At 43.2% G+C, this 130,275-nt stretch overlaps 18 protein-coding genes across 35 annotated transcripts; 15 read left to right on the top strand and 3 right to left on the bottom strand.

Moving 5' to 3' along the window:
* The first annotated feature begins 16,111 nt into the window (after window positions 1–16,111).
* LOC136534890 (uncharacterized) lies at window positions 16,112–23,427 on the top strand. Of its 2 annotated transcripts, none has more exons than XM_066527254.1 (12): window positions 16,112–16,616; window positions 17,032–17,092; window positions 17,212–17,254; window positions 17,328–17,469; window positions 17,551–17,745; window positions 18,120–18,254; window positions 18,501–18,610; window positions 20,156–20,578; window positions 20,814–21,030; window positions 21,802–21,992; window positions 22,200–22,490; window positions 22,591–23,427. In XM_066527254.1, the coding sequence occupies exons 1-11, from the start codon at window positions 16,245–16,247 to the stop codon at window positions 22,378–22,380; spliced, it is 2,070 nt and encodes a 689-aa protein (XP_066383351.1). In that variant the 5' UTR covers window positions 16,112–16,244; the 3' UTR covers window positions 22,381–22,490; window positions 22,591–23,427. The 2 variants fall into 2 exon arrangements, with proteins under 2 accessions (XP_066383351.1, XP_066383350.1); XM_066527253.1 differs by having other exon boundaries at window positions 18,444–18,610.
* Window positions 23,428–23,656: 229 nt separating this feature from the next.
* Window positions 23,657–29,339, top strand: LOC136534891 (nuclear pore complex protein NUP58-like). The gene is given in 7 exon segments (XM_066527255.1): window positions 23,657–24,588; window positions 24,590–24,651; window positions 25,366–25,480; window positions 26,247–26,669; window positions 26,925–27,408; window positions 27,670–27,692; window positions 28,963–29,339. Coding segments are annotated over 7 exon segments (1,383 nt in total). The 5' UTR covers window positions 23,657–24,336; the 3' UTR covers window positions 28,987–29,339.
* A 1,807-nt stretch (window positions 29,340–31,146) lies between these two features.
* Window positions 31,147–33,684, top strand: LOC136534892 (thylakoidal processing peptidase 1, chloroplastic-like). Its single transcript, XM_066527256.1, has 6 exons — window positions 31,147–32,218; window positions 32,316–32,384; window positions 32,450–32,518; window positions 32,635–32,721; window positions 33,104–33,171; window positions 33,266–33,684. Exons 1-6 carry the CDS (start codon window positions 31,418–31,420, stop codon window positions 33,381–33,383), a joined length of 1,212 nt encoding a protein of 403 aa, XP_066383353.1. The 5' UTR covers window positions 31,147–31,417; the 3' UTR covers window positions 33,384–33,684.
* Window positions 33,685–36,959: 3,275 nt separating this feature from the next.
* Window positions 36,960–42,710, top strand: LOC136534884 (uncharacterized). Of its 7 annotated transcripts, none has more exons than XR_010778837.1 (8): window positions 36,960–37,474; window positions 37,645–37,697; window positions 37,806–37,858; window positions 39,688–39,761; window positions 40,001–40,242; window positions 41,135–41,177; window positions 41,850–41,949; window positions 42,333–42,710. XR_010778837.1 is itself a non-coding variant. In XM_066527244.1 (7 exons), exons 4-7 carry the CDS (start codon window positions 40,196–40,198, stop codon window positions 42,486–42,488), a joined length of 375 nt encoding a protein of 124 aa, XP_066383341.1. In that variant the 5' UTR covers window positions 36,965–37,474; window positions 37,594–37,697; window positions 39,688–39,761; window positions 40,001–40,195; the 3' UTR covers window positions 42,489–42,710. The 7 variants fall into 7 exon arrangements, 2 of the variants coding, with proteins under 2 accessions (XP_066383341.1, XP_066383342.1); XR_010778834.1 differs by having other exon boundaries at window positions 37,594–37,697; XR_010778835.1 differs by lacking the exon at window positions 37,806–37,858.
* Window positions 42,711–44,736: 2,026 nt separating this feature from the next.
* Window positions 44,737–46,709, top strand: LOC136534887 (annexin Gh1-like). Its single transcript, XM_066527249.1, has 5 exons — window positions 44,737–45,538; window positions 45,644–45,874; window positions 45,985–46,206; window positions 46,304–46,393; window positions 46,487–46,709. The coding sequence occupies exons 1-5, from the start codon at window positions 45,329–45,331 to the stop codon at window positions 46,691–46,693; spliced, it is 960 nt and encodes a 319-aa protein (XP_066383346.1). The 5' UTR covers window positions 44,737–45,328; the 3' UTR covers window positions 46,694–46,709.
* A 220-nt stretch (window positions 46,710–46,929) lies between these two features.
* Window positions 46,930–47,929, bottom strand: LOC136534889 (transmembrane emp24 domain-containing protein p24delta4-like). The gene is made up of 3 exons (XM_066527251.1): window positions 47,354–47,929; window positions 47,194–47,270; window positions 46,930–47,085 (listed from the first exon to the last, which is right to left on the bottom strand). Exons 1-3 carry the CDS (start codon window positions 47,513–47,515, stop codon window positions 46,941–46,943), a joined length of 384 nt encoding a protein of 127 aa, XP_066383348.1. The 5' UTR covers window positions 47,516–47,929; the 3' UTR covers window positions 46,930–46,940.
* Window positions 47,930–48,120: 191 nt separating this feature from the next.
* LOC136534888 (uncharacterized) lies at window positions 48,121–50,957 on the top strand. 5 transcript variants are annotated; one of them, XR_010778839.1, is made up of 5 exons: window positions 48,121–48,326; window positions 49,098–49,288; window positions 49,496–49,786; window positions 49,887–50,658; window positions 50,929–50,957. XR_010778839.1 is itself a non-coding variant. In XM_066527250.1 (3 exons), exons 1-3 carry the CDS (start codon window positions 48,165–48,167, stop codon window positions 49,674–49,676), a joined length of 534 nt encoding a protein of 177 aa, XP_066383347.1. In that variant the 5' UTR covers window positions 48,121–48,164; the 3' UTR covers window positions 49,677–50,723. The 5 variants fall into 5 exon arrangements, 1 of the variants encoding a protein (XP_066383347.1); XR_010778841.1 differs by lacking the exon at window positions 50,929–50,957 and having other exon boundaries at window positions 49,887–50,161; window positions 50,244–50,723; XR_010778840.1 differs by lacking the exon at window positions 50,929–50,957 and having other exon boundaries at window positions 49,896–50,723.
* Window positions 50,953–56,635, top strand: LOC136534885 (nuclear pore complex protein NUP58-like). Its single transcript, XM_066527247.1, is given in 7 exon segments — window positions 50,953–51,884; window positions 51,886–51,947; window positions 52,662–52,776; window positions 53,543–53,965; window positions 54,221–54,704; window positions 54,966–54,988; window positions 56,259–56,635. Coding segments are annotated over 7 exon segments (1,383 nt in total). The 5' UTR covers window positions 50,953–51,632; the 3' UTR covers window positions 56,283–56,635.
* Window positions 56,636–58,442: 1,807 nt separating this feature from the next.
* On the top strand, window positions 58,443–60,980 carry LOC136534886 (thylakoidal processing peptidase 1, chloroplastic-like). Its single transcript, XM_066527248.1, has 6 exons — window positions 58,443–59,514; window positions 59,612–59,680; window positions 59,746–59,814; window positions 59,931–60,017; window positions 60,400–60,467; window positions 60,562–60,980. Exons 1-6 carry the CDS (start codon window positions 58,714–58,716, stop codon window positions 60,677–60,679), a joined length of 1,212 nt encoding a protein of 403 aa, XP_066383345.1. The 5' UTR covers window positions 58,443–58,713; the 3' UTR covers window positions 60,680–60,980.
* Window positions 60,981–64,255: 3,275 nt separating this feature from the next.
* Window positions 64,256–70,006, top strand: LOC136534882 (uncharacterized). Of its 7 annotated transcripts, none has more exons than XR_010778832.1 (8): window positions 64,256–64,770; window positions 64,941–64,993; window positions 65,102–65,154; window positions 66,984–67,057; window positions 67,297–67,538; window positions 68,431–68,473; window positions 69,146–69,245; window positions 69,629–70,006. XR_010778832.1 is itself a non-coding variant. In XM_066527242.1 (7 exons), the coding sequence occupies exons 4-7, from the start codon at window positions 67,492–67,494 to the stop codon at window positions 69,782–69,784; spliced, it is 375 nt and encodes a 124-aa protein (XP_066383339.1). In that variant the 5' UTR covers window positions 64,260–64,770; window positions 64,890–64,993; window positions 66,984–67,057; window positions 67,297–67,491; the 3' UTR covers window positions 69,785–70,006. The 7 variants fall into 7 exon arrangements, 2 of the variants coding, with proteins under 2 accessions (XP_066383339.1, XP_066383340.1); XR_010778829.1 differs by having other exon boundaries at window positions 64,890–64,993; XR_010778830.1 differs by lacking the exon at window positions 65,102–65,154.
* A 2,026-nt stretch (window positions 70,007–72,032) lies between these two features.
* Window positions 72,033–74,005, top strand: LOC136534873 (annexin Gh1-like). Its single transcript, XM_066527234.1, has 5 exons — window positions 72,033–72,834; window positions 72,940–73,170; window positions 73,281–73,502; window positions 73,600–73,689; window positions 73,783–74,005. The coding sequence occupies exons 1-5, from the start codon at window positions 72,625–72,627 to the stop codon at window positions 73,987–73,989; spliced, it is 960 nt and encodes a 319-aa protein (XP_066383331.1). The 5' UTR covers window positions 72,033–72,624; the 3' UTR covers window positions 73,990–74,005.
* A 220-nt stretch (window positions 74,006–74,225) lies between these two features.
* LOC136534876 (transmembrane emp24 domain-containing protein p24delta4-like) lies at window positions 74,226–76,376 on the bottom strand. The gene is made up of 4 exons (XM_066527235.1): window positions 76,114–76,376; window positions 74,650–74,859; window positions 74,490–74,566; window positions 74,226–74,381 (listed from the first exon to the last, which is right to left on the bottom strand). The coding sequence occupies exons 1-4, from the start codon at window positions 76,336–76,338 to the stop codon at window positions 74,237–74,239; spliced, it is 657 nt and encodes a 218-aa protein (XP_066383332.1). The 5' UTR covers window positions 76,339–76,376; the 3' UTR covers window positions 74,226–74,236.
* A 128-nt stretch (window positions 76,377–76,504) lies between these two features.
* Window positions 76,505–79,623, top strand: LOC136534877 (uncharacterized). Its single transcript, XM_066527236.1, has 4 exons — window positions 76,505–76,748; window positions 76,861–76,960; window positions 79,137–79,289; window positions 79,381–79,623. Exons 1-4 carry the CDS (start codon window positions 76,613–76,615, stop codon window positions 79,598–79,600), a joined length of 609 nt encoding a protein of 202 aa, XP_066383333.1. The 5' UTR covers window positions 76,505–76,612; the 3' UTR covers window positions 79,601–79,623.
* Window positions 79,624–81,583: 1,960 nt separating this feature from the next.
* On the top strand, window positions 81,584–82,167 carry LOC136534872 (uncharacterized mitochondrial protein AtMg00810-like). The gene is made up of 2 exons (XM_066527233.1): window positions 81,584–81,727; window positions 81,856–82,167. Exons 1-2 carry the CDS (start codon window positions 81,584–81,586, stop codon window positions 82,165–82,167), a joined length of 456 nt encoding a protein of 151 aa, XP_066383330.1.
* A 25,015-nt stretch (window positions 82,168–107,182) lies between these two features.
* On the top strand, window positions 107,183–109,155 carry LOC136534878 (annexin Gh1-like). The gene is made up of 5 exons (XM_066527237.1): window positions 107,183–107,984; window positions 108,090–108,320; window positions 108,431–108,652; window positions 108,750–108,839; window positions 108,933–109,155. The coding sequence occupies exons 1-5, from the start codon at window positions 107,775–107,777 to the stop codon at window positions 109,137–109,139; spliced, it is 960 nt and encodes a 319-aa protein (XP_066383334.1). The 5' UTR covers window positions 107,183–107,774; the 3' UTR covers window positions 109,140–109,155.
* Window positions 109,156–109,375: 220 nt separating this feature from the next.
* LOC136534879 (transmembrane emp24 domain-containing protein p24delta4-like) lies at window positions 109,376–111,526 on the bottom strand. Its single transcript, XM_066527239.1, has 4 exons — window positions 111,264–111,526; window positions 109,800–110,009; window positions 109,640–109,716; window positions 109,376–109,531 (listed from the first exon to the last, which is right to left on the bottom strand). The coding sequence occupies exons 1-4, from the start codon at window positions 111,486–111,488 to the stop codon at window positions 109,387–109,389; spliced, it is 657 nt and encodes a 218-aa protein (XP_066383336.1). The 5' UTR covers window positions 111,489–111,526; the 3' UTR covers window positions 109,376–109,386.
* A 128-nt stretch (window positions 111,527–111,654) lies between these two features.
* On the top strand, window positions 111,655–114,773 carry LOC136534880 (uncharacterized). Its single transcript, XM_066527240.1, has 4 exons — window positions 111,655–111,898; window positions 112,011–112,110; window positions 114,287–114,439; window positions 114,531–114,773. The coding sequence occupies exons 1-4, from the start codon at window positions 111,763–111,765 to the stop codon at window positions 114,748–114,750; spliced, it is 609 nt and encodes a 202-aa protein (XP_066383337.1). The 5' UTR covers window positions 111,655–111,762; the 3' UTR covers window positions 114,751–114,773.
* Window positions 114,774–116,733: 1,960 nt separating this feature from the next.
* Window positions 116,734–117,317, top strand: LOC136534881 (uncharacterized mitochondrial protein AtMg00810-like). The gene is made up of 2 exons (XM_066527241.1): window positions 116,734–116,877; window positions 117,006–117,317. Exons 1-2 carry the CDS (start codon window positions 116,734–116,736, stop codon window positions 117,315–117,317), a joined length of 456 nt encoding a protein of 151 aa, XP_066383338.1.
* Window positions 117,318–130,275: the final 12,958 nt, after the last annotated feature.

Raw genomic sequence — 130,275 nt, 5'->3', positions numbered from 1 at the left:
TCGGGCCTTAAGCCCAAGTTGTGGGCGCCCAACCCCTGGCCGTTCCCAACCCTATGTTGAGTCTTAGACTATAAACACAGCCGCCGCCGCTGCAACACAATTGAGTTTTATTTAGAGTTTAGTTTTCCATCGAGAAACTGAATCGTTCATTATAACTGTGGTGACAAATCCTTTTACAGTGATCCAGGGCCCTCGTTCTTGATCTCCTCCACTATGTTGATTAGTCCTTTGGAATCGAGTTCTTGAATCCTCTATTGATATTCGCGTCATTCATATTTGCAATTTTAGATTGCGTGTTTTACCTTCTTGCTTGTGCTCTTCGATTCGCTTGCAGGAAAATCCTTCTTGGCGAGGTCAATCAAGTTGTGCTTGGTTGATAACCAACGGAGCAGTGGTGTAACGGTTGCAGGGTTCAAATCGCGTCTGATTTGAAGCCGGATCGCCAACGTCGAGATCTCCACAAAATCGAACTTACCGGCTACCTCTCGGAAGATCGGGCCTGTACTCATCAATTGGTATCAGATATTTCAGGTTTACCGCGAGGTATAATCTCATTTGCCTTAGATTCATATTTGTTCATTACCTAGAGTCCATAAAAAGCCCAAAAATATTTTAATTTCTGCTGTCCTATCACCCTTTGTGCCTTTGCAATTTCATTTCAGATTCGTGTTGTTGAGATTGTGTCCGTGGTCGAGTCTTGTTGCTGGTTTAGGATTGTGTTCGTGGTCGTAGTTCAATCACCCGTTGCTGTGATTTTTGTTTTCTACCGCTATCCCATCCACCATTCCCAAACAACAAGTCAAAGCCATCACATTACTCGACTTGCCCCGCTAGCCGCCTTAGTGTAACTTCTCGCCGCCGCATAAACCCTAGATAGGTTGCCAGTCGCTCTTATTTTGCCTGCATCGCAGCCCTCCTTACATCATCAGGTGAATACCTACTGCTATTAGTCACAGTGATGATCCTATGATCGGTGTTAGAGTTTAGGGACGCTTTGCCCTAACTGCCGCCACCGTGTTGTGCCTTCCGGAAAACATACCTTGAGATACCTTCGGTAAAATAGGCATAACTTTTCGCTCGTTTATCAGGAAAATCTGAAATTTTTTCAGCAGCTTCTTGACACCATTTGGAGCCAACCCAAACTCGGCTACATGCTGTTTGGTTTCATCAGAATTGCCAAAAAAATTCGAGAAAATATAGAAAAAAAATTGTCAAAGTTTTTGCACGCTTTTCAGAAAACGTGCTGAATTTCTGTAGACCACATCCCTCCTCAGTTGTAGGTGCCAATTTTTGTGGTTGCATCTTTTATGATCCTTGTTCAGAGAAAAGTATATAAAAATAGTGAAAAAATAAAAAAAAAAGTTTGTTTCCTACTAGTGCCTTTTGGAAGAATCTGAGAAAAAAAATCAGGAAAAACAGAGAAGTCTGGGCTATTTGCTTGTTCTGTGAGTCCTTTCGATCGTCCTTTGTTTTCACCTTGTTGCGCTACGTCTCGACATGTCTTAGCCAGCACCTGTGATTTGTACTTTGGATCCGAATTGAACAATCATTACTCTGCACTTGTTAATTGCTAATCCTTGCTGTCATATTGTGTGCCTACCCATAGCTCCACATATTCTTCTGTCAGCACAGGTTCATCTTGCAACTGTTACCCACGCTCAACAATAGATTGCTTCGCCACTTTGGTTTTGCTCCTGTTTGGCATTGGTAAGAATACAGGCAAGACGGTGATTTTGCATTCCACTTTCACCACCATCACCACCACCACCACTTCTTTCCTTTTAGTTGATAGGGATAATACTTTGGTGTTGTCTTTTTCTATCTTCTAACCATGGCAGGAACTCCGATGGACTTCAATGAGTGCGTGTCCAAGGGCAAGCTTACAACGTTCATGACTGAACAACGCAATCTTATGACCGAGCTGACACGCAACATGAACAATCTGGTCACCCGCATTGAACAGCTTGAGCAACGCCCTCCACCTTATCGTGCTGATGATGAAGATATGGATGCTTTTGGTGATAAAGATGCGTATGCTGACGGTGGTGCCCGTCGCCGCCTCAACTTCAATCGTCGCGGTATGGAAGGTAATAATCATGGTAATAATGATCCTTTTGCTAAAATTAAATTTAGTCTACCTCCTTTTGCTGGTAATGTTGATCCAGAGGCATATTTAGATTGGGAGCTTGCTGTTCAATAAAAATTTGATTCTCATAATGTTCCTGCTGAGCATAGAGTTAGACTTGCTACTAGTGAGTTTACTAATTTTGCTTTGTTCTAGGTGGAGTGATCTTTGCAATGCCAATAATGCTGCTGTTGTGCCTCAAACTTAGGAATGTTTTAAAGCAACGTATGAAATCTCGTTTTGTTCCTCCTTATTACCAACTGTGATTTACGTTTGAAACTACAAACTTTAAAACAAGGTGATAAAGGAGTAGAAGCATACTATCAAGAATTGCTTATTGATTTAGCACGTTGTGGTATAAATGAAGATGATCAGGATGCTAGTGCTAGATTTTTTGGTGGTTTAAACCATGATATACAGAATATACTTGATTACAAAGAATGGCGCAATTTTTCCCAATTGTATCATCTTGCTATTAAGGCAGAACGAGAAGTACAGGGATGCAAACAACACCAGCCTTTCAGGTCTAACAATGGGAGGAATTTTCAGCAGCGTTCTGAGCCGAAGACGCCCAAGCTTCCTGTTGCACCATAGCCATCTACACCTCCATTTTCTTCCAGGGTAAGTAAATTGTCTAATGTGCAGTTTCCACAGCTGAAGAAAGGTGGCACTCCGGGTGCTTCTACTAGCTCCTCCTCGTCTAGCTCTAAAATCATTTGCCACCGATGCAAAGGCATGGGACATATCATGAAGGAATGCCCTAGTCATCGTGCTTTCATTGCTACCGAGGATGGATATGTAAGTGCTAGTGATGTTGAAGATGATTTAGCCCTTGCTGCTAACATTGATGCAGATCCCACTGAGGCGATCAAGACAAGGAGGCCATCACCATTGACTTCGTGGCTGCTGCCGTGGACTACCCTAGCCTTCTTGTGCAGCGTGTGTTGAGTACACATGTGGGACATGAAGAAGAGATGAAGATCCAATGCCACAATTTGTTCCACATGTATCTCATTGTGCAGGGTTGTCGTGTTCTCACTATCATTGATAGCGGGAGTTGCAACAACTTGGTGAGTTTAGATTTGGTTGACAAGCTTGGCTTGACCACACGACAACATTCGTATCCATATAAACTTCAATGGTTCAATAATAGTGGTAAGACTAAGGTAACTAAATCAGCACGCATTAGCTTTTTTACAGGCTCTTATCATGATACTGCTGATTTTGATGTTGTCCCTATGCAAGCTTGCTCCATTTTGTTAGGTCGCCCATGGGAATTTGATAATGATGCTTTACACCATGGTAGAACTAATATATACACTATCATACATAAGGACAAGAAAATTACATTGCTGCCTTTGTCTCCTACAGATATTATTAAACATGCTAATGAGATCAAAAATAAACCTCCAACAGACATTGCTAAAAATAATGGGATTAAGTTAAAAGGAGGTGCTTTTCTTGCTACAACTTTTGCTACTACTGAGTTATGTGATAATCCTGATGCACCATGTTATACTATGTTTTGTCAACCTTTTATGTCTGGTGCATTGCCTGCTGTCACTAACCTTTTGTAGGAGTTCGCTGATGATGGGATGGAGTCAAGGACGACTCCAAATCTAGAAGGAGGGGATGATGAGGACATCACCAAGATGGAGTCGAGGACGACTCCAATTCGAGAAGGGGAGGATGATGAGGACATTGCCACGCTGGACACACCGACGCCATGGTCTTCCCCAAGTTGCAATTCGTTCCCAACTCAGCTGTCACGTCGCCCTCGGATTCAGCAGACACGTCGTCACTGTTTCGGTCATAACTTTCTCATACGACATCAAAACGGGCCATTCTTGGATGCGTTGGAAAGGGGACGACGACGCTGTCGTTTTAGATCTGGTCCCAGCTCCAGAAGGTCCGTGGATCATTCTGTGTGACCATGGCAAGGTGCTGCATCACCTATTTGGGCCAACTTGGCCATGTATCGTGTCGGGCCTTAAGCCCAAGTTATGGGCACCCAACCCCTAGCCGTTCCCAATCCTAGGTCGAGTCTTAGACTATAAACACAGCCGCCGCCGCTGCTACACAATTGGGTTTTGTTTAGAGTTTAGTTTTCCATCGAGAAACTGAATCATTCATTGTAACTGTGGTGACAAATCCTTTTACAGTGATCCAGGGCCCTCGTTCTTGATCTCCTCCACTATGTCGATTAGTCCTTTGGAACTGAGTTCTTGAATCCTCTATTGATATTCGTGTCATTCATATTTGCAATTTTAGATTACGTGTTTTACCTTCTTGCTTGTGCTCTTCGATTCGCTTGCAGGAAAAGCCTTCTTGGTGAGGTCAATCAAGTTGTGCTTGGTTGATAACCAACGGAGCAGTGGTGTAACGGTTGTAGGGTTCGAATCGCGTCTGATTTGAAGCCGGATCGCCAACATCGAGATCTCCACAAAATTGAACTTACTGGCTACCTCTCGGAAGATCGGGCCTATACTCATCATAGGGGCTCATCGCGGACGGCATAGCAAGGTCACAACTTCCTGGTGGTTAGGCAGCTGGCGGTGTAGTCGCGGATGGCTTGGCGGCGGCGCAAAGGAGGCTCGGTCGCTGCTCAGGTCACGCTGGTGGAGCACCAGCTCGGCAAGCCATGAAGGACGACGTCGTGGTGTTCCAAAGCCGATGGCTGGAGGCAGAGCAGGCCAGTGTGGCGATGGCTAGGCTCGAGGCAGATGACGACGGTGTCGACGGCGTGGTCGTCGACGTGCTCGTGGCGCAGGCGGGGAAGGAGCAGGGGATCGCGGTCGGCGTCGCCATGGCCAGGAGCTCCGGTGAGGTAGGGACGGGCTCCTGCCGGTGGCTTGGTCATGATGCGGAGCAGGGAGGCGGTGCTGCTGTGGTGCGCCTCCAGCGTGGCGAGGCTTGGGGCGAGGCCATGGTGAAGGAGGGTGCAGTGAAGGCGGCGGCGGCTGGGAGGAGCTCCAGAGCAAGGCGGCGTCGGGAGTATTTATAGCGCGCCAGCTAGGGCTTCCAGAGGATGGATAGCTGGTGCCTCGACATCCGTACCAGTGGCCACGCGGTGTTCATCCGATCATGGAGGGAGAAGTGGGGTAGGTGGGTGCTGACGTCAAGGCGAGGCATGGAATCGAGGCGCACGCGCTCTGCCTTCGGGAGCGGCGGCGGCACCTAGGAAACTCGTGGGCGTGACCTAGGGTTTGGAAGGTGCTGCGCATGGTGGACGGTGATCCTCGGGGTCCGTGTGGTTGGGGAGCACGTGGCCTTCATCCAAGGCGTGGAGCGGCTGGCGCTGGGCACTGCGGCGGACCGATGGGTCTTGGATAGGCGTTGCACGTGAAACGCATGCGACACAGAGTGGCGGCGCCTGGTGCGTGTGCCTCGCTCTGCCACTCGTGCTGGGCTGGGCCAAAGCCTACCGAGGAGGAAGGCGGCTTGGGTAGGCTGGGCACTTGGCTGAAACTGGGCTTCGGTATAGCTGCTGCTTCTATATGTACATGCATCTCGTAACCAAGGAACGAGCACAGGACCATGCACTAGGCGCATGCCAGCCTGCTGCTTGCGGTTGGGTCTGGCCAAGCAAGGCAGTGCGTGCTGTTGTGATCCGTTCTTGGAGCATGGCAGACACAGAAGACAGCTGCCTACTCACATGATTAAAGAACCAAGTACAGTGGCATGCAAGATGGCGCAGATGGTTGGATTAGGATTTAGGAGCATCGCCATGGTGATAAGATGGGCTAGCTAGGATAAAAGTTAAGGATTTTTCCTTTTGGGATTTTGCCAACTTGATACAAGGAAGTAAAAGAGACTTCAATAAAGATCATGTGGATTCCAAAAAGATTGAGAAACTCTAGGAAATTTGGAAGGATCCAAGAGTGTTCAAGATGCATTCGCAAAAGAATGTGATGGGAGTTTGCTACGGACTTGTGCTCTCCAACTCGAACAAGACTCAACCCAAAACCGACTCATGGACACAGGCACTCTCCTACAAACAATTCTATATGAGTGCAACAATTTATTTATAAATTGTTCTTAGTTGACTTAGGTTCGACCTAGCATCTACATGATTCACACATTGCAGGAAAAATTTTAAAAAGTTTGTATTTTTGGCTTCTCCAAAAACCCAGGTTGTTACACTAGGGCATTTCATTTCACCGGTCATAGGTGTGTAGAGAAGTTGATGACCAGGTTTAGGATAGAAGGCCGTACTATCAAGAGGGGCAAACTTGTTTACATATCGGTCATCTAGTGCCACTTGAGTGATCTAACTTTGTATCGTCGCTAGGATTGGGTGGTGTGGCAAGCTGAGTGGCTAATCCTTTGAAAAATGATTGTGAAAATGCTAACACACATACACATGGTGGTGTACACTTGGTGGTGTTGGCACATTTACAAAGGAGATGAAGTTGGAGTTGATGTGGATCAACTCAGCGATGGAACGGAGGTGAGAAGGGTTTGAAACTCCATCGATGGTGCCACCGGCGCCCTGTTCCGAAAAGATAGGGTCTCACAGAGTGGATCGGACACTGGTCACGTAGTGACCAGATGCTGGGTTCTAGCGTCCGGTCAGTAGTGGCAGTCAGCGGGCAGGCGTCGGTCATTGATTGGACGGTGGCACTGGAAGTGACCGGACGCTGGGCGTATGCATCCAGTCAGGGTGACGTATGGTGACGCAGGCAGAGCAGAGAAGATGAAAGTGACCGGACACTGGTGCTGCGTCCGATCGTGACCTGACCGGACGCATCTGGTCATGTCTGGTACCTTACTAGAAATGACCGGACACTGGGGTTGCTGCGTCCGGTCAGTTCAAGTTGGAGCATTCGGTTGTTAGATGACCGTTGAGATCAGATGAACAACGTTTGAAGGAGGGGACACGTGGCGAGTATCGCGTGACCGGACGCTGAGGTCCAGCATCCGATCGATCAGACCAGAGCGTCTGATCAGCCCAACTTTTGCCTAGTGAAGGGGTAACGGCTCTATTTGTTCATGGGGTTATAAATAGAAGCCATGGTTGGCCTTGGGCTGGTAGCTGAGCACACTAGAGCCTTGGTGGCTTGTGTAGTAGTGCTTGGGAGCCCTACATCTCACATATGCTTGATAGTGATCATTCGATTGTGTGAGAGAGCGATTCTAGTGCGATTGCATCATGAGGTTGCATTGAGTGGCACTAGGTGATCGAGTTGCAAGCTGGTGGTGCTTGTTACTCTTGGAGGTTGCCACCTCCTAGATGGCTTGGTGGTGGTCTCCATCGAAGCCCGCAAGAAGCTTGTGCGGTGCTCCGAAGAAGAGCTTTGTGAGGGGCATTGTGCTCGCCCCACGGGAGCCGCGAAGAGCAACTCTAGTTGAGCATGTCATTGAGCTACCCTCACTTTCGGGGTAGGTTCTTGTGGTGCCCGACGTGCGGGCTTGGCGGGTGATGCCAATTAGCCGCTGAACCTCCAAGTGAGCGGTCAACACAATAGGGACGTAGCGTGTTGGTAAGCACATGAACCTCAGGAGAAAATCACCGTATCAACCTTGTTCTTCCTGTTGGTTTGCAATCCCCTTACACAAGCTTGTGATTACTTTTATATACATTGTGCTTGTGTAGTTGCTCTTGTAATTAATTAGCTTGTGTAGCTCACTAGTTACCTTCTTGCTTATGTAGCATAGAAGTAGCTCTCTTGCGTGACTAATTTGGTTTGTGTAACCTTGTTAGTCACTTTGCTTAGTTTGTGTAGCTAAGTATTTGCGCTCTCTAATTTGGCATTAGTTGCCTTGTTATTAAGCATTGCTAGTGAGCTTAGTTGGCTTTGTGCTTTTGCTTACTAGCATGTGTAGAAGCTCCCTCATTGCTTGAAATACTAGTGGCATAGGTTTGTGTGACTTTGCTCCTAGAATTGGTTAGGTGAGCTCTAGCTAGCCCAGCACCTTTGTTGCTTCATTAGTATTTTTGGAAGGTGCTAGAGAACATAGATAGAGGGGTGTAGTCTTGGCTAGACCAATAGTTTTAATTCTACGCTTGTTTCGGTTAGCCTACGCGATTAATTTTAGAAAGGACTATTCACCTCCCCTTTAGTCCGCCATCTCGACCCTACACCTGCTCTTTGCACCATCGCATCCCTACAGATCCTAACTCTATACCTTCTAAGGAGCCTTAGTGTAGGCTTAATAATGCGATGAGAGAGGTTGTTAAGAAAGAGGTTTTAAAACTCTTACATGCCAAGACCATCTATCCTATACTGCATAGTGAGTGGGTTAGCCCTGTTCAAGTTATGCCTAAAAAGGGAGGCATGACTGTTGTTAAAAACAAAAAGAATGAATTAATCCCCCAAAGAACTGTCACTAGATGATGGATATATTGACTACCAAAAACTTAACAAGGCAACAAAGAAAGATCACTTTTTGTTGCCCATTATTGATGAAATGTTGGAGCGATTGGCGAATCACTTTTTCTTCTATTTCATTGATGGGTATTCAGGTTATCACCAGATACCGATCCATCCAGATGACCAAAGCAAAACCACCTTTACATGTCCATATGGAACATATGCTTACCGTAGAATGTCTTTTGGACTTTGTAATGCTCCAGCTTCTTTTCAAAGATGCATGATGTCTATATTTTTTGATATGATTGAAGAAATCATAGAAGTTTTCATGGATGACTTTTTTGTTTATGGAAAAACTTTTGATGATTGCCTTAAAAATTTAGACAAGGTTTTACAAAGATATGAAGAAAAGCATTTAGTCCTAAATTAGGACAAATGTCATTTCATGGTTAGAGAGAGAATAGTGCTTGGACATTTGGTGTCCGGACGAGGGATTGAGGTAGATAGAGCTAAAATTAAAGTAATTGAACAGTTACCTCCTCCCATAAATATCAAAGGGATCCGCAGTTTCCTTGGTCATGCTGGTTTTTATCGCCGCTTTATAAAAGATTTTTCATATATTGCTAGACCACTTACAAATCTTTTAGCTAAAGATGTTCCCTTTGAATTTGATGATGCATGCTTGAAATCTTTTAACATTCTTAAGAAAGCACTTATCTCTGCACCAATCATTCAATCCCCTGATTGGTCGCTACCCTTTGAAATTATGTGTGATGCTAGTGATTATGCTGTGGGGGTAGTTTTAGGACAAACAAAAGATAAAAAAGCATCATGCAATTGCTTATGCTAGGAAAACTCTGATAGGACCTCAACTTAACTATGCAACAACAGAAAAAGAACTCCTGGCTGTTGTTTTTGTTATTGATAAGTTTAGATCTTACTTAGTAGGAGCTAAGGTGATTGTTTATACTGATCATGCTACTTTAAAATACCTACTCGCTAAAAAGATACAAAGCCTCGATTGATAAGATGGATTTTGTTACTCTAAGAATTTGAGTTAGAAATAAAAGATAAAAAGAGAGTAGAAAATTATGTTGCTGATCACTTGTCTAGAATGCAGTTTGAGAATTCGTAGGAACTGCCCATCAATGATTCACTGCAGGACGGCATGCTCTTCAAAGTCATAAAATCCGACCTTTGGTACGCAAATATTGTTAATTTTATGGTTGCAGGTTATGTGCCACCAGAGAAAATAAAGAAAGCTCATCTACAAAAGTCGTCTCCACATATGGGATGAACCGTACCTCTTCAGAGTCTGCTCTAATGGCCTGCTTAGAAGGTGTGTACCGGTGGAAGAAGGCATCAAGATCATTGAACGATGCCACTCATCACCATATGGAGGACAATATGGTGCATTCCGCACTCATTCAAAGATCTGGCAAAGTGGATTCTTTTGGCCAACCATGTATGGAGACATGATAGACTTCATCAGGAGGTGTGGAGCATGTCAGAGGCACGGGAATATCAATTCATGAGATGCCATGCCACTCACCACCAACCTCCAAATTGAGCTCTTCGATGTCTGGAGCGACTACATGGGACCTTTTCCAAAGTCAAAGAACTATGAATACATCTTGGTGGCAGTTGACTATGTCTCCAAGTGGGTTGAAGCCAGGCCATGCAAAGCTGCTGATGCAAAGAACTCCAAGAAGATGTTTGAAGAAACAATATTTCTAAGATTTGGAGTTCCAAGGATGGTGATTAGTGATGGAGGAACTCACTTCACTGACAAGAATTTTCATAATTACTTGTCAAAGCATGGGATCTGTCACAATGTCGCTACTCCATATCACCCTCAGACAAGTGGCTAAGCAGAAACATCAAATAAACAAATCAAGAACATTATGCAAAAGATGGTCAATGAGATGAGAACTACATGGAAGGATCGACTACCCTGATGCACTATGGGCTTATAGAATGGCCTATAAAACACCGTTGGGCATGTCACCATACCAACTTGTCTATGGAAAGACCTGTCATCTACCTGTTGAGCTAGAATTCAAGGCTCACTAGGCCATCAAGCGATGGAACATGGACTTTGAAGCCGCTAGAATTAAGAGGAAGATGCAACTCTCTAAACTTGATGAATGGCGTGAAAAAGCATATCACAACTCTAAGATTTATAAGGAGAGAACAAAAAGATGGCATGACAAGAGGATCAAGAAGGAGTTTGCCCTAGAAGATAAGGTATTACTTTTTAATTCCAGGATTAAATTATTCGGGCATGGAAAACTATAGAGCAAATGGGGTGGACCATTCAAGGTGATAAGCACTTCATCGCATGGAGCGGTAACACTTCAAAATGACAAAGGTACATTATTCAAGGTAAATGGCCACCATCTCAAGATCTTTCTAGAACCTGAAAAACCACCTGAGGATTTGGATGAGGTAGATTTCTAGATTTTACCATAGATTTACACCACTGCCATCCTCTTTACGTTTTATAATGTAAAAATATACTTTTTAGGATTAGATAGGGATTAGAAACCGCCACGAGAAAAATCACCATGAAAGGATGACATGTGGGGCCACCCAGCCCACCTAGAGGCCACCCGGCCCACTTGTTAGCCGCCTCGCGCCCGGTCAATTCTCTCGTGTCTTCTCAATCCTTCCTTGTCGAAATCCCACAGTTTTTCGACGCATTCATTTTTTCTCGTTACGAGACCTCATATGGATAGATCTTGACCCATGCTGCAGGTTGTTCCCCCCTATATAAACGAGCCTCTGCCTGCCTCTAGAGCCATTCCATCAAAGCCTTCTCTCCAACAGCAGCAAAGCTCTCCTCCTTTCTAGTTCCCATGACCAACAAAGAGATCGTCCCCTATGGTTTTGACCCTAGCAAGAAGCTCGATGCATTTGCGCTGACCGTCGTTCCTCCAGAAGTTACCCCAATTCGCTCAAGCCAATCTTACTTCGCCCAAGCCATCCGTCGTCCGGTGGTGATTGCTCCACCGCCGCCACGTCTACTTCTCAAGGACAAGCCATGTGAACCTGACGCGTCACCGCCAATCAAGGTGACAAAGGAGATCAATCTCCTTCCTCCAAGGGCAAACGAGGTGCTAACCAGAGAGAAGACCAACAAATTTGGAGACGTTAGACGTGCAAAATACAAGTCGGTTACCCCTCATACCATCATCGATGGAGTTTGCGCTATGCCGGATCAAATCAAGGTTGTTCCGCCGAAGGAGAAGAAGAGGAATGCACCATCACCACCTATCCTAGAGGCTGAGAAGCAACCATAGATGACCATTGCTCTCTTAGAAAAGAAGATTGAAGACCACTCCGATGTTATCTATACCCTAGAGCAAAGGATCGACGAAGAACACGTCTATCGCAAGAGCCTGCAATATGACCTAAATGCTTTGAATCATTTTGTTGCTAAGATGAAGAAGTGAGAATTAGGTAGTCAATAATAAGGCATGAGTGGTGAGGTCAAGTGTTTAAATATAGTATGTTTAGGTTACTCGCTTAGCTCAGATCGTTCAAATATTGAAGTTTGTGCTAGGTAGTCAAAAGTTTGTGTTTAGTTTGTGCTTGTGTAATAAAGTGCCTTATATATTAATGGAGTATTATTATTATTATTATTATTATTATCTGTTCTCTATTTATTTTGGATATGTGCTTTGTCTCCACATGTTGTGCATAAATGTACACAGGAAAACAAGTGTGGGGGAGACACACTGCGACAACAAGACGGAATTCGATCGCGAAATTCATGAAATTCAGAAAGCAATAGAACAAAAACCACGCTCGGCAAAGTTGAACCGAAACGGGCCCGAGAGTGGGCCACTCAGCCTCCTACATGGGCCGGCCACCCCATCACAGCACTGCCTCGCCTCGCGCTTCGTCCACGGTCAGGTTTGAGTCCAATATATTCTATTTTTATATGTTTCGCTTTTCGTTTCGAACCGAATTGAAAATCCTTAATAAAATAACTTTAAAATCCGAGGAAAGATTATTTCAGTCATAACTTAAGGATAGACTCATATAATACTTTTCCTGAAAGTCATGCTACTGTTGGGAACTTATTATTAGGGACCCTATGTTACTTCAGTTGTTGTGGAATAAGATATAGTAGAATAATGAGAACTTGATTCTTGATATCTTGTTATTGGAGAATTTTATTTTTAAAAAAATTAAAAAGAATAGCAACACCTCTCCTTTGTGGTAAGCAATATCCCACGAGAGCCATATATAGACTAGAAAACCTTCTACATATACTACTTGTCATTGTATTGAGTTTGGTCAAACCTTGTGACCCTTGTTGAAAAACTTATCATGCTCTCAAGATCAAGATCACATACACTCAACATATATTTGCTGCTCCTACACTAGGAGTATGCAACAATATGTTTTTCATCCACCTAAAAATGTTCTACTCCTACACTAGGAATAGACACAAAAATAAGCTTGATAGGATAAATGCTCCAAGTTCTTGTAAATGTCTCTTTTGAAAAGTTTCAATTGCAGAAAGAGAGGCATGGGCTATGCAAAAGTTATTCATAAAAGAAAAAGAAAAAGAAAGTATTGAAAAATGGACAAGTGTCCAAGATATTGAAAACAGTGGGTACTCAGATGTCCGCCAAAAAAAAAAGGAGATGAATAAGATATCATATGTTTTCTTGCAAAAGTTTTTCAAATTTCAAACAAGAGAGATATGTTTCAAGGAGTATAGTAGAATTAGGATAGCCACCATATACATATCCACACACATGCACATCTTGATCTAAGAGTATGATATTTTTCTCCTTGGATCCTTGTTTTGACTTTACAATATATGCAATGCAAGTATGTTTTCATATTCATCCTTACCTGAGCTCCACATAAACTTCTAGAAGTAGGCAAAAAGAAGACAAAGTCATCAATGCTTTGGTAAGGATAAAAAAATACCACATATGCAGAGAGATTTGAGAGTACTACAAATGAAGAAGGTAAGCTATGTTTTGTTTTCAAAAATCTTAAAATGTTTCTCCAATTGACTTGGCTGAAGGAAGATGGTGATCTGTTTCAAGTTGTTCCATTCTTCAATCGCCCAAAGTTTTATGGTAGACACTTTGAATCCTGCAGTGCATGCATGACTGGGAATGGTTTTATGTTGATGCCTTGTCCTAAGGTTATGTCTTAAGTAATCCATCCTTTTATCGAGGACGAGTAAAAGCCTAAGTGTGTGGGAATTTATTGACTGTAGTTAACATTCATCATAAATCGTCGATATAACTTGTATAAATGGCTAAAATGGATCACCAATGTAGACTTAGGGATTTAAACCGACAAATTCTAAGAGTTTTAGTGAATCTGTGTTTTCAGCAGGATTAAATTAGAAAACCGTCAAGGAGGACCTATTCGTAAAAAGAAATCATGGAATTCCACCGCGTAATCGACGTGGGAAGTCTCTAGAAGGCGAATCACCGAAGCGAGACACGTGTCTCTGACATGTGGGGTCGCCCGGGCCCTGTGGGTCCCACTTGTCAGCCTCGTTGTTATGTTAGTTCTCTACTGTCTTAAGGATTGCATCTCTACCGTTTATTCAAGTTGGTTTGATTCGAGGGCTCAGGATTGATGCTCCAGCCTATATATACCAGCCTACACCCCTCTCTAGGGCATGTCTCATTTGATTCTAAGAGCTGAGAAGCCAGAAACCCTATTTCATATGTCCACCGGGATCAGGGCTAACAATCAAGAGAAGATTAGTCATCAATAAGATCTAGTCTTATATTAGAGATAGTGAGATAGAGTGAGAGGGAAGAGTTTGGAGGAGTCCCGGCCTGTTGGTGCTCTCTCAACTACTTGTACCCTGGCGGAATCAAGTTCTTCTTGAGCTTGCTTCTAAGATTTATCTGGTAATCGACTTCTAATTCAAGTAAGCATCTTGTTCATATTATTCTTCAGATTTGCGACTCTCTTTTAGGTACTTTAATCCTTGTAGCTCCTGGGTTAAAGTAGTATTCGTAGTGTAAGCGTGGTGCTTAGACTCAGTTACTCATGGATGTACCCTATTTTCAGATCGGTGGTAGATCATGAGGGTGACTCTTATAGCATCGTTGAATCCTTTATAATCCACCTCCTGTTAGTAGGCCTAGCAGAACTTTGTTGCTATAGAAAACATACTCTGTCTGTATTTTCTCTAGTAATATCCCAAGAATTGAACAATATAAGACAAATCTTACCGAAGTTAGAACTAGAAGACCTTTGCGATCTCCTCTACGCTTCTATTATCTAGCCTTGATTGTGAAGTTGTGATAATTTAGATTTAATTATTCTCACACACGTTTCCTCAAGTTCGATATAAAACTGGGTACTCCCGGTGAAGTGCTACATCAGTATAATATCCGTGCGCTTGCGGATTATTCTGTGTGCATTAATTTATATCAACAAGCGCTAAAAGCCCTCGAAGGCTGGACCGATAGCCCGCGCTCGCTTTCCCGCACCTACTAATGAAAACACTTGCAACATAAAGCATTTGCTATAAAATACGTCTGAAACAGGTGAAAACATTTGGAACGTACGCTTGCAACATATGTGTATAGGCACTGCAACATATGCAACATCCAGATAAAACACCTGCAACATACGTCTTAAACAACTAAAATATTTGAAGCATACACTTACAACATACGTGTATAATCATTGCAACATCAGATATACTTTTACAACATCTAAACGCAACACTTACAACATACGTCGGAAATTTAACAGTTGAAACACTTGCAACATACATCTGAAACACTTGCAACAATACTTGTAAACATTTGAAAAGCCATTGCAAAACATATGCAACATTTAAATAAAACACTTGCAATATATGTATGAAACATATGCAACGTCCAAATAAACACATTTGCAACATACATCTGTAAAGCAGATGAAACATCTTGAACAAACGCCTGCAACATACGTATACAACAATTGCAACATATGCAACATCTCGATCTACTTTTACAACATACATATGAAACACTTGCAACATATTTTTGAAACATCTTAAACAGACGTTTCCAACATGCGCTTTGAAGTGCAATATCTTCTTGCTGCTTGCACGAATAGAGGCTCATCAGCACGTGAAGTTCACCGGTGTAGAGCTCACCGGTGGCGCGAAGATCGCCGCTCTAGTGGAGAATGCCACGGTAGGTCTGGTGGAGAAAATCGCGACGGGTCTCCATGTTGCGCGGGTGGAGCATGAGCTATGCGTGGACGAGTTCCGTCGCGGGCTGCGCGCGGACAAGTTCGGCTCTGACCATGGCGTGATAGGCAGGCGAAGCGCGAGATGTGCTGCGGGCGAGCTCCACCCTGGCCGTGTGCCAGCTAGAACAAGCGGAGCACGAGATGTATCTGGGCGGCCTTCGGCTACCACTCCTATCCGCTGAAGGGGCTCTCCACCGCAGGCGCACAGCTGGGTTGCCCGTTACCCGAATGCCCAGGCCTCTCGCCAGTTTCCCTAAAAAAAAAAAAAGCCTCTCGCCAGTTCACCTCGCTTGAATCCGGCAAACCCCAACAGGCCAAAAACCCACCTAAAACCTCTCCGGCGTCTGGCTTCCACCGCCCGCCAGGTCGCCACCCCTCCTCCCAGCCGTCAATTCGGGCCACATCAACCATGCGCGGTCGTATGGGCCTCCTCCCGCGCCTCCTCCGCCGCCACGTCCACCGCCGCGCCAAACCATCGCTCCCTCCCCCTACCCCCAACCCGCCGCGCCCGCCGCAGAAGCGCGAGCCCGTCTCCATCCACGGGGAGACGTGGCACGACAGCTATGCCTGGATGGGCGCGCTCTCCGACGCCGCCGCCATGCGCCACATGGACGTCCACATGGAGGCCGAGGAGAAGTACGCCGAGGCCTGCCTCGCCGCCTGCGGCGCCGACCGCCTCGCCCGGAAGCTCCAGCTCGAGATGGCATCCTGCCTTGCCTCGGACTCGTGCACGCCGCCCGTCCGCTGGGGCCCTTGGCTGTAGTACCGACGCGCGGACGAGGGCAAGCAGTACCCCGTGCTCTGCCGCCGGTCCGCTGCGCTCCATAGCGAGTTCGTCTCGTACAGTGACCCCTCCGCAGGTTTCGACTTCACGGCTGGGAAGCGCATCGAGCAGAAATTGGTGGATTACAACAAGGAGGCCGAGCGGTTCGGAGGTAACTACTAAAGTTTTACCACAAATTCCAGTTTGTTTCGAGGCCTTGCCCTGTGGGTTGCTATTCGCCCCAGTTGATGTGTCCTGCAATATTGTTACCAACTCACTATTGTGAATTATGTTATCGATTCTATGATCTTGCCATCTGGCACTTGATAGTGTAGTATTTTGCACATATCTAATGTGCGTCTGCGAGTATCTGTAAGTTTACAGTCTGATTTTCATGTTATAAGAGGATTATGCAAAATATATGATTCCTGTAGAACTTTCTCTAAGTTTTGCATGCACGTCCAATGCATTGAACTATAGATATGCTGTACGCCCCATACTACATTTTTGGAGGTAGTAGAAATACATCGTTTGTCTCACTATTGCACAGATTGTTAAGTTATATATATGCAATCATTGATATGTAGGATACTCATATGAGGAGCTGTCTGAAGTATCTCCAGATCACAGGTTCATTGCATACACAATGTATGATAAAGATAAGGACTCCTTCACTTTAATGGTTAGGGACCTAGTAACAGGCACACTTTATGATAAACCCTGTGCTGATCGGGTGTCAAATATTTCATGGGCTATGGATGGGAAAGCATTGGTTTACATTGTTACAAATGAGGAAAGAAGACCATATAGGTCAGTGATTTTTCTTTATAAATCTGCTCATCTATGTTTTTTTTCATTGCAATCTTTTTTCTGTTTTGGTTAGGTTGTTTTGTAGCATGATTGGATCCAACAAGGATGACATTCTCATGTTGGAAGAACATGATGAGAATATTTTTCTAAATATCAGACATACGAAGGATTTTCGATATATAACGTTAAATGTCTTTTCAGACACTCACTCAAAGGTACTGTTTATTGTATCCCTTATCTGTGCTCCTATTATTTGATCTTTTGTTTGCTGCTCATGCCTTTTTGTTCTTTTTTAGGTGTATTTAATAAATGCTTCTGACCCCCTGTCCCAAATGACACTTGTATGGGAAGGGGAATCCCAAGTTCATTGCATTGTTGAGCATCATCGTGGACAGCTTTATTTGTTTACAGATGCTGCAAGAGGTGTCCCTGTTGATTCGCATTATGTAATGCAGTCTGTTGTGGAATCTTCTGGGCCAAATAGTTGGAAGGTTCAAATTATTCGTCTCCTATGCTATGTTGATTTTTTTCCTGAACCCCTGTTCTCTACATATACAAGTGCAGTCCCTTTGTGGCTACTATAAAGAAGCACTTCTCCCAAAAATTATATACTTTTGGCGAATACATACATGACATATGTAATTAAGCTAGTTGACTTGGGTAGAGGCAATAAAAGGAGACTTGAAAGGATGGAATATACCCAAAGACTTAGCCTTAGATAGGAGTGCTTGGAAGACAGCTATTCACGTGCCTGAACCTTGATTGTTTCTGTTGGGTTTCAACTCTAGCCTACCCCAACTTGTTTGGGACTTAAAGGCTTTGTTGTTGTTGTTGTTGTTGTACTCACACTTGATGTTTGAACCAGAATGTTTTTGTTGAGGAACCTGGTGTCATTCTTGAAGATGTTGATTTTTGTGATACTCACATGGTGCTTACTCTGAGACAAGGCAGAAAACTTAGACTTTGTTCAGTTAAATTGCCTCTAACTGAAGATATCAAAGTAAGTGAATTGTTTATCCTTATCTATGGTTGAACTAAGTTGCGACACTTTACAATTTCATTCTTGATGGTCTCCCACAGCCTTTTCTCTTCTGTACAATTGTAACCTTGTAAAGATCTGTTGCTTATTTATTTACTCGCTCCATAATTATTCCACCTATTGGAAATCTGGAAACTGGATATCTTGAAGAACAAAAATCCTGTACGCATATACTGTTCACTTCTCAGGTACCTACTCATCTATCAGATTTGCATCCAATTGACCTGCCTCTTCCCAGTGATGTGTGTCAGATTGTATCTGGACCGAATTATGATTATTATTCCTCAACAATGCGTTTCACGATATCCTCACCTGTGGTATTCCTCTGCTCTTTCTTTTATTATTCTCTTCCATTCTTCTATAAGTAACCTTTTTTCAGATTAGGGTAGAATTTATTCACTCATACTATTTTTATGTTATTTGTATGAAATAACATTGTCTTTATTTCTGTCATGTAGTTTCTGATGAAGTGCATCCCATTGTTTTGTCATGTTAAACTGTCCTCATTGTTTCCATATCATGAATTATTTTTTATTTTCTTTTGCCTTGCTATTTCTTGAAGATGATCCATTTACACGAAAGATCCATTTGGGTTAGCCCTTAGTTTACTTGAGTCCTGTTTTCACTTAAGATGTTTTTAGTTCTAAAAGTAGTATTATGGATGGATGATGCAGTTATGGAAGGAGCTATCCTAATGCTGCTTTTTATATTTGGCATTTCTCTACTGTAACTTGTGTTACATTTTACTACATAAGTCCCAGAAAGGATGCAATTCTAGAATTGTGTTCACTCAAACCCTGATAAGTTTGACCAAATTTGTATGAAAAGATACTAATATTTATCTTGTTAAATATATATCATTATATTTGCCATGGAATATATTTCATAGTATACATAATTGAAGTCATAAATGTTGGTAGTATTTCCTATAAACTTAGTCAAAGTTAAGATAGTTTGACTCAGACCTTAGCTAGAATTGCATCCTTTTTGGGACGGGTGGAGTACTCACTCCTACCTTGGTCTTGCACATTTTATGTGTTTTCCAATTCATATCACCCCTTGTCAGCAACACTTCTTTGTTAATATTTGGAGTTTGATGCCTTGTCTTCATATGGTCGTGAATTGATAGCAACTCATATGTCTTTATAATCTATGGGTGCAATTGTGCATTACTGCAATTGACTCTTAATTTAATGTCTTTTATCATATTTTAGTGTTGATCATGTCTATATCTTGTTTTTTTTTTATTTATGCTTGTTGGTGCCTAAGCTATATGAACAGATGCATTTTTTCATGATATTGTTAGTAACTCATATAAAGGGCGGGCCTGGTGCAAGCGGTAGAGTCTTACCGCCTGTGACCGGAAGGTCCCGGGTTCGAGTCGCGGTCTCCTCGCATTGCACAGGGGTAAGGCTTGCCACTGACACCCTTCCCCAGACCCCGCACAGAGCGGGAGCTCTCTGCACTGGGTACGCCCTTTATTGTTAGTAACTCATATAAACTACATAGAATTTATTCTATGACACCATTGATTGTTATATCCGTCATTTTTTGTTGCATGCTAGTCAAGAATGTGCTCTATTCTTTTTCTGCTTTCCTAGTTTCATACCTACTAGTGTGTTGTTACCCTAATGGTGATGGAAGCTATAATCCATTTGTAACTAGAATAGCACTCATATTGCACTGAAACTCCTTCTTACTTCTCTGAATACATCACTTGTGATTTCATAGTGATATCATAATTCATATCCTTACAGCTTGTGTGGACTTTGTTCTTGGATTTTCTCGTCCTTCCCTAGCATATGCTGCGATTATAATGGTATACATAAATTGATGTTTCCAATGCTTTTCCTTCTTTACAGTAAGCTTATCATATTGCAGATGCCTGATGCTGTTGTTGACTACAACTTGCTGAATGGACAGTGGCAAATAGTCCAACAACAAAACATGCTTCATGAGCGAACAAGAGCACTATATGGAACTTCTTTTGCTGTAAATATGGGCAGGCAATCCTCAGATAAAGCAGATTTTTCAAATGATGATTTTGTTGGTTGTGCTTGGAATGAGCTCTCTGAATACTATGCTTGTGAATACTATGATGTTCCATCAAAAGATAGTGTTTTGGTTCCACTTACTTTAGTATACTCGCAGAAGCATAAGAAAGATGGAAATCCAGGATTACTTCATGGACATGGTGCTTATGGTGAGATTCTGGATAAACGTTGGCGCAGTGAGTTAAAGACTCTACTGGATCGTGGTTGGGTGATTGCATATGCTGATGTTAGGTATGTCTAGCCTACTTTAATTACCTTTATTATTGCTATGAAATGAACTTGGGAAGCTTCATATTAATTTCCGTCATCCGCCTGGAAAATTTTGAGGCATGGCATAAAAATATTTAGAAAGAGCTAAAATATTTGTTCATTCATGGTGGCTGTTGCCTTATTAAAAATAATTCCAGCTTTAGCCTTTTGAACTCATGTCATGTGGTTATACACTCACTAAAGCATGTGTATTCAGGGGTGGTGGAGGTTATGGAAAGAAGTGGCACCAAGATGGTTCACGTATCAAAAAAATGAATTCTGTATATGATTTTGTTTCTTGTGGAGAGTTTCTTCTTGAAAAGGGTATCATACAAGAAAATAAGCTTGCTGGATGGGGATATAGTGCTGGAGGACTTCTGGTGGCCTCGGCAATTAATTCTCGTCCAGATTTGTTTCGTGCTGCTGTTTTAAAGGTATAAAGCATATAATTAACTATCTACGTGTAGAAGACGAGAATTTGTGTGTGCTATCTATAGACAGTCCTTAATATTAAACTAGACTAACCTAGGGGGAATTAAGTGGCATTTTATTAAGAAGAAAATATGCACCCAAATTCGCCTCGATGGGGACTTGAACCTGGGTGGTCTTGGTATACATCCACACCCTTGTCCAACTGAGCTATCTCAGCTTCCTTAGACAGTCCTTAATCAGTAGATGGGGAAAATATTAGCGCTTTGATTAGGATCTGTTCCTGACTTTGATATTGATTGATAAAAGTAAACCCATCAAGATGCTGAAATGCTGTTCAAGTGAAACTGAGCATACCAAAAGACAACATTTTTTTTCTCATTTTAGCACAATTTTACTCCATGTTATATAAACTGCCATCTTGGCAACTATGCTGCTGTAAGACTGCATTGGCACTTGCAGTGCCCTTTTGTAGCTGATTTTGTGGTCAAAGCTGTATAAGTAGGCCATATATTGCAAACTTAGAGGCTTTATACCCTAATAGTTTTTTAAGCTTCGTCTATGTTCATTGTTTGTCATCAAAGTTTTGGATAAACGAAATTAATGATCATTTCTAGTAGCAGGTTGGGAACTTAGCTCTTGGATTCCTCTTCGAGATTGGAATTCCCATATAGTCATGTTTTCTTCTCTGTAATCTTGAAGATACGCTGTTGTCAACTCTTTTCTTTTGTTTCTGCTGATGTTCCATTACCCCAGTTTCCATTTTCACCCTGCAGGTCCCTTTCTTGGATGTTTGCAACACCCTTCTCCATCCTATTCTACCTCTTACAGCCATTGATTATGAAGAGTTTGGCTTTCCCGTGGATCATGAGGAATTCCTGGCAATCAGGAAGTATTCTCCTTATGATAACATCCAGAAGGATGTTCCTTACCCAGCTGTGTTTGTGACATCATCATTCAATACAAGGTATGCATTACCTGGATACTCGGTTGCTGCTTTCTAGTCCCCTTAACCACCTTCCAGCTTTGTAATCTTTGCTCCTTGCTAGTTGGCAGAGAAGTGCGCATAAAAGGAAGCTATCTAATTCTTGCTTCCATACATTCCATTTGCACTTGATTCAACTTTTTGTCAAATGCTTGAATTCAACAATTTGTTGCATTTGACAAATGCTAGGTTTGGTGTATGGGAGGCAGCTAAATGGGTTGCAAAAGTCCGTGAATTTACTCAATATGATCCAGAGAGGCCGGTAATTCTCAACTTGACAACAGATGTTGTAGAGGAGAGCAAGTATTTGCAGACCAAGGAATTAGCATTGGAGACTGCTTTCCTCATTAAAATGGTTTGCAATGTGTGAACAATGTGTCATCATTCTGAATCGAACCCTGTTGGTCAAACAAGGGAAACTCAGGCTCCTCTCCATCCTAGGCACATGAGCTATTAATCGAGTAATTGGAGCTTTGTGAGGTATCACACTTATTACCAAGCACATTTTTACTGATATCAATAACGTATGCAGCAAATTCCAATCACAGATTATGTGTTGCTACACCTGCTTTATTATCAGCTTTTGCAGAATTCATGAAGAAATTGTATGTCCATATTTCCTAAATCATGAGGTATCTCCATACGTGCCATCTATCTCCAGATGGCATGGTCTTCCGTCACAACTTACAATGGGTGGCTAGTGCCTAGTGGACTAGTGGTATTATGCTCATTTGTGAGTGAATCCAGATATCTGTTATCTCAGGGGACATGCTGACTGTTGAACAAGTCCACAAACATATGATTATATAGCCTCTACATTATTACTGCAATGAAATGTTGATCTCGTCCATGATGGTAAAAATCACCTTTGTATGCTGGAAGCATCTAACTCATGGTTTCTTAGCTATACATTCAAGTCAAGTTTTGCTATCTTCAGTATTTCAACCGTGGGAGTTGACATCAAATATCTGAGGACTAGTTGTGGCAATGGAATATGGTGCATCTACTCGTATACTGATTTCAACTTAATAGTATCCGAGAATGCACTGTGGCAGAGTCAGAACAGAAAACAAAGCCAGCTTCTTGTTACAATGGAAGAGGGGGAGGTCATCAGTTATAGGAGCTGCGCATCTGATTCTGACCGATGTTTTGTCAGTATGGGGAACTTCTACAAACGATAAATATACCGCAGTCGTGTAAGCACAAAATATTTGAAGATTCGGTTGGAAAATACTCATCCTATGCAAGTGAATCTATGGTACAAATATGTTGCACATTGCACAATGTATTGATGCTCATGTCTTTGTTGCAAATTGAGGTTGACACGTTCCTAGTGCACTGGTCAGAACAAGGTAGAACATGTGGAGTTGTCATTGAATCCCATATTACCTCCTTTCCTCTATATATGCTGGCTTGCACCGGATTTGTAGCATCATTGTGACATGACCTCAGTGGCTATCGGCAGCACCTGTTAGTTTTATAACATGCTTACACAAGAAAGTCGTAGCACCTGTTAGTTTTATAACTTGGTTACGCACTTACGCTTACACAAGAAAGTCGTAGAGTTTAAATCTAGGTGGGTATGCTTGGCTGTAAGTTCATTTGATCTTTTACTGTCGCAGTCTTCAGGGTCAACGAGCGTAACTTGACTACACGAGTGGCCTCAACCTCAAGGATTGGTTATTCTTCAACCACCGTCACAAAAAGGTTTGCCGTCGATCAACCGTGAGGCTCCCAAAGGAGACGGAATTAGAACCGAACTGATGAACGGTCTTACACCGCCCGGGACTCGAGGTCCGAAACTGTTCAGATTTCGACCCAACCCGGGCATCTCAAGGCCAAAAAGCGAGCGGAAAGAAAGCCATAACTTCTCTCTTTTGAAGGAGAAAAGAATATCGTCTTGATAGGAAGGGAGAATATATAATAGCAAAAAGTTACAAAATTGAAGAGGAGATATAACAATTTCTTATTTTTAAGAAGTTGTTTTACTAAGTTGTTGAAGGGTCTTTTTTTTTCTTCTTCTTCTTTTTGCTACAAAACTCGGTTAGATTTGCGAGTTCTTAGGCGTTGTTCTTACCGGCACCGCACAGGCACAGCCACCTTTCCAAAAAGCTGAAGACTCCACGCTTTGTTCCTGCCGTTCTGCGAGTCTTCTCTTCTCCACTACTAGTAGCCTAGTAGGGGGCAAAGGCGTCAGCTTCCCACTCCAGTCCTCCCGGTTCTCTAGGGTTTAAAGAGCCCGCCGAGGCCGCCGTGCGCCGGCCCAGCCAGAGCCCACTACATTCCGCCATCGCCGGAGCCGACCCCTCCGTCTCCGCGCGCGGCAATGGCATTCTTCTTCGCCTCGCCGCCGGCTTCGAACCCCTTCCAGACGCCGGCTGCGTCGAATCCCTTCCAGACGCCAGCTGCGTCCAACCCCTTCCAGACGCCGGCGGCGCCGAATCCGTTTCAGACACCGGCTCCGGCCACCTCGCAGGCGCCGTCCTTATCGCCCTCGCCGTTCCAGTTCAGCTTCCAGCAGCAGCCGCAGCCACAGCAGCAGAAGCTGATGCTGTACACGACGGATATGAAACCCGCAGGGGTACAACACCAAGTGGGAGGAGCTGCACGCCGAGTCGCAGAAGGCTTTGCTCCAGATCGAGTAGGGTTCTTCCTCTGAATATTTACTTTTCCCTTTTCTGGTTTTCTTGCAAAGGAGCGCGGTTATTGCTTACATGGTACTCATTGTCGATTTACACCCACAGATAGAATTGCTCCACCCAATTAGCAAAAGTACATGATTACTTGGCCAGATTGTTGGAATGTCTCTGATTCTTTGCGGTGAAATGACTGTTTTAAATTAAAGGTATTGGGGGATGGCGAATTTAAACTGCTCTCTTCCTGTATGGGGTAAATGTTTTTTTATTTGAGTCTGCTGTCATGATCCACTGTTGTAAAAGTTTTGGGTTTTGGGCGGAATGATACATCTTTTGTCCTCCATAGTCAGATTTTCTATTGGGGTGGGCTTCTGTTGTATTTGATGTTCTTGTGGCAATCCTAGGAGTCTTTTAGCCTCCTATGGTTAAGGGAGTGCACTTTGTCTCCAATTTTTGTAACCTGTTGCATCCATTGGGTTTATTGGAGCATTTGTTGTTTCAATTATGAACTATAAGTGCCAACACTCTCACGGTGCAACTGGTCAGCACAACACGCCAAAGAAGCGGTTGGTTGAGCCAGCCTGGGTTCGAGTCACGGCACCATCTTCTTAAGACGAAAATCAGGGGGACGTCTCTCCCCTTGGTCGAGTCTTTTTTTTTTAATTATGAACTATAAGTTGTTTCCCTGATGTTTTTTTCCCCTAACTGTGATTTTGCAGGGACAAGATACGGGAATACAGAGACGAGAGTGAGAGGTTGGATCAGTGCAGTCGCCTATATGACTCCTCAATCTCGAATGTCAATTTTGAGCTTGATGCGAGTCGCATTGCTCAGGTTAGGATCTTCACTTTCTCTAGATTTTCTTAGCTTTTAGTGCATGATTGATTGTTTCTGTCATGCACCACAACCTGGAGATCCCTGTTGTCTTAGCTGATAGCTTGACACATGATTTTGCTAGTACACATTCTGAAAGAGTACGAAATATTTTTCTAGAATTTGTTATATCGTTGCGACAGACAAGAGTCGCTTGTAGACCCTTTAATCATTTTAAGATCCATGAGTTAAGTGACCTGTAACTTAATATAGTGTCCCCTGACCTCCAGCAATTACAGACTTTGGAGCCCCCTTCCTTTTCTTTATTAGGTGAATTTTGAAAAGATTAAACCTTTTCCACTTTCCACAAATATTTGATCTATCATATGAGTATATTAGATATAAGCTTGTCCCTAATGGTTTAGTCATGTCCTGAACAAGAACAACTTATGTTGCAACTGAAACTGAACTTACACTAGTAAGAATAGAAGCTTCATAGTTTGACTATGACACATTGACACTTTTCCCCTGATAGTGCAGTTATAAATCTAATAAGATCATCATGGGTTATTTAGTGCAAACTTCCATCCAACTTGAATGTTAACATGCCTTTCGGCGAAAAATGACTTGCTGTGGAAAATAATGTTGGTTGGTAGCTGGGAATTGATGTACCAATGCTGAATATTTTCTTTTGTATACAATTGTAGTGCCATAGTGGTAGGCTGGTCGGTGTCTGTTCTAGCAGGATCTTGGATCCATTAGTAATATTCATTGTCTGCTCTAGCAGGAACTTGGTGGGACCACCACTGTAATGGAGAGAGAGAAGACTTCCATTCAAGAGTTGATGACTGTTGTCAATGAAATGATGTGGAACACAGAATTTGCTATTAGGTCATATCTGATGTTGAGGCCAAGATTCACCCGTCCAGGTGCTGGAGTTGCAAATGGTGGTTCTTCAAATCCTTCTTCTGGTGCTCCACCCAATCAGCCAGTGGTAGATTTCTACAGTGGAGTCCCAAAGCGTCCTTCCATTTTTATGCAGTGCACTGTCAACAGATTTGAGTGCTATCTTGCGGAGCGTTGCAAGTGGATCGGTGAGCTAGAGCAGCTGGTTCAAATGGAGACAAATAAAAGATCATCAGATTCTCTAGAATCTCTTCCAAAAGTTATGTCAAATGTGCATGATTACTTCATCTATGTTGCTTCTAAGGTAAGCTTACTAAAAAGAGGTTATATAAAGAAATAAATTCAGGATAATTTTCCCCTGAAATATACTTTGATGATGCGCCAATGTCTAACAATTATTGCTTGCTTATGATGAGACAAATATAAACTCTAAACTGATTGAGCATTTAGAAATTGCAACATGCTGTGAACAAAACAAGAAGCCGTTATTTAGTTATCATTTACTAAGCTTAGCATCACCTTCATACTAAGGGGTTTCCTTATCTTTGCTATTTTTCAGGTGGAAAATCTTCATCAATATGTTGAATCAATGAAAACTGAATATCTTAATGAACAACGCCGCATCGGTAATGGGAGCGATCCATTTCTGGAGGCAAACAGACGAGAAGCAGCTAAACAAGAAGCTGCTGCCAGAAGGGTCCATCCAACACTGCATTTACCTACCCCTGCGCAGCCCATGGCACAAATTGCTGCACCAGCTACAAGCCAACCACAGCAATCTTCCTTTCCATCTGCTGCGACTTCCTCAAGTGCCTTGTCAACTTTTAGCACTCTGGCTTCTGCTCCATCCTCATCTAGTCTCTTTGCAACTCCAACAACTCCAGCTCCATCAAGCAACCTTTTTGGTGCATCTGGATCGGCTCAGTTGACCACACCATTTGGGACAGCCTCCACTCCTACATTAACATCAACACCAGCTCCTGGATTTGGGACTAGCACTACATCTTTGGGTGGAACATCTCTATTTTCTACACCATTTGGAGGTACACATACTTGCTCAATCAACATGATGTGCTGCAAGCTGTATGGTAGAAATTTGCATGCTATTTTACTTATAAAGCAACTTGGAGCCACATGTACTTACTTACTGATATAGATTAACCGTATTAGCACCGTTTTTCTTTCCTGCATGTTGCTTGTTTATCCTGAGTTCAGTGCTTTCATTATAAAGGACTATTCAACATTAGGACAAATTGTACTTCATGACACATCTATGTATTTTTCCGGTGGAGCTACCGCTTCAGGTTCCAGCTTTGGTGGTGCATCGGTGAGTAAAATTAACATCAGTTTATGTGGCATGTTTTTAGTTGGTTCTGCGTATTACTGAGCTTCCCTTTTCACCTTACCATGTTTACCCATTGAATCCCTTTTCACCTTACCATGTTTACCCATTTTCAATGGTGAAGAAAGGAAGGTCGAAGCCCCGGAGTCAACACTAGATGTAAATGAACCAATGTGAAATGTGGATGCTATTGGTTCTCTTGACTGTTCCCTTTTCCCCTATCTTATGCAAAATTTGTAACTAATTCTCCCCAGCAATTCTAGTGGAGTTTTAAGTAACTTAACTTGTTTAACTGTGTTATCAGATACTATCGTACTAGTTGTCATAAAGTTCTAATCCCCGTGCCCCTTCATAGTATTGCCTGAATACTGAGTGTTGAACTGCAACCTTAAGATGTTGTATGGACCTGTTTGGATGAGCTAGAGCCTGTTAAAAGTTAACCTGTCGCATCTGGATTGTAAAAGCTGGTCCCCTTTTAGATCAGGTAGAGCTTAGATTTTAATTTGCACAAGCTGGTAAAAGCTAGAGAGGTAGCTTGTGTATTGTAAATGCTGGAGCAGGATTCACATTGACATCCTGCAATTTGATGTCTCCATGCTAGAGCTTAATTTTGAGGCATTCAGGCATATTTCATGTTTCTTGTAACCGACATATTTTTTTGAAAGCAATTCTCGTAACCTACATATAGAACTACCCAGTAGAGTACATAGTACTAATTATGGAGTATTTTTGGATTGGACTGTTGGGTGATGAAAAAAAAAACAAAATCCACAGTAATTGTTGATGGAAAGTTACACTGGCTTCAATTCTGAAAACTTGTACTCAAGATCAGAGTTGTAGCAAAGCGTGAATTCAAGTACCATGTTATGATATGCATTGCAGTAGGGTTGAAGGTTCGTTCCGGTCCTAGAAATAGCAGGACTTTTTGCTGCTCCGATTGTGACATGATCTTGAAGCAGGAGTATGCAGTAGCGGGGAACCTTGAACATGACAAAAGCTAGTTTCTTCTGTTTCGACATCACCCAGAGCTACATCTACGTACATATACATCCATCTCCAAGTGCGCGTCGTGCCGCTTCTGGGTGTGCGGTCACATAGGACTGAACAAATCTATAGTTGAACATGCCAGCTAGAATATCAGTTCTTTTTTTGAACACGAACGTTAGCAGTTCGTTCCTTTCCTTGTAAGTTCTAGACAATTTCATCAGGGTACCATTCTTTCTGCACTTATTTGATCGTCATTCCTTTTGTTTAGGTTGCTTCACGCTGTCACCCATAACTTCGACAGGAGCTCAGCAATTGTAGCACGTTTCTATTCGTCATCGGATTGCGATGCTTCCTGGTTCCTTCCTTGTTTCTTTGTCGTTGTATCAGAGAGGTCCAGAAATGTTATCCTTTTTCTGTTTTCTATATATGCCTCTGCGTATGATTGGTATCATTGGGCTCGGAAAGCGTAAGTGCTTACGACATGGCGAAAAATTGTCGAGTCCTTGGGTTTTTATATGGAGTCAATTACTTAGCGGTTGACATTTTGCTGAAGCAAGCAAATCGTGGCTGGTGGTTGTTAGGAACCGCCGAACCGACAAGTCCAAGTGTAGACGTCAATGGGCCCACATGCCAGTGTGCACAAGCTTTTTAGTGGCTGAGCTCAGTTAGTTGAATGTTTCTAGATTTGACCTCAATTGTTTTACTGCAATGAACATTTCTTCCTGTCAATTATTTTACTTTGATACTACTACACATTACTACGTTTTACTACTGTCTCTGACTCCAGGGGATTGCTTATCTGAATGAGTAATCCTGCATCGTTTCCTGATCTGAATCTTCGGAAAAAGTTGTTTATCTGGGAAAAAAGAGCATGGACTAGGTTACCAGTTGTCCAGTAATGATTCTGGATTTCTGGGTATGTGAATGCACGGCTCTATGTTTCCTCATCCAGATCATTGACTTGGTTGCTTGTCTTCAAATGACACTCTGAGCCACTGCTCCATGAAGTTCTCTCAGCGCTGTGGGCCCGTGGCGTCGTCACTGGGTAGTAACGTGTCTGATACATCTAGGACAGTGGAAGCTGCTACGAAGCAACGTTCGGGCTACTAATGATCACTGAACAGGAGTCGTTTTCGTGGCTCCGTGCTGCGTGCTCGTGAGGACCTCTGTTTTGGCTGTGCTTGCTTTTGAGCTCTGGAGGTTGTGGATAGTTTTTTCGCAGCCTAATCATGCTTTTTCACGACAGCGACGGTGCTGTTTAGATAAGGCTATCTCCAGCAACAATACATAAAATATAAGGCACATTTATCCTTTGAATAGCGCTAAAGGCAAAGGATTTAATACATATTCGGCATCTTCTTCAACAACGAGACTCAAAAGAAAATCCTTTTTGTAAATGTGTTTTCAGGAGAAAGGATGCACATATTTAGGTTGCGCCTCTCAGGCAACCCAAAATAGATCTTCAGTATATGTGCTCTGTTGAAGACTTATTTTAGATAATCTTGCTACCTATTCTGAGTTTGGGTGTCGGTTCCTCGTTGGAGACCGGACGGCTAGTGGGCTGTGTTTGTTGGCCGTTTGTCAGTCACTCGGTCGAGAATTCAATAATTCATCACAAAGGTGTATGAAATATTGGGGTGGAATATATGCTCACTTTTTCCCTTATCTTTAGGAATGTATTACGTGAATTAAACAGCATAACATTACCTTGTGGTACGCAGTGTTAAAATTTTGTACTTCGGCGATGGATATGTTTTTGCTAACACATAGTTGACCCCTCAACGCGTAATGAAATGCACCGGTGCGAGACCCTCCGCACGTCCCTCGGCGAATAGAAGTCTGCCACGTGCGTAGTGCGACCAATATATCCTGTTCGCGTGTTCTTAAACCTGGCTTGATTCGCTCCTTTTTTTATCCGGAGCAGTGTTTTTCTCTTACAAATTTCTCCAGAATTCCTCCAAACCATCCAAATTCCTCCAGAACCATACCATCCGAACAGGATAATTTGAACATGAAAGCTTGTCTCAAAATTAAGTGGATTCTTTTAACCATTCTTGGTTCTCACAATACTCTCGTGCCCCATTCGTAATCTGGGCTAACCCTCTTTGTTGATACGAGTTAGTTTAGCCCGTGTCTAACAATGGTATAGAGTTTGGTTTTAAAATGTGTTGCAATAGATGGCGTGATAATTGATGGAATCGCAAATCATCGAGGTATCACGCAACGAACCTGCATGTTTGCTTGTAGTTACTTAAAGCAAATTTAAAAAGTTGAATTTGGTCAGATTTCACGTCAATTTCCGTATTGTACCCCAAAATTCGTGAGTAAAACTATCACACAATTTTGCAGAAAAAAAAAACATAAAAGATCTCCAAAATCCGGGGGGCCTCCGGCCTCCATTCCTCCACGTTCTTTCTCAGAAAAGTCGTCCACGCGTCTATAATAAAGCACACCCATCTCTTCGCCCTGTCCCCGCTTCTCTCCCCCAATTCGCCTCCACCTCGCCGCTTCCTCCATTGATCGCCACCGTTGACGTCGTCTTCCGGCGAGGTAGCTCGTCGGAAGACCTCACCTCGACTTCCCCGACGCAACCCCCAACTCTGTAACCACCCTCCGGAATGCCCGCCTGCCTCTAACTCGTCCGCGCCCCAATCTCCGCTTGCTTCCTCGACAGCCCAATCCGCCTCTTCTCGCTCTCGCTACGGCTCCTCTGCCTGCTCGCCATGGCGATCCGCATCACCGTCTCCTACTCCGGCTACGTGGCGCAGAACCTCGCCGCCTCGCTCGGCCACCGCTTCTCCTCCGCCTCGGGCAGCCGCCTCCTCCACGACGGCGCCTGGCGCCCCTTCTGCATCTTCACCTCCACCCGCCAGCCCGAGCAGCTCCGCAACAGCGGCAGCGGCAGCGACCGCCATGACGGAGGCGACCACAACCACCCGAAGCCCCAGGCCATCGCCGCCGGAGCTCACTCGTTGCTGCTCACGCGTGCGTGCTTATCGTCCAAGTCGCCGCCGCCGTCTCTTGCCGTGGGGCTGCTCTCGGTGCTCGCGCAGAGGACGGGACCGACGCCTGGGACCACCGGATCGGCGGCTTCTCTTGCAGGCTCGTCGCCGATTTCGCTCGGTCTCAACCCCACGTCCTTCCTTCCGTTCTTGCAGACAGCGAAGTGGCTCCCGTGCAGCGACTTTGCCACCTCGTCGTCTTCGGCACCCTCTTCCCCTCCCCGCTCGCTGGCGCCTTCGGCTCCCGCCAGGAAGGCGTTGATTGGTGGTGCTAGTGGTACTGTTACTGCTGGTGCGTCTGGTTCTGCCGGAATTGCGACGAGCAGTGGTGCTGGTGCAGCGATGAGCAGGAGCAACTGGCTGTCGAGGTGGGTGAGCTCCTGCTCCGATGACGCCAAGACGGCGTTTGCAGCTGTGACCGTGCCACTTCTGTACGGCTCGTCCCTGGCCGAGCCCAAGTCCATCCCGTCCAAGTCCATGTACCCGACCTTCGATATCGGTGATCGGATTCTTGCCGAGAAGGTAGAGTAGAGCTTTGTCTGACGAACATTTTGGTTTTTAAAGATGTACCATGCCATTTTTATGTTGGTTAATGATCTGGTGGTGTTGTGATCTGCAGGTCTCATACATATTCCGGGATCCGGAAATTTCGGACATTGTGATCTTCCGGGCTCCCCCAGGACTTCAGGTGCTATTTCCTGCCTCCGTGGATTGTTTTTTTCATGATGTCTGAATTGAACGTTTTCATTGCAGGCTTATGGCTACAGCTCAGGTGATGTGTTCATCAAGAGAGTTGTGGCCAAGGGAGGAGACTATGTCGAAGTAAGCTTTTATTCCAATGGTAGTGCAGACTTGCTTTTGTTTCGTGTCATTATGCTGCGAACAGCTCGATTCTTTTGACTTGAGTTGTAACTCTGATAATCTTGGCTCTTTAACAGGTGCATGATGGCAAGATGTTTGTTAATGGAGTAGTTCAGGATGAGGATTATGTGCTGGAGCCACACAACTACGAGCTGGAACCAGTGGTATGATATATGCTCTATACCACTAGGAACTGTGTCTTTTGTAGTGTGATTCTGCTTTCATATGTTGTTCTTTTTACTTAGGTTAGAGACGTTAGACAGAAATGCTTGCTTTTGCTGGCCTAAGTAATTGACATGCTAAACTCAAATTTCTAGATTGTGCGATAAAGAAGTATCAGTTGTTGCATTTCCACTATTTGACTGATAGTTGAATTATCGAATGCTTGATAGCCACATAGAATCTCATGGAGTTCCTATTCCCTTAGCCATACTGCTTAGTATTCTTGCATTTCTGTAAGCATGATGGTTCATCGTGTGGTACCAGTACCTGGGTGGCTGGGTCCTAAGTCCTAACACATTTCATATTTGTTGATTGTTTCTGCAGCTTGTACCGGAAGGTTTTGTGTTTGTGCTGGGAGACAACCGCAACAACAGCTTTGATTCCCATAACTGGTACGTTGCAAACTACTATAATTCGATCTGTTACACTAGAATTGCACTTGATACACATATGCCTAAAATTGTATCGAATGTCTTGCCATTTCAGGGGCCCCCTTCCAGTGAGGAATATTATTGGGAGATCTATTCTTCGATATTGGCCGCCATCGAAGATTGGTGATACAATTTATGAGCCTGATGCAACCTGCCTCGCGGTGCCGTCCTGATAGTAGTCACTCCAGTGATGCTGGATAGCAAGTGTGTACAATAACCTTATATTTCGTGGAGCTTCTTTGATGAGCTGAGCTCCAGTTTCAATTCTCTCACAATATTTGTTTCCTGAGTGTTGCCTGTAAATTCCTTTTGGCTGACCGATTTGTTTTCCCTGCCGGTTGGCAGATGCTTGTTCAAAGCACGGAATAGTGCAGTACCTTGCATTTTGCAAGCTAATTAAACCGGTTCCTCTGTAAGTCTATAACTCTATACAGAGCAGTTGCTGAATGCACATTCGAATTCAGCGTTCTTGCACTCAGCTTGATATCGTTGTGAGCTTCTGTCTTCCGATGCTGTAAGAGCTTCCGTTTACATGTAAACAAAAATCATCTAGAAAAAAGATCACGGTTCTTATGGTCTCCCTTGTGGGTTGTATGGAACGATCGTAAGTTCGGGGTCTAACGTTGTGAATCTGTGAAGCTCAAATTTTGTCTTATATCCATCTGTCTGCACTGCGTTGTGTTTCCCCTTTTTTCTTTGTAATTGTTGTATGCAGATTTATGATTGACGTATTGTTAAATTGTGGCATTGGTTTAGTTTTTAATGATGATATTTGCCTGATCTCTAGAAATCTTAGCCTGTGAGGCTTAGCTCGTTGCTGAACGCGGACTGCGCACCTGTGAGGCTGTGAACTGTCCGTGCTCAGTTGATCACTCGGCGTCCCCCATCCGGCCTGCGTCGCTAGTACACTTTAATTAATTTTCTATGCCTACGATGTTGTAAATTAAACAGGGTTATGTCTATGCAAAAAGGACCAATACATGTGTTAGCATTGTAAACAAATAATAGTGCCATAGCCACTATAAACTTGATTGAAGCACTTTTCCTATTTCAACAAACACGTCTTCAAGAAAAGATACAAACAAAAAAAAAATCAAAGAAAAATTACCAAAAAAACATGAGACTATTGACTCAAAGATAAACTTTGAGATAATTCCACCTTCTCTTGGTGGAATGTGTCTTGGGTGACAACCTCTCCAAGGACTTGTGTAGGAGTGAGGTTCTCAAATCCACCTCTTACTATAATGGTCACTAAGGTGTCAAATCGAGTGGCAAGAAGATTAGGAACTTGTGTGAGAAATCCTCATCATCAACCTTAGCCCTGTTCGCTTCTCTTATAATCCGTACTTTTCAGCTTGTTTTTTTCAGCCGGAACAGTGTTTTCTCTCTCACAACAAATCAACTGGAACAGTGTTTCGGCTTGTTTTTTCAGCGAAGCGAACAGAGCCCTTGTGCCCTAAAGCTCTCAACTCATTGACAATCATGTTGAGCCTATGAAACATTTCAGGCACACTCTCATCATCCTTCATGGTGAACTTGGCATACTTGTCTTTGTAGATGAATAGCTTGGCACTTTTTAATATTGAAGTGCCCTCATATGCCTCTTCTAGCCTTCCAAACTTGGAAAGCATACTCAAGATCTTTGATGCGCTTTCAAACACCTTGTCATCTAGCACCTCATATAGCATGTCAAGTGCTTGATTATTGAGTTGCAATAGCTCTTCTTCTCTTGGTGTGGGATTCTTGGGATCAAGCACAACAAATTTTCCACAACACCCCCAATCTTTCTACCTCTTGATTTGATATTGTCATAGCTGGTGCCATCAAAGTGTGGAGCACGGCTACTAGAGGTGTGTTGAGCGGCCATCCTTTACACCGTAGGTTGTTAAACGTTTGCAAATACAATGACTTGGCTTTGATACCAATTGAAACGACCTATGGATGGCTAAAGGGGTGAATAGCCTAATAAAAAATCAACAAACTCAAAACACTAGGCAAAGTGTGTTAGTAAGAGAGATAGTCCTAATAGCTACTACTTGCCTAGCCTAGTCAATACAAAGCAAGCCCCCTGCACACTTTTAGTTGCAAGAACAAGTAATTAAGCGCTCAATCACACAAACAACTAGAACTACCACCTAGCAACTAGTGAGCTAACAAAGAGAGCAACTAAACTGCACTACTTACTAGAGATAAGCTAGGCTACCAAGCAACAACACAAAGAACAAGATATGAAATGTAAATGCAAGTGTTGAGAGAGCGAACGAGGGCAAGTGACACAAAGATTTTTTTCCCCGAGGTTTGGTTGCTTGCCGGCAACCTACGTCCCCACTGATGTGGATACTTAGATCACCACTTCATTTAGAAGATGGTAGATCATCAAGGACTTCTTCAAACCTAGATTGGTTTCACTATAGTTACTGTTTGTGAATCTCCAGCGAGAATGAGCATAAAACCCCTCACAATAACCAATGATCGGAGGCAACAACAATCACCAAGAGCTCCTCAATGATCCTCCACAAGCACCAAGCCAGCTAGGTGACAGCAATCACCAAAAGTAATAAGAAATCCCGAGTCACAAAGACCAAATAGTGCCACCAAATTCAATCTCTAAATTTGTAATGCACTAGATCATGGTGTTTTTATTTTGAATCCTTTTTAATTATTTTTTTAATAATAAACATGCACGCCAAAGGGATCCACCGTGGCGTGGAGGTTTGACCAGAGCTTGCGTAAAAAAAATCCTAAATCTTGATGGTTTGTAGCATAGAGTGGAAGGTCCCACGCACGTTCAACCATTTCGAGTCAACAGTGCGTATAGCGGCTTGTCCTACCATGCTTAGGCTTTACCGCGTCTCGAGACCAAATTTTGAGTCTATTCGACGCGGACGAATGGTTCATGTTTCAACCACCTCTATAAATATATCTTTGAAGACGTCTATTGTCACCATTTGCCTTTGAAAATAGTGCAACTTTCAGAGGCGACTGGTATTTACCGACTGCCTCGGAAGATCGATGCATTTGTAGGGGCGGCTGGTTTTAAAGCCACCTCTCCAAATCTATTTTCAGAGACGGGTTGTATTATCGGCCACTATAGAGAGTTGCCTATATAAAAAAAGCTCATATTGCTAAAAATTATTTTTGTAGTAGTGGGTGTACTCAACCGATATAACTGTTTGATCCTAGGCTAACCCGTGCCATAAAATAAGAGACCTACTCACTCGTCACAACGCATCTGCATCTATCTATATAGACCTACTATCCTGTAGCTGGCTACAGAATAACTTATTCTGTAGCCACTTTGAGTTACGATAATTACTATGTTATTTTACGAGATTATAGTAACTCCTTACTAAGTGGTTTAATATAACGTTATGGTAAATATCCCCATGTGTTATAGTAACCCAACTATCGTAAATATGTATTTATATTATGGTAAATTAGTATATAAAATTATAGTAAATGGAGGTGGCTACAGAATAACTTATTTTGTAGCCGGCTACTGAATAGCCTCTCCATATATATATATATATATATATATATATATATATATATATATATATATATATATATATAGTATTTCTATATTGTACCCTAGGTAATAATTAATATTTAGTACCCGAGTCACCCCGCCGCCAACCGATTTCGATTCGCCGAGCCACCCCACCCACCCAGCGCGACCGACCCCGCCTTCCTTTCCTCCATGATGCCTGCCGCTTTTTTTTCTCTGTGTTTTTTTTCATCCATTTATTTTTGTTCGTCCTCCTCCTTTTTTTTCCTATCGTGGGCAGCGGCAGTTCCTCCTCTGCTCGGCGGTGTGACGGCGCCCTCTGCCCATCCGCAACTGGCAGCGAGCCGGCGACGTCCAGCTCCACCTACTCCCATCCTTGATCCACCACCTCCTCCCTCCCTCCATCTTCTCCACCAGCAGCGGCGGCGGCGGCGTTTTACCTGCATGGCCCCTCCGCAGCGTTCCTCCGCCCCGTCCTGCATCCCGGCGTTTGACGTGTTGAGCCTTCATCCCCTCGCCAGCGACGGATCTAGGGTAGTAGGCCTAGGGATCATCTGATCCCCATCACCCGGCTGTATCGGCGGCTTCTCCATTCTCCCACTCCCGTGCGTCAACCTCCTGTGCTCGCCCGTGACTCATCGTCAGCCCCCGTCACAAACTCCCGGAGAAAGGAGTAGCGACTCGCCTGGCGACGCCGTCAGTCCGCCGCCACTGCCGCTCCTGCATGTGCTCCTGCAACAATGGTGGCAGATCCAGGTGCCCCTCCTCCAGATCCCCTTCCCCAGCTCCTCATTTGCAGCATCTTCTCCTTCCCTTCCCCTTCCCCTTCCCCTTCACCTTCCCCTTCTTGATTCGATTTGATGATTCGAGTGCAGGATGCGATCCCTTGAGCTTCTCTTGGTCTGATGCGAGTGTTCGTTTGTCAGCCCAGTCGTTGAGGAACCACCACGGCCAGGAGCTCCTCTTCACTAGCAGCAAGGTTGAGTCTAGGTCTAAATCTCTAAATTTTTTGTTGCATTATGCTTGTATATTTATTATCTTATGAATGGATGCAACAACAGTCACTTGATTGTCATTCATTTTTCAGGCTTATTGATGGCAATTGTAGCCACATATCATTGCATTGCATGTACCCTGTAGGTACAGTCTTGCTGCATTTTTTTAATTTTTTGTGGTCAACAAGTTCCCTGTTCGGCTATCATTGTTGTTGCCTTTATTATTGTTGCACCGGGTGGTATTCAGACAAATCAATGTATTGCATATTGTTACTGATTTTCCGAAAATAAATCGCCAATTTGACTCGTTATCCGGTTTTTAGGCTGCTCTTCATCAAGGGATTATGTTGTCTTCATCCTAGTGAACTGAGCAGAGCATGAGATTATCTCTTACTACTGGATTTTTGTACCAACTATCTTTGCCAGGATTCCTCCCTGTTTATTGACACCCTTTATGTCCTGTAATTAGGAATCCCTGGTCATGTGTCCTAGTTCCATTTTTTATCATATAATCTAAAAATTGCACCGAGTTCTCTGTCATGCTTAATGGAACTATATCAAAAGTCTCCTGCTAGCTGGCCAAATAAGTATGTGCAGGCACACTCCATCAGCAACAGTGGCGTGCCGCTAGCACAAAAAAGGAATGCTGGAGAATGCTCTACACTTTTTTGGACTTATCACTGTCTCCACCAGTCATAAATTTGGCATTGATTTTATGACTTATCTATCTTGATCTATGGATGCACCTGTTGATATTACTGATTTAAGGTTTCTAACTGTTAATCATTGTGGTATGCTTTTGACAATTGCATGTGTGAGCACCTGATGCTCATATGCTCTTGAATCCCAAAGCTGATCATTGTTGACCATATGCTCATGTATTCTAAAATTTCCGTATCCTATTATGCATGCCACTTTGCTTCCTGCAAGACCATTTGTATACTGCTCATATGCTCATCTTTAAATATGTACATCGCTGTATCTTGTCACTTTGATACGCATTTCATGATTAGAATTTCCTGTCAGAGTCGGGAGTCTAGGAGTAGTAGTTTTCTAATGGTAAACTTCCGCTGCTTACCATTTCCTTTTCAGCATGATATTTTGTTTTTTGATGGGTGGCAAAGCATTTCATGTTGCTGGATGGTCTGTGATTCGAAGTGATGGAGTGGACGATGTTTGTATCTCTGTTAACCCATCCCTGAGTAAAGTGCTCAATTGCAATGCAACTTTTAGTAATTGATTGCCTTTAGTCAGTAGCAGTGTACTCTATGCAAAGGCATCAATGTTGCTGCATGTTAGTTTCACCTTACAGTTAGAATTTGTTTTTTTACACTGTCTGAACATTTTAGTTTATTTGTTTTTACATGAATTCTACTACTACTAGTTAGGATGTTTCTCCGCTAGCATTCCTGCGCTTTATGTGGGAACAGCAGTCACAGTGGGCTGATAGCAATTTAGATGCATTCTTTACTTCTACAGTGAAACCAAATTTCTTCGATTTGCCTATGCCTTGCCTTGGAGGATTTAGTGGTCAGGTCATATTTCCTTTAGCCTACACTTTTGGCCCAGAGGAACTAAGCTCGTATGCTACTGTGATCTGCAACAGTGCAACTAATCTCTCCAGTTTATCAAATCTCTTTTGCTTAATGTGTTCGTTTCTTAATTTCTTATGTCAGTTCCTTGAGGTTAGAAAATTGGGAAATGACAATATTTATCAAACGTGCTCCTGCAGCGTCATCTGTTTGTATGCATTTTTGTGATATTAAATGTTAGTATTTGCTATCTGCCAGCTTGATTCAACAAACTTCAATGATGATTAGCTTTTGGTTATTAACTCATTGACCCATCCTTTGTCAGATGCCAGAAGTCAACATGCTATTTTAAAGTCCACTACTATAAATATCTTTGATCATGCTTCGTGGTTAGAGCTAATATTTTCATCAGTGTTATTTATTCTCTTTTGTTCTTTCTTAGGTTCTGTTTGCAAATCACAGGCGTTCTCCATCAAAGCACCCTCCTCCAGCTACACTCCATGATCACTCACAAAGGTCATTTTTCTAATATTCCTAATTTGTAGGTGTGACTTATTATGCTTGAATTTTCATCATGTCAATTTTTTTTGTTCGTGACACTACGTATGCTTCGTTAGATAATTAGCCATATCAATATAGTCAAGTGATCTGTTTGGGTGACTAATTATGCTACATTAGATAATCAGAAGGTTATTTCTTTGCTATATGCATCTTTCAGGTTTTGAAAGGGCATGGACATTTTATCTTGTTTGCAGGATGTGCTAGCCAGTGGCTGATGGCGTCCTCCCGCATGGAGACCTTCTCGGATTTCGTTCCCCCCTCTTGACACCAAGGTCGCCCCAAGTTGCAGCTGTTCTCCTCCGCTGCTCACATCCGTGTACGCTAGACGAGTGGCGAGGAGCGACCAGATGCTAGTGTGGCTCCTGCCGCTGCACAACTGATGTCGAAGCATGTCGATAACAACCCTCCTGCTCCGATGGCGCCAACCTAGCCTCAGGCAAATTCGACCCCCACAAATTTGGTCATTTTTTAAAGAAAAGCTGTGAACTGAGATGATTTTTGTGGTTCAATTGAAATAATAACATGAATGTGGTTACTATTGGATTAGATGTCCCTCCATATAGTTGAGTGACTTCATTTTGCATCTCTGTAGAAAATAGAGAATGTATGCATTGAAGTTTTAGTCTTAGAATATCCTGAACCTGGAGCTGATTTTTCGTCTTAAGTAAAATGATGTGCGTCCGAGAGGATTTCTTTGTATTAGTCTTCTCTATGCGCGTTCAGCATGTAAGGTTCCCTCTCCACTCTCTTTTGACTAGTGCCCAAACCACAGGCACCATGTGTAAGACGCCATATTGAACTTTTTTTTTGTTTCATGTGGTTTAAAAAAGTATTAGCTCAGTGACGCAGTCTAATAAGATTTCGCCATTACAATTTCAACTACTGTTCATGTCAGTGTGTATTATTTCTAGAATGTTCTTCTATTAGTATATTATAGATTGCATGTCAAATGTTCATTCAAGTGCTTAACTGAATCTATGGTACCTTTTATATCAGGAATTACACTGGCTTGAGTGGAAATCAACAACTTGCATGCAAAATGTTTTGTGTTGACAACTTGCATGTCAAATGTTGGTTCAAATGCCTAGCAACGATATATTAACTTTTTCTATAATTTATGCATGAGTGTATAGTTAGACTGATGATTTATGAATAGTTCAATTGCTGGAGAAACACTAAAATTCATCTCCAATGTGCCCATGCCATTAGTATTTTCACTGCAGGCATGGTGCTTCTGGGACCAGGATCTGAACCTGTCATGCCCACCTATGCTAAAATTGATTTGTCTGACTGACGATGTTGGTCTCATCCTTGTCCTGTTTATGCAGCCAGGAACGAGCAGAAAGAGAGCAGTACCTGTGTGTTGAACTGGTGTGCCTTCTTCCTTTCATTGCTCTAAAGTTGAGTATTTTGTGGTTTCTCCGGGAAGCCATTTTATTGTAGACTAATTTTCGAAGAAACCATTTTCTTCTAGACTATCAGGCTCTCTCTTCTATTTTGGTTCTCAAATGTCACCAACGAAATGTTGGGCAAAACATGTTAGCTCCAGACGGTTTGTTAACCAATTAGCTATGACCATAAATATTCATTTCTAGAAATAGATACAAGGATTATTCTAGAAAACAGGTGGTCATAGAAATCCTAGCCTGCTACGTGACAATAAAAATATTATTTAGAAGCACGTTCCATAGTATGATTTATTAATAAAATTGTAATTGAGTGGATCACTTATTCAGTTAACTACTGATGCCGAGACACAAGAGTTGGTACTATTTTAATTTATGACTAAGTGTTGCTGCTGTGATATAGTAACTGTGGTGGATTAATTAGCAGCTCATTTTTTGCTCGATGCATAAGCATGGAAATTAAAACTTGAAACTTGATCAGCACTGCAGCTAGAGTTCGGTCAATTTTGATTGAACATCTAGCTATCCAAGTAGTTATGCCTCGGAGACTTTACTTATTCAGCTTATGCCTTTTCTGATCATCACTGCGGCTAGAGTTCACTTTTTTGATCTTGTCATGGCTTGGTGGGTTTTGTAGTGACGGAGCTGATGGCTGTGAAGTTCAGGTTCTGAATGAGGAGGGGTTGTGGGCTGATGGCCAAGTGAGACAAAAGTTTCTCCATGTTTGTGTGCCCCAGGTAGTTTGTGTCTTCCTCCTGTCTTCCCCTCATTGACTCTGTCTTCCTCTGTGTTGCAGTAAACTTTGATATCTTTTCCTTTCGTGATGCTGCTATGCTGGTTTCGATTTTGCAAGAGAGAAATCCATTTAGATATATTCATATATATTGATTATGAGGTAATGCCAATGAGACAGGGAGATGGGGGAGAGTGTCATATGCTCACATCGAAATAGTTTGCATAACGACTTATAAAATTTTAATATTTATGTGGTATCATCTTGATAATTAACTGGATATGTTACCCCCACAAGAAAACCTGTTTTTAAGATTATATTCTAAAAATAATCATGTTTAGAAGAGGTTATTTCACTTGTTATTAAGCTCATTACTCCATCTTGCAGGTTTTAGAAGACGGTATAGCCATACTAATGCTGCTGAGGCAAACACCTCTTCAGCATCCCATGCCTGGAGTGATGGTGTGGCACTACAGTGGACGATCTTGTGCAAGATGTTTGCTGAGCACCACCATGGAGGCCTCGAGTGCCAAGAGCACCTAGGTGCTCGCACTGCCTCATGGCTCCTCGTAGTTCGCATGTTTGAGATGCACGATTGGACATGTTAATGTAGTGGTTCTGGGCTTTTGATGGCTCTTGTTTTTTGAAAGTGCTTATACCCTGCAAAAAGCTTTGTATTGCAAGGACAAGTCTTGCTTGTTCGTTGAAATTTGCTTATACAAAGTAAATTTGTTTGAAAGCAAAATGTAATTTATGGTTATAAAATTTTGGATCATTTGAACTCTAGAAATAGAAACTTTCACGTTTAATCATAACTAAAATTCTTTGGGCTATAAATTAACTGAGATTGAAAAATGAAGTGCTATTTTGTCCGTTTGTTGCTGCATATCGGATTGACCATAACGCTTATTCCAAAGATAAAAAAAGGGGGTAAAGGGGGGACTTAGGACATGGCTTGAGGACATGGGCCATCAGCATTTGGCATTTCGAGAACTACCTGAACGGAGGCACCACCTAAGCACGTGTGAGTGAAAAAAAACCGGCGACCGGGTCCTGAACGGAGGCACCATCTAAGCACGTGTGGGTAAAAAAAAGACGTGAAAAAATCAGCGTGGGAGGAAAAAAACGGCGTGAAAAATCAGCGTGGGAGGGGGAAAAAATGGAGGCCAGAAGGCGGCCGCGGGTGCGCTGGTGGGCTGCGTGCCTCAGAAGGGGTCGGGTACTAAATAATAATCAGTACCCTAGGTACTATTTAGCGCAGAGCGAGGACTTCAGCGGGTTACTGCACATGTCAGTTTTAATTAAGCACAATTAAGGGATAAGTGCTAACAACAGATTAGTTGTCCATGTGGTTAGATTAATTAAGGTCTTGATTAAGTATTAAGTATAACACCTTCCATCTTGCAAACTAACTAAACCGGTTCCTCTGTAAGTCTATATATATAGAGCAGTTGCTGAGCAATTCGAATTTTGCCTTTCTTGCACTGTGGAGCTTGTTATCTTTGTGAGCTTTGTCTTCCGATGCTATAAGAGCTTATGTTTACATGTAAACAAAAATCATCTAGGGAAAAAATCACTATTCTAATGGTCTCCCTTGTGGGTTGCATATATGGAACCATCATAAGTTTGGGTCTACCGTTGTGACTTTTTTTTTAAGAAGTCTACCGTTGTGACTTTGTGATGAAGCTCAAGTTTCATATAAAAATGATCCATCTTCACTATGTTTTGTGCTTTCATTTTTTTTATTTTGCGTTGTAAGCAGATTTATGATTGACTTATGGTTGTTAAATGTGGAATTCGGCGCGGCCTTTCCCGTCTAGACAAATGCCCGCTGTGTGACCAAGAAGATGAACACCCTCATCACGTTTGGTGCTTGGACCATTTGGAGGCATATAAATGATTGTGTTTTTAGTGGAGCCACCCCTAGACTGGACACGGCGCTGCTCCTTACAAAGAAGCAAGCTGAGTTCTGGTGTTTGGCAGGAGCGAAGGGCTTCTCCCTGCTCAATGGCACGGGTTCTCTTAGGTGTTGTTTGTTTTGGTCTGGTCGTCTCTTTCCTTTAAGTTTTAAAGTCTCAAGTTAGTAGGAGGTGTGTGTTCGGGTCTATGTACGGCTCTTTCTTCTCCTTTCAATGAAATGATACGTAGCTCTCCAGCGCGTTCAAGAAAAAAAATATAGAATTGATTTTAGTTTCTGATGGATGATGATATTTGCCTTGTTGGGCCTGATCCCTGTAAACCTTATGTTGAGAGGTTGTGAGCATTAGCTCGTCGGCTCAGTCGGCATCCCCCACCCGGGCTGCATGGCTCGTGCACCCTTTCCACGCGCCGGCCTCAACACGCTAACACACGTGTGCGGCGCTTGGCATGAGCCTTCCCATGTTTTAAGACAGACGCACAGCCTGTGCCTGTGCGCTTGGGGTCGCGCAGCAGCCAGACAGCCACCCCCTGAAGCAGGCAAGCAGATATCATCACGAGTGACGACATGACACGCACCAGCCGCCAGCAGTCACCAGCCACTGGCAGAATCAGCAGTTCAGCACGCCCCTGCACGCGCGCCCTCATCGGAAACATGCAAGCAAGCACGGAATGCCCCACTGCGCCGAAGCGTTTGCGTTTCGAGACCACACACTTTCCACGCACCCATGCGTGCTGCGTAGGAGGGAGAAACCGTTGCGGATGGGGCAGCGCACAAGCAAGCATCCGTGCCATCCGCACATTCCCAGCTGCACCGTGCTTTATTACCAACGAAAAGAACTCAACACACACAAAATCCACCAACGCGCGCGCACATAGGGAGTAGTCCAGAACTGAAAAGGCTCGGCGTTCGGCGAGGAAAGAAAGGCCACCGAGTTCTTTCTGGCCGGGCGATCCATCTCGGTTCTTCAGTGAAAGGGAACAACGCCTGGCCAGCGACGGAACGGAAGGCAAAGCCACCGACCAGGCGACCAGAGAGCGCGGAGGCGGACGACTTGACTCGGCGTCTACGGGGAATCCACGAACGGGCGCCACTCACATACCACCACCCGCCACGAAAAGCTTTATGGACCCCCTTTTACAGTTCAGTGGGCTGCCTTTGCAGTGCACGCACGTTTGTTACTTCGTACTCCTGACCTTTTCGCCTGGCAACCACTGACGTACGAGCCTGTGAATGTGAATGAGAATGACCCACACCTGCAAAATGCTACATTTCATTGCACAACCAAAGGAATCGCGCAATGTTTTATCCTGATCGTACGTACGATAAGGATGGTATTTACACACCGTACGATCTTAGTAAGTGATCCATTTGCGTACAGAGAAAGAAGACTGCGAGAAGCTGAAAAGGCTGATCCAACAGAGGGTTCTCTACAGCGAACACTTTCATTCAGACGGCGGCGACCATGGCCTCTGCGGGGTCCGAGGAGGCGTGCAGGGAGATCCGCGGCGCGTGCGGCACGCCGCGGCGCCTGGGCCTCCTCCTGGCTCCGCGGAGCCCCGCCGAGAGGCAGCAGATCAGGGCGGCGTACCGTGCGACGTTCGGCGAGGACCTCGCTGGGACGCTGCACGGCACCCTCGTGGCCATGTCCAACTCCAGCAACCAGGAGGACAAGGTAAAAAATCATCGCAGAGGCCCCACAGGAGTCGTCACGGCCGCAGTGACCGCGACGGAGCTCTCAGTCTCAGCTCACCACGAGCGCGCGGTTTCCTCCCTGCAGCTCTGCAGGCTGCTCTACCTGTGGGCTCTGGAGCCGGCGGAACGGGATGCGGTCGTGGCGCGGGAGGCGGTCGAGGGCGGCGTCACCGTGGCCGGCTACCGCGCCCTCGTCGAGGTGTTCACGCGCCGGAAGCAGGACCAGCTCTTCTTCACCAAGCAGGCATACATGGCCAGGTTCAGGAGGAACCTGGACCAGGACATGGTCACCGAGCCGTCTCACCCATACCAGAGGGCATGTGCCCATCCTTCTTCACTTCTCTTCTCTGCTGTCATGGAGTTAAACCATTACCACCACCTGAACTTAACCTGACTGACTACCGTCATTGTTGTTTGCTTAAACAGCTGCTGCTGGCTCTCGCAGCCTCCCACAGGTCGCACCACGACGACCTCAGCCAGCACGTAGCCAAATGCGACGCGAGGAGGCTGCACGACACGAAGAACAGTGGTGCCGGTTCCGTCGTCGACGAGGCTGTGATCCTTGAGATGTTCAGCAAGAGGAGCATCCCACAGCTCAGGTTGGCCTTCTGCAGCTACAAGCGCATATATGGGCATGACTATACCAAGGCAAGTGGACTCATCAGCTACTTCGGCCCATCCACCTCGTGCAGCCCTGCTCAGTGACTCTGTTATGACTACCTTGCAACAATGCGTATGCATGCAGGCACTGAAGATAAATGGGTCTGGTGAATTTGAAGAATCTCTGAGGGTTGTTGTCAAGTGCATCTACAACCCTTCCAAGTATTACTCCAAGGTAATAAAATCCCAGAAGCCCTTGGATCAGTATCGAAAAGCCTGACTGTTCTGTACCTGTTCTAATTCACTCTTCTGCTCTTGATATTTCCAGTTACTGCAGAGAAGTATGCTATCTGCAGATAAAAGGATGGTAACAAGAGCTATCTTGGGCAGTGATGATGTCGGTATAGATGAGATCAGATCAGCGTTCAAGAGTTGTTATGGAAGGAACCTTGCAGACTACATCCAAGAAAACTTGCCTGAGAGTGATTACAGAGACTTTCTTGTGGCTGTGGCAAGAGGGTCAGTGGCACCATGAGGTTGGATGTTTGTAGTACAGGTATCCCTGAGCTGTACATGGAAGAAAAAAAAATTGCTTCCCATGCTGCAAAAGTAAGTTGAACAAGGAAAACAGCAGTCTCATGTCATCTGACTTGGGATTTCAGGTTGTTATACCAGTTTATTTACAATTGCTAGACTCGACAGCGAAACTATCAGATCTCAGTATGCAAAAACACAAAACATAAAGATAGGCTTATTGCAGAGGACTATATTACGGACATCAGTTAGATGAGCTTCTTCTTTCGGAAGTACTGCTGTAGATGCCACAACTGTAAAACAGAGACTGCAATGCAAACACTAAGAGAGAGCATGCTCAACCACGTGACCCTAGAATTCGTCTTTTCACTAACATCCCTCATGTTGGCTTCTCTGCACCGAGAATAATATTGTTAAATGGATTGTTATTATACCCTGGGTATCAGCCAGGTACATGAATAACCAAAACATGAAGCTAGGAAAATAAGTGGATGCACAGACTTGGATTTTAGAAGAAGCAGGTTCTCATGGATTGATTGGACAGCAACTTCAAGCTTGAGTAACTCCAGTTCAACTCCCTGATTATAAAACTTGATGTCATATGGAAGGGGAATAAAACAAAACAACTGGCAGTATAACACCTCATTTTCATATACTTCACCTCGATCTTTTCCTTTTTAGCAACAGAATCCCAGTCTCTAGTAGCTATCCCAATTTTCCAATCAAGATTTAGTTTCACCACTAACCCTCTGTCCTCACCATCAATCGAGAAGCAGGCAAGGTAGTTCCCTGCTTCTGCTGTGGTAAATGCAAATTGCTCCATTGAAACCTTTTCTTTCTTATGAACAACGTCTCCAAAAGGGGATGTAACCTGAAATAATGATTCCCGAAAGAAATGTAAGCATGTTAGCGGAACATAAATGGTCAATGATGTAACAATCTTCAATCAGACAACTCCCACTCAATGTCCAGTTCCTCTCCCAGCAAAGTTACTACTTACTAATATGTTCTCAATGAAGTGAAAATGGCAATAGATTTATCCACTACTACTACCATGTGCAAATAAGTCAAAAAGTTTTTGTGGATAAAATTGTTGTAACTCATACACCCTATTCACAAGATGTAACACCGTGAATGCAAATTGAAAACTAATTTGCAGATAAATATGATAGTATGGAGGTGGATTACATGTCTCCTGATTCATAATCACAAATCTATCCAACAAAATGTTGCCTATTTGTAGTTCCCGGGTGAGTTTATGGCCCATACAAGATAAGCAAGGTTTGGACAGCATCTTCCAGTTTCATTATTGAAGAACTAACAGTGTAACCGCGTTGCCTTATTAAAAATAATTCCAGCTTTAGCCTTTTGAACTCATGTCATGTGGTTATACACTCACTAAAGCATGTGTATTCAGGGGTGGTGGAGGTTATGGAAAGAAGTGGCACCAAGATGGTTCACGTATCAAAAAAATGAATTCTGTATATGATTTTGTTTCTTGTGGAGAGTTTCTTCTTGAAAAGGGTATCATACAAGAAAATAAGCTTGCTGGATGGGGATATAGTGCTGGAGGACTTCTGGTGGCCTCGGCAATTAATTCTCGTCCAGATTTGTTTCGTGCTGCTGTTTTAAAGGTATAAAGCATATAATTAACTATCTACGTGTAGAAGACGAGAATTTGTGTGTGCTATCTATAGACAGTCCTTAATATTAAACTAGACTAACCTAGGGGGAATTAAGTGGCATTTTATTAAGAAGAAAATATGCACCCAAATTCGCCTCGATGGGGACTTGAACCTGGGTGGTCTTGGTATACATCCACACCCTTGTCCAACTGAGCTATCTCAGCTTCCTTAGACAGTCCTTAATCAGTAGATGGGGAAAATATTAGCGCTTTGATTAGGATCTGTTCCTGACTTTGATATTGATTGATAAAAGTAAACCCATCAAGATGCTGAAATGCTGTTCAAGTGAAACTGAGCATACCAAAAGACAACATTTTTTTTCTCATTTTAGCACAATTTTACTCCATGTTATATAAACTGCCATCTTGGCAACTATGCTGCTGTAAGACTGCATTGGCACTTGCAGTGCCCTTTTGTAGCTGATTTTGTGGTCAAAGCTGTATAAGTAGGCCATATATTGCAAACTTAGAGGCTTTATACCCTAATAGTTTTTTAAGCTTCGTCTATGTTCATTGTTTGTCATCAAAGTTTTGGATAAACGAAATTAATGATCATTTCTAGTAGCAGGTTGGGAACTTAGCTCTTGGATTCCTCTTCGAGATTGGAATTCCCATATAGTCATGTTTTCTTCTCTGTAATCTTGAAGATACGCTGTTGTCAACTCTTTTCTTTTGTTTCTGCTGATGTTCCATTACCCCAGTTTCCATTTTCACCCTGCAGGTCCCTTTCTTGGATGTTTGCAACACCCTTCTCCATCCTATTCTACCTCTTACAGCCATTGATTATGAAGAGTTTGGCTTTCCCGTGGATCATGAGGAATTCCTGGCAATCAGGAAGTATTCTCCTTATGATAACATCCAGAAGGATGTTCCTTACCCAGCTGTGTTTGTGACATCATCATTCAATACAAGGTATGCATTACCTGGATACTCGGTTGCTGCTTTCTAGTCCCCTTAACCACCTTCCAGCTTTGTAATCTTTGCTCCTTGCTAGTTGGCAGAGAAGTGCGCATAAAAGGAAGCTATCTAATTCTTGCTTCCATACATTCCATTTGCACTTGATTCAACTTTTTGTCAAATGCTTGAATTCAACAATTTGTTGCATTTGACAAATGCTAGGTTTGGTGTATGGGAGGCAGCTAAATGGGTTGCAAAAGTCCGTGAATTTACTCAATATGATCCAGAGAGGCCGGTAATTCTCAACTTGACAACAGATGTTGTAGAGGAGAGCAAGTATTTGCAGACCAAGGAATTAGCATTGGAGACTGCTTTCCTCATTAAAATGGTTTGCAATGTGTGAACAATGTGTCATCATTCTGAATCGAACCCTGTTGGTCAAACAAGGGAAACTCAGGCTCCTCTCCATCCTAGGCACATGAGCTATTAATCGAGTAATTGGAGCTTTGTGAGGTATCACACTTATTACCAAGCACATTTTTACTGATATCAATAACGTATGCAGCAAATTCCAATCACAGATTATGTGTTGCTACACCTGCTTTATTATCAGCTTTTGCAGAATTCATGAAGAAATTGTATGTCCATATTTCCTAAATCATGAGGTATCTCCATACGTGCCATCTATCTCCAGATGGCATGGTCTTCCGTCACAACTTACAATGGGTGGCTAGTGCCTAGTGGACTAGTGGTATTATGCTCATTTGTGAGTGAATCCAGATATCTGTTATCTCAGGGGACATGCTGACTGTTGAACAAGTCCACAAACATATGATTATATAGCCTCTACATTATTACTGCAATGAAATGTTGATCTCGTCCATGATGGTAAAAATCACCTTTGTATGCTGGAAGCATCTAACTCATGGTTTCTTAGCTATACATTCAAGTCAAGTTTTGCTATCTTCAGTATTTCAACCGTGGGAGTTGACATCAAATATCTGAGGACTAGTTGTGGCAATGGAATATGGTGCATCTACTCGTATACTGATTTCAACTTAATAGTATCCGAGAATGCACTGTGGCAGAGTCAGAACAGAAAACAAAGCCAGCTTCTTGTTACAATGGAAGAGGGGGAGGTCATCAGTTATAGGAGCTGCGCATCTGATTCTGACCGATGTTTTGTCAGTATGGGGAACTTCTACAAACGATAAATATACCGCAGTCGTGTAAGCACAAAATATTTGAAGATTCGGTTGGAAAATACTCATCCTATGCAAGTGAATCTATGGTACAAATATGTTGCACATTGCACAATGTATTGATGCTCATGTCTTTGTTGCAAATTGAGGTTGACACGTTCCTAGTGCACTGGTCAGAACAAGGTAGAACATGTGGAGTTGTCATTGAATCCCATATTACCTCCTTTCCTCTATATATGCTGGCTTGCACCGGATTTGTAGCATCATTGTGACATGACCTCAGTGGCTATCGGCAGCACCTGTTAGTTTTATAACATGCTTACACAAGAAAGTCGTAGCACCTGTTAGTTTTATAACTTGGTTACGCACTTACGCTTACACAAGAAAGTCGTAGAGTTTAAATCTAGGTGGGTATGCTTGGCTGTAAGTTCATTTGATCTTTTACTGTCGCAGTCTTCAGGGTCAACGAGCGTAACTTGACTACACGAGTGGCCTCAACCTCAAGGATTGGTTATTCTTCAACCACCGTCACAAAAAGGTTTGCCGTCGATCAACCGTGAGGCTCCCAAAGGAGACGGAATTAGAACCGAACTGATGAACGGTCTTACACCGCCCGGGACTCGAGGTCCGAAACTGTTCAGATTTCGACCCAACCCGGGCATCTCAAGGCCAAAAAGCGAGCGGAAAGAAAGCCATAACTTCTCTCTTTTGAAGGAGAAAAGAATATCGTCTTGATAGGAAGGGAGAATATATAATAGCAAAAAGTTACAAAATTGAAGAGGAGATATAACAATTTCTTATTTTTAAGAAGTTGTTTTACTAAGTTGTTGAAGGGTCTTTTTTTTTCTTCTTCTTCTTTTTGCTACAAAACTCGGTTAGATTTGCGAGTTCTTAGGCGTTGTTCTTACCGGCACCGCACAGGCACAGCCACCTTTCCAAAAAGCTGAAGACTCCACGCTTTGTTCCTGCCGTTCTGCGAGTCTTCTCTTCTCCACTACTAGTAGCCTAGTAGGGGGCAAAGGCGTCAGCTTCCCACTCCAGTCCTCCCGGTTCTCTAGGGTTTAAAGAGCCCGCCGAGGCCGCCGTGCGCCGGCCCAGCCAGAGCCCACTACATTCCGCCATCGCCGGAGCCGACCCCTCCGTCTCCGCGCGCGGCAATGGCATTCTTCTTCGCCTCGCCGCCGGCTTCGAACCCCTTCCAGACGCCGGCTGCGTCGAATCCCTTCCAGACGCCAGCTGCGTCCAACCCCTTCCAGACGCCGGCGGCGCCGAATCCGTTTCAGACACCGGCTCCGGCCACCTCGCAGGCGCCGTCCTTATCGCCCTCGCCGTTCCAGTTCAGCTTCCAGCAGCAGCCGCAGCCACAGCAGCAGAAGCTGATGCTGTACACGACGGATATGAAACCCGCAGGGGTACAACACCAAGTGGGAGGAGCTGCACGCCGAGTCGCAGAAGGCTTTGCTCCAGATCGAGTAGGGTTCTTCCTCTGAATATTTACTTTTCCCTTTTCTGGTTTTCTTGCAAAGGAGCGCGGTTATTGCTTACATGGTACTCATTGTCGATTTACACCCACAGATAGAATTGCTCCACCCAATTAGCAAAAGTACATGATTACTTGGCCAGATTGTTGGAATGTCTCTGATTCTTTGCGGTGAAATGACTGTTTTAAATTAAAGGTATTGGGGGATGGCGAATTTAAACTGCTCTCTTCCTGTATGGGGTAAATGTTTTTTTATTTGAGTCTGCTGTCATGATCCACTGTTGTAAAAGTTTTGGGTTTTGGGCGGAATGATACATCTTTTGTCCTCCATAGTCAGATTTTCTATTGGGGTGGGCTTCTGTTGTATTTGATGTTCTTGTGGCAATCCTAGGAGTCTTTTAGCCTCCTATGGTTAAGGGAGTGCACTTTGTCTCCAATTTTTGTAACCTGTTGCATCCATTGGGTTTATTGGAGCATTTGTTGTTTCAATTATGAACTATAAGTGCCAACACTCTCACGGTGCAACTGGTCAGCACAACACGCCAAAGAAGCGGTTGGTTGAGCCAGCCTGGGTTCGAGTCACGGCACCATCTTCTTAAGACGAAAATCAGGGGGACGTCTCTCCCCTTGGTCGAGTCTTTTTTTTTTAATTATGAACTATAAGTTGTTTCCCTGATGTTTTTTTCCCCTAACTGTGATTTTGCAGGGACAAGATACGGGAATACAGAGACGAGAGTGAGAGGTTGGATCAGTGCAGTCGCCTATATGACTCCTCAATCTCGAATGTCAATTTTGAGCTTGATGCGAGTCGCATTGCTCAGGTTAGGATCTTCACTTTCTCTAGATTTTCTTAGCTTTTAGTGCATGATTGATTGTTTCTGTCATGCACCACAACCTGGAGATCCCTGTTGTCTTAGCTGATAGCTTGACACATGATTTTGCTAGTACACATTCTGAAAGAGTACGAAATATTTTTCTAGAATTTGTTATATCGTTGCGACAGACAAGAGTCGCTTGTAGACCCTTTAATCATTTTAAGATCCATGAGTTAAGTGACCTGTAACTTAATATAGTGTCCCCTGACCTCCAGCAATTACAGACTTTGGAGCCCCCTTCCTTTTCTTTATTAGGTGAATTTTGAAAAGATTAAACCTTTTCCACTTTCCACAAATATTTGATCTATCATATGAGTATATTAGATATAAGCTTGTCCCTAATGGTTTAGTCATGTCCTGAACAAGAACAACTTATGTTGCAACTGAAACTGAACTTACACTAGTAAGAATAGAAGCTTCATAGTTTGACTATGACACATTGACACTTTTCCCCTGATAGTGCAGTTATAAATCTAATAAGATCATCATGGGTTATTTAGTGCAAACTTCCATCCAACTTGAATGTTAACATGCCTTTCGGCGAAAAATGACTTGCTGTGGAAAATAATGTTGGTTGGTAGCTGGGAATTGATGTACCAATGCTGAATATTTTCTTTTGTATACAATTGTAGTGCCATAGTGGTAGGCTGGTCGGTGTCTGTTCTAGCAGGATCTTGGATCCATTAGTAATATTCATTGTCTGCTCTAGCAGGAACTTGGTGGGACCACCACTGTAATGGAGAGAGAGAAGACTTCCATTCAAGAGTTGATGACTGTTGTCAATGAAATGATGTGGAACACAGAATTTGCTATTAGGTCATATCTGATGTTGAGGCCAAGATTCACCCGTCCAGGTGCTGGAGTTGCAAATGGTGGTTCTTCAAATCCTTCTTCTGGTGCTCCACCCAATCAGCCAGTGGTAGATTTCTACAGTGGAGTCCCAAAGCGTCCTTCCATTTTTATGCAGTGCACTGTCAACAGATTTGAGTGCTATCTTGCGGAGCGTTGCAAGTGGATCGGTGAGCTAGAGCAGCTGGTTCAAATGGAGACAAATAAAAGATCATCAGATTCTCTAGAATCTCTTCCAAAAGTTATGTCAAATGTGCATGATTACTTCATCTATGTTGCTTCTAAGGTAAGCTTACTAAAAAGAGGTTATATAAAGAAATAAATTCAGGATAATTTTCCCCTGAAATATACTTTGATGATGCGCCAATGTCTAACAATTATTGCTTGCTTATGATGAGACAAATATAAACTCTAAACTGATTGAGCATTTAGAAATTGCAACATGCTGTGAACAAAACAAGAAGCCGTTATTTAGTTATCATTTACTAAGCTTAGCATCACCTTCATACTAAGGGGTTTCCTTATCTTTGCTATTTTTCAGGTGGAAAATCTTCATCAATATGTTGAATCAATGAAAACTGAATATCTTAATGAACAACGCCGCATCGGTAATGGGAGCGATCCATTTCTGGAGGCAAACAGACGAGAAGCAGCTAAACAAGAAGCTGCTGCCAGAAGGGTCCATCCAACACTGCATTTACCTACCCCTGCGCAGCCCATGGCACAAATTGCTGCACCAGCTACAAGCCAACCACAGCAATCTTCCTTTCCATCTGCTGCGACTTCCTCAAGTGCCTTGTCAACTTTTAGCACTCTGGCTTCTGCTCCATCCTCATCTAGTCTCTTTGCAACTCCAACAACTCCAGCTCCATCAAGCAACCTTTTTGGTGCATCTGGATCGGCTCAGTTGACCACACCATTTGGGACAGCCTCCACTCCTACATTAACATCAACACCAGCTCCTGGATTTGGGACTAGCACTACATCTTTGGGTGGAACATCTCTATTTTCTACACCATTTGGAGGTACACATACTTGCTCAATCAACATGATGTGCTGCAAGCTGTATGGTAGAAATTTGCATGCTATTTTACTTATAAAGCAACTTGGAGCCACATGTACTTACTTACTGATATAGATTAACCGTATTAGCACCGTTTTTCTTTCCTGCATGTTGCTTGTTTATCCTGAGTTCAGTGCTTTCATTATAAAGGACTATTCAACATTAGGACAAATTGTACTTCATGACACATCTATGTATTTTTCCGGTGGAGCTACCGCTTCAGGTTCCAGCTTTGGTGGTGCATCGGTGAGTAAAATTAACATCAGTTTATGTGGCATGTTTTTAGTTGGTTCTGCGTATTACTGAGCTTCCCTTTTCACCTTACCATGTTTACCCATTGAATCCCTTTTCACCTTACCATGTTTACCCATTTTCAATGGTGAAGAAAGGAAGGTCGAAGCCCCGGAGTCAACACTAGATGTAAATGAACCAATGTGAAATGTGGATGCTATTGGTTCTCTTGACTGTTCCCTTTTCCCCTATCTTATGCAAAATTTGTAACTAATTCTCCCCAGCAATTCTAGTGGAGTTTTAAGTAACTTAACTTGTTTAACTGTGTTATCAGATACTATCGTACTAGTTGTCATAAAGTTCTAATCCCCGTGCCCCTTCATAGTATTGCCTGAATACTGAGTGTTGAACTGCAACCTTAAGATGTTGTATGGACCTGTTTGGATGAGCTAGAGCCTGTTAAAAGTTAACCTGTCGCATCTGGATTGTAAAAGCTGGTCCCCTTTTAGATCAGGTAGAGCTTAGATTTTAATTTGCACAAGCTGGTAAAAGCTAGAGAGGTAGCTTGTGTATTGTAAATGCTGGAGCAGGATTCACATTGACATCCTGCAATTTGATGTCTCCATGCTAGAGCTTAATTTTGAGGCATTCAGGCATATTTCATGTTTCTTGTAACCGACATATTTTTTTGAAAGCAATTCTCGTAACCTACATATAGAACTACCCAGTAGAGTACATAGTACTAATTATGGAGTATTTTTGGATTGGACTGTTGGGTGATGAAAAAAAAAACAAAATCCACAGTAATTGTTGATGGAAAGTTACACTGGCTTCAATTCTGAAAACTTGTACTCAAGATCAGAGTTGTAGCAAAGCGTGAATTCAAGTACCATGTTATGATATGCATTGCAGTAGGGTTGAAGGTTCGTTCCGGTCCTAGAAATAGCAGGACTTTTTGCTGCTCCGATTGTGACATGATCTTGAAGCAGGAGTATGCAGTAGCGGGGAACCTTGAACATGACAAAAGCTAGTTTCTTCTGTTTCGACATCACCCAGAGCTACATCTACGTACATATACATCCATCTCCAAGTGCGCGTCGTGCCGCTTCTGGGTGTGCGGTCACATAGGACTGAACAAATCTATAGTTGAACATGCCAGCTAGAATATCAGTTCTTTTTTTGAACACGAACGTTAGCAGTTCGTTCCTTTCCTTGTAAGTTCTAGACAATTTCATCAGGGTACCATTCTTTCTGCACTTATTTGATCGTCATTCCTTTTGTTTAGGTTGCTTCACGCTGTCACCCATAACTTCGACAGGAGCTCAGCAATTGTAGCACGTTTCTATTCGTCATCGGATTGCGATGCTTCCTGGTTCCTTCCTTGTTTCTTTGTCGTTGTATCAGAGAGGTCCAGAAATGTTATCCTTTTTCTGTTTTCTATATATGCCTCTGCGTATGATTGGTATCATTGGGCTCGGAAAGCGTAAGTGCTTACGACATGGCGAAAAATTGTCGAGTCCTTGGGTTTTTATATGGAGTCAATTACTTAGCGGTTGACATTTTGCTGAAGCAAGCAAATCGTGGCTGGTGGTTGTTAGGAACCGCCGAACCGACAAGTCCAAGTGTAGACGTCAATGGGCCCACATGCCAGTGTGCACAAGCTTTTTAGTGGCTGAGCTCAGTTAGTTGAATGTTTCTAGATTTGACCTCAATTGTTTTACTGCAATGAACATTTCTTCCTGTCAATTATTTTACTTTGATACTACTACACATTACTACGTTTTACTACTGTCTCTGACTCCAGGGGATTGCTTATCTGAATGAGTAATCCTGCATCGTTTCCTGATCTGAATCTTCGGAAAAAGTTGTTTATCTGGGAAAAAAGAGCATGGACTAGGTTACCAGTTGTCCAGTAATGATTCTGGATTTCTGGGTATGTGAATGCACGGCTCTATGTTTCCTCATCCAGATCATTGACTTGGTTGCTTGTCTTCAAATGACACTCTGAGCCACTGCTCCATGAAGTTCTCTCAGCGCTGTGGGCCCGTGGCGTCGTCACTGGGTAGTAACGTGTCTGATACATCTAGGACAGTGGAAGCTGCTACGAAGCAACGTTCGGGCTACTAATGATCACTGAACAGGAGTCGTTTTCGTGGCTCCGTGCTGCGTGCTCGTGAGGACCTCTGTTTTGGCTGTGCTTGCTTTTGAGCTCTGGAGGTTGTGGATAGTTTTTTCGCAGCCTAATCATGCTTTTTCACGACAGCGACGGTGCTGTTTAGATAAGGCTATCTCCAGCAACAATACATAAAATATAAGGCACATTTATCCTTTGAATAGCGCTAAAGGCAAAGGATTTAATACATATTCGGCATCTTCTTCAACAACGAGACTCAAAAGAAAATCCTTTTTGTAAATGTGTTTTCAGGAGAAAGGATGCACATATTTAGGTTGCGCCTCTCAGGCAACCCAAAATAGATCTTCAGTATATGTGCTCTGTTGAAGACTTATTTTAGATAATCTTGCTACCTATTCTGAGTTTGGGTGTCGGTTCCTCGTTGGAGACCGGACGGCTAGTGGGCTGTGTTTGTTGGCCGTTTGTCAGTCACTCGGTCGAGAATTCAATAATTCATCACAAAGGTGTATGAAATATTGGGGTGGAATATATGCTCACTTTTTCCCTTATCTTTAGGAATGTATTACGTGAATTAAACAGCATAACATTACCTTGTGGTACGCAGTGTTAAAATTTTGTACTTCGGCGATGGATATGTTTTTGCTAACACATAGTTGACCCCTCAACGCGTAATGAAATGCACCGGTGCGAGACCCTCCGCACGTCCCTCGGCGAATAGAAGTCTGCCACGTGCGTAGTGCGACCAATATATCCTGTTCGCGTGTTCTTAAACCTGGCTTGATTCGCTCCTTTTTTTATCCGGAGCAGTGTTTTTCTCTTACAAATTTCTCCAGAATTCCTCCAAACCATCCAAATTCCTCCAGAACCATACCATCCGAACAGGATAATTTGAACATGAAAGCTTGTCTCAAAATTAAGTGGATTCTTTTAACCATTCTTGGTTCTCACAATACTCTCGTGCCCCATTCGTAATCTGGGCTAACCCTCTTTGTTGATACGAGTTAGTTTAGCCCGTGTCTAACAATGGTATAGAGTTTGGTTTTAAAATGTGTTGCAATAGATGGCGTGATAATTGATGGAATCGCAAATCATCGAGGTATCACGCAACGAACCTGCATGTTTGCTTGTAGTTACTTAAAGCAAATTTAAAAAGTTGAATTTGGTCAGATTTCACGTCAATTTCCGTATTGTACCCCAAAATTCGTGAGTAAAACTATCACACAATTTTGCAGAAAAAAAAAACATAAAAGATCTCCAAAATCCGGGGGGCCTCCGGCCTCCATTCCTCCACGTTCTTTCTCAGAAAAGTCGTCCACGCGTCTATAATAAAGCACACCCATCTCTTCGCCCTGTCCCCGCTTCTCTCCCCCAATTCGCCTCCACCTCGCCGCTTCCTCCATTGATCGCCACCGTTGACGTCGTCTTCCGGCGAGGTAGCTCGTCGGAAGACCTCACCTCGACTTCCCCGACGCAACCCCCAACTCTGTAACCACCCTCCGGAATGCCCGCCTGCCTCTAACTCGTCCGCGCCCCAATCTCCGCTTGCTTCCTCGACAGCCCAATCCGCCTCTTCTCGCTCTCGCTACGGCTCCTCTGCCTGCTCGCCATGGCGATCCGCATCACCGTCTCCTACTCCGGCTACGTGGCGCAGAACCTCGCCGCCTCGCTCGGCCACCGCTTCTCCTCCGCCTCGGGCAGCCGCCTCCTCCACGACGGCGCCTGGCGCCCCTTCTGCATCTTCACCTCCACCCGCCAGCCCGAGCAGCTCCGCAACAGCGGCAGCGGCAGCGACCGCCATGACGGAGGCGACCACAACCACCCGAAGCCCCAGGCCATCGCCGCCGGAGCTCACTCGTTGCTGCTCACGCGTGCGTGCTTATCGTCCAAGTCGCCGCCGCCGTCTCTTGCCGTGGGGCTGCTCTCGGTGCTCGCGCAGAGGACGGGACCGACGCCTGGGACCACCGGATCGGCGGCTTCTCTTGCAGGCTCGTCGCCGATTTCGCTCGGTCTCAACCCCACGTCCTTCCTTCCGTTCTTGCAGACAGCGAAGTGGCTCCCGTGCAGCGACTTTGCCACCTCGTCGTCTTCGGCACCCTCTTCCCCTCCCCGCTCGCTGGCGCCTTCGGCTCCCGCCAGGAAGGCGTTGATTGGTGGTGCTAGTGGTACTGTTACTGCTGGTGCGTCTGGTTCTGCCGGAATTGCGACGAGCAGTGGTGCTGGTGCAGCGATGAGCAGGAGCAACTGGCTGTCGAGGTGGGTGAGCTCCTGCTCCGATGACGCCAAGACGGCGTTTGCAGCTGTGACCGTGCCACTTCTGTACGGCTCGTCCCTGGCCGAGCCCAAGTCCATCCCGTCCAAGTCCATGTACCCGACCTTCGATATCGGTGATCGGATTCTTGCCGAGAAGGTAGAGTAGAGCTTTGTCTGACGAACATTTTGGTTTTTAAAGATGTACCATGCCATTTTTATGTTGGTTAATGATCTGGTGGTGTTGTGATCTGCAGGTCTCATACATATTCCGGGATCCGGAAATTTCGGACATTGTGATCTTCCGGGCTCCCCCAGGACTTCAGGTGCTATTTCCTGCCTCCGTGGATTGTTTTTTTCATGATGTCTGAATTGAACGTTTTCATTGCAGGCTTATGGCTACAGCTCAGGTGATGTGTTCATCAAGAGAGTTGTGGCCAAGGGAGGAGACTATGTCGAAGTAAGCTTTTATTCCAATGGTAGTGCAGACTTGCTTTTGTTTCGTGTCATTATGCTGCGAACAGCTCGATTCTTTTGACTTGAGTTGTAACTCTGATAATCTTGGCTCTTTAACAGGTGCATGATGGCAAGATGTTTGTTAATGGAGTAGTTCAGGATGAGGATTATGTGCTGGAGCCACACAACTACGAGCTGGAACCAGTGGTATGATATATGCTCTATACCACTAGGAACTGTGTCTTTTGTAGTGTGATTCTGCTTTCATATGTTGTTCTTTTTACTTAGGTTAGAGACGTTAGACAGAAATGCTTGCTTTTGCTGGCCTAAGTAATTGACATGCTAAACTCAAATTTCTAGATTGTGCGATAAAGAAGTATCAGTTGTTGCATTTCCACTATTTGACTGATAGTTGAATTATCGAATGCTTGATAGCCACATAGAATCTCATGGAGTTCCTATTCCCTTAGCCATACTGCTTAGTATTCTTGCATTTCTGTAAGCATGATGGTTCATCGTGTGGTACCAGTACCTGGGTGGCTGGGTCCTAAGTCCTAACACATTTCATATTTGTTGATTGTTTCTGCAGCTTGTACCGGAAGGTTTTGTGTTTGTGCTGGGAGACAACCGCAACAACAGCTTTGATTCCCATAACTGGTACGTTGCAAACTACTATAATTCGATCTGTTACACTAGAATTGCACTTGATACACATATGCCTAAAATTGTATCGAATGTCTTGCCATTTCAGGGGCCCCCTTCCAGTGAGGAATATTATTGGGAGATCTATTCTTCGATATTGGCCGCCATCGAAGATTGGTGATACAATTTATGAGCCTGATGCAACCTGCCTCGCGGTGCCGTCCTGATAGTAGTCACTCCAGTGATGCTGGATAGCAAGTGTGTACAATAACCTTATATTTCGTGGAGCTTCTTTGATGAGCTGAGCTCCAGTTTCAATTCTCTCACAATATTTGTTTCCTGAGTGTTGCCTGTAAATTCCTTTTGGCTGACCGATTTGTTTTCCCTGCCGGTTGGCAGATGCTTGTTCAAAGCACGGAATAGTGCAGTACCTTGCATTTTGCAAGCTAATTAAACCGGTTCCTCTGTAAGTCTATAACTCTATACAGAGCAGTTGCTGAATGCACATTCGAATTCAGCGTTCTTGCACTCAGCTTGATATCGTTGTGAGCTTCTGTCTTCCGATGCTGTAAGAGCTTCCGTTTACATGTAAACAAAAATCATCTAGAAAAAAGATCACGGTTCTTATGGTCTCCCTTGTGGGTTGTATGGAACGATCGTAAGTTCGGGGTCTAACGTTGTGAATCTGTGAAGCTCAAATTTTGTCTTATATCCATCTGTCTGCACTGCGTTGTGTTTCCCCTTTTTTCTTTGTAATTGTTGTATGCAGATTTATGATTGACGTATTGTTAAATTGTGGCATTGGTTTAGTTTTTAATGATGATATTTGCCTGATCTCTAGAAATCTTAGCCTGTGAGGCTTAGCTCGTTGCTGAACGCGGACTGCGCACCTGTGAGGCTGTGAACTGTCCGTGCTCAGTTGATCACTCGGCGTCCCCCATCCGGCCTGCGTCGCTAGTACACTTTAATTAATTTTCTATGCCTACGATGTTGTAAATTAAACAGGGTTATGTCTATGCAAAAAGGACCAATACATGTGTTAGCATTGTAAACAAATAATAGTGCCATAGCCACTATAAACTTGATTGAAGCACTTTTCCTATTTCAACAAACACGTCTTCAAGAAAAGATACAAACAAAAAAAAAATCAAAGAAAAATTACCAAAAAAACATGAGACTATTGACTCAAAGATAAACTTTGAGATAATTCCACCTTCTCTTGGTGGAATGTGTCTTGGGTGACAACCTCTCCAAGGACTTGTGTAGGAGTGAGGTTCTCAAATCCACCTCTTACTATAATGGTCACTAAGGTGTCAAATCGAGTGGCAAGAAGATTAGGAACTTGTGTGAGAAATCCTCATCATCAACCTTAGCCCTGTTCGCTTCTCTTATAATCCGTACTTTTCAGCTTGTTTTTTTCAGCCGGAACAGTGTTTTCTCTCTCACAACAAATCAACTGGAACAGTGTTTCGGCTTGTTTTTTCAGCGAAGCGAACAGAGCCCTTGTGCCCTAAAGCTCTCAACTCATTGACAATCATGTTGAGCCTATGAAACATTTCAGGCACACTCTCATCATCCTTCATGGTGAACTTGGCATACTTGTCTTTGTAGATGAATAGCTTGGCACTTTTTAATATTGAAGTGCCCTCATATGCCTCTTCTAGCCTTCCAAACTTGGAAAGCATACTCAAGATCTTTGATGCGCTTTCAAACACCTTGTCATCTAGCACCTCATATAGCATGTCAAGTGCTTGATTATTGAGTTGCAATAGCTCTTCTTCTCTTGGTGTGGGATTCTTGGGATCAAGCACAACAAATTTTCCACAACACCCCCAATCTTTCTACCTCTTGATTTGATATTGTCATAGCTGGTGCCATCAAAGTGTGGAGCACGGCTACTAGAGGTGTGTTGAGCGGCCATCCTTTACACCGTAGGTTGTTAAACGTTTGCAAATACAATGACTTGGCTTTGATACCAATTGAAACGACCTATGGATGGCTAAAGGGGTGAATAGCCTAATAAAAAATCAACAAACTCAAAACACTAGGCAAAGTGTGTTAGTAAGAGAGATAGTCCTAATAGCTACTACTTGCCTAGCCTAGTCAATACAAAGCAAGCCCCCTGCACACTTTTAGTTGCAAGAACAAGTAATTAAGCGCTCAATCACACAAACAACTAGAACTACCACCTAGCAACTAGTGAGCTAACAAAGAGAGCAACTAAACTGCACTACTTACTAGAGATAAGCTAGGCTACCAAGCAACAACACAAAGAACAAGATATGAAATGTAAATGCAAGTGTTGAGAGAGCGAACGAGGGCAAGTGACACAAAGATTTTTTTCCCCGAGGTTTGGTTGCTTGCCGGCAACCTACGTCCCCACTGATGTGGATACTTAGATCACCACTTCATTTAGAAGATGGTAGATCATCAAGGACTTCTTCAAACCTAGATTGGTTTCACTATAGTTACTGTTTGTGAATCTCCAGCGAGAATGAGCATAAAACCCCTCACAATAACCAATGATCGGAGGCAACAACAATCACCAAGAGCTCCTCAATGATCCTCCACAAGCACCAAGCCAGCTAGGTGACAGCAATCACCAAAAGTAATAAGAAATCCCGAGTCACAAAGACCAAATAGTGCCACCAAATTCAATCTCTAAATTTGTAATGCACTAGATCATGGTGTTTTTATTTTGAATCCTTTTTAATTATTTTTTTAATAATAAACATGCACGCCAAAGGGATCCACCGTGGCGTGGAGGTTTGACCAGAGCTTGCGTAAAAAAAATCCTAAATCTTGATGGTTTGTAGCATAGAGTGGAAGGTCCCACGCACGTTCAACCATTTCGAGTCAACAGTGCGTATAGCGGCTTGTCCTACCATGCTTAGGCTTTACCGCGTCTCGAGACCAAATTTTGAGTCTATTCGACGCGGACGAATGGTTCATGTTTCAACCACCTCTATAAATATATCTTTGAAGACGTCTATTGTCACCATTTGCCTTTGAAAATAGTGCAACTTTCAGAGGCGACTGGTATTTACCGACTGCCTCGGAAGATCGATGCATTTGTAGGGGCGGCTGGTTTTAAAGCCACCTCTCCAAATCTATTTTCAGAGACGGGTTGTATTATCGGCCACTATAGAGAGTTGCCTATATAAAAAAAGCTCATATTGCTAAAAATTATTTTTGTAGTAGTGGGTGTACTCAACCGATATAACTGTTTGATCCTAGGCTAACCCGTGCCATAAAATAAGAGACCTACTCACTCGTCACAACGCATCTGCATCTATCTATATAGACCTACTATCCTGTAGCTGGCTACAGAATAACTTATTCTGTAGCCACTTTGAGTTACGATAATTACTATGTTATTTTACGAGATTATAGTAACTCCTTACTAAGTGGTTTAATATAACGTTATGGTAAATATCCCCATGTGTTATAGTAACCCAACTATCGTAAATATGTATTTATATTATGGTAAATTAGTATATAAAATTATAGTAAATGGAGGTGGCTACAGAATAACTTATTTTGTAGCCGGCTACTGAATAGCCTCTCCATATATATATATATATATATATATATATATATATATATATATATATATATATATATATAGTATTTCTATATTGTACCCTAGGTAATAATTAATATTTAGTACCCGAGTCACCCCGCCGCCAACCGATTTCGATTCGCCGAGCCACCCCACCCACCCAGCGCGACCGACCCCGCCTTCCTTTCCTCCATGATGCCTGCCGCTTTTTTTTCTCTGTGTTTTTTTTCATCCATTTATTTTTGTTCGTCCTCCTCCTTTTTTTTCCTATCGTGGGCAGCGGCAGTTCCTCCTCTGCTCGGCGGTGTGACGGCGCCCTCTGCCCATCCGCAACTGGCAGCGAGCCGGCGACGTCCAGCTCCACCTACTCCCATCCTTGATCCACCACCTCCTCCCTCCCTCCATCTTCTCCACCAGCAGCGGCGGCGGCGGCGTTTTACCTGCATGGCCCCTCCGCAGCGTTCCTCCGCCCCGTCCTGCATCCCGGCGTTTGACGTGTTGAGCCTTCATCCCCTCGCCAGCGACGGATCTAGGGTAGTAGGCCTAGGGATCATCTGATCCCCATCACCCGGCTGTATCGGCGGCTTCTCCATTCTCCCACTCCCGTGCGTCAACCTCCTGTGCTCGCCCGTGACTCATCGTCAGCCCCCGTCACAAACTCCCGGAGAAAGGAGTAGCGACTCGCCTGGCGACGCCGTCAGTCCGCCGCCACTGCCGCTCCTGCATGTGCTCCTGCAACAATGGTGGCAGATCCAGGTGCCCCTCCTCCAGATCCCCTTCCCCAGCTCCTCATTTGCAGCATCTTCTCCTTCCCTTCCCCTTCCCCTTCCCCTTCACCTTCCCCTTCTTGATTCGATTTGATGATTCGAGTGCAGGATGCGATCCCTTGAGCTTCTCTTGGTCTGATGCGAGTGTTCGTTTGTCAGCCCAGTCGTTGAGGAACCACCACGGCCAGGAGCTCCTCTTCACTAGCAGCAAGGTTGAGTCTAGGTCTAAATCTCTAAATTTTTTGTTGCATTATGCTTGTATATTTATTATCTTATGAATGGATGCAACAACAGTCACTTGATTGTCATTCATTTTTCAGGCTTATTGATGGCAATTGTAGCCACATATCATTGCATTGCATGTACCCTGTAGGTACAGTCTTGCTGCATTTTTTTAATTTTTTGTGGTCAACAAGTTCCCTGTTCGGCTATCATTGTTGTTGCCTTTATTATTGTTGCACCGGGTGGTATTCAGACAAATCAATGTATTGCATATTGTTACTGATTTTCCGAAAATAAATCGCCAATTTGACTCGTTATCCGGTTTTTAGGCTGCTCTTCATCAAGGGATTATGTTGTCTTCATCCTAGTGAACTGAGCAGAGCATGAGATTATCTCTTACTACTGGATTTTTGTACCAACTATCTTTGCCAGGATTCCTCCCTGTTTATTGACACCCTTTATGTCCTGTAATTAGGAATCCCTGGTCATGTGTCCTAGTTCCATTTTTTATCATATAATCTAAAAATTGCACCGAGTTCTCTGTCATGCTTAATGGAACTATATCAAAAGTCTCCTGCTAGCTGGCCAAATAAGTATGTGCAGGCACACTCCATCAGCAACAGTGGCGTGCCGCTAGCACAAAAAAGGAATGCTGGAGAATGCTCTACACTTTTTTGGACTTATCACTGTCTCCACCAGTCATAAATTTGGCATTGATTTTATGACTTATCTATCTTGATCTATGGATGCACCTGTTGATATTACTGATTTAAGGTTTCTAACTGTTAATCATTGTGGTATGCTTTTGACAATTGCATGTGTGAGCACCTGATGCTCATATGCTCTTGAATCCCAAAGCTGATCATTGTTGACCATATGCTCATGTATTCTAAAATTTCCGTATCCTATTATGCATGCCACTTTGCTTCCTGCAAGACCATTTGTATACTGCTCATATGCTCATCTTTAAATATGTACATCGCTGTATCTTGTCACTTTGATACGCATTTCATGATTAGAATTTCCTGTCAGAGTCGGGAGTCTAGGAGTAGTAGTTTTCTAATGGTAAACTTCCGCTGCTTACCATTTCCTTTTCAGCATGATATTTTGTTTTTTGATGGGTGGCAAAGCATTTCATGTTGCTGGATGGTCTGTGATTCGAAGTGATGGAGTGGACGATGTTTGTATCTCTGTTAACCCATCCCTGAGTAAAGTGCTCAATTGCAATGCAACTTTTAGTAATTGATTGCCTTTAGTCAGTAGCAGTGTACTCTATGCAAAGGCATCAATGTTGCTGCATGTTAGTTTCACCTTACAGTTAGAATTTGTTTTTTTACACTGTCTGAACATTTTAGTTTATTTGTTTTTACATGAATTCTACTACTACTAGTTAGGATGTTTCTCCGCTAGCATTCCTGCGCTTTATGTGGGAACAGCAGTCACAGTGGGCTGATAGCAATTTAGATGCATTCTTTACTTCTACAGTGAAACCAAATTTCTTCGATTTGCCTATGCCTTGCCTTGGAGGATTTAGTGGTCAGGTCATATTTCCTTTAGCCTACACTTTTGGCCCAGAGGAACTAAGCTCGTATGCTACTGTGATCTGCAACAGTGCAACTAATCTCTCCAGTTTATCAAATCTCTTTTGCTTAATGTGTTCGTTTCTTAATTTCTTATGTCAGTTCCTTGAGGTTAGAAAATTGGGAAATGACAATATTTATCAAACGTGCTCCTGCAGCGTCATCTGTTTGTATGCATTTTTGTGATATTAAATGTTAGTATTTGCTATCTGCCAGCTTGATTCAACAAACTTCAATGATGATTAGCTTTTGGTTATTAACTCATTGACCCATCCTTTGTCAGATGCCAGAAGTCAACATGCTATTTTAAAGTCCACTACTATAAATATCTTTGATCATGCTTCGTGGTTAGAGCTAATATTTTCATCAGTGTTATTTATTCTCTTTTGTTCTTTCTTAGGTTCTGTTTGCAAATCACAGGCGTTCTCCATCAAAGCACCCTCCTCCAGCTACACTCCATGATCACTCACAAAGGTCATTTTTCTAATATTCCTAATTTGTAGGTGTGACTTATTATGCTTGAATTTTCATCATGTCAATTTTTTTTGTTCGTGACACTACGTATGCTTCGTTAGATAATTAGCCATATCAATATAGTCAAGTGATCTGTTTGGGTGACTAATTATGCTACATTAGATAATCAGAAGGTTATTTCTTTGCTATATGCATCTTTCAGGTTTTGAAAGGGCATGGACATTTTATCTTGTTTGCAGGATGTGCTAGCCAGTGGCTGATGGCGTCCTCCCGCATGGAGACCTTCTCGGATTTCGTTCCCCCCTCTTGACACCAAGGTCGCCCCAAGTTGCAGCTGTTCTCCTCCGCTGCTCACATCCGTGTACGCTAGACGAGTGGCGAGGAGCGACCAGATGCTAGTGTGGCTCCTGCCGCTGCACAACTGATGTCGAAGCATGTCGATAACAACCCTCCTGCTCCGATGGCGCCAACCTAGCCTCAGGCAAATTCGACCCCCACAAATTTGGTCATTTTTTAAAGAAAAGCTGTGAACTGAGATGATTTTTGTGGTTCAATTGAAATAATAACATGAATGTGGTTACTATTGGATTAGATGTCCCTCCATATAGTTGAGTGACTTCATTTTGCATCTCTGTAGAAAATAGAGAATGTATGCATTGAAGTTTTAGTCTTAGAATATCCTGAACCTGGAGCTGATTTTTCGTCTTAAGTAAAATGATGTGCGTCCGAGAGGATTTCTTTGTATTAGTCTTCTCTATGCGCGTTCAGCATGTAAGGTTCCCTCTCCACTCTCTTTTGACTAGTGCCCAAACCACAGGCACCATGTGTAAGACGCCATATTGAACTTTTTTTTTGTTTCATGTGGTTTAAAAAAGTATTAGCTCAGTGACGCAGTCTAATAAGATTTCGCCATTACAATTTCAACTACTGTTCATGTCAGTGTGTATTATTTCTAGAATGTTCTTCTATTAGTATATTATAGATTGCATGTCAAATGTTCATTCAAGTGCTTAACTGAATCTATGGTACCTTTTATATCAGGAATTACACTGGCTTGAGTGGAAATCAACAACTTGCATGCAAAATGTTTTGTGTTGACAACTTGCATGTCAAATGTTGGTTCAAATGCCTAGCAACGATATATTAACTTTTTCTATAATTTATGCATGAGTGTATAGTTAGACTGATGATTTATGAATAGTTCAATTGCTGGAGAAACACTAAAATTCATCTCCAATGTGCCCATGCCATTAGTATTTTCACTGCAGGCATGGTGCTTCTGGGACCAGGATCTGAACCTGTCATGCCCACCTATGCTAAAATTGATTTGTCTGACTGACGATGTTGGTCTCATCCTTGTCCTGTTTATGCAGCCAGGAACGAGCAGAAAGAGAGCAGTACCTGTGTGTTGAACTGGTGTGCCTTCTTCCTTTCATTGCTCTAAAGTTGAGTATTTTGTGGTTTCTCCGGGAAGCCATTTTATTGTAGACTAATTTTCGAAGAAACCATTTTCTTCTAGACTATCAGGCTCTCTCTTCTATTTTGGTTCTCAAATGTCACCAACGAAATGTTGGGCAAAACATGTTAGCTCCAGACGGTTTGTTAACCAATTAGCTATGACCATAAATATTCATTTCTAGAAATAGATACAAGGATTATTCTAGAAAACAGGTGGTCATAGAAATCCTAGCCTGCTACGTGACAATAAAAATATTATTTAGAAGCACGTTCCATAGTATGATTTATTAATAAAATTGTAATTGAGTGGATCACTTATTCAGTTAACTACTGATGCCGAGACACAAGAGTTGGTACTATTTTAATTTATGACTAAGTGTTGCTGCTGTGATATAGTAACTGTGGTGGATTAATTAGCAGCTCATTTTTTGCTCGATGCATAAGCATGGAAATTAAAACTTGAAACTTGATCAGCACTGCAGCTAGAGTTCGGTCAATTTTGATTGAACATCTAGCTATCCAAGTAGTTATGCCTCGGAGACTTTACTTATTCAGCTTATGCCTTTTCTGATCATCACTGCGGCTAGAGTTCACTTTTTTGATCTTGTCATGGCTTGGTGGGTTTTGTAGTGACGGAGCTGATGGCTGTGAAGTTCAGGTTCTGAATGAGGAGGGGTTGTGGGCTGATGGCCAAGTGAGACAAAAGTTTCTCCATGTTTGTGTGCCCCAGGTAGTTTGTGTCTTCCTCCTGTCTTCCCCTCATTGACTCTGTCTTCCTCTGTGTTGCAGTAAACTTTGATATCTTTTCCTTTCGTGATGCTGCTATGCTGGTTTCGATTTTGCAAGAGAGAAATCCATTTAGATATATTCATATATATTGATTATGAGGTAATGCCAATGAGACAGGGAGATGGGGGAGAGTGTCATATGCTCACATCGAAATAGTTTGCATAACGACTTATAAAATTTTAATATTTATGTGGTATCATCTTGATAATTAACTGGATATGTTACCCCCACAAGAAAACCTGTTTTTAAGATTATATTCTAAAAATAATCATGTTTAGAAGAGGTTATTTCACTTGTTATTAAGCTCATTACTCCATCTTGCAGGTTTTAGAAGACGGTATAGCCATACTAATGCTGCTGAGGCAAACACCTCTTCAGCATCCCATGCCTGGAGTGATGGTGTGGCACTACAGTGGACGATCTTGTGCAAGATGTTTGCTGAGCACCACCATGGAGGCCTCGAGTGCCAAGAGCACCTAGGTGCTCGCACTGCCTCATGGCTCCTCGTAGTTCGCATGTTTGAGATGCACGATTGGACATGTTAATGTAGTGGTTCTGGGCTTTTGATGGCTCTTGTTTTTTGAAAGTGCTTATACCCTGCAAAAAGCTTTGTATTGCAAGGACAAGTCTTGCTTGTTCGTTGAAATTTGCTTATACAAAGTAAATTTGTTTGAAAGCAAAATGTAATTTATGGTTATAAAATTTTGGATCATTTGAACTCTAGAAATAGAAACTTTCACGTTTAATCATAACTAAAATTCTTTGGGCTATAAATTAACTGAGATTGAAAAATGAAGTGCTATTTTGTCCGTTTGTTGCTGCATATCGGATTGACCATAACGCTTATTCCAAAGATAAAAAAAGGGGGTAAAGGGGGGACTTAGGACATGGCTTGAGGACATGGGCCATCAGCATTTGGCATTTCGAGAACTACCTGAACGGAGGCACCACCTAAGCACGTGTGAGTGAAAAAAAACCGGCGACCGGGTCCTGAACGGAGGCACCATCTAAGCACGTGTGGGTAAAAAAAAGACGTGAAAAAATCAGCGTGGGAGGAAAAAAACGGCGTGAAAAATCAGCGTGGGAGGGGGAAAAAATGGAGGCCAGAAGGCGGCCGCGGGTGCGCTGGTGGGCTGCGTGCCTCAGAAGGGGTCGGGTACTAAATAATAATCAGTACCCTAGGTACTATTTAGCGCAGAGCGAGGACTTCAGCGGGTTACTGCACATGTCAGTTTTAATTAAGCACAATTAAGGGATAAGTGCTAACAACAGATTAGTTGTCCATGTGGTTAGATTAATTAAGGTCTTGATTAAGTATTAAGTATAACACCTTCCATCTTGCAAACTAACTAAACCGGTTCCTCTGTAAGTCTATATATATAGAGCAGTTGCTGAGCAATTCGAATTTTGCCTTTCTTGCACTGTGGAGCTTGTTATCTTTGTGAGCTTTGTCTTCCGATGCTATAAGAGCTTATGTTTACATGTAAACAAAAATCATCTAGGGAAAAAATCACTATTCTAATGGTCTCCCTTGTGGGTTGCATATATGGAACCATCATAAGTTTGGGTCTACCGTTGTGACTTTTTTTTTAAGAAGTCTACCGTTGTGACTTTGTGATGAAGCTCAAGTTTCATATAAAAATGATCCATCTTCACTATGTTTTGTGCTTTCATTTTTTTTATTTTGCGTTGTAAGCAGATTTATGATTGACTTATGGTTGTTAAATGTGGAATTCGGCGCGGCCTTTCCCGTCTAGACAAATGCCCGCTGTGTGACCAAGAAGATGAACACCCTCATCACGTTTGGTGCTTGGACCATTTGGAGGCATATAAATGATTGTGTTTTTAGTGGAGCCACCCCTAGACTGGACACGGCGCTGCTCCTTACAAAGAAGCAAGCTGAGTTCTGGTGTTTGGCAGGAGCGAAGGGCTTCTCCCTGCTCAATGGCACGGGTTCTCTTAGGTGTTGTTTGTTTTGGTCTGGTCGTCTCTTTCCTTTAAGTTTTAAAGTCTCAAGTTAGTAGGAGGTGTGTGTTCGGGTCTATGTACGGCTCTTTCTTCTCCTTTCAATGAAATGATACGTAGCTCTCCAGCGCGTTCAAGAAAAAAAATATAGAATTGATTTTAGTTTCTGATGGATGATGATATTTGCCTTGTTGGGCCTGATCCCTGTAAACCTTATGTTGAGAGGTTGTGAGCATTAGCTCGTCGGCTCAGTCGGCATCCCCCACCCGGGCTGCATGGCTCGTGCACCCTTTCCACGCGCCGGCCTCAACACGCTAACACACGTGTGCGGCGCTTGGCATGAGCCTTCCCATGTTTTAAGACAGACGCACAGCCTGTGCCTGTGCGCTTGGGGTCGCGCAGCAGCCAGACAGCCACCCCCTGAAGCAGGCAAGCAGATATCATCACGAGTGACGACATGACACGCACCAGCCGCCAGCAGTCACCAGCCACTGGCAGAATCAGCAGTTCAGCACGCCCCTGCACGCGCGCCCTCATCGGAAACATGCAAGCAAGCACGGAATGCCCCACTGCGCCGAAGCGTTTGCGTTTCGAGACCACACACTTTCCACGCACCCATGCGTGCTGCGTAGGAGGGAGAAACCGTTGCGGATGGGGCAGCGCACAAGCAAGCATCCGTGCCATCCGCACATTCCCAGCTGCACCGTGCTTTATTACCAACGAAAAGAACTCAACACACACAAAATCCACCAACGCGCGCGCACATAGGGAGTAGTCCAGAACTGAAAAGGCTCGGCGTTCGGCGAGGAAAGAAAGGCCACCGAGTTCTTTCTGGCCGGGCGATCCATCTCGGTTCTTCAGTGAAAGGGAACAACGCCTGGCCAGCGACGGAACGGAAGGCAAAGCCACCGACCAGGCGACCAGAGAGCGCGGAGGCGGACGACTTGACTCGGCGTCTACGGGGAATCCACGAACGGGCGCCACTCACATACCACCACCCGCCACGAAAAGCTTTATGGACCCCCTTTTACAGTTCAGTGGGCTGCCTTTGCAGTGCACGCACGTTTGTTACTTCGTACTCCTGACCTTTTCGCCTGGCAACCACTGACGTACGAGCCTGTGAATGTGAATGAGAATGACCCACACCTGCAAAATGCTACATTTCATTGCACAACCAAAGGAATCGCGCAATGTTTTATCCTGATCGTACGTACGATAAGGATGGTATTTACACACCGTACGATCTTAGTAAGTGATCCATTTGCGTACAGAGAAAGAAGACTGCGAGAAGCTGAAAAGGCTGATCCAACAGAGGGTTCTCTACAGCGAACACTTTCATTCAGACGGCGGCGACCATGGCCTCTGCGGGGTCCGAGGAGGCGTGCAGGGAGATCCGCGGCGCGTGCGGCACGCCGCGGCGCCTGGGCCTCCTCCTGGCTCCGCGGAGCCCCGCCGAGAGGCAGCAGATCAGGGCGGCGTACCGTGCGACGTTCGGCGAGGACCTCGCTGGGACGCTGCACGGCACCCTCGTGGCCATGTCCAACTCCAGCAACCAGGAGGACAAGGTAAAAAATCATCGCAGAGGCCCCACAGGAGTCGTCACGGCCGCAGTGACCGCGACGGAGCTCTCAGTCTCAGCTCACCACGAGCGCGCGGTTTCCTCCCTGCAGCTCTGCAGGCTGCTCTACCTGTGGGCTCTGGAGCCGGCGGAACGGGATGCGGTCGTGGCGCGGGAGGCGGTCGAGGGCGGCGTCACCGTGGCCGGCTACCGCGCCCTCGTCGAGGTGTTCACGCGCCGGAAGCAGGACCAGCTCTTCTTCACCAAGCAGGCATACATGGCCAGGTTCAGGAGGAACCTGGACCAGGACATGGTCACCGAGCCGTCTCACCCATACCAGAGGGCATGTGCCCATCCTTCTTCACTTCTCTTCTCTGCTGTCATGGAGTTAAACCATTACCACCACCTGAACTTAACCTGACTGACTACCGTCATTGTTGTTTGCTTAAACAGCTGCTGCTGGCTCTCGCAGCCTCCCACAGGTCGCACCACGACGACCTCAGCCAGCACGTAGCCAAATGCGACGCGAGGAGGCTGCACGACACGAAGAACAGTGGTGCCGGTTCCGTCGTCGACGAGGCTGTGATCCTTGAGATGTTCAGCAAGAGGAGCATCCCACAGCTCAGGTTGGCCTTCTGCAGCTACAAGCGCATATATGGGCATGACTATACCAAGGCAAGTGGACTCATCAGCTACTTCGGCCCATCCACCTCGTGCAGCCCTGCTCAGTGACTCTGTTATGACTACCTTGCAACAATGCGTATGCATGCAGGCACTGAAGATAAATGGGTCTGGTGAATTTGAAGAATCTCTGAGGGTTGTTGTCAAGTGCATCTACAACCCTTCCAAGTATTACTCCAAGGTAATAAAATCCCAGAAGCCCTTGGATCAGTATCGAAAAGCCTGACTGTTCTGTACCTGTTCTAATTCACTCTTCTGCTCTTGATATTTCCAGTTACTGCAGAGAAGTATGCTATCTGCAGATAAAAGGATGGTAACAAGAGCTATCTTGGGCAGTGATGATGTCGGTATAGATGAGATCAGATCAGCGTTCAAGAGTTGTTATGGAAGGAACCTTGCAGACTACATCCAAGAAAACTTGCCTGAGAGTGATTACAGAGACTTTCTTGTGGCTGTGGCAAGAGGGTCAGTGGCACCATGAGGTTGGATGTTTGTAGTACAGGTATCCCTGAGCTGTACATGGAAGAAAAAAAAATTGCTTCCCATGCTGCAAAAGTAAGTTGAACAAGGAAAACAGCAGTCTCATGTCATCTGACTTGGGATTTCAGGTTGTTATACCAGTTTATTTACAATTGCTAGACTCGACAGCGAAACTATCAGATCTCAGTATGCAAAAACACAAAACATAAAGATAGGCTTATTGCAGAGGACTATATTACGGACATCAGTTAGATGAGCTTCTTCTTTCGGAAGTACTGCTGTAGATGCCACAACTGTAAAACAGAGACTGCAATGCAAACACTAAGAGAGAGCATGCTCAACCACGTGACCCTAGAATTCGTCTTTTCACTAACATCCCTCATGTTGGCTTCTCTGCACCGAGAATAATATTGTTAAATGGATTGTTATTATACCCTGGGTATCAGCCAGGTACATGAATAACCAAAACATGAAGCTAGGAAAATAAGTGGATGCACAGACTTGGATTTTAGAAGAAGCAGGTTCTCATGGATTGATTGGACAGCAACTTCAAGCTTGAGTAACTCCAGTTCAACTCCCTGATTATAAAACTTGATGTCATATGGAAGGGGAATAAAACAAAACAACTGGCAGTATAACACCTCATTTTCATATACTTCACCTCGATCTTTTCCTTTTTAGCAACAGAATCCCAGTCTCTAGTAGCTATCCCAATTTTCCAATCAAGATTTAGTTTCACCACTAACCCTCTGTCCTCACCATCAATCGAGAAGCAGGCAAGGTAGTTCCCTGCTTCTGCTGTGGTAAATGCAAATTGCTCCATTGAAACCTTTTCTTTCTTATGAACAACGTCTCCAAAAGGGGATGTAACCTGAAATAATGATTCCCGAAAGAAATGTAAGCATGTTAGCGGAACATAAATGGTCAATGATGTAACAATCTTCAATCAGACAACTCCCACTCAATGTCCAGTTCCTCTCCCAGCAAAGTTACTACTTACTAATATGTTCTCAATGAAGTGAAAATGGCAATAGATTTATCCACTACTACTACCATGTGCAAATAAGTCAAAAAGTTTTTGTGGATAAAATTGTTGTAACTCATACACCCTATTCACAAGATGTAACACCGTGAATGCAAATTGAAAACTAATTTGCAGATAAATATGATAGTATGGAGGTGGATTACATGTCTCCTGATTCATAATCACAAATCTATCCAACAAAATGTTGCCTATTTGTAGTTCCCGGGTGAGTTTATGGCCCATACAAGATAAGCAAGGTTTGGACAGCATCTTCCAGTTTCATTATTGAAGAACTAACAGTGTAACCGCGATCCATTTGATGTACCACAAACAATACTGTAGAAAAAATGGAGAAGGCCTAGGACAAAAGGAATCAATAACTTGCCTTATTCAGGATCAATTTGACTGAACCTAAGGATAATGGGGAGCAGCAACAGGAATCAAATCACACAATGATTTTCTTTCTCAAACAATAATGAGAGTTATGTATCTTCTATGAAGAACAAAATTGTTTTTGATTTTTATCATGCATTTGAGCTAGCAGAATAGTTTTCAAATGGTGTTTTTCTGAGTATGCCCACGGACCGCGTGGGCATGACCACAATGAAAGGAGACATGTATGATATATCCTAATGGCTAATCACATGTCCAATGTGCTCAAGTTGACAATTGTCATCGATTGTTAGGTAAGAGTAACTAATATATACCATAAATCCATAACATCAAAGAAATAACAGCTACTGCACATAATGCACTTCCCTTCCATAATAACAGTTACTACACATAATGCACTTCCATTCCATTTCCAGTGTACACAAACACAAAAGCATAGAAAATATAGGAGTACCAACCAATCCACAAAATTTACAATGTACATAACAATATTTTTGCCTAACACCTCCCACGCTGTACTGCTTGGATGAATCCCGATCTGGTGGATGCAATTGGATACCCAAACCCAATGGTGTTTTCTAGGTCGGCTAATTAATTAATTATGGTGTCAACTATTTTCGTTCATTTCTCTCCCTTAAACTAATTACGTGGCAATGCCGTTTTAGTCTATTTTACATATTGCATCTGTAGGTCCAAACGATTGGTTACCTTGACGGCGATGGTAGGGTGGGCGTGGTGGTGATCGTAGAGGACGGAGTAGTCGCCGATGACGACAACGTTGGATTGGATCTCCTCCGACACACACTTAGTCCCTGACGGCGCAATCTCCAGCCACACCGCCCCGGCCCCCGCCGCCATCCACCACACCGCCGCCGCCGCGGCCCACGCGCCACCCCTCGCCATCGTCTCTTCCTGCCGCACCGCCACCAACATCCCCAGCAGGTTGCAAGCGCCACCCCGTCGTCCATCTCAACGCGATTCGCTAGGCCCATAAACATGCGTGGCGCAATAGGCCCAAAGAAATCCCGAGTTGGGCTTTCTTTATTGGACGGAAATTGTTTGGCCCAGTGTTACTACACCCACCTTCAGGCTCCACCGCTCCAGTTTCCGCTTGGGAAAACACAATTCGGCGGCGAAGGGAGAAGGGCGGAACGACCCGACGAGGAGATTGCTTGGTGGGAGGAGTTGGTGAGGAGAGGCCGCGACCATGGAGAACCTTGCGCTGCTTTGGGGGATCATCGGCCCTGGCGTGTCCGGCGCCATCTTCGGGGCTGGATGGTGGTTCTGGGTGGACGCGGTCGTTTGCAGCGCCGTCCAGGTCTCCTTCCTCCACTACCTTCCAGGTGAGAGCAGGAGCCCTAAGATTCGGGGAGTAGCCCCCATCTTTTTTATTCTCGTGCGAGTTTTGGGGTCCGATTGATCGGTGTGATTTCGTTGGGCATGCGGGTTTTGCAGGGATCTTCGCTACGCTGGCGGCGCTCATGTTCAATTGCGTGAACAAGGATGAGATCGGATACGACTATTACTCGCCCTACGGGGACGATTCAGAGTGGAGGTGAGGATACTGCTTATATTTTGTTAAAGGTTGATGGAATTGGTGGATGAATTTAGGGTTTTGAAATCCATATGATTCAGTCGAGCCCGGGTTACTTGATATTATCTGTACGATTAAAAATAAGCACAGTTTCAGGAATCACGTGAATTTGCATGCGATGTAAATAAACCATTTTACAATGATGTCAGACTTTTGATTTGGGTCAATCTCCATCTTCATAAGCAGGCACTGGACTTAGAATTGTTGTAATTAGGAAACTAATAAGGGCCTGTTTGGTGGAGCTTCACTCTTGATTCTTAGCTCCAGCTCCCTGATTATCTGATGGAGTGATTCTGGTGGACAGCAGTGGGATGTGATTATGGAGTGATTCTTGTGGGGATTGAAGGGGAGCGATGGGGAGCAGGTTCTTTCAGCTCCCAGCTCACAGTTTAAAAGGAGAAGCGATTCTTGTCATCCCACCAGAATGGCAGAATCTAGTTTGTTTTATTCGTTTGGCTGTCTAGGAGTGATTCTCACGGAGAATCTAGAGCTGGGAGCTCTCCCAAACAACCCCGAATGTAGCATTGTGGTTATGAGCTGAAAATGTTTTTTTGTAAAGGTGTGGTCTTGTAGGGAGTCTCCCAGCTTTATGAGGGATTTGGTCTTGTAGGGAGTTGCCCAGCTTTATGAGGGATTACTTACTAACTCATGTTTGAAACAACTGCCGTCCCACTCTGGTAACTCTGCTATGGACATAGCAAGGAGGAGGCAGTTGTTTGTGGGATCTAGTTGGACTACCATATGGAAAGTCATAAGATTTTTTTTTCTAGGGGACTTATGGAACTACTTAGACAACTAGTTGGACTACTCTTTTGGTAATCATACAAATTTGTGAATTTCATATCTTTCGGGAGTAGGAGTTTCCACTGTTACAAATTATCCATGATCATGGATCATAATGTCTTTATCCTCGTATATGTTTATTAAGGTAATGCAATCAAGATATAACATCTCTTTCTGTCAAATATAACTTCTCTATTTAGGTATAGCAATGACTTTAAGTGTTACTCCTTGTTAGTAGGGTTGTCCTACCCAGGCCACTGTTTTCATGTTTTTTCACCCCATTTGTTTTGCTGTTGAGTTTGCACAATGGGATTACATACATTTGTTTTTCAAATACTGTCTTGTCATTGATCTTGATGCTGCAGAACCAATATACAATAGGTCAAATAGACTTGTTTGACTTGAGTTGTAATTTGGAAACATTAACTTTTTAAATCAGGATGACATACTGGAGGACATTGTTCCTGCTCCATGAAATCTTGACACAGTTGTGTTTGATTTTGGTTATGCACATGATTCTCTACATCAATGTATCTTGTATCCTTGTTATGCCATTTCCACACCCCCCCCCCCCCCCCCTCCCTCCCCCCTACCCGACAATAGTTGACCATTTGCTGTTTGATAATATTTTAGATTTTTTTTCTAACAGTTGATATAGAACTATTTCCAGGAAAGCTTTTTCTTTTCTTTTTTGAATAACTACACTGATTGAGATCCTGGTCAGATAGGTTGTATGGATCTAGATTTTAAAGACACCTGCAGCAACATAAAGCTTGTAAAATAAATCATTTGCACTTTTTTTCAAAATGTCAAAATCAAGGAAAGTTGTTAGAAGAAAACCATATGTTGGTAAACAAAAGAGTGGCTGGACTGCTTTAGCATATATCCTACACGATGAGATAATATTGTAAGGCGTCATACAGGCCATGCCTCTAAGTCAATCTGCTTCAAAAATTTGAAAGAGGCATTGGATTTTTTTTCAAAGTGGATCTTCAACATGAGTAGTATAGACGTGTGTTCCAGTCATCCTTACATTCAGTGGCAAGTACATGTGCCACCTAGCCAAAGTTTCCTTAACTAAATTCGTGCTTTCTAATTGAAGAGCCTCAAGTTTCTAGCATTGTGCTATGTGATGCATCACTTTTCATCAGGTTCAGTAAGTCATGGTGTTGTCCTTGTAATCCCAAATGGACATATCTTTTGCATACCTGAAAACTGCCTCATTGGTTCTATAACAAGACTGGACCAATTTCTGGGTGCTGGAATGTGCTCAAATGGAATTTAAGGTGTAAGAAGGATTTTTTCCTGTGATACCTGCATAGAATATTCTAACCTTGGTCTCTTTACATTGTAGAGTGAAGCTCTGGCTTTTTGTGGCATATGTCGTTTCTTTTGTGTGCCTAGCTGGATCTGTGGGTTTATTGGTGCAAGACGCGCTGACGAACAAGGGCCCTTCTGTCTGGACTGGTGTTGCTGGCGTTCTGCAATGTGTTCTTGTGTTGATAAGGTATGCCTGCAATTTCCATCTACTACTATAAATATTTCACTCCCTCATACACTTGTCCAGTTTGTGTACTGACTTCCCATCACCCTTGCAGCGGGCTGGTGCTATTGGACATGCCACTCAGAAGATTAAAGGGCGTAATGTCATGTGCAGGCTTGCAAGGTTGGTCTTGGTCACAATCGTGTGAAGAAAATTATTTCTGGCAGCATATGAGTTTGTGTGATGGAAATGTCGTGCACTGTTCACTGCTAAATGGGATGACTAGACGTTTCATCTGTGCATATCTGACTGTTTTGAAAAATGACGCTTCTTAACACCGGTGCACGTTTTTGCCCCAGCTTCTTGTTAGTTGTGAATCTGTGAGCCTGATCGGCTGTCTTTGCTGCACGGCAGCCAGCCGCTGCCGCTGCTTGTTTTGTCCACCAATTAGTGTAGCTGCTCTGAGGGATCGGAGCCATAACTATTTATTGGTTACTGCATCAGCGAAGTGCATGTTCTTTTCCTCTGACGGTGGCATAGTGCGTCATGTGGAGCTTGTGGCCTTTGTGCCAGTTCCAGCTTTCTTTATGCCTGAAAGAGTGATATCTCAGTCGACTTGTTAGACTCAGTATCTGACGGTGGCATAGCTACTCGGAAGAGCTAGCTGCAGCAACGCTGCGGCTGCTGCTGCTGCGCTCCTTACCGTACTTGTACTGTTCAATTCATCAACAAAAACTAGCAGCGGCAGCGCTGTGGCTGTTAAAATAGCAGCAGCGCTGTGGGTCATGATCATGCAAATCTTGTGGTTAAAACTGAAACTGGCAATGAATACAGCTCGATATCGCAATTGATGAACCTGCAGCAAACAAGTTAGTACTACTATTTACATCACGCCTCGTCGCCTCCTAGTCAGTTCCATTCACCCTGTTCGCATGTTGGTTTTAGTCAGTCCTAAACCAGCCAGCCAACAGTATTTTTCTCTCATAATAAATTAGCACCAGCCAGCTCAGAAATCAACCAGCGAACAAACTGATTGACTTCATTTGAGTCGGCACTCTGTTTCGCCCTGTTTCATTTCGAGCCTGATTTGGATGGACTAAACTAGTCCATCTTTTGATACCAAATAGAAGGCCTAAACATTAACTAATTATGATCAAACATAAACTAATAGAGGCTAATTGATTAGTAGAATTCATTAGAAAAAAGAAAATTTTAATTAGTCCACGTTCAAGGCCTATCAGCCGGCTTACTAGCTAGAATCTATAATATTTTTTTTTTACAATAAAATAGTTTCAGCCAACTTATCAGCTGACTTTAATATCAGCCGAATAGACCCTTACTTCTGGACTGCCGGCATTCCAGTTTCTTCTTTATGTTTTGTTGATGAAGACGGTGTAGGGCCCCATTGCCGGCTGGCGTCTGCGCACGATCACAAAAACAAAGGCCATGCTCCGATGACTAGTGTTGCCTGGATCGATAGCCTCTTAATCCATTGGCCATGGGATCTATGAGTTAGAGCTAGTTTGTGTTAGTTGAAGCTCAACTAGTTCTAAAGTAGCCAAACAGGAGGAGCTAGAGTGGGTTATTTGCAACTAGCCCACCTTAAAAAACTATCCCCCCAAAGAGGATGATTATTTGGGCTAGTTGGGGACTATTTGAGGTGAGGGTCCTACTGTTTTCCTCTCTACTTTCACCCACACCAATGATTTGGAAAGCACATTTATTATCATTTTAACCCTTGTATCCAAACATCTCTTAGGCTAGAGTTAGTTCAGGGCTAGTCCTAAGCTAAAAACTAACTCTAACCTTTAGCTGTGCTAGAGTATCAAACAGGACCATTATGTTCCGGTCGATAGCAACGTAGGGGTTTTAAGGTCGAGGACACGTGCTTTGGAATTACCAGTCGTATCTGCAGCCATTTCCTCAGGTACTGATGTCGGTGAAAGAGACGTCGGCTAGCCACGGTCCACGGGTAGATTCAAGTAATCGTGTCGAGGTCACAACTGCAACCTAGGGATCTCAGACAAATGGTCCGACAAAGGCTAACTGAGCTGTAAGTTTCGACTCGCGCACACCAGCTGACACGGTGGGTCATGCTACGTGGATTCTTCAGGCTCCCCGCGCGCGGCACCAGCGGTTTGCCACGTATCTTCGCCAGCTCGTCTTCATGTCCTCCATCATTTATGCGTCTCTCTTTATTTATAAAGATCGAGACAACACTGCCTACTTGCTGCTCTTTGTCGACTGACATTATCCTGACGGCTTCCTCTCCAGACCTTCTGCGTTGCATCACTGCACGTCTCAGCTCGAAATTCGTGATGACTCACCTCGGGACGCTCCACCACTTCATCGGCATCTCCGTCACGCGCTCCTCCGACGGGCTGTTCCTCTCGCAACGCCAGTATGCTGTTAAGCTTCTTCAGCGTGTTGGCATGTCCATGTGCCATCCCTCCACGACGCCTGTAGAGTCCAAGTCCAATCTCTCAGCTACGGATGGTGCCCCACTCACCGACCCATCCGAGTACCGTAGCCTCGTCGGACGCTACAGTACCTTACTCTCACCCACCCTGACCTGGCCTATGCGGTCTAGCAAGTGTGCCTCTTCGTGCACGGCCCTCGAGAGCCGCACCTTGCCCTCGTCAAGCACATTCTTTGCTACGTCAAGGGCACTCTTTCTACTGGTCTCCACATTGGCACCGGTCATGTACAGTCTCTCACGGCATACTCAAATATGGACTGGGCAGGGTGCCCCAACTCCCGCCGCTCCACGTTGGGCTACTGCGTCTACATCGGTGACAACTTGGTGTCTTGGTCGTTCAAGCATCAGGACATTGTCTCTCGCTCCAGTGTTGAAGCAGAGTACCGTGCCATCACCCACTGCTGGTTGCGCCAGCTTGTCTAGGTGTTCCATCTAACGCTACTCTCTGCCACAGTTGTCTTATGTGACAATGTAGTGCTGTATACATGACAACAAACCCCGTCTATCACTGCCGGACCAAGCACTCGAGATTGACATTCACTTCGTCCGTGAGAAGGTCATCTTTGGCGAAGTTCGTGTTCTCCATGTGTCGTCCTCGCATCAGTTCGCGAATATCATGACTAAGGGCTTGTCTGTACAGCTATTTACTGATTTTTTATCCAGTCTGTGTCTGTGATCCTCCTGCTATGACTACGAGGGGTTAATTAATAAGCATAGATTTAACAAGCATAAACCTAAATAAATCTATAACTAAGTTATACATGATCCAATGAGTTTAAAATTTTTAGTACAGTTCAAGCATACAATAATTAGCCCACCATAAAAATTTCATCATAATTGGACCATAGAAGCTGTAACTATGAATTATTTCAATTAATTACGTAAAAGCATAGATTCAAAGCTACATAAAAAATTTTATATTATAGCATACCATATTATATGTTCAGTGTGTAGATCTACTCATGTGGAGTCCAACAAAATTAGATTTTCTATTTTATGATTTTTTTTCTGATTTACTATGATTTTTTAAAGATTCAGCGAAAATAAATAAAAAGAAAAAGATAAAACCACTGTCACTGTAGCAAAAACACCGTCCAAAACCGCTTGGGAGGTTATTTAACCGATTTTGAAAAGTTCAGGGGGTAGAAAATCTAGTTTTATGGTTTGGGGGTGAAGTAGTCCACCTTGAATAGTTGGGGGTTATGTAAACTTTTTCCGATATGCATATATATAGGGGTCTATTTGTAAATATACTGACAGGCTTGTGGCTATATATATGAAAGTCATCCCTCCCTAATAGGTTTGAGGTGTTCTCCCTATTGCTTTCTACATTTAGTTTATGAATTGTTCCACAAACAGGCCAAGGTTAGTCATCGGAGGGAAAAGGATATATTGCAAAATGCCATTCACAACGACATGTATTCCAATATAACTTGAGTTCACATGAGATGGTCGATTAAAATAAAGTTACTTATCAAACAGAACAGGAAAAAGAAGTTTCACTAAATATTTAGATGTTTACACTTCAGCGGAGTTATACATGATTAATTAAGCTTATAACGAACAAATATTTCACAATAAAAAATGGCGCGTTCTGGCAATGCCGGATTACTCACAGAGTCACAGACATGTGAGCTCACAGAGAATAAAAGTGCAAGGTACCAACTCTTATTTAAGGAGCTCGTCCCTAACTGTCTGTGCTTATTATCACCGAAAGAGAAAGACTATGGCTGCTTCCCACACTTGCTTTCTCGACATTTTGTCTGCAGGGTTAACAAGTGCAAGCTAGCATCTTGGAAGACATAAAGATTATAATTAACACGCTAGCATCTTGGAAGACATAAACATTATAGTTAACACCTTTAAACCACTTGTATTAATCAGCTTATGAGTTTAGAAATACTATAAACAATTATTAATAATCAAGGTAAAGAATTTGTTTTTGTAGCCAATTATCCTACCCGAATAGACCATTAACAACAGTTGGCAGATTACGCAAAAGAGTGTCCCATGCCCTAATTGTCCCTTCTGCTAGAAACTTATAGTGTAAAGTAATAAACCAAATAAATGGAACCAAATATTCTGATTTATACCTTATTCCGACACCATGTATAACACTAGCCTTGTACATCGAGAGCAACACAATGGCAAGCAGCTGGGAAAGATGTTAAAATAAGTCATTAACAATGACTAAAAAGTTTACTAGATTACTGTTGAGTTGAAATCTGGATGACAGAAAGCAAATACACAATATGGTAAAAATTAACCTTTAAAACACGATTATTTTACTTTAAAAGCATAAAGCATATGTCATGATTCACAAGAAAACATCAGGTCATCAATCAAATCCAACAAGAGGTGACTCTTACAATGAAGGAACAGAAAAATGTAAATTTCCATTTTAAGCAATCTCAATATCACACTGTTACAATCACATTCTGTCCTAGGGTTTCTTTGATTGGTGGATGAGAATTATTGCTTTGCTCCCCGGGAAGTCAATTGAGGTTTGAATTAGCTGATTACTTTGGGTGCATAGGTGTTGTGAAAACATCATAACAACTATGTTCAATGTAGCCGATCCTAATATTCAGCATGTGATTAGAATTATCCTTGATGAGGCTCATCTATGATGCCTTGGCGCTAAGGGGTTAGCACATTGGGAGGTGGCCACCAGATAGATGGTCTTGATAACAATTGTGTTCAATGGAGCCAATCCCAATATTTAGCATGTGATTAGAATTATCCTTGATGAGGCTCATCTACGATGCCTTGGCGCTAAGGGGTTAGCACATTGGGAGGTGGCCACCAGATAGGTTTGGTTGTGTGTGTTTTTATGTATATGTACCTAAACTTTAATTATGTGTATTGTGTTTTACTTCGAGTTCTTAATGAAATTATACGCAACTCTCTTGCATATTTGAGCAAAAAGATCCTCCCCCCTCATGCCATGATTAGTGAGGACTCGTCTGATGTTTGAGAGGAAAGACATGTCACTTCTTTTGCCCTGTGAAGGCCTCCTCACGTGCCCGCAAGGCGGCAACAAGCGCTCCTGAACTGTATGCCACCCCCCCGCACAAGGGCAAGAGGGGCAATGACCCATTTGTTTACCTCCCTCCACCACCATCCTTAGTGAACATGCATGCTAAACGAAAATATAGTAAGTTAGTGTTTACACCAAAATTTGGTAAGCTTATCCTAGAAAGAAAGAGATTGGCCGATGATGTCAAAAGCGAGAAAGTTTCCTAATCAAGGGATATTTATGAGCCGGCCAAGAAATATTATTTAATTAATTTAAGAGAGACATGACGTCCATGTGCATATTAGGATGAAAGAAACAAGGACATGTATCAAATAAGGAAGCTTCATTAGCAAGGATTCTACATAAGAGAAATTAGAGTCCATGTATCTTGGTATTTCCTTTTATCTAGTCATATTCGTTTAGGACTCTTATCAGCCCAGGGTATAAATATAAACCCCCGGCTATTGTATCAAGGACAACAATCAATCCAATATACAAGTCATTTAGTTTTTCGGCTTCGGCCACCCCTTAGGAGTAGGAGTAGAGTAGATCTCGGCGAGTTCTTCAGCAAGTACGGCTGCATCGATCCGATCGACCTCCACTGCTTGTTGTAAGTACTGTCATGGCTTATACCTCTGTTCGTACGGCTGCATTGATCCTGTCGACCTCCACTGCGACTCTGGTATAAGTTAGTTATCAATTCTTGCCTAGTTCAAGTATGGCTGCATCGATCCGATTGACCCCTACTACATGAACTAGATCAAGGTCAAGTTATTGGCTCTATCTTAGAATGACAGTCTTTGGTAGATTCATTAAGTTACTGATATTGCTTATTGCTTTCATTTTTTATCTAAATTACAACAATATCACTCTGCCTGATTAGGATTGATCTAGATCGGCCTTATATCCTGTTTAGCCCATCGTTTGTTAATCTAAAATTGATCTAATCTGTACATTAAACGATGAGTTACGTTTTATCGACTGTTTTACATCAATCTTGATCGTGCATGGCGTGTAGTTAAAGCATGTTGCGTCTTGAGTAGATTTATTATCTAGCGAAAACCGTTCCATGACCCGTTATCATGGCCTGTGTGATTCTATCTCACACCTCACTATTAGCACTGTGGAGTGGAGATCGTTATTCGGTAGGTCTATTCCTGATAAGGCATGACTTTAACTGTGCGCTATGCCTAAATTGACTGTTTTAGCCGATATCGAGTGCTTTCACAAACAGTTCGCATCATGAGACCGTTGAAGTAAAGATAGGTTGAAGGATGTGTTAGCCCCATGATCTTATTATTGTATTACGGCCTGCATAATTCTGCCCCATGCCCCACTGATATTAGTAATGAGTTAGGGTCGTTGAGTCTATTGTTATTTCTATGGCCTACATGATTCTGCCTCATGCCCCACTGGTCATAGCGATAGATGAGATCTAATATGTTCATTAGATTTATCTTTATTAAACGGTTAAATGGTGTTGAATTGTTTCTTTATATAAAAAGGGGTTCGATTGCTTGTAATCATTGGCTTAGCATAAACCAATCATTATTGACATCTTATTGCCATTAATTAATATCTGCTCAAATAATGACATTTATCTTGAATGATAACTGATTCTTCTTATACAACCCAATGAGCTTTAACCAATTTATTCTTATGAATATGCTGAAATCAACTATTTAGTCGATCTCCTTTCATATCGGCTCTCAGAGCCGCACATTCAGGACTGTCTGGCAAAATCGGTAAGTTCCGCCCTTAATTACTGATAAGCTTTCTCTCTTTGTTAATTATAGGGTCAAATTGACTGGTATGTCTCAGGAGGAGTGCGCAGGATCGACCATCTCTGCGCTGAAGCTAGGCGAATCTACAGCTCCATCGAGCAGACCCTTCCGACTTGCTTCATGTGTCCTCGACACGAGATAAAATTCTATGTCGACACATGTTTTTGGCACGCCTGGTGGGACCCCACAATCATTATGGCGGTTCACAACAACAACGACATCCTTATGCTGTGAAGGGTCGAGATGGCGGACTAGAGGGGGGGTGAATAGTCTTTTCTAAAATTAATCGTGTCGGCTAACCGATACAAATGCGGAATTAAAACTATCGGTCTAGCCAAGACTATACCCTACTATATATGTTCACTAGCACCTTGCAAAGATAACAAATATGCAACAAAGGTGCCGGGCTAGTTCGAGCTCTACTAAACAATTCTAGGAGCAAGGTTACACAAACCTATGCCACTAGTATTTTAAGCAACAAGAGAGCTCCTACACATGCTAGTAAGCAAAAGCACAAAGCTAACAAAGCTCACTAGCAATGCTCAATAACAAGGCAACCAATGCCTAATTAGAGAGCGCAAATACTTAGCTACACAAACTAAGCAATGTGACTAACGAGGTTACTAAAACCAAATTAGCCACGCAAGGGAGCTACTTCTATGCTACACAAGCAAGAAGGTAATTAGCAAGCTACACAAGCAATCTAATTACAAGAGCAACTACACAAGCTTAATATGTATAAAAGTAATTGCAAGCTTGTGTAATGGGGAAGCAAACCAACGGGAAGAACAAGGTTGACACGATGATTTTTCTCCCGAGGTTCACGTGTTTGCCAACACGCTAGTCCCCGTTGTGTCGACCGCTCACTTGGTGGTTCGGCGGCTAATTAGCATCACCTGCTAAGCCCGCACGTCGGGCGCCGCAAGAACCTACCCCGGAAGTGAGGGTAGCTCAATGACACGCTTTACTAGAGTTGCTCTTCGCGGCTCCCGCGGGGCGAGCACAATGCCCCTCACAAGCACTTCTCCGGAGCGCCGCACAAGCTTCTTGCGGGCTTCCACGGAGACCACCACCAAGCCATCTAGGAGGTGGCAACCTCCAAGAGTAACAAGCACCACCGGCTTGTAACTCGATCACCTAGTGCCACTCGATGCAACCTCACGATGCAATCGCACTAGAATCGCTCACTCACACAATCGAATGATCACTATCAAGTATGTGTGTGATGGAGGGCTCCCAAGCACTCACAAGCATGAACACTAAGTCCCTTGAGGTGCTCCACACCAGCCATGGCCGAGGGCCACTTCTATTTATAGCCCCAAGGGCTAAACTAGCCGTTACCCCTTCACTGGGCAACGGTCGGGCCGACCGGACGCTCCGGTCGTGTTGACCGGACGCTGGACCTCAGCGTCCGGTCGCCCACAGACGACCACGTGTCCCGGTTCCAACGGTCACTTGACCTGACCGGATGCAGCAGCACTCAACTGACCGAACGCTGAACCCCCAGCGTCCGGTCGTTTCCAGTAAGCTCCCGAGCATGACCGGACGCGTCCGGTCGAATGCGATCGGACGCAGCCAGCGTCCGGTCACACTCCAGCGACTACTACACTCCACGTCAGCGCGACCGGACGCAGCCTGCCAGTGTCCGATGCATTTAGATCCAACGTCCGGTCAGTTGACCAACGTTAGCATCTTCTCCATTTTCTTCACCCTTGCTCAAGTGTGCTAACCACAAGAATTTGCATCCGGCGCAATAGAAAATAGGCATTCCATTTTCCTGAAAGCGCCGAATCCCGCCTCACAAGCTCGGCGGGAGGGACAGAGGGACCCAAATCCATCTCACCCCTACAAACACCACCTCCTTTGTAAATGTGCCAACACCACCAAGTGTACATCACCATGTGTAAGTGTGTTAGCATTTTCACAATCATTTCCCAAAGGATGTTAGCCACTCAACTTGCCACGCCACTCGATCCTAGCGATAATGCAAAGTTAGATCACTCGAGTGGCACTAGATGACCGATATGCAAACAAGTTTGCCCCTCTTGATAGTACGGCCATCTATCCTAAACCCGGTCATAGACTTCTCTACACACCTATGACCGGTGAAATGAAATGCCCTAGGTTATACCTTTGCCTTGCGCATTCCATTCCATCTCCTTCAATGTCGATGCAACACATGCACCAACACGATCAACAATGATATGATCCACTTCATATCATCACATGATCATATTGGTTCATCGATCTTGACTCTACTTGCTCTTCACCGTTGCCATCGTCCATCGGCGCCAAGTCTTGCTCAAGCTTCACCGCCACGCGGTCCATCACTCCAAAGCCTTCGACTTGCCCTTCACGCTTGCAACCGGTCCATCAAGCCAAGTCTTGTCTTGATCTTCTCCATCTTGATCACATGACTCAATGTCATGTCTCATGTGCAATAAGCTCCTTCATCATCACATGTGTGAGCTTTGCAACATCTCTAAGCCATTTTCACCTTCATGGCATATGTTGCTCACACACATGTACCTGTGGACTAATCACCTGTGTATCTCACATAAACACAATTAGTCCACCTAAGTTGTCACTCAATTACCAAAACCAAACAAGGACCTTTCATGCTGCATTATGAAGATCTACCTAATGGGGATAAGGGTATCATCAGCAAAGCTATAGAAGAGTTTTAGAACAAATGTTTGTTGTCCTACACCAAAACACGTGACAGATACGACTAAAGATGAAGACATGCGTTTCTTTAAGGAAGTTGTAGACAAATCTATTCATGATGCCATATCAAGCCATAATGAAGCTTTCATGGACATATTCCACAACGCCATGAGAGAGGCGATTCATGGATTTCTAGTTGGTCAAGGCGGACCGGCTTATTACAAAATTCCAGATCCATCGACCCAAGGGACTAATCAAGTGGGTACCAGCCATCAAGAAGCAGCACCAGCTGGTAATGGTAATGTCCAGACAGTTTAGGGTTCATCTGAACAGGCTCAAGGAACTACTATGAATCAGATACAGTATAATCCTGGACCATCAGTACAATATGAGCAACAACCGGTGGGGCAAAGTTAGAACCAGGTGATCAATTTTGGCACATCAGGCCACATACCATCGTTGGCTCAAAAATAGCACCATCAATTCAAAGGATCCATAGAGATATAGACCCTTATGTCTACAATCAGTGACTTCAAGCAGCAAGCCACCAAAGAGCCCAGCAGATTGAGATTCCACAAGGGTATCACTATGGCACGGATTATAACACCCTTCACATGATGCCAAATCTATGATACCAAGGCACATGGGATTTCAATCCACAGATGGGTCAGCTGGTGTAAATCCAAATCCATTACCAATTGGGCTGACCTAGAGAAGAAATTTCATACATATTTTTACACTGGGATCGGAGAAAAGAAGATTACCAATCTGATAACTATAAGACAGAAGACTAATGAATCAAACACTGAATTTATTTAGAGATTCTGAGAAACCAGGAACTTGTGCTTCTCCTTAAACTTGGCCAATGATCAACTAGCTGCTTTAGCTGTTCAAAGAATGCTGCCGATGTGGAAAGAAAAGCTGTTGGGACAAGAATTTGACAACTTGGGTCAATTGGCTCAACAAGTAGTAGTGCTCAATAGCCAATTCCAGAGTATGCGCAGAGATACCCAGTTCCAAAAGAGTACCACAATAGCCGAAGCTTATGATCCATACTCAGCCGATGATGGCTATGAAGATGAAGAAGAAGAAGTTGCTATGGATGAATGGAATTGGGGCAAGAAAACAGTAATGGTGCCAAATTCTTGAGGAAGAGGAGTCGAGGAGAGCTATGACTTTGATGTCACCAAATCAGACAAGCTCTTCGATTTCTTGCTTGAGAAAGGGCAAATCAAACTGCTCGATGGTCATGTTATGTTACCCCCTGATTAGTTAAAGAATAAGAAGTTCTACAAGTTCTATAACACTACTTCTTATTCCACTAATGAATGCAGAATCTTTCGACAGCATATATAGAGGGCTATTCAGCAAGGGAGGCTCAAATTTAATACGCCTCAGAAAATAAAAGTTGATGGTAATCCTTTCCTAGGAAATCAAAACATGGTTGATGCTGGGCTACTCAAAGGAAAGACTAAAGTCCTAACATCAACCAAATCAAAAGAAGTCGGAACAGTCGATCCCAAGATGCAAATATCGGCCGATGAATACATGGAAATTAAGAGATGCCGCGATGAGCAAAAGAGCTGATATGAGTAGGGAGGAATGTCAAAAGTAGGGACAACAAAGCTGCAAGTTACATCTCGGATTCTATTGAATAAGTGACATCGACAGAAGGAAAAAGATTATCAGCGTTGGTTAAAGGATCAAGAATACCAGCGTCAACTAGAAAGAGAAAGGTATGAAAGGAAACAAGCCGAATCACATTGGAATTGTTCTTTCCTCAGACATTGCTAGAATGAAGGTTTGAAGTTGCCTACTAGACATGACTGTCCAGAATGCAGCAATCAGTATTGGGAGTTTAGGTAATCTCAAACCAACCGTCGATCTATCCATACTCAAGATGCATATCATCATAATAATATGGATCAGAGTTTAAAAAATGGAAGTGTTCATGATCGGCTTGGAAAGCAAATTATTGATCAAAACTGGGTTGATCATGGAGAAGTTGACAGAGAGAAAATATGTTTGGCAGGAAGACCAATGGTGTACAGAAGGTTTAATAAGGGGCCAGAAGAGAAGGGTGCAACACTTAAGGAGCAAAGAGTTGAAACAGGCTCAGACATCCGATAAACCTCAAGTATGGCATACTAAGCAAACAGCCAATAGAAAGCAACCATTGGCAAATATCCAAATGACTTTTCTGTTGCCATCAAAATTTAGAGCTCTGGTAGATCAAGAAGTTTATTCAGATTTCGATGAATCAGAGTATAAGGAGATAGTTGCCAAGTTGATGGTTGTACAACAAGCAATATTTGATAAACCAGTCAAGCATCGGCACTTAAAGGCTTTATATATGAAAGGTTTTGTTGATGGGAAGCCGATGAACAAAATGTTGGTGGACGGAGGTGCTTCTATCAATCTAATGCCTTACACCACTTTTTATAAACTTGGCAAAGGACCATGAGGTCTGATGGAGACTGACATGATCCTTAAGGACTTTGGAGGTAATGCGTCTAAGACCCGGGGGGCAATAAACGTCGAACTGACAATCGAGAGTAAGACTCTGCTCACCACGTTCTTCATCATTAATGGAAAAGGGTCATACAGTTTACTCCTTGGTCGTGATTAGATTCATGCAAACTATTATGTACCATCAACCATGCATCAGTGTTTGATGCAGTGGCATGGAAATGATGTCGAACTAGTTCGTGCTCATGAGTCTGTAAGTATCGCAACAGCCGATCCAGTCTTTTGGGAGCTTGGAGACTTCGAATGCTTTTCTGGCAAGTTATGGGAAGAAGGCTTCATTAAAATCAGCAATGAAAGCCAATAGCCGATGCAAGCGATCGGCTCTTAGAGTTTGTTTTAGTAAATAGTCACGGCTCCACGTCGGCCATTAGATTAAGGAAGAATAAACAGTGGTCCTAGAGATGAGCTTAGGCCGACATATGTGAACACTAAATGGAATCCTAAGTGCGAGTAATAATTGATAGATTTCTTAAATGAAGTTTTGTTGCACTTGATGAGGTGCTTGCTCTGAATCGATCGATCGTTTAACCTTTGGTTTGAAGAGTTCTGGTGCAACCTATCAATAGCAATTGACGAAACAAATTTGAAGGAATATTACCCTAACATTTGATCAACACTTGATAGCTGATTCATTTAGTCATCGGCTCTAATAGCCAGTACCAGAAGGGTATCGCCTCTAGTTCAAAAAATAAGCCTAAAGATGTGAAAAAGCCGATATGATACGTATCGCCTATAGAGCAAAAACAAAAATGAAGATAGTCATGACAACAAGGGCATATGCACTACCATGATGTACCTACAGCGCGCTCAGTGGCCAACACAGGAAGCCTCTTGGCCAGCCCTGACCTTTGTTGCAGTTTGTGGCTTTAACAAGCGGATTTTTCACAGTGCTCTTTCTGTGTTCTCAACTTGATCTCATTGCAGGACTTCTGAAACTGACAGTTGCCTTATTAAAAGTTAGAAGCAATAAATGAAAGATTGCTCGCAATCGGCTCAGGATTGGAAGATCAAGACATCAAGCCTATAGATCCCATTATGTAGTGCATGCAAGTCAGATTTCCATGCATATATATACACGATGTATGTGGGCACAAAAAGGATGAGTCAGATCTTGGAAGTACGTGCGGTCATGCCATATCATATGTTTGATTGAGAATGTAGAGATCATAAGTGTGGCAGAACCTCCTAAGTTATAGGGCCCACATGCACCTATCACTGTCCGACGACCTTTGACGTTTATGCATATGTTTCCATTAACTTAAAAAGACTGCCGGGTGTCCTCGGGGAACCCTGAATCATCCACAATTTCTGAGCAGGATCACATTACAGAGTCATTGCAGTATTACAATATTTATTCAAATATCAATACTAGAGTAAAAACAGCGGAAGTCTTACGATAACATAGTTTACAAACTAGTTGTTTCAAACCTTACAAACTAAGTTCAATAATTATTACAAACCATAGTAGTAGTGGAGTGGCATAATTAACATATACATAACACACAAAATAAACATCCTGCCCAAGGATCACACATTTACTTCTCATCGTCAGAACGAACGATAGTCATGCAGCATGATCCAAAACAGATCTGCTCATGAGGCTCACCTACAACAAGGGGTCAATGAACCCTGAGTACAAAAGTACTCAACAAGACTTAACCGAAATAAAACTGATAGAACTCAGGGATGCCGACTCATGGGATTCAAGGTATGGCTTTAACAATAATCAAAGTTCTTTTGCGTAAAAGCTTTTTAACAAAATTCTTTGTATAGAAAACTGCATAAAATCATATACAAAGCTGACACAATCCATGTTGAGATCATGAAACTTCATATCCAACACCTTCACAAGACTTATTCGAGTTCCAGTTATTAGTACTACGATGATGAATAGAGAAGTGAGTCTCCATAACCGAGGAGCAACGACGATTCGAACCGATTAAACCCAGCTGGGGATTCCAGACCACACGACATATGTAGGTCCTTGACCTACATATATCAACCTACTCTCGGATCCTCTAAAGCAAGAACGGGTCCACGCCACCCAAGAATATAGTACTCCACCAATGCAGCCCATTGCCATGTGGGTACACGCTATTCCCGCCATCTCTCCACTCCTAGTGCGTGAGTAGCCATTCTCGTAATAGAATCGCCAAGTTCAGGCTTACCAGAGTATGTGGTTAGTACTATAAAGTCTCATCGCACACAGTTCAACAACGGACGTGCCTTAATCGACCCAGGCAGAAAGAACCCGCTCATAAGACCTCCATATCTTGTGGCTCACACACACCGAGTCCGCCCGGTCTAGATTTATTACTCCACGTTCCCATATCACATGATAACATAAGTTAATCAAATCCTGTTTAAAGTTCGCAGGTGACAGGTAATCACCTGACTTTCATCGTTCTACGCATAGCTAAGCATAACTAGGCATATACGAATTTAAAACTGGTAATATGGTAATTATGGAATAACAAGGTGGGTAATGTACCAATTTGACTTGTACTTGACTCCTAATTACTTAATGCAGTAAAAAGAAGCAAAAGAAAAATCAATTTGTAAAATACAAGGTAGGGTTGTATGCATCCGGGGCTTGCCTTCGTTGACGGAAAAGTCCGGCTCCTGCGATGTTTCACAAGTATTCGATCCGATCTCAACAGACGGATTAACCTCCTCAACAACTTGATTAACTACCACGTGTTTACCTTCGTTCACTACACGTAATAACAATGACATGTTTAACATGATGCGGAATACGAAACATGATGCTCGATGATGGATGCAAAAATTAAGAATTTGAATACAACTTTCCTTCGCGGTACAGTGGCAAGTCAAACTAATCAAACCTTTTTCACAACACCCAAATCAATTGCCAAGGATCATTATCAACTAATCACCCAAGGACATCACTCAATAAAAAAATCAAACAAAACCTAATTCATTAAAGGTTACAATTTGCTTTTATGAATCAATTATTTAATTCAAAATTATGAAATAAATCAACTTATTCTAATTGAGCTCAAAATTTTAGTAAATGTTCACTACATGGTAACTAAGTGGCAAAACAAATTTCATAATTTTTGGATAAATAAATAAGCCTAGAAAAATCATGGAAATCCATTTATTAATAAATTGAGCAATTTTTATCACATTCAAAAATTACTGAAAACATTATTTTATATTTTTCTTAAATAATATACATCATAGAGAAGTCACACAAAAATTTTCATAATTTTTGGACCTCTAAATAAATCTACACAAAAATAACAAATTACATCACTATTCATTCAAATCTGAAAATAGAAAAATCCATTTGAACGCTGAGTCACTGACAACGGGTCCCACCTGTCATCCCTACCCTCGCGCGTTTGACCACGACTGCGACGGCGCTGACCGGCGTAAACTCGTTGACGGTGAGTCCAACGGCGATGGCCAAAGTACCAAAATGATCACCAAGACTAGGCGCAGCGATTGACATCCCTATCAGCACTGATTACGGCCCTATACTAGCTCGTCATCGGCCATGGCGGACGCGGTGGCACGGCAGTGCTACGCCGGCGACGTGAGACCTGTAAAGCTTAAACAGAAGGCCTAGGAAGCATCAGCAGCTCACCCCAAACGCGACTGAGTAGAGCACAAGGCTGGAGGAGCAACGGAGAGGTGGGTCAACGTCCCAAGCAAGCACGACGGAGCAGATCGTCGTCGATGGCGATGTTCCGGGAGTTGTGGTGGTCAAAATGAGAAATCAATGGGTCATGGAGGACTACAGCATTGTGGTGAAGCTGAAATAAGACTCAGCAGGGGCAGAGGATCACCGTAACACGCTGGCCACGGCGAAGCGCTCGCGACGGGGACGCTGCCGGCCGCGAGGAAGAAGAGCGCGCACCGTGAGTTTCCGGTGAAGACAAGCCATAAGGGCTGGTTTGCTGGGTGCACAAGGAACTAGCGGAGCTGGGACATGCTTTGCTACGATGGCGCGGGCGCAGGTTCGACGGCAAAAGCTCAACGGAGCTATGGCAACGACGCCGGGAAAACAGAGGAAGGGAAACGGTGAAGAACGGCGACGGCTCAGGCCTTAAGGAGCGGCCAGAAGCGCTAGGAAGCCATGTAGGAGCCTTTCCCATGCCAGCGCGAAGCCGAGGACATCCACGCGCACGTCTGGAAGCGAACCGAAGGTCGCCGGCGGTGAACACTGTTCACAGTATTTATAAGTTTGCCATTCACCAAAATTCACAAATTACTCTCAAATTTTCATAACAACTCAAAAATCTCCAAAAACAAAAGTTGTTCAAAATCAAAAGTTCTACAACTTTGCTTTTATAACCAACTCTTAATTCGGTCTAGATTTTGAAATGAACTTTTGAATTCAAATGGGGAAATTTAACGAATTACACCTTTTTGAATTACTCCAAATTTTTCTAAACAACTTGAAAAACTCCAAAAACAAACTTTGCTTAACTTGTCAATCTCTACACTGTTGCTTTTGGGCTCAACCCCAAAATATGCTTAGATTTTGAAATGGATTTTCAGGGTAGGGTTTAAATAATGAAAATCAGGGTTTTTTGGAAAATTCAAATCCAAACCAAATTTTGACATGATTCAAATAATTCAATTCAACACTCATAACACAAATGTAAACTTGTCTTAGTGAATGCATATCAAAGTTTGCAATATGAACAATTACCTTGCAATGCATATGATGCCATGTCATGTTTTTAATATTTAAACACCCGGAGTGTTACAATCCTTCCCCCTAAAAGAAATCTCACCCCGAGATTCAAAGCCATAGAGTAAGTAATGGAAAAGGAAATGTGTCAGTCCAAAAGCATCCAGAACTTGTCCATGAAACAGCTGAGGTTCCTTTATAAAACACAATTTGTAGCAACCGAGCTCAACTAACATTACTCTATTCTATATTGATGCTAGAAACTCTGGAAACTTTTCTAACAAGTAATCTTCTGATTCCCAGGTAGCTTCCTCTTCTGAATAGTTGATTCCATTGTATTTTATAGAACTTGATTGTCCGTCTTCGAGTAACACGATCTTTCTGATCTAACACTCGGATAGGATATTCGGAGTAAGTTAAATCCGGTTCTAGTTCCACTCCTTCAACTTCAACATTTTGTTCAGGCACTCGGAGGCACTTTTTCAATTGAGAAATATGGAACACATCATGCACAGCTACGAGATGTTCAGGTAATTTCAAGCGATATGCCACTTTTCCATACCTCTCCAAAATTTGATATGGTCTAATGTATCGGGGTGCCAACTTTCCTTTAACACCAAAACGGTTAACTCCCTTCATTGGTGATACTTTCAGATATACAAAATCTCCTTTGTTAAATACCAATGGTCTCCGTCTTCTATCTGCATAACTCTTTTGGCAGGACTGAGCTATTTTCAAATTACTCTGTATTTGCCTAACCTTGTCTTCTGTTTCTTTCACAAGGTCAACTCCAAAGAATCTTCTTTCTCCAGGCTCAGACCAACTCAACGATGTTCTGCATCTACGACCATAGAGTGCTTCAAATGGAGCCATTCTAATGCTTTCCTGATAACTATTGTTGTATGAGAACTCGGCCAAAGGTAAGCACTCATCCCACTTATTGGAATAGTTAAGGACACAACACCTTAACATATCTTCAAGTACTTGATTGACTCTTTCAGTCTATCCATCAGTCTGTGGATGATAAGCTATACTATACAGAAGTTTGGTACCCAATGAAGAATGCAATTATTTTCAAAAGTTGGAGACAAACTGTGTACCCCTATCTAACATAATAGTCTTGGGTACTCCATGGAGACTCACAATTCGCTCTAAATACATCTTGGCATACCATATAGTGGGATATGTATTCTGGACTGGAAGAAAATGTGCTGATTTGGTTAGTCGATCTATAATAACCCATACTGAATCAAATCCCTTTGATGTCTTGGGTAGACCAACAATAAAGTCTATACTTATGTCCTCTCACTTCCAAGATGGAATAGGTAATGGTTGTAATTCACCAGCAGACCTTAAATGTATAGCTTTCACCTTTTGACAGGTATCACACTTTGCTATATATCTAGCAATCTCTATTTTCATTTTAGTCCACCAGAACTTTTGCTTCAAGTCATGGTACATCTTGTTACTTCCCGGATGGATCGATAACCTAGTAGCATGTGCCTCATCTAGAATTGACTGCCGCAACTCAGGAACTTTTGGTACCACCAGGCGATCCTTGAACCACAACACATCTTCATCATCTATACTAAAGCGTTCCGCTTTTCCACTCTTGACTCTTTCCTTGATATGGGCTATACCCTTGTTTTCCTTCTGAGCAGCAATAACTTGATCTCGAATAGTAACTTCAACAATTATGTTGGTCAAACTACCTTGTTGAATTACTTCTACATTCAACTTCTCCATTTCTTGACATAGCGTCAAACCCATTGTCCTCACTGCTAGACAATTGCAATAACTTTTGTGACTAAGGGCATCTACAACCACATTTGCTTTACCCGGGTGATAATGTACTTCCAAATCATAATCCTTAATCAGTTCTAACTATCTTCTCTGTCGCATGTTCAACTCTGACTGAGTAAAGATATACTTTAAGCTTTTGTGGTCTGTATACATATGGCATGTATTACCAAGCAGGTAATGCCGCCAAATCTTCAGAGCATGAACCACAGCTGCTAACTCTAGATCATGAGTCGGATAGTGTTCTTCATGTTGCTTAAGTTGCCTGGACACATAGACAATGACTCAACCTTCTTGCATCAATACACATCCAATACCAATACCTGAAGCATCACAATACACATCAAATGGCTTCTCGATATCAGGTTGGGCTAATACTAGGTGCAGTAGTCAATAGTCTTTTCAAGGTCTGGAAAGCCTCTTCGCAATCAGATGACCAGACAAACTTAACTTAGGTTCTTCAACAATTCAGTTATGGACTTTGATATTTTAGAGAAATCTAGAATAAACCGACGGTAATACCCTACCAATCCCAGAAAACTCCGAACTTGATGAACTATGGTTGGCGATTTCCAATCAAGCACATCCTTCACTTTGCCGGGATCAACTGCAACTCCTTCAGCTGACAAGACATGTCCAAGAAATTGCACTTCCTTAAGCAAAAAATCACACTTGCTGAACTTGGCATATAGTTGATGTTCTCTCAAGTGGGTCAGAACAATCCTAAGATGTTCTGCATGTTCTTTCTTATTCTTGGAATATACTAAAATGTCATCAATAAACACCACTACAAACTTGTCTAGCTCAGGCATGAATACTGAATTCATTAGATACATGAAATGAGCGGGAGCATTTGTCAAACCAAAAGACATTACCAAGTATTCATATAATCCATATCTTGTGGTAAATGCCATTTTGGGAATATCTTTAGGCTTTATCTTAATTTGATGATACCCTGATCTCAAATCTATCTTGGAGAAAACTTTGGCTCCGGCCAATTGATCAAAAAGCAAATCTATCCGAGGTAAGGGATACTTATTCTTGATGGTCACTTCATTCAACGGACGATAGTCAACACATAACCTCAGGGTCTCATCTTTCTTTTTCACAAATATTGCCAGGACATCCCGAAGGTGAGGAACTAGGTTGGATAAACCCCTTCTCAATCAATTCTTGTAATTGAGTCTTCAACTCGGCCAATTCCTTAGGTGGCATCCTATAAGCTCTCTAAGAAATCGGAGCTATTCTAGGTTGCAACTCTATGTTAAACTGGACATCCCTATCAGGTGGTAGACCGGGTAGATCTTCTGGAAACACATCTGGAAATTCACACACTACCGGAATATCCTCTAATCTCTTTGACAGCAGTTGCACAAACCTTGCCCACTGATCTTCTTAGGGTTGGAAGTTGGATGAGAAGTTGAGAATTACTATCAGGCAAACTTACTCTTAATGTCCTATTCAAAGCATCTATAACAGCCTTATGCTGATACATCCAATTCATTCCCAAGATTACATCTATATCCTGATCCTTAAGGATAATCATGGTAGTGGGAAAAATATGCCCACCCAGGTTTATGGGTACCTGGTATACCATTTCCTTAGTACACAGACGTCCCCCGAGCGACTGTATAAAGAAACTTTCCTTCGTTGCCCTAATTGAAATTTCATGCTTCACGACAAATGTTCTATTGATGAATGAATGCGATGCGCCAGAATCAAAAAGTATAACTGTAGGATGATTGGCAATAGGAAACATACCCATCATCACTGGCTCCCCTTCCGGAATTTCTCCAACTTGAATATAGAACACCCGTCCTGTCTTTCTCTCATCTTTGCCCTTCTGAGCATTCTGATTGGGGTTCTTGTTTGGTGCCTGACCCTGTTGTTGATTGGCAGGGGCCTTCTGATAATTTTGATTAGCCTGCCTAGGATATGGACATTCCCTAGAGAAATGACCAGTCCTTCCACAATTGTAACACGGATAGTTGTGACCCTGGGACATTGGAGCATTGCCACCAGGAGCATTGGTTGACTGTGAGTTTGGATAGGATATAGCAGGATGGACATTTGACTATTGCCCGGCTTGAGACTGTGGCGGACGGTAAGGAGGACGATTATGATGTACTAGATGATAAATCACCCTCTGCCTCTTCTAATTTCCCCCAAAAGATCTGGACGACATACTCTTTTTCTTTTTGAGCTCCTTATGCTGCTGATACTTTGACTCTGAAGCAATTGCAATATTTACTGGCCTCATGGTAAGTGACATTGGTGCAAGTTGTCATCATTGTTTGTAGCTTGGTATTCAAACCTCTCATAAACCACCTCTTCTTCTTGGCATAAGTATTGACATGTTCTGATGCATATTGTGATAGGTGATTAAATCTTCCCACATACTGCATCACGGTTTGATCTCCTTGCTTCAAAGTAAGGAATTCATCTAACTTCATTGCCATCACTCCTTCAGGGATATAATAGGCTCTGAAGGTAGTACGAAACTCAGCCCAAGTTATTGGAATGCCAGCTGGTTGCATAGCCACTAAGTTCGCCCACCAAGCACTTGCTGTACCTCTAAGTTGCTGGGCAGGCAAACGCAGGTTTCTGATATTTCGTGCATAGAATAAGGTCAAATTTCTGCTCCATAGTTTGAAGCCAGTCATCAGCCTCCAATGGTTCATCTGCCTTGGTGAACACTGGTGGTCTTGTGTCTATAAAATCAACATATGTAGCCTCCTGTCTATTATGGTGACGACCACGGTTTCCTTGCATCTGATTCTGATTACTTAGAGCGATCTCATGAAGCAAACAGGAATTTTCAGCCGTCACATTGACAAGTGTGGTTATAGCATCAGCTAGATTTGTTGGAACTGGTGGCGGATCTGGAATACCATCCTCATCTTGCGAAGTTCTAGGAACATACGAACCCCGCGTACGACGCATCTGCTCATAACAAGCCAAACTTTATTCACAAGCCTTTATTGAATTGCACAAAAGCTTACTCCAGACACATTACATAGGGTTTACTAATATAAACACCAACCTGTAAGTACTAAAACAAAGATACATAGCTTAACTATAACTAACTATTATACAACTCTACTCTTTTCCATGATTATTTCAAACTTCAGGCTCGGTATCCATTCTAGAATTATTACCGCCTTCATCATCACTTTCATTGATCATTACTAATTATTCAGGATCTTCTTCTTCTTTCGATTCATTATCATCGGCAAGGATGACACCGGGGTCCATGGCATTAGCTTGAGGCTCATGATTTGGATTTAGTAGATTGCTAAGCCTATGAACTTCCTCATGTAGATAGGTATTATGTTCTTCTAAATCTTCTACATAGAATTCTAGCTCATGAGTTCTAGCTCTAGCTACATTTTCCCTATGCCAAGCCTCATTTCTTCCTTCCACCGTACGAACTAACATGCTTTCACAGTTCCTGTGTGTGGTAGTGAGACGCCTCAATTGATCATGTAATTCTCCTACCTGTATAGCATCCAAAGCCCTATCTCTAGTAGCTTGTGCTAACTCCGTAGAAATCCTCTGTATCTCTGCTTGGGGATCAGGCCTAGAACTGCTACTGCTAGCACCATCATTTCTAGGGGCAAGTTGGTGACGAGGAACTCCTTTGGGTCCAGTGGACTTACGGGGCGTCATCTTGGCACGAGCCATACTATAGGAAGCCAATTTAATCCAAGTAAGACCATTTTATCAAAGTCTAAAGAGCAGCTATGATGGATTACATTACTCAAACTAGTCTCACTACTCAACTCTAGACTAAGAGGCGAAGGAAGTAACGAGTGAATTAATAATGATGCATGAATCGTTCTTACAAACCAAAAACATCAAAGTTTATAATACACATAAACAACATTTATTTTTATATAGGGCATAGTAATATTACTACTCCACCACACAAAACCTTTTTAATCAAATACAGAATAGGGAGAAAGAAATAAGATAAGTCAGAAGCAATTTGAACCAAATTATCAAGTTAAATTTAGTCATCCCAAATCAATTTGAAAGTTTTTGTAAAGCAATACAACAAAACCTTACAATGATCGCTCTGATACCATTCTATGGCAGAACCTCCTAAGTTATAGGGCCCACATGCACCTGTCACTGGCCGATGACCTTTGACGTTTATGCATATGTTTCCATTAACTTAAAAAGACTATCGGGTGTCCTCGAGGAACCCTGAATCATCCACGATTTCTGAGCAGGATCACATTACAGAGTCATTGCAGTATTACAACATTTATTCAAATATCAATACTAGAGTAAAAACAACGGAAGTCTTACTGATAACATAGTTTACAAACCAGTTGTTTCAAACCTTACAAACTAAGTTCGATAATTATTACAAACCATAGTAGTAGTGGAGTGGCATAATTAACATATACATAACACACAAAATAAACATCCTGCCCAAGGATCACACATTTACTTCTCATCATCAGAACGAATGATAGTCATGCAGCACTGATCCAAAACAGATCTGCTCATGAGGCTCACCTGCAACAAGGGGTCAACGAACCCTGAGTACAAAAGTACTCAACAAGACTTAACCGAAATAAAACTGATAGAACTCAGGGATACCGGCTCATGGGATTCAAGGTATGGCTTTAACAATAATCAAAGTTCTTTTGCGTAAAAGCTTTTTAACAAAATTCTTTATATAGAAAACTACATAAAATCATATACAAAGCTGACACAATCCATGTTGAGATCATGAAACTTCATATCCAACACCTTCACAAGCCTTATTCGAGTTCCAGTTATTAGTACTACGATGATGAACAGAGAAGTGAGTCTCCATAACCGAGGAGCAACGACGATTCGAACCGATTAAACCCTAGCTGGGGATTCCAGACCACACGACATATGCAGGTCCCTCGACCTACATATATCAACCTACTCTCGGATCCTCTAAAGCAAGAACGGGTCCATGCCACCCGAGAATACAGTACTCCACCAATCTAGCCCATTGCCACATAGGTACACGCTATTCCCACCATCTCTCCACTCCCAGTGCGTGAGTAGCCATTCTCGTAATAGAATCGCCAAGTTCAGGCTTACCAGAGTATGTGGTTAGTACTACAAAGTCTCACCGCACACAGTTCAACAACAGACTTGCCTTAATCGACCCAGGCGGAAAGAACCCGCTCACAAGACCTCCATGTCTTGTGGCTCACACACACCGAGTCCGCCTGGTCTAGATTTATTACTCCATATTCCCATATCACATGATAACATAAGTTAATCAAATCCCGTTTAAAGTTCGCTGGTGACAGGTAATCACCTGACTTTCATCGTTCTACGCATAGCTAAGCATAACTAGGCATATACGAATTTAAAACTGGTAATATAGTAATTATGGAATAACAAGGTGGGTAATGTACCAATTTGACTTGTACTTGACTCCTAATTACTTAATGCAGTAAAAAGAAGCAAAAGCAAAATCAATTTGTAAAATACAAGGTAGGGTTGTATGCATCCGGGGCTTGCCTTCGTTGATGGAAAAGTCCGGCTCCTACGACGTTTCACAAGTATTCGATACGACCTCAACAGATGGATTAACCTCCTCAACAACTTGATTAACTACCACGTGTTCACCTTCGTTCACTACACGTAATAACAATGACATGTTTAACATGATGCGGAATACGAAACATGATGCTCGATGATGGATGCAAAAATCAAGAATTTGAATACAACTTTCCTTTGCGGTACAGTGGCAAGTCAAACTAATCAAACCTTTTTCGCAACACCCAAATCAATTACTAAGGATCATTATCAACTAATCACCCAAGGACATCACTCAATCAAAAATTCAAACAAAACCTAATTCATTAAAGGTTACAATTTGCTTTTATGAATCAATTATTTAATTCAAAATTATGAAATAAATCAACTTATTCTAATTGAGCTCAAAATTTTAGTAAATGTTCATTTCATGATAACTAAGTGGCAAAACAAATTTCATAATTTTTGAATAAATAAATAAGCCTAGAAAAATCATGGAAATCCATTTATTAATAAATTGAGCAATTTTTATCACATTCAAAAATTACTGAAAATATTATTTCATATTTTCTTAAATAATATACATCACAGAGAAATCACACAAAAATTTTCATAATTTTTGGAGCTCTAAATAAATCTACACAAAAATAACAAATTACATCACTATTCATTCAAATCTGAAAATAGAAAAATCCATTTGAACGCTGAGTCACTGACAACGGGTCCCACCTGTCATCCCTAACCTCGCGCGTTTGACCACCGACTGTGACGGTGCTGACCGGCGTAAACTCGTCGACGGTGAGTCCAACGGCGACGGCCAAAGTACCAAAATGATCACCAAGATTAGGACGCATCGAATTGACGTCCCTATCAGCACTGATTACGGCCCTATACTAGCTCGTCGTCGGCCATGGCGGACGCGGTGGCACGGCAGCGCTACGTCAGCGACATGAGACCTGTAAAGCTTAAACTAGAAGGCCTAGGAAGCATTAGCATCTCACCCCAAACGCGACTGAGTAGAGCACAAGGCCTGGAGGAGCAACGGAGAGGTGGGTCGACAGTCCCGAGCAAGCACGACGGAACATATCGTCGTCGGTGGCGATGTTCCAGGGAGCTGTGGTGGTCAAAATGAGAAATCAATGGGTCATGGAGGACTACAGCATCGTGGCGAAGCTGAAACAAGACTCAGCAGGGGCAGAGGATCACCGTAACACGCTGGCCACGGCGAAGCGCTCGTGACGGGGACGCTGCCGGCCGCGAGGAAGAAGAGCGCGCACCACGAGTTTCTAGTGGAGGCAAGCCACAAGGGCTGTTTGCTAGGCGCGCAAGGAACTAGCGGAGCTGGGACACGCTTTGCTGCGATGGTGCAGGCGCTGGTTCGACGGCAAAAGCTCAACGGAGCTATGGCAACGGTGTCGGGAAAACAGAGGAAGGGAAACAACGAAGAATGGCGACAGCTCAGGCCTTAAGGAGCGGCCAGAAGCGCAAGGAAGCCACGCAGGAGCCTTTCCCACGCTAGCGCGAAGCCGAGGACGTCCACGCGCATGTCTGGAAGCGAACCGAAGGTCGCCGGCGGTGTAGCTACGGCGGTGAACACTGTTCACAGTATTTACAAGTTTGCCATTCACCAAAATTCACAAATTACTCTCAAATTTTCATAACAACTCAAAAATCTCCAAAAACAAAAGTTGTTCAAAATCAAAAGTTCTACAACTTTGCTTTTATAACCAACTCTTAATTCGGTCTAGATTTTGAAATGAACTTTTGAATTCAAATGGGGAAATTTAACGAATTACGCCTTTTTAAATTACTCCAAATTTTTCTAAACAACTTGAAAAACTCCAAAAACAAACTTTGCTTAACTTGTCAAGTTCTACACTTTTGCTTTTGGGCTCAACCCCAAAGAGCGAGGACTTCAGCGGGTTACTGCACATGTCAGTTTTAATTAAGCACAATTAAGGGATAAGTGCTAACAACAGATTAGTTGTCCATGTGGTTAGATTAATTAAGGTCTTGATTAAGTATTAAGTATAACACCTTCCATCTTGCAAACTAACTAAACCGGTTCCTCTGTAAGTCTATATATATAGAGCAGTTGCTGAGCAATTCGAATTTTGCCTTTCTTGCACTGTGGAGCTTGTTATCTTTGTGAGCTTTGTCTTCCGATGCTATAAGAGCTTATGTTTACATGTAAACAAAAATCATCTAGGGAAAAAATCACTATTCTAATGGTCTCCCTTGTGGGTTGCATATATGGAACCATCATAAGTTTGGGTCTACCGTTGTGACTTTTTTTTTAAGAAGTCTACCGTTGTGACTTTGTGATGAAGCTCAAGTTTCATATAAAAATGATCCATCTTCACTATGTTTTGTGCTTTCATTTTTTTTATTTTGCGTTGTAAGCAGATTTATGATTGACTTATGGTTGTTAAATGTGGAATTCGGCGCGGCCTTTCCCGTCTAGACAAATGCCCGCTGTGTGACCAAGAAGATGAACACCCTCATCACGTTTGGTGCTTGGACCATTTGGAGGCATATAAATGATTGTGTTTTTAGTGGAGCCACCCCTAGACTGGACACGGCGCTGCTCCTTACAAAGAAGCAAGCTGAGTTCTGGTGTTTGGCAGGAGCGAAGGGCTTCTCCCTGCTCAATGGCACGGGTTCTCTTAGGTGTTGTTTGTTTTGGTCTGGTCGTCTCTTTCCTTTAAGTTTTAAAGTCTCAAGTTAGTAGGAGGTGTGTGTTCGGGTCTATGTACGGCTCTTTCTTCTCCTTTCAATGAAATGATACGTAGCTCTCCAGCGCGTTCAAGAAAAAAAATATAGAATTGATTTTAGTTTCTGATGGATGATGATATTTGCCTTGTTGGGCCTGATCCCTGTAAACCTTATGTTGAGAGGTTGTGAGCATTAGCTCGTCGGCTCAGTCGGCATCCCCCACCCGGGCTGCATGGCTCGTGCACCCTTTCCACGCGCCGGCCTCAACACGCTAACACACGTGTGCGGCGCTTGGCATGAGCCTTCCCATGTTTTAAGACAGACGCACAGCCTGTGCCTGTGCGCTTGGGGTCGCGCAGCAGCCAGACAGCCACCCCCTGAAGCAGGCAAGCAGATATCATCACGAGTGACGACATGACACGCACCAGCCGCCAGCAGTCACCAGCCACTGGCAGAATCAGCAGTTCAGCACGCCCCTGCACGCGCGCCCTCATCGGAAACATGCAAGCAAGCACGGAATGCCCCACTGCGCCGAAGCGTTTGCGTTTCGAGACCACACACTTTCCACGCACCCATGCGTGCTGCGTAGGAGGGAGAAACCGTTGCGGATGGGGCAGCGCACAAGCAAGCATCCGTGCCATCCGCACATTCCCAGCTGCACCGTGCTTTATTACCAACGAAAAGAACTCAACACACACAAAATCCACCAACGCGCGCGCACATAGGGAGTAGTCCAGAACTGAAAAGGCTCGGCGTTCGGCGAGGAAAGAAAGGCCACCGAGTTCTTTCTGGCCGGGCGATCCATCTCGGTTCTTCAGTGAAAGGGAACAACGCCTGGCCAGCGACGGAACGGAAGGCAAAGCCACCGACCAGGCGACCAGAGAGCGCGGAGGCGGACGACTTGACTCGGCGTCTACGGGGAATCCACGAACGGGCGCCACTCACATACCACCACCCGCCACGAAAAGCTTTATGGACCCCCTTTTACAGTTCAGTGGGCTGCCTTTGCAGTGCACGCACGTTTGTTACTTCGTACTCCTGACCTTTTCGCCTGGCAACCACTGACGTACGAGCCTGTGAATGTGAATGAGAATGACCCACACCTGCAAAATGCTACATTTCATTGCACAACCAAAGGAATCGCGCAATGTTTTATCCTGATCGTACGTACGATAAGGATGGTATTTACACACCGTACGATCTTAGTAAGTGATCCATTTGCGTACAGAGAAAGAAGACTGCGAGAAGCTGAAAAGGCTGATCCAACAGAGGGTTCTCTACAGCGAACACTTTCATTCAGACGGCGGCGACCATGGCCTCTGCGGGGTCCGAGGAGGCGTGCAGGGAGATCCGCGGCGCGTGCGGCACGCCGCGGCGCCTGGGCCTCCTCCTGGCTCCGCGGAGCCCCGCCGAGAGGCAGCAGATCAGGGCGGCGTACCGTGCGACGTTCGGCGAGGACCTCGCTGGGACGCTGCACGGCACCCTCGTGGCCATGTCCAACTCCAGCAACCAGGAGGACAAGGTAAAAAATCATCGCAGAGGCCCCACAGGAGTCGTCACGGCCGCAGTGACCGCGACGGAGCTCTCAGTCTCAGCTCACCACGAGCGCGCGGTTTCCTCCCTGCAGCTCTGCAGGCTGCTCTACCTGTGGGCTCTGGAGCCGGCGGAACGGGATGCGGTCGTGGCGCGGGAGGCGGTCGAGGGCGGCGTCACCGTGGCCGGCTACCGCGCCCTCGTCGAGGTGTTCACGCGCCGGAAGCAGGACCAGCTCTTCTTCACCAAGCAGGCATACATGGCCAGGTTCAGGAGGAACCTGGACCAGGACATGGTCACCGAGCCGTCTCACCCATACCAGAGGGCATGTGCCCATCCTTCTTCACTTCTCTTCTCTGCTGTCATGGAGTTAAACCATTACCACCACCTGAACTTAACCTGACTGACTACCGTCATTGTTGTTTGCTTAAACAGCTGCTGCTGGCTCTCGCAGCCTCCCACAGGTCGCACCACGACGACCTCAGCCAGCACGTAGCCAAATGCGACGCGAGGAGGCTGCACGACACGAAGAACAGTGGTGCCGGTTCCGTCGTCGACGAGGCTGTGATCCTTGAGATGTTCAGCAAGAGGAGCATCCCACAGCTCAGGTTGGCCTTCTGCAGCTACAAGCGCATATATGGGCATGACTATACCAAGGCAAGTGGACTCATCAGCTACTTCGGCCCATCCACCTCGTGCAGCCCTGCTCAGTGACTCTGTTATGACTACCTTGCAACAATGCGTATGCATGCAGGCACTGAAGATAAATGGGTCTGGTGAATTTGAAGAATCTCTGAGGGTTGTTGTCAAGTGCATCTACAACCCTTCCAAGTATTACTCCAAGGTAATAAAATCCCAGAAGCCCTTGGATCAGTATCGAAAAGCCTGACTGTTCTGTACCTGTTCTAATTCACTCTTCTGCTCTTGATATTTCCAGTTACTGCAGAGAAGTATGCTATCTGCAGATAAAAGGATGGTAACAAGAGCTATCTTGGGCAGTGATGATGTCGGTATAGATGAGATCAGATCAGCGTTCAAGAGTTGTTATGGAAGGAACCTTGCAGACTACATCCAAGAAAACTTGCCTGAGAGTGATTACAGAGACTTTCTTGTGGCTGTGGCAAGAGGGTCAGTGGCACCATGAGGTTGGATGTTTGTAGTACAGGTATCCCTGAGCTGTACATGGAAGAAAAAAAAATTGCTTCCCATGCTGCAAAAGTAAGTTGAACAAGGAAAACAGCAGTCTCATGTCATCTGACTTGGGATTTCAGGTTGTTATACCAGTTTATTTACAATTGCTAGACTCGACAGCGAAACTATCAGATCTCAGTATGCAAAAACACAAAACATAAAGATAGGCTTATTGCAGAGGACTATATTACGGACATCAGTTAGATGAGCTTCTTCTTTCGGAAGTACTGCTGTAGATGCCACAACTGTAAAACAGAGACTGCAATGCAAACACTAAGAGAGAGCATGCTCAACCACGTGACCCTAGAATTCGTCTTTTCACTAACATCCCTCATGTTGGCTTCTCTGCACCGAGAATAATATTGTTAAATGGATTGTTATTATACCCTGGGTATCAGCCAGGTACATGAATAACCAAAACATGAAGCTAGGAAAATAAGTGGATGCACAGACTTGGATTTTAGAAGAAGCAGGTTCTCATGGATTGATTGGACAGCAACTTCAAGCTTGAGTAACTCCAGTTCAACTCCCTGATTATAAAACTTGATGTCATATGGAAGGGGAATAAAACAAAACAACTGGCAGTATAACACCTCATTTTCATATACTTCACCTCGATCTTTTCCTTTTTAGCAACAGAATCCCAGTCTCTAGTAGCTATCCCAATTTTCCAATCAAGATTTAGTTTCACCACTAACCCTCTGTCCTCACCATCAATCGAGAAGCAGGCAAGGTAGTTCCCTGCTTCTGCTGTGGTAAATGCAAATTGCTCCATTGAAACCTTTTCTTTCTTATGAACAACGTCTCCAAAAGGGGATGTAACCTGAAATAATGATTCCCGAAAGAAATGTAAGCATGTTAGCGGAACATAAATGGTCAATGATGTAACAATCTTCAATCAGACAACTCCCACTCAATGTCCAGTTCCTCTCCCAGCAAAGTTACTACTTACTAATATGTTCTCAATGAAGTGAAAATGGCAATAGATTTATCCACTACTACTACCATGTGCAAATAAGTCAAAAAGTTTTTGTGGATAAAATTGTTGTAACTCATACACCCTATTCACAAGATGTAACACCGTGAATGCAAATTGAAAACTAATTTGCAGATAAATATGATAGTATGGAGGTGGATTACATGTCTCCTGATTCATAATCACAAATCTATCCAACAAAATGTTGCCTATTTGTAGTTCCCGGGTGAGTTTATGGCCCATACAAGATAAGCAAGGTTTGGACAGCATCTTCCAGTTTCATTATTGAAGAACTAACAGTGTAACCGCGATCCATTTGATGTACCACAAACAATACTGTAGAAAAAATGGAGAAGGCCTAGGACAAAAGGAATCAATAACTTGCCTTATTCAGGATCAATTTGACTGAACCTAAGGATAATGGGGAGCAGCAACAGGAATCAAATCACACAATGATTTTCTTTCTCAAACAATAATGAGAGTTATGTATCTTCTATGAAGAACAAAATTGTTTTTGATTTTTATCATGCATTTGAGCTAGCAGAATAGTTTTCAAATGGTGTTTTTCTGAGTATGCCCACGGACCGCGTGGGCATGACCACAATGAAAGGAGACATGTATGATATATCCTAATGGCTAATCACATGTCCAATGTGCTCAAGTTGACAATTGTCATCGATTGTTAGGTAAGAGTAACTAATATATACCATAAATCCATAACATCAAAGAAATAACAGCTACTGCACATAATGCACTTCCCTTCCATAATAACAGTTACTACACATAATGCACTTCCATTCCATTTCCAGTGTACACAAACACAAAAGCATAGAAAATATAGGAGTACCAACCAATCCACAAAATTTACAATGTACATAACAATATTTTTGCCTAACACCTCCCACGCTGTACTGCTTGGATGAATCCCGATCTGGTGGATGCAATTGGATACCCAAACCCAATGGTGTTTTCTAGGTCGGCTAATTAATTAATTATGGTGTCAACTATTTTCGTTCATTTCTCTCCCTTAAACTAATTACGTGGCAATGCCGTTTTAGTCTATTTTACATATTGCATCTGTAGGTCCAAACGATTGGTTACCTTGACGGCGATGGTAGGGTGGGCGTGGTGGTGATCGTAGAGGACGGAGTAGTCGCCGATGACGACAACGTTGGATTGGATCTCCTCCGACACACACTTAGTCCCTGACGGCGCAATCTCCAGCCACACCGCCCCGGCCCCCGCCGCCATCCACCACACCGCCGCCGCCGCGGCCCACGCGCCACCCCTCGCCATCGTCTCTTCCTGCCGCACCGCCACCAACATCCCCAGCAGGTTGCAAGCGCCACCCCGTCGTCCATCTCAACGCGATTCGCTAGGCCCATAAACATGCGTGGCGCAATAGGCCCAAAGAAATCCCGAGTTGGGCTTTCTTTATTGGACGGAAATTGTTTGGCCCAGTGTTACTACACCCACCTTCAGGCTCCACCGCTCCAGTTTCCGCTTGGGAAAACACAATTCGGCGGCGAAGGGAGAAGGGCGGAACGACCCGACGAGGAGATTGCTTGGTGGGAGGAGTTGGTGAGGAGAGGCCGCGACCATGGAGAACCTTGCGCTGCTTTGGGGGATCATCGGCCCTGGCGTGTCCGGCGCCATCTTCGGGGCTGGATGGTGGTTCTGGGTGGACGCGGTCGTTTGCAGCGCCGTCCAGGTCTCCTTCCTCCACTACCTTCCAGGTGAGAGCAGGAGCCCTAAGATTCGGGGAGTAGCCCCCATCTTTTTTATTCTCGTGCGAGTTTTGGGGTCCGATTGATCGGTGTGATTTCGTTGGGCATGCGGGTTTTGCAGGGATCTTCGCTACGCTGGCGGCGCTCATGTTCAATTGCGTGAACAAGGATGAGATCGGATACGACTATTACTCGCCCTACGGGGACGATTCAGAGTGGAGGTGAGGATACTGCTTATATTTTGTTAAAGGTTGATGGAATTGGTGGATGAATTTAGGGTTTTGAAATCCATATGATTCAGTCGAGCCCGGGTTACTTGATATTATCTGTACGATTAAAAATAAGCACAGTTTCAGGAATCACGTGAATTTGCATGCGATGTAAATAAACCATTTTACAATGATGTCAGACTTTTGATTTGGGTCAATCTCCATCTTCATAAGCAGGCACTGGACTTAGAATTGTTGTAATTAGGAAACTAATAAGGGCCTGTTTGGTGGAGCTTCACTCTTGATTCTTAGCTCCAGCTCCCTGATTATCTGATGGAGTGATTCTGGTGGACAGCAGTGGGATGTGATTATGGAGTGATTCTTGTGGGGATTGAAGGGGAGCGATGGGGAGCAGGTTCTTTCAGCTCCCAGCTCACAGTTTAAAAGGAGAAGCGATTCTTGTCATCCCACCAGAATGGCAGAATCTAGTTTGTTTTATTCGTTTGGCTGTCTAGGAGTGATTCTCACGGAGAATCTAGAGCTGGGAGCTCTCCCAAACAACCCCGAATGTAGCATTGTGGTTATGAGCTGAAAATGTTTTTTTGTAAAGGTGTGGTCTTGTAGGGAGTCTCCCAGCTTTATGAGGGATTTGGTCTTGTAGGGAGTTGCCCAGCTTTATGAGGGATTACTTACTAACTCATGTTTGAAACAACTGCCGTCCCACTCTGGTAACTCTGCTATGGACATAGCAAGGAGGAGGCAGTTGTTTGTGGGATCTAGTTGGACTACCATATGGAAAGTCATAAGATTTTTTTTTCTAGGGGACTTATGGAACTACTTAGACAACTAGTTGGACTACTCTTTTGGTAATCATACAAATTTGTGAATTTCATATCTTTCGGGAGTAGGAGTTTCCACTGTTACAAATTATCCATGATCATGGATCATAATGTCTTTATCCTCGTATATGTTTATTAAGGTAATGCAATCAAGATATAACATCTCTTTCTGTCAAATATAACTTCTCTATTTAGGTATAGCAATGACTTTAAGTGTTACTCCTTGTTAGTAGGGTTGTCCTACCCAGGCCACTGTTTTCATGTTTTTTCACCCCATTTGTTTTGCTGTTGAGTTTGCACAATGGGATTACATACATTTGTTTTTCAAATACTGTCTTGTCATTGATCTTGATGCTGCAGAACCAATATACAATAGGTCAAATAGACTTGTTTGACTTGAGTTGTAATTTGGAAACATTAACTTTTTAAATCAGGATGACATACTGGAGGACATTGTTCCTGCTCCATGAAATCTTGACACAGTTGTGTTTGATTTTGGTTATGCACATGATTCTCTACATCAATGTATCTTGTATCCTTGTTATGCCATTTCCACACCCCCCCCCCCCCCCCCTCCCTCCCCCCTACCCGACAATAGTTGACCATTTGCTGTTTGATAATATTTTAGATTTTTTTTCTAACAGTTGATATAGAACTATTTCCAGGAAAGCTTTTTCTTTTCTTTTTTGAATAACTACACTGATTGAGATCCTGGTCAGATAGGTTGTATGGATCTAGATTTTAAAGACACCTGCAGCAACATAAAGCTTGTAAAATAAATCATTTGCACTTTTTTTCAAAATGTCAAAATCAAGGAAAGTTGTTAGAAGAAAACCATATGTTGGTAAACAAAAGAGTGGCTGGACTGCTTTAGCATATATCCTACACGATGAGATAATATTGTAAGGCGTCATACAGGCCATGCCTCTAAGTCAATCTGCTTCAAAAATTTGAAAGAGGCATTGGATTTTTTTTCAAAGTGGATCTTCAACATGAGTAGTATAGACGTGTGTTCCAGTCATCCTTACATTCAGTGGCAAGTACATGTGCCACCTAGCCAAAGTTTCCTTAACTAAATTCGTGCTTTCTAATTGAAGAGCCTCAAGTTTCTAGCATTGTGCTATGTGATGCATCACTTTTCATCAGGTTCAGTAAGTCATGGTGTTGTCCTTGTAATCCCAAATGGACATATCTTTTGCATACCTGAAAACTGCCTCATTGGTTCTATAACAAGACTGGACCAATTTCTGGGTGCTGGAATGTGCTCAAATGGAATTTAAGGTGTAAGAAGGATTTTTTCCTGTGATACCTGCATAGAATATTCTAACCTTGGTCTCTTTACATTGTAGAGTGAAGCTCTGGCTTTTTGTGGCATATGTCGTTTCTTTTGTGTGCCTAGCTGGATCTGTGGGTTTATTGGTGCAAGACGCGCTGACGAACAAGGGCCCTTCTGTCTGGACTGGTGTTGCTGGCGTTCTGCAATGTGTTCTTGTGTTGATAAGGTATGCCTGCAATTTCCATCTACTACTATAAATATTTCACTCCCTCATACACTTGTCCAGTTTGTGTACTGACTTCCCATCACCCTTGCAGCGGGCTGGTGCTATTGGACATGCCACTCAGAAGATTAAAGGGCGTAATGTCATGTGCAGGCTTGCAAGGTTGGTCTTGGTCACAATCGTGTGAAGAAAATTATTTCTGGCAGCATATGAGTTTGTGTGATGGAAATGTCGTGCACTGTTCACTGCTAAATGGGATGACTAGACGTTTCATCTGTGCATATCTGACTGTTTTGAAAAATGACGCTTCTTAACACCGGTGCACGTTTTTGCCCCAGCTTCTTGTTAGTTGTGAATCTGTGAGCCTGATCGGCTGTCTTTGCTGCACGGCAGCCAGCCGCTGCCGCTGCTTGTTTTGTCCACCAATTAGTGTAGCTGCTCTGAGGGATCGGAGCCATAACTATTTATTGGTTACTGCATCAGCGAAGTGCATGTTCTTTTCCTCTGACGGTGGCATAGTGCGTCATGTGGAGCTTGTGGCCTTTGTGCCAGTTCCAGCTTTCTTTATGCCTGAAAGAGTGATATCTCAGTCGACTTGTTAGACTCAGTATCTGACGGTGGCATAGCTACTCGGAAGAGCTAGCTGCAGCAACGCTGCGGCTGCTGCTGCTGCGCTCCTTACCGTACTTGTACTGTTCAATTCATCAACAAAAACTAGCAGCGGCAGCGCTGTGGCTGTTAAAATAGCAGCAGCGCTGTGGGTCATGATCATGCAAATCTTGTGGTTAAAACTGAAACTGGCAATGAATACAGCTCGATATCGCAATTGATGAACCTGCAGCAAACAAGTTAGTACTACTATTTACATCACGCCTCGTCGCCTCCTAGTCAGTTCCATTCACCCTGTTCGCATGTTGGTTTTAGTCAGTCCTAAACCAGCCAGCCAACAGTATTTTTCTCTCATAATAAATTAGCACCAGCCAGCTCAGAAATCAACCAGCGAACAAACTGATTGACTTCATTTGAGTCGGCACTCTGTTTCGCCCTGTTTCATTTCGAGCCTGATTTGGATGGACTAAACTAGTCCATCTTTTGATACCAAATAGAAGGCCTAAACATTAACTAATTATGATCAAACATAAACTAATAGAGGCTAATTGATTAGTAGAATTCATTAGAAAAAAGAAAATTTTAATTAGTCCACGTTCAAGGCCTATCAGCCGGCTTACTAGCTAGAATCTATAATATTTTTTTTTTACAATAAAATAGTTTCAGCCAACTTATCAGCTGACTTTAATATCAGCCGAATAGACCCTTACTTCTGGACTGCCGGCATTCCAGTTTCTTCTTTATGTTTTGTTGATGAAGACGGTGTAGGGCCCCATTGCCGGCTGGCGTCTGCGCACGATCACAAAAACAAAGGCCATGCTCCGATGACTAGTGTTGCCTGGATCGATAGCCTCTTAATCCATTGGCCATGGGATCTATGAGTTAGAGCTAGTTTGTGTTAGTTGAAGCTCAACTAGTTCTAAAGTAGCCAAACAGGAGGAGCTAGAGTGGGTTATTTGCAACTAGCCCACCTTAAAAAACTATCCCCCCAAAGAGGATGATTATTTGGGCTAGTTGGGGACTATTTGAGGTGAGGGTCCTACTGTTTTCCTCTCTACTTTCACCCACACCAATGATTTGGAAAGCACATTTATTATCATTTTAACCCTTGTATCCAAACATCTCTTAGGCTAGAGTTAGTTCAGGGCTAGTCCTAAGCTAAAAACTAACTCTAACCTTTAGCTGTGCTAGAGTATCAAACAGGACCATTATGTTCCGGTCGATAGCAACGTAGGGGTTTTAAGGTCGAGGACACGTGCTTTGGAATTACCAGTCGTATCTGCAGCCATTTCCTCAGGTACTGATGTCGGTGAAAGAGACGTCGGCTAGCCACGGTCCACGGGTAGATTCAAGTAATCGTGTCGAGGTCACAACTGCAACCTAGGGATCTCAGACAAATGGTCCGACAAAGGCTAACTGAGCTGTAAGTTTCGACTCGCGCACACCAGCTGACACGGTGGGTCATGCTACGTGGATTCTTCAGGCTCCCCGCGCGCGGCACCAGCGGTTTGCCACGTATCTTCGCCAGCTCGTCTTCATGTCCTCCATCATTTATGCGTCTCTCTTTATTTATAAAGATCGAGACAACACTGCCTACTTGCTGCTCTTTGTCGACTGACATTATCCTGACGGCTTCCTCTCCAGACCTTCTGCGTTGCATCACTGCACGTCTCAGCTCGAAATTCGTGATGACTCACCTCGGGACGCTCCACCACTTCATCGGCATCTCCGTCACGCGCTCCTCCGACGGGCTGTTCCTCTCGCAACGCCAGTATGCTGTTAAGCTTCTTCAGCGTGTTGGCATGTCCATGTGCCATCCCTCCACGACGCCTGTAGAGTCCAAGTCCAATCTCTCAGCTACGGATGGTGCCCCACTCACCGACCCATCCGAGTACCGTAGCCTCGTCGGACGCTACAGTACCTTACTCTCACCCACCCTGACCTGGCCTATGCGGTCTAGCAAGTGTGCCTCTTCGTGCACGGCCCTCGAGAGCCGCACCTTGCCCTCGTCAAGCACATTCTTTGCTACGTCAAGGGCACTCTTTCTACTGGTCTCCACATTGGCACCGGTCATGTACAGTCTCTCACGGCATACTCAAATATGGACTGGGCAGGGTGCCCCAACTCCCGCCGCTCCACGTTGGGCTACTGCGTCTACATCGGTGACAACTTGGTGTCTTGGTCGTTCAAGCATCAGGACATTGTCTCTCGCTCCAGTGTTGAAGCAGAGTACCGTGCCATCACCCACTGCTGGTTGCGCCAGCTTGTCTAGGTGTTCCATCTAACGCTACTCTCTGCCACAGTTGTCTTATGTGACAATGTAGTGCTGTATACATGACAACAAACCCCGTCTATCACTGCCGGACCAAGCACTCGAGATTGACATTCACTTCGTCCGTGAGAAGGTCATCTTTGGCGAAGTTCGTGTTCTCCATGTGTCGTCCTCGCATCAGTTCGCGAATATCATGACTAAGGGCTTGTCTGTACAGCTATTTACTGATTTTTTATCCAGTCTGTGTCTGTGATCCTCCTGCTATGACTACGAGGGGTTAATTAATAAGCATAGATTTAACAAGCATAAACCTAAATAAATCTATAACTAAGTTATACATGATCCAATGAGTTTAAAATTTTTAGTACAGTTCAAGCATACAATAATTAGCCCACCATAAAAATTTCATCATAATTGGACCATAGAAGCTGTAACTATGAATTATTTCAATTAATTACGTAAAAGCATAGATTCAAAGCTACATAAAAAATTTTATATTATAGCATACCATATTATATGTTCAGTGTGTAGATCTACTCATGTGGAGTCCAACAAAATTAGATTTTCTATTTTATGATTTTTTTTCTGATTTACTATGATTTTTTAAAGATTCAGCGAAAATAAATAAAAAGAAAAAGATAAAACCACTGTCACTGTAGCAAAAACACCGTCCAAAACCGCTTGGGAGGTTATTTAACCGATTTTGAAAAGTTCAGGGGGTAGAAAATCTAGTTTTATGGTTTGGGGGTGAAGTAGTCCACCTTGAATAGTTGGGGGTTATGTAAACTTTTTCCGATATGCATATATATAGGGGTCTATTTGTAAATATACTGACAGGCTTGTGGCTATATATATGAAAGTCATCCCTCCCTAATAGGTTTGAGGTGTTCTCCCTATTGCTTTCTACATTTAGTTTATGAATTGTTCCACAAACAGGCCAAGGTTAGTCATCGGAGGGAAAAGGATATATTGCAAAATGCCATTCACAACGACATGTATTCCAATATAACTTGAGTTCACATGAGATGGTCGATTAAAATAAAGTTACTTATCAAACAGAACAGGAAAAAGAAGTTTCACTAAATATTTAGATGTTTACACTTCAGCGGAGTTATACATGATTAATTAAGCTTATAACGAACAAATATTTCACAATAAAAAATGGCGCGTTCTGGCAATGCCGGATTACTCACAGAGTCACAGACATGTGAGCTCACAGAGAATAAAAGTGCAAGGTACCAACTCTTATTTAAGGAGCTCGTCCCTAACTGTCTGTGCTTATTATCACCGAAAGAGAAAGACTATGGCTGCTTCCCACACTTGCTTTCTCGACATTTTGTCTGCAGGGTTAACAAGTGCAAGCTAGCATCTTGGAAGACATAAAGATTATAATTAACACGCTAGCATCTTGGAAGACATAAACATTATAGTTAACACCTTTAAACCACTTGTATTAATCAGCTTATGAGTTTAGAAATACTATAAACAATTATTAATAATCAAGGTAAAGAATTTGTTTTTGTAGCCAATTATCCTACCCGAATAGACCATTAACAACAGTTGGCAGATTACGCAAAAGAGTGTCCCATGCCCTAATTGTCCCTTCTGCTAGAAACTTATAGTGTAAAGTAATAAACCAAATAAATGGAACCAAATATTCTGATTTATACCTTATTCCGACACCATGTATAACACTAGCCTTGTACATCGAGAGCAACACAATGGCAAGCAGCTGGGAAAGATGTTAAAATAAGTCATTAACAATGACTAAAAAGTTTACTAGATTACTGTTGAGTTGAAATCTGGATGACAGAAAGCAAATACACAATATGGTAAAAATTAACCTTTAAAACACGATTATTTTACTTTAAAAGCATAAAGCATATGTCATGATTCACAAGAAAACATCAGGTCATCAATCAAATCCAACAAGAGGTGACTCTTACAATGAAGGAACAGAAAAATGTAAATTTCCATTTTAAGCAATCTCAATATCACACTGTTACAATCACATTCTGTCCTAGGGTTTCTTTGATTGGTGGATGAGAATTATTGCTTTGCTCCCCGGGAAGTCAATTGAGGTTTGAATTAGCTGATTACTTTGGGTGCATAGGTGTTGTGAAAACATCATAACAACTATGTTCAATGTAGCCGATCCTAATATTCAGCATGTGATTAGAATTATCCTTGATGAGGCTCATCTATGATGCCTTGGCGCTAAGGGGTTAGCACATTGGGAGGTGGCCACCAGATAGATGGTCTTGATAACAATTGTGTTCAATGGAGCCAATCCCAATATTTAGCATGTGATTAGAATTATCCTTGATGAGGCTCATCTACGATGCCTTGGCGCTAAGGGGTTAGCACATTGGGAGGTGGCCACCAGATAGGTTTGGTTGTGTGTGTTTTTATGTATATGTACCTAAACTTTAATTATGTGTATTGTGTTTTACTTCGAGTTCTTAATGAAATTATACGCAACTCTCTTGCATATTTGAGCAAAAAGATCCTCCCCCCTCATGCCATGATTAGTGAGGACTCGTCTGATGTTTGAGAGGAAAGACATGTCACTTCTTTTGCCCTGTGAAGGCCTCCTCACGTGCCCGCAAGGCGGCAACAAGCGCTCCTGAACTGTATGCCACCCCCCCGCACAAGGGCAAGAGGGGCAATGACCCATTTGTTTACCTCCCTCCACCACCATCCTTAGTGAACATGCATGCTAAACGAAAATATAGTAAGTTAGTGTTTACACCAAAATTTGGTAAGCTTATCCTAGAAAGAAAGAGATTGGCCGATGATGTCAAAAGCGAGAAAGTTTCCTAATCAAGGGATATTTATGAGCCGGCCAAGAAATATTATTTAATTAATTTAAGAGAGACATGACGTCCATGTGCATATTAGGATGAAAGAAACAAGGACATGTATCAAATAAGGAAGCTTCATTAGCAAGGATTCTACATAAGAGAAATTAGAGTCCATGTATCTTGGTATTTCCTTTTATCTAGTCATATTCGTTTAGGACTCTTATCAGCCCAGGGTATAAATATAAACCCCCGGCTATTGTATCAAGGACAACAATCAATCCAATATACAAGTCATTTAGTTTTTCGGCTTCGGCCACCCCTTAGGAGTAGGAGTAGAGTAGATCTCGGCGAGTTCTTCAGCAAGTACGGCTGCATCGATCCGATCGACCTCCACTGCTTGTTGTAAGTACTGTCATGGCTTATACCTCTGTTCGTACGGCTGCATTGATCCTGTCGACCTCCACTGCGACTCTGGTATAAGTTAGTTATCAATTCTTGCCTAGTTCAAGTATGGCTGCATCGATCCGATTGACCCCTACTACATGAACTAGATCAAGGTCAAGTTATTGGCTCTATCTTAGAATGACAGTCTTTGGTAGATTCATTAAGTTACTGATATTGCTTATTGCTTTCATTTTTTATCTAAATTACAACAATATCACTCTGCCTGATTAGGATTGATCTAGATCGGCCTTATATCCTGTTTAGCCCATCGTTTGTTAATCTAAAATTGATCTAATCTGTACATTAAACGATGAGTTACGTTTTATCGACTGTTTTACATCAATCTTGATCGTGCATGGCGTGTAGTTAAAGCATGTTGCGTCTTGAGTAGATTTATTATCTAGCGAAAACCGTTCCATGACCCGTTATCATGGCCTGTGTGATTCTATCTCACACCTCACTATTAGCACTGTGGAGTGGAGATCGTTATTCGGTAGGTCTATTCCTGATAAGGCATGACTTTAACTGTGCGCTATGCCTAAATTGACTGTTTTAGCCGATATCGAGTGCTTTCACAAACAGTTCGCATCATGAGACCGTTGAAGTAAAGATAGGTTGAAGGATGTGTTAGCCCCATGATCTTATTATTGTATTACGGCCTGCATAATTCTGCCCCATGCCCCACTGATATTAGTAATGAGTTAGGGTCGTTGAGTCTATTGTTATTTCTATGGCCTACATGATTCTGCCTCATGCCCCACTGGTCATAGCGATAGATGAGATCTAATATGTTCATTAGATTTATCTTTATTAAACGGTTAAATGGTGTTGAATTGTTTCTTTATATAAAAAGGGGTTCGATTGCTTGTAATCATTGGCTTAGCATAAACCAATCATTATTGACATCTTATTGCCATTAATTAATATCTGCTCAAATAATGACATTTATCTTGAATGATAACTGATTCTTCTTATACAACCCAATGAGCTTTAACCAATTTATTCTTATGAATATGCTGAAATCAACTATTTAGTCGATCTCCTTTCATATCGGCTCTCAGAGCCGCACATTCAGGACTGTCTGGCAAAATCGGTAAGTTCCGCCCTTAATTACTGATAAGCTTTCTCTCTTTGTTAATTATAGGGTCAAATTGACTGGTATGTCTCAGGAGGAGTGCGCAGGATCGACCATCTCTGCGCTGAAGCTAGGCGAATCTACAGCTCCATCGAGCAGACCCTTCCGACTTGCTTCATGTGTCCTCGACACGAGATAAAATTCTATGTCGACACATGTTTTTGGCACGCCTGGTGGGACCCCACAATCATTATGGCGGTTCACAACAACAACGACATCCTTATGCTGTGAAGGGTCGAGATGGCGGACTAGAGGGGGGGTGAATAGTCTTTTCTAAAATTAATCGTGTCGGCTAACCGATACAAATGCGGAATTAAAACTATCGGTCTAGCCAAGACTATACCCTACTATATATGTTCACTAGCACCTTGCAAAGATAACAAATATGCAACAAAGGTGCCGGGCTAGTTCGAGCTCTACTAAACAATTCTAGGAGCAAGGTTACACAAACCTATGCCACTAGTATTTTAAGCAACAAGAGAGCTCCTACACATGCTAGTAAGCAAAAGCACAAAGCTAACAAAGCTCACTAGCAATGCTCAATAACAAGGCAACCAATGCCTAATTAGAGAGCGCAAATACTTAGCTACACAAACTAAGCAATGTGACTAACGAGGTTACTAAAACCAAATTAGCCACGCAAGGGAGCTACTTCTATGCTACACAAGCAAGAAGGTAATTAGCAAGCTACACAAGCAATCTAATTACAAGAGCAACTACACAAGCTTAATATGTATAAAAGTAATTGCAAGCTTGTGTAATGGGGAAGCAAACCAACGGGAAGAACAAGGTTGACACGATGATTTTTCTCCCGAGGTTCACGTGTTTGCCAACACGCTAGTCCCCGTTGTGTCGACCGCTCACTTGGTGGTTCGGCGGCTAATTAGCATCACCTGCTAAGCCCGCACGTCGGGCGCCGCAAGAACCTACCCCGGAAGTGAGGGTAGCTCAATGACACGCTTTACTAGAGTTGCTCTTCGCGGCTCCCGCGGGGCGAGCACAATGCCCCTCACAAGCACTTCTCCGGAGCGCCGCACAAGCTTCTTGCGGGCTTCCACGGAGACCACCACCAAGCCATCTAGGAGGTGGCAACCTCCAAGAGTAACAAGCACCACCGGCTTGTAACTCGATCACCTAGTGCCACTCGATGCAACCTCACGATGCAATCGCACTAGAATCGCTCACTCACACAATCGAATGATCACTATCAAGTATGTGTGTGATGGAGGGCTCCCAAGCACTCACAAGCATGAACACTAAGTCCCTTGAGGTGCTCCACACCAGCCATGGCCGAGGGCCACTTCTATTTATAGCCCCAAGGGCTAAACTAGCCGTTACCCCTTCACTGGGCAACGGTCGGGCCGACCGGACGCTCCGGTCGTGTTGACCGGACGCTGGACCTCAGCGTCCGGTCGCCCACAGACGACCACGTGTCCCGGTTCCAACGGTCACTTGACCTGACCGGATGCAGCAGCACTCAACTGACCGAACGCTGAACCCCCAGCGTCCGGTCGTTTCCAGTAAGCTCCCGAGCATGACCGGACGCGTCCGGTCGAATGCGATCGGACGCAGCCAGCGTCCGGTCACACTCCAGCGACTACTACACTCCACGTCAGCGCGACCGGACGCAGCCTGCCAGTGTCCGATGCATTTAGATCCAACGTCCGGTCAGTTGACCAACGTTAGCATCTTCTCCATTTTCTTCACCCTTGCTCAAGTGTGCTAACCACAAGAATTTGCATCCGGCGCAATAGAAAATAGGCATTCCATTTTCCTGAAAGCGCCGAATCCCGCCTCACAAGCTCGGCGGGAGGGACAGAGGGACCCAAATCCATCTCACCCCTACAAACACCACCTCCTTTGTAAATGTGCCAACACCACCAAGTGTACATCACCATGTGTAAGTGTGTTAGCATTTTCACAATCATTTCCCAAAGGATGTTAGCCACTCAACTTGCCACGCCACTCGATCCTAGCGATAATGCAAAGTTAGATCACTCGAGTGGCACTAGATGACCGATATGCAAACAAGTTTGCCCCTCTTGATAGTACGGCCATCTATCCTAAACCCGGTCATAGACTTCTCTACACACCTATGACCGGTGAAATGAAATGCCCTAGGTTATACCTTTGCCTTGCGCATTCCATTCCATCTCCTTCAATGTCGATGCAACACATGCACCAACACGATCAACAATGATATGATCCACTTCATATCATCACATGATCATATTGGTTCATCGATCTTGACTCTACTTGCTCTTCACCGTTGCCATCGTCCATCGGCGCCAAGTCTTGCTCAAGCTTCACCGCCACGCGGTCCATCACTCCAAAGCCTTCGACTTGCCCTTCACGCTTGCAACCGGTCCATCAAGCCAAGTCTTGTCTTGATCTTCTCCATCTTGATCACATGACTCAATGTCATGTCTCATGTGCAATAAGCTCCTTCATCATCACATGTGTGAGCTTTGCAACATCTCTAAGCCATTTTCACCTTCATGGCATATGTTGCTCACACACATGTACCTGTGGACTAATCACCTGTGTATCTCACATAAACACAATTAGTCCACCTAAGTTGTCACTCAATTACCAAAACCAAACAAGGACCTTTCATGCTGCATTATGAAGATCTACCTAATGGGGATAAGGGTATCATCAGCAAAGCTATAGAAGAGTTTTAGAACAAATGTTTGTTGTCCTACACCAAAACACGTGACAGATACGACTAAAGATGAAGACATGCGTTTCTTTAAGGAAGTTGTAGACAAATCTATTCATGATGCCATATCAAGCCATAATGAAGCTTTCATGGACATATTCCACAACGCCATGAGAGAGGCGATTCATGGATTTCTAGTTGGTCAAGGCGGACCGGCTTATTACAAAATTCCAGATCCATCGACCCAAGGGACTAATCAAGTGGGTACCAGCCATCAAGAAGCAGCACCAGCTGGTAATGGTAATGTCCAGACAGTTTAGGGTTCATCTGAACAGGCTCAAGGAACTACTATGAATCAGATACAGTATAATCCTGGACCATCAGTACAATATGAGCAACAACCGGTGGGGCAAAGTTAGAACCAGGTGATCAATTTTGGCACATCAGGCCACATACCATCGTTGGCTCAAAAATAGCACCATCAATTCAAAGGATCCATAGAGATATAGACCCTTATGTCTACAATCAGTGACTTCAAGCAGCAAGCCACCAAAGAGCCCAGCAGATTGAGATTCCACAAGGGTATCACTATGGCACGGATTATAACACCCTTCACATGATGCCAAATCTATGATACCAAGGCACATGGGATTTCAATCCACAGATGGGTCAGCTGGTGTAAATCCAAATCCATTACCAATTGGGCTGACCTAGAGAAGAAATTTCATACATATTTTTACACTGGGATCGGAGAAAAGAAGATTACCAATCTGATAACTATAAGACAGAAGACTAATGAATCAAACACTGAATTTATTTAGAGATTCTGAGAAACCAGGAACTTGTGCTTCTCCTTAAACTTGGCCAATGATCAACTAGCTGCTTTAGCTGTTCAAAGAATGCTGCCGATGTGGAAAGAAAAGCTGTTGGGACAAGAATTTGACAACTTGGGTCAATTGGCTCAACAAGTAGTAGTGCTCAATAGCCAATTCCAGAGTATGCGCAGAGATACCCAGTTCCAAAAGAGTACCACAATAGCCGAAGCTTATGATCCATACTCAGCCGATGATGGCTATGAAGATGAAGAAGAAGAAGTTGCTATGGATGAATGGAATTGGGGCAAGAAAACAGTAATGGTGCCAAATTCTTGAGGAAGAGGAGTCGAGGAGAGCTATGACTTTGATGTCACCAAATCAGACAAGCTCTTCGATTTCTTGCTTGAGAAAGGGCAAATCAAACTGCTCGATGGTCATGTTATGTTACCCCCTGATTAGTTAAAGAATAAGAAGTTCTACAAGTTCTATAACACTACTTCTTATTCCACTAATGAATGCAGAATCTTTCGACAGCATATATAGAGGGCTATTCAGCAAGGGAGGCTCAAATTTAATACGCCTCAGAAAATAAAAGTTGATGGTAATCCTTTCCTAGGAAATCAAAACATGGTTGATGCTGGGCTACTCAAAGGAAAGACTAAAGTCCTAACATCAACCAAATCAAAAGAAGTCGGAACAGTCGATCCCAAGATGCAAATATCGGCCGATGAATACATGGAAATTAAGAGATGCCGCGATGAGCAAAAGAGCTGATATGAGTAGGGAGGAATGTCAAAAGTAGGGACAACAAAGCTGCAAGTTACATCTCGGATTCTATTGAATAAGTGACATCGACAGAAGGAAAAAGATTATCAGCGTTGGTTAAAGGATCAAGAATACCAGCGTCAACTAGAAAGAGAAAGGTATGAAAGGAAACAAGCCGAATCACATTGGAATTGTTCTTTCCTCAGACATTGCTAGAATGAAGGTTTGAAGTTGCCTACTAGACATGACTGTCCAGAATGCAGCAATCAGTATTGGGAGTTTAGGTAATCTCAAACCAACCGTCGATCTATCCATACTCAAGATGCATATCATCATAATAATATGGATCAGAGTTTAAAAAATGGAAGTGTTCATGATCGGCTTGGAAAGCAAATTATTGATCAAAACTGGGTTGATCATGGAGAAGTTGACAGAGAGAAAATATGTTTGGCAGGAAGACCAATGGTGTACAGAAGGTTTAATAAGGGGCCAGAAGAGAAGGGTGCAACACTTAAGGAGCAAAGAGTTGAAACAGGCTCAGACATCCGATAAACCTCAAGTATGGCATACTAAGCAAACAGCCAATAGAAAGCAACCATTGGCAAATATCCAAATGACTTTTCTGTTGCCATCAAAATTTAGAGCTCTGGTAGATCAAGAAGTTTATTCAGATTTCGATGAATCAGAGTATAAGGAGATAGTTGCCAAGTTGATGGTTGTACAACAAGCAATATTTGATAAACCAGTCAAGCATCGGCACTTAAAGGCTTTATATATGAAAGGTTTTGTTGATGGGAAGCCGATGAACAAAATGTTGGTGGACGGAGGTGCTTCTATCAATCTAATGCCTTACACCACTTTTTATAAACTTGGCAAAGGACCATGAGGTCTGATGGAGACTGACATGATCCTTAAGGACTTTGGAGGTAATGCGTCTAAGACCCGGGGGGCAATAAACGTCGAACTGACAATCGAGAGTAAGACTCTGCTCACCACGTTCTTCATCATTAATGGAAAAGGGTCATACAGTTTACTCCTTGGTCGTGATTAGATTCATGCAAACTATTATGTACCATCAACCATGCATCAGTGTTTGATGCAGTGGCATGGAAATGATGTCGAACTAGTTCGTGCTCATGAGTCTGTAAGTATCGCAACAGCCGATCCAGTCTTTTGGGAGCTTGGAGACTTCGAATGCTTTTCTGGCAAGTTATGGGAAGAAGGCTTCATTAAAATCAGCAATGAAAGCCAATAGCCGATGCAAGCGATCGGCTCTTAGAGTTTGTTTTAGTAAATAGTCACGGCTCCACGTCGGCCATTAGATTAAGGAAGAATAAACAGTGGTCCTAGAGATGAGCTTAGGCCGACATATGTGAACACTAAATGGAATCCTAAGTGCGAGTAATAATTGATAGATTTCTTAAATGAAGTTTTGTTGCACTTGATGAGGTGCTTGCTCTGAATCGATCGATCGTTTAACCTTTGGTTTGAAGAGTTCTGGTGCAACCTATCAATAGCAATTGACGAAACAAATTTGAAGGAATATTACCCTAACATTTGATCAACACTTGATAGCTGATTCATTTAGTCATCGGCTCTAATAGCCAGTACCAGAAGGGTATCGCCTCTAGTTCAAAAAATAAGCCTAAAGATGTGAAAAAGCCGATATGATACGTATCGCCTATAGAGCAAAAACAAAAATGAAGATAGTCATGACAACAAGGGCATATGCACTACCATGATGTACCTACAGCGCGCTCAGTGGCCAACACAGGAAGCCTCTTGGCCAGCCCTGACCTTTGTTGCAGTTTGTGGCTTTAACAAGCGGATTTTTCACAGTGCTCTTTCTGTGTTCTCAACTTGATCTCATTGCAGGACTTCTGAAACTGACAGTTGCCTTATTAAAAGTTAGAAGCAATAAATGAAAGATTGCTCGCAATCGGCTCAGGATTGGAAGATCAAGACATCAAGCCTATAGATCCCATTATGTAGTGCATGCAAGTCAGATTTCCATGCATATATATACACGATGTATGTGGGCACAAAAAGGATGAGTCAGATCTTGGAAGTACGTGCGGTCATGCCATATCATATGTTTGATTGAGAATGTAGAGATCATAAGTGTGGCAGAACCTCCTAAGTTATAGGGCCCACATGCACCTATCACTGTCCGACGACCTTTGACGTTTATGCATATGTTTCCATTAACTTAAAAAGACTGCCGGGTGTCCTCGGGGAACCCTGAATCATCCACAATTTCTGAGCAGGATCACATTACAGAGTCATTGCAGTATTACAATATTTATTCAAATATCAATACTAGAGTAAAAACAGCGGAAGTCTTACGATAACATAGTTTACAAACTAGTTGTTTCAAACCTTACAAACTAAGTTCAATAATTATTACAAACCATAGTAGTAGTGGAGTGGCATAATTAACATATACATAACACACAAAATAAACATCCTGCCCAAGGATCACACATTTACTTCTCATCGTCAGAACGAACGATAGTCATGCAGCATGATCCAAAACAGATCTGCTCATGAGGCTCACCTACAACAAGGGGTCAATGAACCCTGAGTACAAAAGTACTCAACAAGACTTAACCGAAATAAAACTGATAGAACTCAGGGATGCCGACTCATGGGATTCAAGGTATGGCTTTAACAATAATCAAAGTTCTTTTGCGTAAAAGCTTTTTAACAAAATTCTTTGTATAGAAAACTGCATAAAATCATATACAAAGCTGACACAATCCATGTTGAGATCATGAAACTTCATATCCAACACCTTCACAAGACTTATTCGAGTTCCAGTTATTAGTACTACGATGATGAATAGAGAAGTGAGTCTCCATAACCGAGGAGCAACGACGATTCGAACCGATTAAACCCAGCTGGGGATTCCAGACCACACGACATATGTAGGTCCTTGACCTACATATATCAACCTACTCTCGGATCCTCTAAAGCAAGAACGGGTCCACGCCACCCAAGAATATAGTACTCCACCAATGCAGCCCATTGCCATGTGGGTACACGCTATTCCCGCCATCTCTCCACTCCTAGTGCGTGAGTAGCCATTCTCGTAATAGAATCGCCAAGTTCAGGCTTACCAGAGTATGTGGTTAGTACTATAAAGTCTCATCGCACACAGTTCAACAACGGACGTGCCTTAATCGACCCAGGCAGAAAGAACCCGCTCATAAGACCTCCATATCTTGTGGCTCACACACACCGAGTCCGCCCGGTCTAGATTTATTACTCCACGTTCCCATATCACATGATAACATAAGTTAATCAAATCCTGTTTAAAGTTCGCAGGTGACAGGTAATCACCTGACTTTCATCGTTCTACGCATAGCTAAGCATAACTAGGCATATACGAATTTAAAACTGGTAATATGGTAATTATGGAATAACAAGGTGGGTAATGTACCAATTTGACTTGTACTTGACTCCTAATTACTTAATGCAGTAAAAAGAAGCAAAAGAAAAATCAATTTGTAAAATACAAGGTAGGGTTGTATGCATCCGGGGCTTGCCTTCGTTGACGGAAAAGTCCGGCTCCTGCGATGTTTCACAAGTATTCGATCCGATCTCAACAGACGGATTAACCTCCTCAACAACTTGATTAACTACCACGTGTTTACCTTCGTTCACTACACGTAATAACAATGACATGTTTAACATGATGCGGAATACGAAACATGATGCTCGATGATGGATGCAAAAATTAAGAATTTGAATACAACTTTCCTTCGCGGTACAGTGGCAAGTCAAACTAATCAAACCTTTTTCACAACACCCAAATCAATTGCCAAGGATCATTATCAACTAATCACCCAAGGACATCACTCAATAAAAAAATCAAACAAAACCTAATTCATTAAAGGTTACAATTTGCTTTTATGAATCAATTATTTAATTCAAAATTATGAAATAAATCAACTTATTCTAATTGAGCTCAAAATTTTAGTAAATGTTCACTACATGGTAACTAAGTGGCAAAACAAATTTCATAATTTTTGGATAAATAAATAAGCCTAGAAAAATCATGGAAATCCATTTATTAATAAATTGAGCAATTTTTATCACATTCAAAAATTACTGAAAACATTATTTTATATTTTTCTTAAATAATATACATCATAGAGAAGTCACACAAAAATTTTCATAATTTTTGGACCTCTAAATAAATCTACACAAAAATAACAAATTACATCACTATTCATTCAAATCTGAAAATAGAAAAATCCATTTGAACGCTGAGTCACTGACAACGGGTCCCACCTGTCATCCCTACCCTCGCGCGTTTGACCACGACTGC

The sequence above is a fragment of the Miscanthus floridulus genome, unplaced genomic scaffold (genome assembly GCF_019320115.1).
Source record: "Miscanthus floridulus cultivar M001 unplaced genomic scaffold, ASM1932011v1 os_2356_4_5, whole genome shotgun sequence".
Taxonomy (NCBI): Eukaryota; Viridiplantae; Streptophyta; class Magnoliopsida; order Poales; family Poaceae; genus Miscanthus; species Miscanthus floridulus.
This window is presented reverse-complemented; position numbering and strand designations above follow the sequence as displayed.

Excerpts from the sequence above, each read along its gene's own strand:
- LOC136534872 (XM_066527233.1), top strand. The coding sequence starts at position 81,584 with ATGACTCACCTCGGGACGCTCCACCACTTCATCGGCATCTCCGTCACG. Across the intron at positions 81,728-81,855 it reads GCCATCCCTCCACGACGCCT|CAAGTGTGCCTCTTCGTGCA; the intron begins GTAGAGTCCAAG and ends TATGCGGTCTAG.
- LOC136534887 (XM_066527249.1), top strand. The coding sequence starts at position 45,329 with ATGGCCTCTGCGGGGTCCGAGGAGGCGTGCAGGGAGATCCGCGGCGCG. Across the intron at positions 45,875-45,984 it reads CGTCTCACCCATACCAGAGG|CTGCTGCTGGCTCTCGCAGC; the intron begins GCATGTGCCCAT and ends TTGCTTAAACAG. Across the intron at positions 46,207-46,303 it reads ATGGGCATGACTATACCAAG|GCACTGAAGATAAATGGGTC; the intron begins GCAAGTGGACTC and ends GTATGCATGCAG.
- LOC136534882 (XM_066527242.1), top strand. The coding sequence starts at position 67,492 with ATGTCGATAACAACCCTCCTGCTCCGATGGCGCCAACCTAGCCTCAG. Across the intron at positions 67,539-68,430 it reads TGGCGCCAACCTAGCCTCAG|CCAGGAACGAGCAGAAAGAG; the intron begins GCAAATTCGACC and ends CTGTTTATGCAG. Across the intron at positions 69,246-69,628 it reads TCCATGTTTGTGTGCCCCAG|GTTTTAGAAGACGGTATAGC; the intron begins GTAGTTTGTGTC and ends TCCATCTTGCAG.
- LOC136534886 (XM_066527248.1), top strand. The coding sequence starts at position 58,714 with ATGGCGATCCGCATCACCGTCTCCTACTCCGGCTACGTGGCGCAGAAC. Across the intron at positions 59,681-59,745 it reads GGGCTCCCCCAGGACTTCAG|GCTTATGGCTACAGCTCAGG; the intron begins GTGCTATTTCCT and ends TTTTCATTGCAG. Across the intron at positions 60,018-60,399 it reads ACTACGAGCTGGAACCAGTG|CTTGTACCGGAAGGTTTTGT; the intron begins GTATGATATATG and ends TTGTTTCTGCAG.
- LOC136534884 (XM_066527244.1), top strand. The coding sequence starts at position 40,196 with ATGTCGATAACAACCCTCCTGCTCCGATGGCGCCAACCTAGCCTCAG. Across the intron at positions 40,243-41,134 it reads TGGCGCCAACCTAGCCTCAG|CCAGGAACGAGCAGAAAGAG; the intron begins GCAAATTCGACC and ends CTGTTTATGCAG. Across the intron at positions 41,207-41,849 it reads CTTCCTTTCATTGCTCTAAA|TGACGGAGCTGATGGCTGTG; the intron begins GTTGAGTATTTT and ends TGGGTTTTGTAG.
- LOC136534873 (XM_066527234.1), top strand. The coding sequence starts at position 72,625 with ATGGCCTCTGCGGGGTCCGAGGAGGCGTGCAGGGAGATCCGCGGCGCG. Across the intron at positions 72,835-72,939 it reads CCAGCAACCAGGAGGACAAG|CTCTGCAGGCTGCTCTACCT; the intron begins GTAAAAAATCAT and ends TCCTCCCTGCAG. Across the intron at positions 73,503-73,599 it reads ATGGGCATGACTATACCAAG|GCACTGAAGATAAATGGGTC; the intron begins GCAAGTGGACTC and ends GTATGCATGCAG.
- LOC136534880 (XM_066527240.1), top strand. The coding sequence starts at position 111,763 with ATGGAGAACCTTGCGCTGCTTTGGGGGATCATCGGCCCTGGCGTGTCC. Across the intron at positions 111,899-112,010 it reads CTTCCTCCACTACCTTCCAG|GGATCTTCGCTACGCTGGCG; the intron begins GTGAGAGCAGGA and ends CGGGTTTTGCAG. Across the intron at positions 114,440-114,530 it reads TGTGTTCTTGTGTTGATAAG|CGGGCTGGTGCTATTGGACA; the intron begins GTATGCCTGCAA and ends TCACCCTTGCAG.
- LOC136534876 (XM_066527235.1), bottom strand. The coding sequence starts at position 76,338 with ATGTTGGTGGCGGTGCGGCAGGAAGAGACGATGGCGAGGGGTGGCGCG. Across the intron at positions 74,567-74,649 it reads CTAAAAAGGAAAAGATCGAG|GGAGTTGAACTGGAGTTACT; the intron begins GTGAAGTATATG and ends TTTTATAATCAG. Across the intron at positions 74,382-74,489 it reads CTGCTTCTTCTAAAATCCAA|AGAAGCCAACATGAGGGATG; the intron begins GTCTGTGCATCC and ends TTCTCGGTGCAG.
- LOC136534878 (XM_066527237.1), top strand. The coding sequence starts at position 107,775 with ATGGCCTCTGCGGGGTCCGAGGAGGCGTGCAGGGAGATCCGCGGCGCG. Across the intron at positions 107,985-108,089 it reads CCAGCAACCAGGAGGACAAG|CTCTGCAGGCTGCTCTACCT; the intron begins GTAAAAAATCAT and ends TCCTCCCTGCAG. Across the intron at positions 108,653-108,749 it reads ATGGGCATGACTATACCAAG|GCACTGAAGATAAATGGGTC; the intron begins GCAAGTGGACTC and ends GTATGCATGCAG.
- LOC136534889 (XM_066527251.1), bottom strand. The coding sequence starts at position 47,515 with ATGGAGCAATTTGCATTTACCACAGCAGAAGCAGGGAACTACCTTGCC. Across the intron at positions 47,271-47,353 it reads CTAAAAAGGAAAAGATCGAG|GGAGTTGAACTGGAGTTACT; the intron begins GTGAAGTATATG and ends TTTTATAATCAG. Across the intron at positions 47,086-47,193 it reads CTGCTTCTTCTAAAATCCAA|AGAAGCCAACATGAGGGATG; the intron begins GTCTGTGCATCC and ends TTCTCGGTGCAG.
- LOC136534877 (XM_066527236.1), top strand. The coding sequence starts at position 76,613 with ATGGAGAACCTTGCGCTGCTTTGGGGGATCATCGGCCCTGGCGTGTCC. Across the intron at positions 76,749-76,860 it reads CTTCCTCCACTACCTTCCAG|GGATCTTCGCTACGCTGGCG; the intron begins GTGAGAGCAGGA and ends CGGGTTTTGCAG. Across the intron at positions 79,290-79,380 it reads TGTGTTCTTGTGTTGATAAG|CGGGCTGGTGCTATTGGACA; the intron begins GTATGCCTGCAA and ends TCACCCTTGCAG.
- LOC136534881 (XM_066527241.1), top strand. The coding sequence starts at position 116,734 with ATGACTCACCTCGGGACGCTCCACCACTTCATCGGCATCTCCGTCACG. Across the intron at positions 116,878-117,005 it reads GCCATCCCTCCACGACGCCT|CAAGTGTGCCTCTTCGTGCA; the intron begins GTAGAGTCCAAG and ends TATGCGGTCTAG.
- LOC136534890 (XM_066527253.1), top strand. The coding sequence starts at position 16,245 with ATGCCTGGATGGGCGCGCTCTCCGACGCCGCCGCCATGCGCCACATGG. Across the intron at positions 17,255-17,327 it reads GAGGAAAGAAGACCATATAG|GTTGTTTTGTAGCATGATTG; the intron begins GTCAGTGATTTT and ends TGTTTTGGTTAG. Across the intron at positions 17,746-18,119 it reads CTGGGCCAAATAGTTGGAAG|AATGTTTTTGTTGAGGAACC; the intron begins GTTCAAATTATT and ends TGTTTGAACCAG.
- LOC136534892 (XM_066527256.1), top strand. The coding sequence starts at position 31,418 with ATGGCGATCCGCATCACCGTCTCCTACTCCGGCTACGTGGCGCAGAAC. Across the intron at positions 32,385-32,449 it reads GGGCTCCCCCAGGACTTCAG|GCTTATGGCTACAGCTCAGG; the intron begins GTGCTATTTCCT and ends TTTTCATTGCAG. Across the intron at positions 33,172-33,265 it reads AGCTTTGATTCCCATAACTG|GGGCCCCCTTCCAGTGAGGA; the intron begins GTACGTTGCAAA and ends TTGCCATTTCAG.
- LOC136534879 (XM_066527239.1), bottom strand. The coding sequence starts at position 111,488 with ATGTTGGTGGCGGTGCGGCAGGAAGAGACGATGGCGAGGGGTGGCGCG. Across the intron at positions 110,010-111,263 it reads ACCCTACCATCGCCGTCAAG|GTTACATCCCCTTTTGGAGA; the intron begins GTAACCAATCGT and ends TCATTATTTCAG. Across the intron at positions 109,532-109,639 it reads CTGCTTCTTCTAAAATCCAA|AGAAGCCAACATGAGGGATG; the intron begins GTCTGTGCATCC and ends TTCTCGGTGCAG.
- LOC136534888 (XM_066527250.1), top strand. The coding sequence starts at position 48,165 with ATGAATTCTGTATATGATTTTGTTTCTTGTGGAGAGTTTCTTCTTGAA. Across the intron at positions 48,327-49,097 it reads TTCGTGCTGCTGTTTTAAAG|GTCCCTTTCTTGGATGTTTG; the intron begins GTATAAAGCATA and ends TTCACCCTGCAG. Across the intron at positions 49,289-49,495 it reads ACATCATCATTCAATACAAG|GTTTGGTGTATGGGAGGCAG; the intron begins GTATGCATTACC and ends GACAAATGCTAG.